At 39.0% G+C, this 144,179-nt stretch overlaps 1 protein-coding gene, 1 long non-coding RNA gene and 2 pseudogenes across 5 annotated transcripts; 2 read left to right on the top strand and 2 right to left on the bottom strand.

Annotated features, from left to right (window-relative positions):
* Positions 1–2,870: 2,870 nt before the first annotated feature.
* LOC125343936 lies at positions 2,871–3,475 on the top strand (annotated as a pseudogene).
* Positions 3,476–45,023: 41,548 nt separating this feature from the next.
* On the bottom strand, positions 45,024–56,282 carry LOC125343446. Its single transcript, XR_007209338.1, has 3 exons — positions 53,779–56,282; positions 50,578–50,580; positions 45,024–45,035 (listed from the first exon to the last, which is right to left on the bottom strand). It is a non-coding gene; the product is annotated as an uncharacterized LOC125343446 (long non-coding RNA).
* Rragb (Ras related GTP binding B) lies at positions 47,377–81,571 on the top strand. Of its 4 annotated transcripts, none has more exons than XM_048335872.1 (11): positions 47,377–48,039; positions 48,977–49,010; positions 52,164–52,263; positions 57,267–57,350; positions 59,156–59,222; positions 61,866–62,088; positions 72,848–72,943; positions 75,095–75,217; positions 78,803–78,894; positions 80,017–80,132; positions 81,040–81,571. In XM_048335872.1, exons 1-11 carry the CDS (start codon positions 47,948–47,950, stop codon positions 81,135–81,137), a joined length of 1,125 nt encoding a protein of 374 aa, XP_048191829.1. In that variant the 5' UTR covers positions 47,377–47,947; the 3' UTR covers positions 81,138–81,571. The 4 variants fall into 4 exon arrangements, with proteins under 4 accessions (XP_048191829.1, XP_048191833.1, XP_048191832.1 ...); XM_048335876.1 differs by having other exon boundaries at positions 47,377–47,552; positions 48,974–49,010; XM_048335875.1 differs by lacking the exon at positions 72,848–72,943.
* Positions 81,572–137,230: 55,659 nt separating this feature from the next.
* Positions 137,231–138,550, bottom strand: LOC125343106 (annotated as a pseudogene).
* Positions 138,551–144,179: the final 5,629 nt, after the last annotated feature.

Below are 144,179 nucleotides of genomic sequence, written 5' to 3' on the forward strand. Positions count from 1 at the left end.
GATTGCTCTATAATATAACACTTCTGTTTTTATTTTTTTGTGTGTATCGAACTTTCAACCTGTTTTTCATTCTTTGTTATAATAATTTACATTCTTCATTACTCTAATTTACATTCTTAACAACTAATAATGCCACTGCACTTAGTCTTAGTCATCTGCCGTCTATACTGTCTTCTTCCCCATTATGTTAATTATGGATCAATTTGTACAGGAAGTATACATTATAAAGAATGGATGGAGGTCATTAAGTTCATTTGTAGTCTACAATGGAAAGGGAAAAACCCCAGGACTTTTCATCATGCCATATTATCTTCAAATTACATTATAATTCACATGGAAGTTAGTATTTCCTTTGAAACCAAAAACTGAATCTAAGCTCCTTGTTCTAATTTTATACCTAATCATTCACCAATATTGTATGACAGGGAAATACTATGGAAAATTCAGTTCTCTTAACAACCAAGGTAAGGTAATATCCATGTAGCAATGTTATCCGTTCCAAATTTCATCATACTTAGAATATTACCAGTGCTGAGGCTAATCAGTCTTTTGTCTGCTTTTATCCCTGTTTCCTCCAAAAATTCTTCATTCTTTAAGTGAAATATGAAGGATGCACAGATAAAGATAGAATTTTTTATAATACACAATAAAAGATGTCAGTCCATATTTGAGTAAAATTAATATAAATACAATGCATGTAACAAATTGACTATAAAAAGAGGGACCTGCACAAGACTAGTAGGGTAGCCATCTAATGTTAAAATCATTCAGAAAAAAAATTTAAATAGTACTAAATTTAAGTGGCTAAAATTATGGCCAATAACACTATCTTTAGGTATTTTCTAAAGGGAAAACAAAACTGATGTGTTTCTATATTAATTATTTTCTACAACTGGAATTACTTTTGGAATATGGAACGTCAATGAATACAAACAATAAGAATATACAAAAAATGGATTGTGTACTCACACAGAGAAAGATAAAATTCACTGACATAAATGTAGATGGAGAGAGAGAGGGAAGAGGTGACATTGTCCAAAAAGAAACATATTCTTTACTTGACTTATGTATGACAACTCCTCTGTACATTACTTTTTTGATAACAATAAAAAACAAAATAAAAGAGCCGGATGCCAGTGACTCATGTCTGTAATCCTAGCTCCTCAGGAGGCTGAGATCTGAGGATCGTGGTTCAAAGACAGCCCAGGCAGGAAAAAGTCCATGAGACTCTTATCTCCAATTAACTACAGAAAATCGAAAGTAGTGCTGTGGCTCAAGTGGTAGAGTGCTAGCCTTTGGTTGAAGAGCTCAGAGACAACACCTAGACCCAAAGTTCAAGCCCCACAACCAACAAGAAAAAATAATGATTAATTATAGGAACTAAGATGGGGGCTGGGAATATGGCCTAGTTGTAGAGGCCAAGTGCCTCATATATATAAAGCCCTGGGCTCGATTCCTAAGCACCACCTATATAGAAAAAGCCAGAAGTGGAGCTGTGGATCAAGTGGTAGAGTGCTAGCCTTGAGCAGAAAGAAGCCAGGGGAAATGCTCAGGCCCTGAGTTCAAGCCCTAGGACTGGAAAAAAAAAAGAACTTAGATGGAAGCCCAAATTTCTACAATTTTCTAGTATTTTCACACTGACAAATATAGAATGTAAATAAGTGCTAGGACACATTTCTGCCTAGACTGACACCTACTTGAAATAGGGAAGCAGTAGGGGGTCAAATATATACAATAAAATAAAGATAAAATACAACAATATTGTATTGTATGATACTTCTCAAACTTCACTGTGATAAAGAGCTTATTAAGACTTAAATGTCAAATTCCCTTCATGAAGAGGTCAGAAATAGTTAATAAATGTTGATTTTTGGATTCCCAGGTAATGATGATACAGCTGGGCCACTAATGCTAACATATCCTGTAATTCAGGAATTGAGCCAAGAGTAATACAGTTCCAATAACACCTTTTGAAGTTTCTTTTTTCTTTTAAGAGTTTTCTGAGATGCTTAGTTTTCAGTAAATGAGTCAAGTTTTCCTGATTTACTGTATAGGAAAACTTCAAGATGGAGGGGCTCAGATAAACCCTAGTCTTCCTTTCATATCAAGTGTCAAGAATTATTTAGATGGCAAGAAACAACACACCTCTCTATGATAACCCTTAACATTAACAGACTCAATTCACCAACCAAAAGAAAAAGAAGAGCAGATTGGATCAAAAACAAGATCCATCCATTTGTTGTGTCCAGGAAACCCAACTCAGCCAAAGATAAAATCAAAATGATCTTCCATACAAATACACCCTGAAAGATGGAAATAGTAGCCATACTGATATCCCCTAAAAATAGACTTCTCATTAAAATCAGTACAAAGAGACAAGGAAGGTCATTACATAAGTAAAGGAATGATCCATGAAGAAGAAATCACAGTGGTCAGTATCTATGCATCAAACAACGGAGCACCTAAATACATGGACCTAACCGACATCTACAGAGTTTTCCACCCAACAACGACCCACTGTACATTCTTCTCAGCAGCCCATGGAACATTCTCCAAAATAAACCATATCATAGTACACACAAAGCAGCTAAGCAAATAGAACAGGACTGGCATAATCCCTTACATCCTGTCTGACCTTTGTGAAAACAGTTCTTAACAGCAAAACATACTGTAGAGATAAGAGGAATGTGCTAGGGTCTGGAAATTAGTATGGCAGCCTCAGCCACCGCGCCTCTCTGGGATCGCCGGGCGTGCGGTTTGCTGAGCTCCCGCCACTTGCGGCCTGTGGCGCGGCCACAGGGACCTGCTAGCCTGGCACCTGGTGCGTGGCTCATGAGGTTCACTGCAAGTAGCCAGGCCGGGGGCATGGCATGTATGAAAATCCATGGACAATCCCAAATATGTTGTCAATGACAAGAATTGGCCTGGTCCCAGTTTTGGACTATTTGATTCTTGAAATAGATTTTAATGTTGCCCTAGGAGTTTTTGCTTTAGCTGGGCTAACTGATTTGTTGGATGGATTTATTGCTTGAAACTGGGCCAATCAAAAATCAGCTTTGAGCAGTGCTCTTGATCCACTTGCTAATAAAGTACTTACCAGCATCTTATATGTTACCTTGACCTATGCAGACCTTATTCCAGTTCTACTTACTTATATGATAATTTCAAGAGATGTAATGTTTATTGCTGCTGTTTTTTATGTGAGATATCGATCTTCCAACCCCTGGAACACTAGCTAAGTATTTCAATCCTTGCTATGCTACTGCTAGGTTAAAACCAACATTCATCAGCAAGGTAAATACAGCAGTCCAGTTAATCATGGTGGCAGCTTCTTTGGCAGCTCCAGTTTCCAATTATGCTGACAGCATTTATCTTCAGATACTGTGGTGCTGTACAGCTTTTACCACAGCTGCATTCGGTTACAGCTATTATCATTATGGTCGGGAAAACTGTTCAGGTGATAAAAGGCAAATGAAAATCACCCACCAACATCAGCAAGGAAGCAACATATGTCATCGGCAGCAGCCCCAGTGGAAATCTACAGGAGTTTCCCTGTTTTGGTGTTCAGCTTGTAAAAGGACTTGTCAGAACAAATCGTGTCATCAAAAATGAAGTAGTGTACATTGAAAATAAGCTTGATCATGGGCATTGTAGAATTTCCAGTGTATTTTTAAATACAAATAAAACTGTAATTTAGAATTTTTAATCTTAGCTTCCTTGAATAATTTATAATTGACTTATTCCAATTATTGTCAGTCTGTTTTATGTGTTTGTTTTTTTAAAGAAATAATTCAGCATGGAGACTGAAGAGTTGACATTTCTTTAAGTGGTGTTTAGTTTGTTTGCAAAGCAATGGGGATATATATATATATATATATATCTTACACACTTCATTGTATGTTTGAGTTTTAAAGTTTTAGATTTATAGACACAGGACCAGTTCATGTGGTTCACATTAGATCATCTAGAATAATGAGAATAAAGCTAGCTTAGCTTTACTTTATGAAGTTGTAAAGAGATTTAAAATGCAGTAAATTTTAAATCTGAAAATAATATCAAGCAGGATCGAAGGTGTTCATCATTTCATTAGTCTTCCAACCTCTCAGGTACTTCATAGTTTATATATCAGGATAACAAAGGCAGCTGAAATATGAAAGCATATTTATCACTCTTCACATCTAAAAGGCAGTGAGTTACATCTTGCTTCCCACTGTGTTTCTAAGGTAGCAATATTTATATGATTTTGGAACCTGTACCATAGGTTGTGTAAACAATAAAAATCTGTATATTTTTCAAAGTTTTTTTAAACATTGAGCAGTATTCTTTTGTTAAGATGTTAAGGAATAAAAGAACTGGAGAAAAAACATACTGTAGAAATACTCAAATACAAGGAGACTGAACAGACACTACTGAATAACACCTGGGTCACAAAACAAATTGAGGAAGAAATTAGAAAGTTCTTACAACTCAATGAAAATGAAACACACAACAACAAAACCTCTGGGATACAGTGCTGAAGGGAAAGGTCATAGCCCTAAGTGCACAAATAAATAAAACAGAAATAGCTCAAGTAAATAACCCCATGATGCAATTAAAACTGCAAGAAAAAGAAGAAAAAATCATATCTAAATCTACTAGATGGACAAAAATAACAAAGATTAGGGCAGAAATCAACAAAATAGAAACTAAAAATAACTGTACATAAAATCAATGAAACAAAAAGCTGGTATTTTTTTAAAAAAATTTAATAAAATTGGCAGACTACATGTGAGATTAACGAAAAAAAAAGAAATGAATTAAAATCAACAAGATCAGAGATGCCACAGTAAACATTACAACAAACATCCAAAAAATCCAAATGATTATAAAGGACTACTATCAAAACCTATACTCACAAAAGAAGGAAAACCTAGCAAAAATGGACAAATGATGGGGCAAGGGAGATAAGGAGAGACTTCTCGGCAGAGATATGAGTGGCAAAGAAACACATGAAGAAATCTTAATCATCCCTGGGCATAAAGGTGATGCAAATCAAAACAACTCTGATAAACAATCTTACCCCACTTAGATTCTCCAATATTTTGAATTCTGACAACAGCAAATGCTGGAGGTGATGTGGAGAAAAAGGAACCCTACTACACTGCTGGTGAGAATGTAAACTAATGCAACCACTCTGAAAGCAGTCTGGAGGTTCCTCAAACAAAGTAAACATAGATCTTCCTACGACCCAGCCATACCACTTCTAGGCATCTACCCTGAGCTTCATGAACCAGGATATGATAAGGACACCTGCACATCCATGTTCATTGCCACACTATTCACAATATCCAAGATATGGAAACAACCCAGATGCCTCACAATAGGTGAATGGATAAAAAAAATGTGGTACCTATATACAACTGAATTTTACCCATCCATTAGAAAACATAAAATAATGTCATTCACAGGAAAATGGATGGAACTAGAACAAATCATGTTAAGTGACTTAAGCCAAGACCAGAGAGACAAACAGTGTATGTTTTCCCTGATATGCGAATGTCACATTTATAATGCAATGGGACATGACAAATTATACAGGATTCTAGATACTCACATACAGTTAGACCAAAAGAGGATAGTCTCAGGAGAAAATCGCTGAGTTGTAATACCCAAGCGCCTCTTCAATTGTCTGTAAAATAATATACATATTGGAATGGACTCCAAAGATATGGAAAAAAATGACTTTTTTCTTAATTTGCTTGTTCATTTTCTAGTGACTCTCTGACTCTTCTTTACCTCACATATGGTGTACTCGTGCACATCTGAAGGAAGGCACAGAATCAGTGGAAAATGGGTGAAAAGTACAGAAGCAGAGCTCACTGGCTACACTGGGCATTGATGAAAGTGAACCACACAACTCATGGATGGAGATGGGAGGGAGGTAATAGGAGAGAATGAGGAAACAGATGATACTATGCAAAAAGAAGGAAAGGGGGCTGGGGATATGGCCTAGTGGCAAGAGTGCTTGCCTCGAATACATGAGGCCCTGGGTTCAATTCCCCCAGCACCACCTATACAGAAAACGGCCAGAAGTGGCACTGAGGCTCAAGTGGCAGAGTGGTAGCCTTGAGCAAAAAGAAGCCAGGGACAGTGCTCAGGCCCTGAGTCCGAGGCCCAGGACTGGCAAAAAAATAAATAAATAAAAAAAAATAAAGGAAAGGTACTTATTAACCCTTGCATATCACCTCTAAAACAACAATAAAGCAATTTAAGAAAAGAATTATTTAGAGTTGGACATTGTTGGCTCACATCTGTAATCCTTTCTACTTAAGAGCCTGCGATCTGAGGATTGTGGTTTGAAGAGGGCCAGGGCAGAAAAGTCCATGAGATTCCTATTTCCAACTAACCGCTAAAAGGCTGGAAGTGAGGCTGTGTCTCCACTGGTAGAGTACCAAAAAGCCAAAAAGCCAAGGGACACTGCCAGGCCCTGCATTCTAGCCTCAGAACTGGCAAACACAAACTCAAAAAGGCAATAGGCACAAGAATTTTTTTTGGCAGACACATACTTGCTGTATAACAAATTGGCATGCACCAATGTGAGATATGACAGGAAACAGCAATACTGGAGCTCACCAAACCCCAATATATAATGAAACCCCACAACATGAGCCTGTTGGGGACATTTCATAGTCACCTTTATATATAAGTTCAGAAAGTATCTGAGCTAATTCTAAGTTTGTACTGAATTTTAAGATAGTTATAGGTAGGAAACGAAGATGAAAGAAAAATCACAGGTGCCTCAAGTTCTGAAGTTCTGCAACTCAGAGTCAATCTGCGCAGAGGGCACTTCTATTTTATTATCTTACCCAGTAAGCACAAAAGATTCCCTTTAGATAAAACAACACACATCAGTTGAATGAGAAAAGAACATATTCCATTCAAATGGTAACCAAAATACAACATAGGTGAATATACTTATGTCAGACAGGAAAGAATGGAAGTCATTGTGTCGAAAGAAATAAAGACAATTACAAAATAATAATGGGACTATTCAGCATCAATCATAGCAATTACAAATACACATGCATTCTCCCTCGTGTGTGTGTGTGTGTGTGTGTGTGTGTGTAGAGATATGTGATTAGAGTACTTGATAATTGAAAGCTAAACCATAAACAGAAGATGGTAATACTTTGTTACTGGAAAGAATATCAATAAGAAAAACAGAGTGAAATTATATTATAGACAAAGTGGATTGTGTGTGTATGTGTGTGTATGTGCTTCCTCCTGCCATAGACCAAGAAATTCATGTTGAAACCTAATTTCCAGTGTAAAGGTACTTGAAGGTGAGGCCTTTGGTAGGTAAATAGATAAGGAGGTAGAGTCATCATAAATGACATTGCTATCATTATTTTTTAAAGCTGTTTTGACAATGGAATAGATTAGAAGAGCAAGAAGTAAATACATACACCTATGGCCATCTGATTTTTTATAACAGAGAACAAGAGAAGAAAATGAAGAACGCCACACAAACACAACATAAAACTTACTGGATGAAGTAAAGATTTACCAACAAGAAAGTTTGTAGTGTTAAGCACACATTTATAAAGAAATATCTAAACTAAATTCTACCTTATAGAAGAAGATAAAGGATTAAATCCAAAAGCTATAAGGAAGAAAACAACAATATGAGAAACAGGAAATAAAGAAGGTGAGAAGAGAAATCAAAATCAACAAATAGAAATACAATAGGGAAAATCAATGAAACTGTTAGATTATTACAAGACAAAAACAAATTGACAAAATTTTGTTGACCAATTCTAGTTAACTAATGAAAATTAGGTAGACAATGGAAAAAGCAAGGCTTCAAAAAAATCAGGAATAAAAAGGATACATTATAACCAGTACTAAAGGAAAAAGAGATCATGAAAAAGAACTTTGAACAATTACGGACCTTAAAATTGGATGACCTAAAAGACACTGATAAATTCTTACAAGGATAGGTGTGGTAATGCACTCCTGTAATCTCAGCTACTAGGTGAATAGAGAATTGCTATCTAAGGACAGCTTATCTAAAGAAGTTAGTGAGATCCCAGCTCAACCAATAAGTGGGTTCAGCTAAGGGGGAGGACTGCAGTCCAGGCTGTGTTAAGGAAAAAAATACAAGAACCAATGGAGTGGAGGAAGCCAAGGGAAAAGGGATTAGATAAATGAAGAGAAAAAGGTTGGGTGATAATATAATAATAATAATAATAATAATGTCATAACATTCAATGTGTATATGTGAAAATGAAGCCAGGAAATTTTAGGGGATAGATTGGGTTGTGGAAGAATTGGGGAGAATGTTGGAAGTGGTGACATTGATCAAGATGCATTGTACTCATAATCTGACTTGTGAAAATGAAACCCTGTAGCTGGGCATCAGTGGCTCACACCTGTAATCCTAGCTACTCAGGAGGCTGGGATATGATGATTGCAGTTTGAACCCAGCACAGGAAGGAAAGTCCAGGAGACTATTATCTCCAATTAATCACCAAAAAAGTGGGAATTGGAGCTGTGGCTCAAGTGATAAAGTATGAGTACTAAGCAACAAGAGCTCAGAGACAGTGCCCAAGTCATGAGCATCAGGACCTAACACATACACACAAAAAACTTAGTATGACTACTTAAAAACAGATAAATGAATAAATAAAAAGAAAAAAATTATGCATTGTACTCAAAATGACATGTTGAATTGAAATCTCTTTGTACCAAACTTGATCCAAACAGGAACTACAAGTCCAAATACACTAAAAACAAATAAGGAGACAGAATCTTAGATTATAATCCTCCCCAAATCTCTGGATCATATGATACTATAGGTAAATGCTACCAAACATTTAAGAAAAATTAATACTAATCTTTCCTACATTTCCTCAAAAAATATAAGAAGGAACACTTTTAACGTGATTATGAGATCAAGACTATCTGATACCAAAGCCAGACAAACATTATTTAAAAAAAACAAAAACACAATACTACAAACAAATGTCCTTGAATATAAGTATACACATAAATAAAATATCTGAACACCATTAAAATCCCCAAATATACAAGCCAAACAAAAAGCCTATAAAAAGGGCTGCATACTCTTAAAAAGCAGGCACTGGTAGATCATGCCTGTGATCAGAGCTATTTGGGAACTTGAGATCTGAGGGTTGTGGTTTGATGCCAAATTGGTTAAGTCTGTGAGACCCTCATCTCCAATTAACCACCAAAAAAGCCGTCAGTGGAGCTGTGGCTCAAGTGGTAGAGTGCTAGCCTTGAGCAAAAAAAAGCTCAGGGACAATGCCCTGGCCTTGAATTTAAAGCCCTAGAATAGGCAAAAAAAAAAAAAAAGATTTCGCACTTTCTAACTTGGATACATCTCTGGAATGCAAGGACAGTTCAATGTATACACACCAATTAGTATTCCAGACCACATTAACAGAATAAATGGGATAAATAACATGAAAAAATGTCCCAACAGATGCCGAAGAAAACCCTTGAAAAGAAATTAAAGCACCTTTTCACCATAAAGAAATAAAGCACCTTTTCACTATAAAGACAGACAATAAATTAGACATAGAAGGAACATACCTTAATGTAACACAGGCCATATTTGAGAAACTCACAGTTCACAATGTACTTATTGTTGAAAATCTGAACTCTTCCTCTAAGATCTGGATACTGTAATGACATCCTTTCTCACCACTTGTATCCAGTATAGTACTGGAGATCACAGCTCAAAGAATGAGACAAGAAAAGGAAACAAAAAGCCATCAACATTAGGAGAAGGGGAAGAAATAAAAAGATCTATTTGCAGATTATGTGTTCTTATATACAGAAAACATTTATGAAATCACAAAAAAAACTAAATAAATTCAATACAACTGCAGCATACAAAATCAACATTCAGATTTTAGTTGTATGTTTCAGTGCATTAACAATTCACAAAGGAAATTAACAAGGCAATTCCAGTTAATACATTTTTGTTTGTTTGCTTTGCCTGTTCTGGGGCTTCAACTCAGGGTCTGGGCACTGAAGATTCCTGCTCTGCGACATGAAACACAGCTCCACTCCCAGCTTTTCAGTGGAAAATTGGACCTAAGAGTCTCATGGAGTTCCTGCCTAGGTTGGCTTCAAACCACGAATACCAGATATCAGCCACTGAGCTAAGATTATAGCCACAAGCACCTGGTGCTGGGCTCCGTTGAAACATCTTTAAAACAAGAAAATGCCGAGGACTTGACAGATGCACATATTTTAAATGTCTATATCGGAATTGTTCTTTTCAGTTAGTTTTCATATGCAGAATGCTGAGAGCCTCATGCCTATAATCCTTTCTGGCTCTTTTTTTTCTATGTGGGAGACTAGGACTCAATATTTGATGCCTTATGGTCATTGGCAGACACTACTACCAGAGCCAAGTCTCTAACACAATACGAGTAATCCTAGCTATTCAAGAGATGAGATCTGAGGATTGCGGTTCAAAGCCAGCCTGAGCCGGGAAGTCCACGAGACTCTTATCTCCAAATAGCCGGCAAAAAGCCAAAAGTGGAGGTGTGGGTCAAGTGGTAGAGCGCCAGGCTTGAGCAAGAAAGCTGAGGGAGAGTGCCTGGCCCCGAGTTTAAGCCACAATACTAACAACAACAAAAATACTAACTAAAAACTAAAAAAAAAAAAACTAACTAAAAAAGATATTAACAACAACAACAACAACAAGTTTTCTCTTTGTCTCTATGCGCTCCGGGCAGGGGTGGGGGTGGGGGGGCGGCACCCAGCTTCTCAGCCTTGCAATGCCGGAGTCTTTTTCTATTACATAGCCTGCCCACAGACCTGCCTATCTTAATGGTGTTTCTGCTTTTTGTAGGCAATCCTCTAGACAGCACTGTTCATATAAGGGTCCTCCTCATACAGACAGACTTCTGGGTAAACATTTATTATACAGTCTGTTTCATTTCTATTGGAAGGCTTTAGGCTATTCCCACCCAGGACTTTTCCCCATTGGTCAAGTCAAGCAATTACATCTGGTCCAACCTACTTGAGGTGGGCAAGCTGAGGCTGCTTCTCTTTCGCCTCGCCTATGCATATTGCAAGCGTGTTGCCATCATAGTTTTTCTCTTCTCTGTCGTTAATTTTTTTTTCTCTTCTATCTTGGCTATCTCCTGTTCAGCTCTGCTGCAGCAGCATCCTTGTCTTCAAGGTAGGCTTTTGAAGATTTTTACCTCTACCTGCACCCCCTCCCTAATACGAGCCGCCCTTGGGACGCTTACAAGTTTTTATTTAGCCATGCAATGCTACTGGAATTTCTATGAAGAATGCATTCTTTGTCAAGAGTGCATAGTATTCCTTAACCTGTCTGCCTTGTTTCCCTTCTAGTACCAGCCGTGAGGTTTGAACAGAAGGCCTGGGCCCTAGCTGTCCAGGCTTTTGCATTCAAGCCCGGCACGCTACCACGTGGCCCCAGCTCCTCTTCCGGCTTGTTTTTCCCACCCTTAGTTGGGGATAAGCGTCTCAAGGACTTTGCCCTGTAGGCTGGCTTTGGGTCTGTGCTCAGATATTAGATGCTTGGAGGATTACAAGGGCCAGTCACTGCCGCGCGGCTTATTTCACCTATTTCTATACTGACATCTACGGAATGATTTTTTTTTTGGCACTCCAACCAATATTATATAGAGTATTTCCAATGTTTTTCTAGAAAATATGCTAGAAGCGAAAATTGCTTTATAATTGATTTATTTTTCCATCTGTACCCCTCCTAAATACCATTTTCCTCTACTTAGAAAAATTTATAGTTTCATCTGTGTTTTTGAGGCTAGGTATTTAAAATAATATAGTTGCCAGCATCGCTGTTCACACCTGCAATCCTAGATACTCAGGAGGCTGAGATCTGAGGATTGTGGTTTGAAGTGCCCACGGCAGGAAAGTCGGTCTCCTACCTCCAACTAATCACTAGAAAACTTGAAGTGGCACTGTGGCTCAAAGTGTTAAAGCCCAGGCCCAGAGTTCTAGCCCCAGAACTGGCAATAATAATAATAATAAACAAAATAATATTGTGTTGTATATTTCACAATTTTGTTTAAATGATGGCATATGATATATATTTCTTTGTAACTTTTCTTTAAAAATTATACATCTGTATATTTTTTTCTTCTTGCTTTTTCTCAGTCAAGGGGCTTGAACTTAGGGCCTGAGTGCTGTCTGGGAGCCTCTTTGTGTGCATAGCTAGCACTCTACCACACCTCCACTTCTGGCTTTTGGGTGGCTAATTGGACATAAGAGTCTCACAGGGACTTTTTCGCCTGGGGTGGGCTTTGAACCACAATCCTCAGATCTCAGCTTCCTGACTAGTTAGGATTACAGGCAAGAACCATGGGTACCCAGCCAAATTTATATTTTTTATATTAATCTGTATTGAAATGTGTAGCTTGCCATTCCAATATTCAGCTACATTATAATGACTGTGTCCTACTTTATCATTTGCTTACTAAACGTAATTTACTTGGATTTTTACTTTTTTGTTGTTTTGCCATTTAAATAGGATTGTTTCTCATATATTTTTCAGTGTATACACATGCAGTCATCTTACATTTGTGTGTGTGCCTTCCTGGGGCTTGAACTCAGAGCCTGAGCTATGTCCTTCAGCTTTTTTCCTCAAGGCTAGCTGTCAGCCACAGTTCCAGTTCTGGCTTTACTGGGCTTAATTAGATATAGAGTCTCACAGACTTCCCTGCCCAGGCTGGCTTAAAACCATGATCTTCAACAGTCTTCTGAATAGCTAGACTCACAGATGTAAGCCACTGGTGCCCAGCCAATCTTTCTTCAATATATACCTAAAAGTACCAATATCAGGTTCTATGTTTTAGATGTCTTTATATTTACCATCATTAACATGCGGTGTACTACTGCCTTCTTTTCTTTCTTTTTTTTGCCAGTCCTGGGGCTTGAATTCAGGGCCTGAGCACTGTCCCTGGCTTCTTTTTGCTCAAGGCTAGCACTCTACCACTGGAGCCACAGTACCACTTCTGGCTTTTTCTGTATATGTGGTGCTGAGGAATTGAACCCAGGGCTTCATGGGTGCTAGGCAAGCACTCTACCACTAAGCCACATTCCCAGCCCTTGCTTTTTCTTTTCTTTTCTTTTTATTCTTTTTTTGGCTGTTCCTGGGGCTTGAACTCAGGATCTTGGCACTGTTTCAGAGCCTCTTTGTGCTTAAGGCTAGAACTCTACCACTTGAGCCACAATGCCATTTCTGGCTTTTTCTGAGTTGTTTATTGGCAATAAGAGTTGCATGGACTTTTCTGCCTCAGCTGACTTGGGATCACAATCCTCAGATCTCAGCCTCCTGGGTAGGTAGGATTACAAGTGTGAGCCACTGGCACCTGGCTGTAGTTCTCATTCTGAACTCCTGTTCTTTTATTTTTTTGAAGTCAGGGCCTAGTTGCTTTCCCTGAGCTCTTTTGCCCAGAGCTAGTGTTCTACTCCATGGGCCATAATTCCAACTTCTTGCTGTTTTGGTAATTGAAGATGCATCTCAGAGACCTCCCTGCCCTGTCTGGCTTCAAAATGCCATTCCTCAATCTCACCTTCCTGAGTAGTGACAATGTTCATGCCCAGAGCCCTGAGGACCAGGTACACACATACCACACACACACACACACACCTCCATTATGATTTTTTTTGCCAGTCCTGGGGCTTGAACTTAGGGCCTGGGCACTGTCCCTGAGCTTCTTTTGCCTAATAAGTTGAGCCAAGCGCCACTTCTTTTTTTTTTCCATATATGTGCTACTGAGGAATCAAACCCAGGGCCTCATACATGCTACGCAAGCACTCTACCACTAAGCCACATTCCCAGCCCTTCATTGTGAATTTATACTATATTTTCTTTATTCATCGATAATTATATAACTTTTGAAAATATTGCTATAGCCGGGCCGCCAGTGGCTCATGCCTGTAATCCTAGCTACTCAGGAGGCTGAGATCTGAGGATCCGTGTTGTGTTTGAAGTCAGCCCAGGCAGGAAAGAGGGTGAGACTCTTTATCTCCATTTAAATCACAGAAAAAGTGGGAAATGGTGCGCAGAAAAAGTGGGAAGTTCAAGTGACAGTGTATTAGCCTTCAGCAAAAGGAACTTAGGGACAGTGCCCAAGCCCCAGACGGAGTTTAAGGCCTAGGAACACCCTCCCCAGACCCCTCCCCCCCAAATACTGCTGTATGAGTGTGCAAGTATCTCTATAGCAAACTGATTTTTATTCTTTAGGGTGTATACATGAAAGTCTCATGGCTGGATCATATGGCAGTTCTACTTTTTTTTTCTTTTGCCATTCCTGGGGCTTGGGACTCAGGGCCTGAGCACTATTTCTGGCTTCTTTTTGCTCAAGGCTAGCACTCTACCTCTTGAGCCACAGCGCCACTTCCGGCTTTTTCTGTATATGTGGTACTGAGGAATCGAACCCAGGGCTTCATGCATTCTAGACAAGCACTCTACCGCCAAGCCATATTCCCAGCACCTACTTTTTAATTTCTTGAGACAGCTCTACACTGATTTCCATAGTGATTGGACAAATAGTCCATTCCTAACAGCAGTGTGAATAAGGGCTTCTTACCCCATCCTTGCACCTATGCCAGTTTTTGTCATTACTTGTTTTCTTTGGAGGAGATAATACTTTTCTCTTTTTTATTAGCATATATTAATTGCCCAACAATATTTATTGTGAGAGTTCCATGTATGCATATAACTCACTTTGATCAAATTCACTCCATCTATTACTTTATTGTTCCTCTCCTTTTTTTTTTTTTTTTTTTTTGCCAGCATCAGAGCTTGAAATCAGAGCCTGGGCACTGTCCCTGGCTTCTTTTTGCTCAAGGCTAGCACTCTGCCACTTGAGCCACAGCACCACTTTTGGCTTTTTCTGTTTATGTGGTGCTGAGGAATCAACCCAGGGCTTCATGCATACTAGGCAAGCACTTTACCACTAAGCTACATTCCAGGCCCTCTCCTCTTCTCCTTTTTAAAAAGCAATTTTAATACTCAATTTCATACATGTATATGAAGTACTTTGATCATACACTTTCCTTCATACTCTCTTTTCATCCTCCTCCTTCCTTGTTCCCACATCCAAATGGTTGCACTATTTTACACTCAGGTCATGCATTTTATTTTTAGGCTAGATTCTGCATATGAGAGAACATATGGTGTTTGTATTTTTCATTCTGGACCTTTTCTGGCAATCAACATAATTTCCTTTTTCTTTATGGTAAACAATACTCCATTGTGTATTTATACCACATTTTAACTCATTCTTTAGTTGATGAATACCTAGGCTGAATCTGTTGCTTAGCTATTGTGAATAGTTCTTTTTTAATATGAACCTGCCGGTAGGTATCTCTATTGTATGCAGACTTGCAGACTTACATATCTTTCTATGTAGCTTTTTTTTTGCAGGACTGGTCTGAAGAGTGAACTTGGGGCTTTGCACCTGCTAAGCTAGCACTCTTACGCTGTGCTAAATCCTCAACCCCCATACTCGTTTGTGTGTGTGTGTGTGTGTGTGTGTGTGTGTGTGTGTAGGAATGGTATTGTAGGATTGCCCAGGTCTACTTTCATTTGAGGTTTTTTAAAGGAACTGTCCATACTGATTTTCATAGTTGTTAATACTAATTAATTTCCCATATGCTAAACTTCCTCCAGGAAGGCTCAGCAGCCGTCACTGTGGCAGAGCCAGTTTTTCAACCAACATACTGTATAAAGGTCTTAGAAAAACCCATATAAAGCAGTTGGGAAAATTCTTCCAAAGAAAGCAAGTTGGCATTTATTTGCATCTTCATCTTCTCTAAATCACACAGCCAAATTTGAATCAAGGTTGAAATCACCATTGTCATTGTAATACTATAGGTATTCCAGTGATTCAGTACTTGCACTCTGTTTTTATCATTTAGTATTGTCACCAGAAATTAAACTATTTCTAATATAACCTGTCTAAGCATCAACATATGCAATTGCCTCACTGTATGTTTAATAATCTTCTTTACAGCTAGGCACAAACATCTGAATTCTGAATCTCAATGGCTATTGAACAAATTTTGAGTATCTCAGTGGCATATTTTATTTGAAATGATCCTGGAAATACTAAGCTAAGCACTAGTGATTCACACATGTAATCCTAGCTATGCAGGAGACTAAGATGTGAGCATTGAGGTTCAAAGCCAGCCTAGGCACAAAAGTCTGTGAGACTCTTATCTCCTATTAACCACCAAAAAGCAACAAGTGCTGGTATGGTTCAAGTGGTAGAGCATTAGCCTTAAGCAAAAAAGCTCCAGGACAGTGCCCATGCCCTGAATATCAAAATTAATTAAATAAATAAATAATACAATTAATAATAAAGTCATATAGCATGGTAAAGAATAAGTGCTAAAGAGAAAGAGTTCTACAAATTGGGTTTGTTTTGTTACGTTATTGTTTCTTTGGCCTTCTTTTCTTCCTCTATTAATGATTATCTTAATTATACTACATCTTTCTAATGATTCTAACTGTCTTGGAAGAAAAATCTTGTCACTATGCCTTCTGTCACTTTAGGTATCTTAGGTCTCTTTTTTGCCACATTACTGAGGATCAACTTGAAAGGTTTTGATTGCATCTTCCTTCTGAGATATTGATTGAAATACTTAATTTTAAAAAACACAAAAATCTTGAAGGGTTTTGATACTGAGCTTCCTGATATATAAACATATCTTCATTTATTATGTTTTATTTATTGTGTGTGTGTGCATGCGCGCGCACATGCGTGCACGCGTGCTGTACTGGTGTTTGAACTCAAGTCCTTGCATTCTCACTTGGCTTTCTCTCTCAAGGCTGGCCCTATAGCTAGCTGTTCAGCCACAGCTCTACTTCTGACTTTTATGGACTGCACTATCTGGGCTGCCTTTAACCCCCCATCCTGAGTTCAAGCCTCCCTCCCCCCAGATTATATAGGAAATTGGACCAGAGGTCATTCCTGTTACATCCTGGCAAAGATCTTGTCTAAATTTTGTCTGTACTCTTAAGATTTTTGTGACAGGCTGAGTTTTAAGGACACAGGCAAATTTGGTAGAAGAAATTTTAAAGTAGCCCAGAATTCAAACAGTGGCGGTCATTACAGACTTTTTAGCCTAGGTGACAATGAGTATTATAAGCAAAAAGTAAAGTGGATTGTCCGGGTGGTGGTGATGAATGTATTGCCAGAACTGGAAGACTAAAGCAAGAGGATGGGGAGAGCTCAAGGCCAGCCTGGGCTATGCAGCAAGTTTTAGGCCTGTCTGGGCCACATGCAGAGACTCTCAAAAACACAAAACTGAAAAAAAAAAGGTGGAAGTATCTGGAAAACAAATTTCCCTAGAAAAGAAGCCTGAGTAAAAGTTAGGGGCCAAGGAAATTGTGGCTGTGAAGAGATTAGGGCTATTAAATAGAAACCAAGTGCTTTGCATCTGGACAATAGGAAAGATGCCTTGAGGGCATCTCAGGAATTGGCCAGGTCCCACCCATCCCAGGCAGAAAGGTTTTAACTCATTTGAAAGACTTTGTTTTGAGAAGAGAGCTTGGTGGGGGGGGGGCAGGGCATCCCTAGGCAAGTGTTTCCCTGTGTTTACCTACTCAGGCACTCTGAGGTCCCTGCAGCTGTGATTCAAGTTCTGTGGTCCAAACCTCTGAAACGGTGAGCAAAAATAAATATTTCCTCCCTTAAATGTTGTGCTCAGGTATTACATTACAGTGGCAAAAGTCTGCTAACACTTCTCATTATCCCCTATCCTGGTCTAAAATATTTGTGGCTGCTTCCTCCCAGCACTTGAGGTTTCAATCCACTACCAGATCTCAGAGACACAGTTCTGGGTTACTGAGTTCATGATGTTTCTGGGGATATCACAGATTTAGATAGTAATATAACTTATTGCTACTGGGCTACTTTGTATTGTTGGTTGTAAGGTTTCTGTCTGTGACTCTCTGCTTTCCTAGATCTGCAGTTTGCTAGTCTTTCAACTTTTTTTTCCTTCAGTGCTGGGGATTAAATCCAGGTTCTGGCATTTGCTCAGCAAGTGCTGTATTACTGAGCTACAACCCCTGCCCCAGTCTTTGTGTGTATATGGGTTGTGTGTGTGCTGTTACTGGGTGTGTGCTGGTACTGGGGCTTGAACTCAGGGCCTTGTACTCTTGCTTGGCGTTTTTACTCGAGGCTGGTGCTGTACCACTTGAGCCATCCCTCCACTTCCAATTTTCAACATATTTTAACGGTACAAATAATGGGTTTCATTTTGACATTTCCACACGTGCCTTTGTTTGTGGATTTTATTACCTATCACCATTCTTCTGGCCTTAACCCTGTTCTTCCTGCTCAAATAGTCCTCCACTTAGGATCATATGTTTTTCTTTCCTTGTATTTATGTATCTAGATTGCACATATGAGAGGAAGTATGCTGCAGCTGTCTATGAGTGTGGTTGCAATACTTTAAAGCTTTTTTTTTAACCCCACAAACAAGGGTAAACTCCTCTAGCCTGCTGACTTTTGGTCTCCTTCCCTTCCCCACCCCCCACTCTAAATTCCCATCCATCAAACCAATGGCTTCACTTCCACTTAGAATTTTGTGGTTTTGGTCTAATGAAGTTGTGATTTTTCTCTATTTGAGCTTTATTGCCTCCTATGGTTTATCTTTTTTTTATTATCTTTATACTATCTTTAGTTGTACAAAGGTGTTTCAACTGAATGTGTCAGTTTATGAGTACAATGTATTTTGATCAATGTCATCCCTTTCATCATTCTGGCTCATCTCTCCCACCCCTACCCATATTTTCAATTTTCCATTTTCACATAGGTACATTGAATATTACGACTGCATAACTCTGGTTTCTCTTCAGGTCATATAAATCTTTTGCTTTTACCTCTTCCTCTATGTAATTTTATTCCTTATTCTTATATATTTGGATAAGAGAAGAGAAGATTGCCAAGACATGCGAAATTATGCTAGATTATTTGCTACACTCTGTATTTTATATATATGCTGTGTGACTTGGTCTTGCTGCCATTAACAAATACAGTATGAAACACAGACTGTTTGTAAGAGCCTAACTCCACACTCTGTACCCTATATATTCCTGGAAGTTATTTTTTTTTAATTTTTATTTTTTGGCCAGTCTTGGGCCTTGGACTCAGGGCCTGAGCACTGTCCCTGGCTTCTTTTTGCTCAAGGCTAGCACTCTGCCACTTGAGCCACAGCGCCACTTCTGGCCGTTTTCTATATATGCGGTGCTGGGGAATCGAACCCAGGGTTTCACGTATTCCAGGCAAGCACTCTTTCCACTAGGCCATATTCCCAGCCCTTCCTGGAAGTTATTATAGAACAATTTGTTGTTAGGTTAAGTAGTACGATATTTGCCCCAGGATATAGCCATGTTGATAAAATTGTGACTCAACTTTATGCCTATTTTTTTTTTTTTTTTGGCCAGTCCTGGGCCTTGGACTCAGGGCCTGAGCACTGTCCCTGGCTTCTTCCCGCTCAAGGCTAGCACTCTGCCGCTTGAGCCACAGCGCCACTTCTGGCCGTTTTCTGTATATGTGGTGCTGGGGAATCGAACCTAGGGCCTCCTGTATCCGAGGCAGGCACTCTTGCCACTAGGCTATATCCCCAGCCCTTTATGCCTATTTTTGTTTCTTTTGTAGAGGCTCCTTCCACTTCCCAGACACTTGAAGTGAAGGTGAAGCCTTTGGAAAATATGCAGTAAATGACAATAAACCAGAGGTTATTGGCCTTCAGAGAATTTCAGAATCCTTGAAAAAGATATTCCATACAAATTGATGCTTTCTGTCTATATTTCAGGACTCCCAGTGCCTTGGAATAAGTAAAGTAAGTCACAATATTTTGTTTGATTGAGGTTTTTAATTTATATTGAAGCTTACAAATTTAAGATGAAAGTTTACTCTCAAGAGTATTACAAGAAGCTGGGTGCCAGTGACTCATGCCTGTAATCCTAGCCACTGAGGAGGCTGATATCTGGGGATCAAGGTTGGAAACCAGCCTGGGCAGGAAAGTCTCTGAGACTCATATCTCCAATTAATCATAGAAAAAGCTTGAAGTATTGCTATGGCTCAAATGGGAGAGCACTAGTTTTGGTCAAAAAAGATCAGGCAGGTCCAGCTTCCAGAGCCTCCTCACTCAGTTCAAGTCCCAGGTCCAGCCACACATACCCCAAAAAAGTATTACAGGAGATTTTTAGGCCCCAGACCCATACTCTTGCCTTTGCCCCAATACGCAAAAACAAGCAAAGAAAAAAACACTCCAAACTAAATAAAAACAACTAATGGTGAAAGACAAAAACAAAAAAATTCGGGCTGGGAATATGGCCTAGTGGCAAGAGTGCTTGCCTTGTATACATGAAGCCCAGGGTTCGATTCCCCAGCACCACATATATAGAAAAAGGCCAGAAGTGGCACTGTGGCTCAAGTGGCAGAGTGCTAGCCTTGAGCAAAAAGAAGCCAGGGACAGTGCTCAGGCCCTGAGTTCAAGCCCAGGACTGGCAAAAAAAAATTGACTCTTGCTCTGAATCTCAGCTACTCAGAATGGAGTTTGGAAGGATCCTTATTTGAGGTCAGCCCAGACCCTCCCAATAACAGTTAATAAAAAAGGAAAAAGAAAACTAAGCCAAACAAAAATAGTGAGACCTGTGTATAAATAAACAAGACAGACACAGTAGTAGGAGAGGACCATAATGTGATGCTGGCCCAGACAAAAATGGAGACTTTACCCCCCCACCAAAAAAAAATTCAAGCCCCACAACTGACCAAAATAGAAAAAGAAAAAACAAACGAAAAGAAACAAGAAAAATGTTTAACATGGGAAGAATGCATTCTAGTTCATCTTTCCTAAAAAGCCTGGCCTATAAAGGCCATTTAAGTCAAATCACTGAGAATTCAATAAGCTTAAATAACAGTTGATGTTGTTGTTATTGTTTGTATAATAAGGCTGTGGAAGGGCCATTGTGGCATCTTGTCTGGAGTAAATTAGAACCAAGAAGTAGTCCTAATAGACAAGTTGGTATGACTTTTCAAGCTCTCATTTGCATTTGTTGGGTTCCTTTGTGATCTAGTCTTCTGTAGTGTTTTTAATGAAAACACATACTGCATAGCTGGAGACTGAAACCTACCTATTTTGTCTTTCTTAAGAATTAATTTGGCATGAACTTACTGGAAGACAAGACTGGGCTTTCAAGACTTTACATAGTATAGCCTAATTTTGATTCTGCTGTCTTTAATAATTCAGTACTGAGCCAGGTGCCTGGCTCATGCCTATCTTCTTAGCTACTCTGGAGGCCGAGATCTGGAGATTGCTGTTTGAAGCCATCCTAAAGTTGGAAGTGAAGCTTGTGGCTCAAGTAGTAGAATACCAGCCTTGAACAAAAAAGGTAAGAACAGCTCCCAGGTCCTGAGTTCAAGCCCCTGTATAACTAGCACGAGAAGAAAATAAGTTAATTTTTTAAAAAATAAGAAAATTTCAGAAAACTCATTGTATGAGTTGTTGCTTTGGAGAAATGGAAGCTAGCTCTTTGTCACCACAGGATTCAAAATTGGGTTCTAGCATGGGTAAGAAACTAACAGGCACGTTTCTGATCACTTCTATCTTACTTTAAAAGTTAAGTTACAATGGTACATTCAGTGGAGAATTAAACTGCAATTCCTTAGAAAAGGTAACTTAGTCCAATACAATAAATACAAGGAAATGGGTAGGGGGGGTGGAGTCAAGGAGAGTCATTGTATAGAAGGATAAGGAAAAATTGCAACCACAAAATTCAGTGCATATCCTACAAAATTAAGAAAATTCAGGAGATGGGTAGGGTTGAGAGGAATGGGTGAGAATGGTGAAAATGATGGCATTAATTAAGACACCTTGTATTCATAAACTGTTTTGTTGAATGGCAACTCCTTTGTATAACTACTTAAAGATAATAAAAGTATAATTTAGGGAAGAAGGAAAACTCCGGTTACATATGTTGCTGACTGCTTTAGTTAGTACATTAAATATGATTACTGAGAAGGTTCAGGCTGTGGCTCTAGCTGTCCTATTAATTTGAGTGTATAGTCCTAAGTAGTCTGTAAATGTCAGTTCCCAAATCTGGAATACTGTTATTTTACAGAGCTATTAGAAAAAAATCATTTGAAATCATCTGTGAGAAAGCAATTGACACAATTCTGAAGGAACTTGGAAAATTGAGTGACTTCCTGTCTTGTTTGTTCTTTCATTAAAGTGACCCAGCAAGAATTCAGAGGTATGTCAGATAATAACCTGATATGCAAATCACTTTAGTCTTCATATAATCCAAAGTGTTTAGGACTTCTTCAGAAACCCCACTTAGAACCTTTCTCCTACTAAAATGCATTGTTTTTAGTTATTATTTTGAGTTCTCATTCAGAAAGCCAAGGTTTTTCCAAGTCTGATCACTAATCAGTGAGACCTTGGTGTCCTTTTTTGCAGTACTTCAAGGTGGCCAGCTGATAAGCACCCTAGACGAGATATACTACAGTAAACAGTGCCTCAGCAAAGATTTCAGAAGGGCTTGAGAGATTCCCAGAAACCTTCCTCTCTACTAAAAATGGATCTAAAGCTAAAGGATCCTGACTACTGGTACAGTCTCCATGGGCAGGTTCCAGGGCTACTGGACTGGGACATGGAGAATGAATTTTTCCTGACTTGTACCACAGACCAGAGCCGCTCAGCAGAGGACAGCCTTGCCAGATACAAAATCAGAGTAGTGAAGCCCCCAGAGATGCCTCAGCAAAGGAATCCCATTCCTGTTGAAGATGACCCTGACTTTGTTCCAAATATGTGGGTATGGGTAAATCCCAACATTGTGTGCCCTCTTGGAAACCGGCAGACTCCCCAAAGCCAGCAGAATCCCAAAAGCCAGCAGATTCCTCAAAGCCAGCAGAATCCCAGAAGCCAACAGAATCCCAAAACCAAACATACTCCTATACCCTCAACCGGTAACAAAAAACGAAAAGTCTAACTGCTCCTCAACAAAAATCAGTCCAGCCCTTTCACCAGCAATTTGAACTCACAGAAGAGAAAGCTAAGACACTAAAGGACAAGTATTCTATGGCACTCAACCTTCCTGACCCAAGGAATTTTTTCTAGAAGCAGAAACAACCAAAACAACATGCTGATTAAGTCCTAGACATAGACTCCCTTCAACTATAACCGCCTAACTGACCCAGAATTAGTAAACAGCTCATCCACACTGGCTTCTGTATGCAACGGATCTACAGTTTCAAAGACATTTCACCTTTTACTGGACAGCTCCATAATGCTACAAAAAGTACTTTGGCCACAACCTCTGCTTCCTGGGCAACTTTGAAAAGGAACCACTTATCCTTGAAGATGAGGCTGAAATAAAACCTCAATCTTGCCTCTGGAGGCTCACTGAGGAGAGAGGATCACTATGACTCTTGAGAACGCTCTTAGCCTCTGCTGGAGGGAGAGCATCCAAGCAGTCTATGAGCCAGCCAGACTTGATGGCCTCCTTCTTTCACTTTTCAATAGCAACTGCTCACTGCCTTCTTTACTGTGGCTGCCCATGCCCTGCTTGATCTTTGTTAATCCCTAAGCCAACCTTGTCTGGTTGATGCTGTCTATCTTTGGTACTGTTAAATCAAGTGACACATAGGTACAGATGGGTTGAATCCAGGGAGCAATCAAGAAAAGTTGCACTTTGAGAAGAGGCCGAAAGCCCTAGGGATAATGGCATAGAAGCTATGGAGAGAAGGGCGTCTTAGGAGAGAAAGGAATTCCTTTCTTTTTACTGGGGCATATTCTCAAATGTGAAAGCAAATGGTGAAATAAGAATGTGTTCAGCCTGTGGTCAACCATTTGTGCCACCTGAAAATACATTTGCATGAAGGGAACTGGATTTGATGTTCAAAATGTAGAGACCCAAGTGCCCCCCTCTGCAATTCATCTGCTGTGCCTTTTTCTTAATAACTCAGTTTACCCTTCAGCGTCTCAAATTTCTTTGTTTGGTACTGGAAATTCTCAGCCTTTTTCTGTTGCCATCCAATTCCAGTATGACAAACAATTACAAGCTGACACATTTTGTCTAGATATTGAAAGCTCTAGAATTGCTCCTGTATTCACTTTGGGCCTTTTTATGACAAACCTATGTTGTTGTATTTTTGTAAATTGTTATTATAAAGGTGATGTAAAGAAGGGTTGTTTCATAAGTCAGGTAATAAGTACATTTAATGGACATTATCACCCCTTCCTTCGTTCTCTCCCAGGTTTTCCCTCCCGGCCCCCTCCCCCACAAGTTATATAGTTCATTTTCATCATTTTCACCATAGTTTTTTCTTAGTACCACTACTACATTTTTTCACCCTATCAAACCTATGTTTCTCTCTCTCTCTCTCTCTCTCTCTCTCTCTCTCTCTCTCTTTAATTCACCAAACCTTTATTGAGGAAATGGCCCATATGTCAAGATTAATCTTAGGTGCTTAGGATAAAGAGCTGACCCAAACCAGTGGAAAATAGATAATTTGTAATGTAAATGTGATAGAATAGAGGTGTGAAGTTGCCATGGAAATGGGGAGATATTCTTCCCTGGCAAGACAAGGAAAGCATTAAGAAGGAAGTGCTTTTTTGTATGTGCTATAGTTTTGATGAATAAATAGGAATTGGCTGAACAGATAAACTGGAGAATTAACACTATAGAGGCAACAATGTGATCAAAGTTAATGGGAAGTTTGGGGCAATGACATCAACTTTGCTAGTTTAGGGCTTAGAGTGACAGTGAGAAAGGTAGTCAAAGGCCTTTTTTGTAATGTGCTTGTGGGCACTGGGGAACTAAGACTTGAGTGATATTTTGTTGAAAAACAAAAACAAAGCCTAAGAGTAACAAAGGTTTAAGTTTTGGGTTTTTTAAAAAAAAATTTCCCAATTCATATTTTCTATGCAAATAAATGCTTCTTTAACAAGTTTAAGCACACAGCCTTTTGCCTTCTATGTTAGCCTGTTAAATACATACTAAAATCCAGAAAATAGATTTTAAGTAACCATTTACCTGCAAATCCTTTCGTAAGTGAAGTACAAAAAAGTCTGTTATATTAAAGCAGATAATTCAACCTACTCGTAAAAAGCTGAAAGTTGGCATTTTTTAGTGATTTGTAACAGCTGATACTAAACTTTGCATAGTTTAGCTTACAAAAATAGCATGTTCAAATAAAGTTCTTTCAAAAAATAATGGCAGACTACTTTTGTTTCACAGTGGTACTGATCATATTGACAGAATACTTTGAAATCAATGGAACATTTGGGCTATAGGTTGTTAATATATGCTTCTTATTTTTCCAGAATTAACTGTCATAAGTTCTAAAATTAATGTTTAAAATTAATGAAACTCAGCTGGGCACCCAGTGGCTCACATCTATAATCCTAGCTACTCAGGAAGCTGAGATCTAAGGATCACAGTTCAAAGAAAGCAAAGGCAAGAAAGTTTGTGAGACTGTCATCTCCAATTAGTCACCAGACAACTTTAAGTGGTCCCGTGGCTCAAAGTGGTAGTGTGCTAGCCTTGAGTGAAAAAGCTCAGGGACAGAGCCCAAGCCCCGAGTACAAACCCCACAACGAGCTCAAGGCTAGTGGCCTATCACTTGATCCACAGCCCCATTTCTAGTTTCCTAGTGGTTAATCGGTGATAAGAGTTTCAAGGCCTTTCCTGACTCAGTTGGCTTTGAACTAAGATCCTCAGATCTCAGCCTCCTAAGTAGCATAGGATCTATGTTTGTTTTGGGTGCTGGTCCCAGGGCTTGAACTTAGGGCCTGAGTGCTGTCCCTGAGGTTCTTCCTTTGTTTCTTCAAATCTAATGCTCTATCATATAAGCCATGGCTGCACTTCCCACATTTTTTTGTGTGATAAACTGGAGATAAGAATCTCATAGACTTTCCTACTTTGAACCATGATGTCTACATCTCAGCCTACTGAGAAGCTAGGGTTACAGAGGTGAGCCACTGGCTCCTGGCTAAGAAAATCTACTTTTAAAATATTATAGTTGCCATAGAATATGCTTTAAAGCTGGTTCCAGTGTCTCATACTTGTAATCCTAACTACTCAGGAAGCTGAGATTGATGTTCAAAGCCAACCCCAACATAAAATCTGTGAGACTCTTATCCCTGAGATTTTTTGCTCAAGACTAGTGGCCTACCACTTGAGCCACAGCTCCACTTCTGGCTTTCTGCTGCTTAATTAGAGATAAGAGTCTCGTGGACTTTCCTGCCCAAGTAAGCTTCAAACCAAATCCTCAGATCTTAGCCTCCTGAGTAGCTAGGATTATAGGCATGAGCCACCAACACCTGGCTACTGACGAGTTTTTGATAAAGGAGTAACAAATGTATATTTTAAACTTGTAGCTCAGTTCACCAGCTTCCCACAGCATTATTTCTTCCTGCTCCTCTCTTCACCTGCCTTAGAGATTATTAAGGCAGCAAGCAGATGGACTCTCCCAAATTAGAATGCAAGGCTCTGAATGAATAATAAAATCAGCAGTTGTTTGAACTCACTTTCCACCAAGCCAACATACAACAGTTTATTTTGGATAAGGTGATCTGATTTGGTTTAATAATGATTTGTCTGGTGCCTTGAAAAGGTTAAATCATTCCAGAAAATGGAGAAATGAGTTAGTGTTTGCATCAAGTCATCTGATTGATCATGCTGCATTCTAGTCAGAAACAGGTATGTTACATTGAAACCCCTTTGTACAACTGCTTAAAGATAATTTTAAAAATTAATAAAAAAGAATTACCTTATACAGACTAGAGCTGGATGTTTGTGGGAAAGGAGCAAACAAAGGCCCTAGACTTGGTCAATGCTAAGGGCTGCCCTGAGCAAGTTGTTTCAAAGTTTCTTCCTTTTCACTTCTAAAATAGAATATTGACTTAAAAGATTGTTATAGCTGAGCACAGGTGGGTTATTCTTATAAGCCTAGCTACTCAGGAGGCTGAGATCTGAGGGTCATGGATTGAAGCCAGCCCCCCAAGGAAAGTTCATGAAACTTGTATCTTCAATTAAGCATCCCCAAGTGCTGAAAGTGGAGCTATGGTTCAAGTGGTAGAGTATTAGCCTTGAGTGAAAAAGCTCAAAACAGTGCCCATGCCCTGAATTCAAGCCCAAGGATCAGCACACATGTGCATGCGTGCACACACACACCCCTCACAGAGAATAAAAATTAGAGAAGTTAGGTAAAAGTGCCCACTGAGGAGTTCACTGGGCACTGATGGAAAAGAACAATTTGACTTGGGTGGAGATGGGAGGGAAGAACTAGGAGAGAATGAGGGAATAGAAGCCACTGTAAGAAAGGAAATGTATTCATTACGACTCATGTAATTGTAATCCCTCTGTACATCAACTGTATAATAACAATAAAGTACATTAATAAAAAAAGTTAAGTGCCCACTGAGCCAGATGCCTGTAGGTCACCCCTAATCCTAGCTAAGCAGAAGCTGAGACCTGAGGATTATGGTTTGAATCCAACCTGGGCAGAAAAGTCTATGAGACATTTTACTTCTAGAATTGTATCGTTTTTGATGGTAAATAGACATATTACACACAAATAGATAGTCTGAAAAAGTATAGTAGTGAAAAGTGTGTCCTAAACTTTTTTGTCAGTCATGGGGCTTGAACTCAGGACCTGGGCACGCTGTCCCTGAGCTTTTTTTACTCAGAGCTAGTACTCTATCACTTTGAGCCACAGCACCACTTCCAGTTTTCTGGTGATTAGAGATAACAATTCATGGTGCCAGGCACTGGTGGCTTCACTCAGGAGGCTGAGATCTGAGGCTTAAGGCCCAGCCCAGGCAAGAAAGTCTGTGATACTCTTATCTATAATAAACTACTCAGAAAAAGGCAGAAGTGGGGCAGTGGTAGAGCACTAGGCTTAAAGCAAAAAGAAGTTGAGAGACAGAGCTTAGGCTTAGATTCAATCTTTATATATGGGGGAAAAAATTTCATGGACTTACTACCCAGGCTGTCTTTGAACCTCAATCCTCAGATCTCAGCCTCCTGAGTAGCTAGGATTACAGGTATAAGCCACCAGCACTGGCTTGAGTTCTAAACAAACATTTTTTTTTGGGGGGGGGGCGCTATCCTGAGGCTGAAACTCTGGGCCTAGGCACTGTCCTTGAGCTTTTGTGTTCAAGGCTAGCCCTACCAGTTGAACCACAGCTTCATTTCCAGCTTTCTATGGTTAATTGGAGATAAGAGTCTTGTGGATATTTCTGCCCAGGCTAGCTTCAAACTATGATCCTCAGATCTCAACCTCCTGAGTAGCTTGGATTACAGGTGTGAATCTGGGTGGTGATATTTCTAAAATATTTATCTCATTAAAAAAAATTTTTTAGCTAGGAGCCTGATGGTTCACGCCTGTAATCCTAACTACTCAAGAGGCGAAGATCTGAGGATCACGGTTTGAAGCCAACTCAGGCAAGGAAAGCCTGTGAGATTCATATCTCCAGTTAACCACTGGAAAACCAGCAGTGTGGCTCAAAGTGGTAGAGTGCTAGCCTTGAGCCAAAATAGCTCAGGGACAGTGTTCAGGTACTGAGTTCAAGCTCTGTTACTGACAAAAAAAGATTTTTTTCAGAAAATGTAAAATCATTATTCTCTGGAGAATACAAATATGAACAAGTGTTAAATTATTTTGTTTTGTTAAATGAAGAACACATATAATAACCAATTCAAGGAAAAAGTCCAAACAGCACAGATTTTGTATGTATTAAGCAATATTAGGATGAATTGCAAAAGTAGTTTTCCATTTGGGGAGAGGAGATCTAAACTGCATTTGAAACTGGAAGGTACAACTTATGTATTTCTCTGTTACCCACAATATACCAAGAGTTCCAAAATAAAGACATTGAACATAGAACAATGCTAGATTCTGACAACCTTAAAAACTTACTATAATCAATTATTAATTTTTATTGAAATACAAAATGTGTCTATTATATTCATCCCTCCCCTTTGTTCAGAAATAGTCACAAAGACAGCTTATTCTTGCTCATGAAATAGGAATTATCATTAAATTTAGCTTGATTGTTTGCAGAGCTACTATAAGACCTTAAGTCTGATTTTCTGGGCAGTTTTTATAAGGAATCTCAGGTGGGAGACTCAGATTTCTTAAAGTTAGAAAATAAAATAAATAGATCACTACCAGGTTTTACTTACAGTAGCTATAAATTTTGTGAAATTCTTCTCAGAGTCCCCTAAATATCTTTAGTTTCCTGGGACCGCTGGGCAATAATATCATTCCTTATATACTTGAATGGCTTGTTATCCTGTAAGCTAGGTGCCAGACTGGTATTCCCAAAAGCTTCATAAACAATGATTCTCTTAAAATTATCTTGTCATGTGTGACTAAATGAGCATTATTCTCAAACGTGATATTCCAATCGAACTCTTACTATTTCCATTTATCTCCTATTAACACAAGGAGGACAGATGCTTATTGACTTATTTTTGTTGGGGGGGGGGCTTGAACTTAGAATCTGGGCATCACTGTACCACTTCTTGCTTTTTAATGGTTAATTGAAGAATGTCATGGACTTTACTGCATTGGCTGGGTTTGAACCATGATCCTCAGATCTCAGCTTCCTGAGTAGTTAAGATTACAGCCCTGAGCCACTGGCACTGGGCTTTGAAATGACTTTTAACATGTAAATGACTACATTACCATGAAGATAAGTATTTCTAGAGCTCCTAAGTTCTGAAGGAGTCAGGTAAGGAGAAGAATATAACAAAAAATGTTTTATTTCTGAGAATATGGCTGAATAGATGTGGAGCACTTCTTACTCCTCCATCAAGAAGAGCCAGTGTTGCGGATGCGGTCGGCAGAAGGGCGCCAGCAGGCTTTCTCCACTTGTTCCTCTCACCTTCTCATGGTCCTCCTGCAGTATGGCTGTACCACCTTCATATATTTGTCTCCCAGTTCCAGCTACTCTCCTGAGATGGGCAGGATGGTATCTGTGGTCTACACTTCCATCGCCCCCATTTTAAACCCTCTGATCTATAGTATGAGAAACAAGGAACTGAAAGATGCTCTGAAGAAGACACTGAGAAAGTTCTAGGTAGGATGCTTCCATGATTTATTTAAATCAAGGCACTTCTGGGTAAAAGGTAATGATGTTAGTTAATAATTACCCTGAAGCCAGGCAAGGTGGTATATGCCTGTAATCCCAGAATTTGGAAATAAGAGGATCATGAATTCAAGGCCAGTCTGGGCTACTTGGTGAGACCCAAAATATTATTATTATTATTATCATTAGACATGCATAAGCCAGGAATATCCTTAGAAAGCTGAGTTATGTGGCCTGATGTTGTGAAACTGCAAGAAGAAATTAATACTACTGACCTTTTAAAAATAAAGCTATGTCACAGAAGACAAGATAATATTCTGGGTATGAGTGAAGAGAGGGACATCATAATTTATTGAGCAGCTACAAAATACTGAGTACTTTTTATGGAATATCTCACTTGACACATAGTCGTATCTTAAATTTTCAGAAAACTCAAGTGGCCTACATAGGTATATCCAGGATGAGAATACATGTATTTAGAAATCTAAAGTCTGAACTCCCTTCACACAATTCCTTCCTCCTGACTCAGGGCTTGATTTGCTGATGGGACTGTACATAACTATGTGCAAGTCTCCTCATCTCCCTGAGATCCAGTGTTCTTATTTCTAAGATTCCAAAGTTCTTTTTCTTCCAGTGCTCTTTCAAAGGTCATAAATTATGTTCTGAACATTGGCCAACTCCAACCTATGGAAACTAGCAATAATAATAAATAGAATTAAAAAAAAGAAGAGCCAGTGTAGTAGGCATGTAGATATATTTTGAGGTGAGTCACCAAGAGAAGATACTGGGAAACAGCAACGTTTTGACTGTCTTTTTAAGAACAACCCAGCATCTGCCACCTGAGCTTCATAGCTAGAGGAGATGGAGACTGATTTGCTGGGGTAAGGGTTAAAAAGAGTACTGAAGAAACTGTCCCAGCATGGATGCTGGTGATCCTACCCACTGGAAAGGAAAGCTTCATGCTCCTCACAAGCTTGCAGCCCACTTTGCAAAACAAACAAACACCCTGAAATCTAGCTAAGTGCTGGTGGATCATGCATGTAATCCTAGCTACTGTGAAAGATGAGATTTGAGTGTTGCAGTTCAAAATCAGCTGGAGCAAGAAAGTCCATGAGACTCATCAATTAACCAGCGAAAAACCACAAGTGGAACTGTGGTTCAAGTGCTATCCTTGAGCAAACAAGCTTAGGGAAAGCACCCAGGTCCGGTCTTGAGATCAAGCCCCAGGACACACACACACACACACACACACACACACACACACACACACACACACACACACACACACCTATATATTATCTTTGATCTAGAAAAGTAAATCATCTCCCAGTCAACCTCTCGTGGGGCTCTAGCTCAGAGTTAACTCCAGGCAGGAGATATTTTCTGAATTCTTACTGCTCTGCATACCAGAAATTCCTACATATTCCTACCTCTGGGAACCCACAGACATTTCACTGAATTGGTTCATGGGGTAGTCACCTGTTGAACCTAGTTTGAACTAGCAGAATGCCTGACCCAAATGCAATGCCTTTATGACATGGAGAGGAGTGTGTGTGTGTGTGTGTGTGTGTGTGTGTGTGTGTGTGTGTGTGTGTGTATCAAATCCCTTTAATCTTGTTGATCAGGGAGCTTGCCCTTTGACATCAAGGTCATGGCCAGCTATTTTTGGATTCATTCATACAAGTGTCTGGTCTAAAAGCAGATGACCACAGAGTTCCTATTACTGCTTCCCTCAATCCATAATTAGCTACCTTTGACTGGCAGGGTCCCTGATTTCCACTGCTGCTTCACCCATAGGAGTATGCTCAGGGGGTACAAGCAGCCCCATGGTTCCAGTCATCTCCCTGCCACCAAGTCCACAGGGCTAAAGAAATATTGAAAGGATCATTGCTCAGTTCTATCCCTAGTCCTGTTAACTGAGTGTGCAGGAGTGTTTCCCAAAGAACTAAGAAATAAAAGTAAAATAAAAGGCTAGTCTCCTGAAGTGCTCCAGCCTCTAGGTGAGCATGGCCAAAGGGGAATCAAGAGAAGCATGGCCCAATTCTAGTCACATTATCCCATTCTTGAGTACATGTGGTAGCTGGAGAGTTGGGGGAAATGGCTACAGAATATCCAAGAAAGAAATACTAGAAGATGAAAGGCTTTTCATATTCATGGGTTGGGAAAATGAAAATTGTTAAGACAGTATTAAAATAAAAATGAACTAGAGATTCAATACACTCCCCATTAAAATACCAATGCTGGGACTGGGAATATGGCCTTGTGGTAAAATGCTCGTCTCGTATACATGAAGCGCTGGGTTTGATTCCTCAGCACCACATAGATAAAAAAAAGCTGGAAGTGGTGCTGTGGCTCAAGTGGTAGAGTGCTAGCTTTGAAAAAAAGAAGCCAGGGACAGTGCTCAGGCCCTGAGTTCAAGCCCCAGGACTGGCAAAAAAAGCAAAACCAAACAAAAAAATACCAATGCCAAGAAAAAGAACCTAAAATGAATCCAGAAGTACTAAAGACCCTGAGTAGACCAAAAACCAATGGAATAGAGGACTCAGTAATAAACCTATATGAAAGTGCCAAAAACATATACTAGAAAAATATAGCCTCTTTAACGAATGATGCTAGGGAAACTGGATATCCACATGATTGTAGAGGATTGAGACTAGATTCTGATCTCTCACCCTATATAAAAATTAATTGAAATTTTATGAAAGACATTACTGGTCAGCCTATGCAAATCAATAAATGTAAAGTATCCACAAAAACAGAATGATGGACAAGAAAAAATAGGGAAAAAACAGAAAAGAGAAAATAATATGATCATCTTAGGAAATACAGAAAAGATATTTGATGAAATTCAACATCTCTTCATGCTAAAGCCCTGAACAAACAAATTAGGTAAATAAAAATCATACCAGCCAGGCACTGGTGGCTCATACCTGTAATCCTAGCTCCTCAGGAGACTGAGATATAAGAATCCCAGCCAGCCCAGTCAGACAAATCAGGGAGATGCTTATCCCCAATTAACCAGCTAAAAGATGGAAGGGGAGGTGTGGTTCAAGCGGCAGAGTGCCAGTTTTGAGCAAAACAGCTGAAGAAGAGTATGAGATCTTGAATTCAAGCCCCACTAACCACACACACATAGGCTCATAACTCAACATAAGGGTTATATGTAAACTCATAGTCAACACCAAATGGAAACAAGCTGAAGGGCCTTCCTCTAAGATCAGGTACAAGACAAAAATGTCCACTCTCACTGTTCTTACTCAATGCACACATTTTAGCTAATTAGGCAAGAAAGAGAAAAGGTATATAAATAGGAAGTCAGGAACTCAAAACTCAACTGCTTTTAGATGATATGATTCTATATCTAGAAAAACATACCAAAAGACTATACAAAAATATATTAGAATTGACAAATGATTAGCAAAGTAGTAGGTTACAAAATCAATATGCAAAAACTACCTATTGTATACACCAATGATGGATTTGCAGAGAAGGAGATTATGAAAGCAACCTGATTCACAATATCCACTCAGAAACACCCAAGAGTAAACTTAACAACCAGGGAACTGAAAGATTTCTACAATGAATATTACAAAATTCTGATTGTGCTGATTAATCTTGATTTAGAACCATGAACTGGGTTCTTTGGGCCCAAAGCTATTCTTCCTAATGTGATTTTATTTTTCCCACAGAGGGACAAATTGGTGTGATAGAAAGAGAAGTTAACAGAGTTTTCTGGAATTTGCTCTTCCCACAAGCAGTAGTTGGAATATGAGCAATATCATCTTTCTCAACTTCAGATTCCTCATCTGTTAATTAGAGGGTTTATTAGCCCCTAAATTTCTAACATATGCTATACACTCTGAAGTTTTCCTTCTTACAGTTAATGTCATTCTCTTTCCTTCTTTGAAATACATATTTAAGATATATAGAGTGATTTTTTTGTGAACTTACTGGGGCTTGAACTCAGGACCTGCACACTGCTTTTTCACTCAAGGCTGATGGTGCTCTACCACTTGAGGTATGACTCCACTTTTGGCTTTTTGGTGGTTAATTAGAATTAAGAGTCTCATGGACTTTTCTGCTCAGGCTGCCTTTAGTGGCAATCCACAGACCTCAACTTCCTGAGTAGCTAGGATTATAGGAGTGAGCCACTGGCACCTGGCTCAGTATAGTTTTGATTTGCATTTCCCTGATGGCTACAGATGTTGAATATTTTTAATGTATTTATTCCCATTTGTACTCCTGTATTTAAAAATAATCTGTTTGACGGGTTGACTCAAGTGGTAAAGCAGTAGGTAGTGTGCAAAAGTATCAGATATCAAGTTCAAGTGCTAGTCTTGAGCAACAATGACAAAAATAGTCTGAGTCATTTGCCCATTTATTGATTGGCTTATTAATTATTTTGTTATTCGATTTTTGAGTTCTTTATATATTCTGGATATTAATCCTTTGTTGAATTTTCTCCCATTCTATAAGCTGTCTCTTCACATTTTTAACATTTTTGAAAACTTGCTTTCAATAGAGGTCAAACCCAACCCCAAGTCCTATTTGCTGTCTCACCTTCTCAGCATTCTCAAAACTTTACTCAGTGGCTCATGCCTCTAATCCCAGCTACTTAGGGGGCTGAGATCTCAAGATCACAGTTCAATGCCAGCCCAAGCCAGAAAGTCTGTGAGACTTTTATTTCCAATTAGCCACTCAAAAGCCAGAAGTGAGGTATGGCTCAAGTGGTAGCCTTGAGGAAAAAAGCTTAGGTCCCCAAGTTCAAGCCCCAGGACTGGCACACACACTCAAAAAAAACCCTTTACTCAGACTGGGCAATGGTAGTTTATTCCTGTAAACCTGTAATCTCAGGAGGCAGAAATGTGAGGATTGAGTTTTGAAGCCAGTCCAGGCAGGGAAGTCATGTAACTCTTACCTCCAAGAAAATGGAAGTGAAAGAATGGTTAAAGTGATATAGTATCAGTGTTGGGAAAAATAAAGCTAAAGGACAGAGCCCAACTCCTGAGCTCAAGCCCCAGTACTAGCACAAAACAAAAGGAAAAGAACAAAATAGAAAGCAAATAACTACCTCTACTTTGTGCCAAACTATTCTACTCCTGGAGTTTTGAAGGCTTTCCACTGTTGGGGGTTGGCAACAAGCTCTAGAGTACTGCACACTTTCTGCTTGCACAAAGAATTTCCCTATTCATATTCCTCCCTATTCATATTCCTCCTTTTCTGCATACAAGGAAAACACCATTTAAGTGTTTCCTACCCTTCACACTATACAGTAAAGTCTCACAGTCCTTAGTTGGCTGTCTCAAGGTTTAAGAGTTTTAAGGATGCTTTTCTCCATTAACTATTTTTATGATGTTTAGCTTTTTGTCCATGTTATTGGTGAAAACGTAACCGAAGGGTGATAATCATCAAGCCTAGAATCAATAACCACACTTTATTCAGGATGTGGGTTTTAAAGCCAGACAATATGGTTTACAACTTTTGGCTTTGTAAATTTACTTATTGTTTTAATGCCCACATTTCCTCAATTATAAGATAAGAAAAATAATAATATTGAACTCGTGGAGTTGTTGCAAGGCTTAAACATAAATAAACTACTACCTGGGAAGATCTTAGCAGAAGAATGAGCTACAAAGAGCCAGATATATTCCCAGCCACTCAGGAGACTAAGGCAGGAGTTTGGCTTGAGCCCAGAAGTTTTAGATCAGCAAAAGGAACATGTAAAATCTTGTCTCAAAAACATACTTTAGTTGAGAATCTATGGCTCATGCCTGTAATTCTAGCTACTCAGGAGGCTGATATATAAGATTGGAGGTTCAAAGCGAGCCTTGGCAAGAAAGTCTGTGAAATATCTCAATAAACAACACCAGAAAGCTGGAAGAGGAGAATGTCTCAAGTGATAGAGTGCTAGCCTGGAGGACAAAAAGCTCAGGGATATTGCCCAAGTCCTGAGTTCAAGCCCCAGGACTGGAACACGTGCACACACACACACACACACACACACACACACACATCTTATTTTAAGCATTAATTATAATCACACATATGAATGTGTGAACTTACACCTACTCACACACATACTTTAAACATGTTATTGCTATTAATTCTACTTTATGAATACTAAAACTGTATATTAGAAAGGCAACATAACTATTTGAAAACAAGCCATAAATCTTGTTTTTGTTGCCAGTCCTTGGGCTTGAACTCAGGGCTTGGACACTGTCCCTGAGCTTCTTTTGCTCAAGGCTAGCAGTTTGCCATTTGAGCCATGGTGCCACTTCTGTTTTTTTCTGTTTATGTGATACTGAGGAATCAAACCCAGGGCTTCATGAATGCAAGTCAAGCACTCTACCACTAAGCCCCACATATATCTCTTGAAATAGTATGTATTCCATTATATCACAGATGGTACTGGTTCATTCACTCATTCTTTCATTCATGCATTCAAGTAGCAGTAAGCACCTTTGTTGTAGGTGTTGTACTCCATGCTTAAGGTTGAAAAATGAACTTAAGCCACAGCTCCACTTCTGGCTTCCTTCTCCTCCTCCTCCTCCTCCTCCCTCCTCCTCCCTCCACCTCCCTCCTCCTCCCTCCTCCCCCTCCCCCTCTTCTTCTTTTTCTTCTTCTTCTTCTTCATTTTTTGGGGGGACATAAAAGTCTCATAGACTTTCCTGCCTGAACTAGCTTCGAACCATGATCCATTGATCTCAACCTCCTGAGATGCTAGGACTACAAGTGTGAGTCTCTGGTGTCAGACAGAATTTATTATTTCATTCAACAACCTCTCTATTTTGTCAGAAGTGAGGATTAAATTTAGGCCTCCTGCTTGCTAGGCAGTTGTTCTGCTCCTTGAACCACACATCAGACTCTTTCTGTGTTGTACAGTTTTGACATGGGGTCTTGCTTTGATACCAAGCAAATCTGGACTGTGATCCTCTTATTTTTGCTTTCTTGTGTTGCTAGGATGAGAGATACACACCACCAGACAAAGCCACTGGTTAAAATGGAGCTTGGTGAACTTTTTTTCCCCTTTGTGGCTGGCCTCAAGCCACCATGCTTTAATCCTCCCAAGCAGATAGGATTACTGGTTTGTAATCCCGATCTCATTAGGATTTCAATAAAATTATAATCACATTCCAGTTATGATTTAACATACATAACACCATAAATTAGAGAAAACATTTCCATTAGTTTTCAGATAATAAATGGCCTTACAGAGACCTTTTCTTTTGGGAAGATGGAATACACAATCTGTATTAGTTTTCTAGGGATGTTTGTATTAAATGACCAGAAACCTGATGGCTAAAGATCAGAAATGTGTGTTCTCAAAGATCTCTAGATTAAACCTCTGAAATAAAGGTGTAGGGTCAACATTCTTCTGAGTATTCTAGGGAAGAATGCCACCTCTTAGATTCTGATGGCCCCCTGAATGTTCCTTGATTTCTAGAAGCAAAACTGCAATCTCTACCTCCATAAATCACATCCTTGTTTCTGTGTTTTTCAGTGTCTTCTCTTTTTATAAAGACATCAATCTTATTTAGTTTAGGTGCAATCCAATTGAGTATGATCTCATCATTAACTAATGACATCTGCAAAGACCTTATTTCCCAGGTAAGATTGCATAATGAGGTTCTAGGTGAATGTGAATTTTACTGGTACACAAGTCAAACCAGTCTGCATACTTTTCCCATTAACCCCACCAAGTACAATTGTATGCCATGGACTTTATATGTAAAATGAAGGAAATAAGACTGAAAGATGGAGATAAAACAGGCTGGTTAGGACTATAAGACCAGAAGAAAGATCTGGTAGTAACTTCTCCGAATTTGCCTTTTGCCATGTATATTCCAGATTTGGCATTGAAAAAAACAGATAACCTAGCAATGAGTTTGGTGAATTCAGACAAAAAGAAAAGAGAGAGAGACCAAGTCTTCATTCTGAACTCAGAAGGGAGACAAAAAAAGAGTCAGCCAAGTGAGACAAAAATCTAGATGCGACAGTTATTCCATTTTACAAAACAACACAGAAAAGATTGTTGATCCATGCCTGCAATGTCTGCATGGGATTCTAGATTTTCATCTTTATTCAAATATAAATGAGTATCGCAAACCACTTTCTTTATCCTGCAGCAGAAACCAAAACCATATAGTGACACTGAACTTGTTATATTCTCTGGAGAGTAAAGTGCTTCCTTTGGGGAAGGCACTCCCATTGGAGACCATGTGACAGTCTGGGTTAATACCTTAACCTGGATGTAAACAAGGCACCCCTCTCACTTACCCACCTTAGATGAAATGGGATAATTACTCCAGAACACAAAGTAGTAGAATTCCCCTAATATGAGATATCTTGGAACTCATATAATTATTAAAGAAATTAAATTTTTAATTTAAAATTTTCAAGCAAGCATTTTGTGTGCTTAAATTATTTATTAGAAAATTATATTAAAGATTTAAAGAAAAAATAGTATCATGTCTATATAGTCTCGAGGAAAATTAAGTCTAATTTGATTTAAGAAGTCAATTTGCTGTGTTATAAAGCAAAGGAGAAGCAAAGGCATCACACAATAAACTACAAAGCAATATTGCTCACAGATAAAAACACAATAATTACAAAGACATGAGCAAATTTAATTTATAGGAATATTTCTGGGTCAGATAATATTTATTCCAGGGATGCAAGGCTGATTCAATACTTGAAAATTGACACTATAATTTGTCATATTAATAGGCTAAATAAGAAAAAAATGCATTTTCATACAACTGTCACAGAAAAATCACATTTGACTAAATCAAGCAGTTATTCACAATATATTCCTCTCAAATAAAAGAATATAAGAGAATTTCCACAGTTAATACAGAATATTTATAATATCCTATAGCTAAATCGAGAATTTCTTAAATGTAAATACTGGAGAGGTGGCTCAAATAGTAGAACATTTGCCCAGCAAGCACAAGCCTCTGAGTTCATGTTCCAGTTCTACCATAAAAAACAAATGGATGATTTAAACTGGGAGAGAATGAGGGCGAGAGTGACATTATTCAAAAAGAAATATAATTACCTCACTTATGTAACTTTAATCCCTCTGTACATTACCTTTACATTTTAACATTTAACATTTTAAAAATGAATTAAAATACATTAAATTCTTCACCTAAAAGACATAGTGATTGATTCGATAAAAAGTAATACTCAAATATATGTTGCTTACAAGGAACTTGTTTACCATCTTTATTTCTGAATATTTTATTATATTTAAGTAGCTGTACAAAGGAGTTGCCATTTACCAAAGCAGTTTATAAATACAATGCATCTTGGTCAATGTCACTCCTTTGAATATTTTCATGTACTCCTCCCAGTCCACCTTTTTCCCTTACTTATCTCAATTTTAGGTTATATATAGATGTTTTCCCATTTAATAAAGCAGTTTATGTGTACAGTGCATCTTGATCTGTGTCAGCACTTCAACATTTTCATCTCTCTTTGATCCACCACTTCCCTTATATTTCTCAGTTCTGTGGTATATGCAATGAATTCTTGCCTGCATTCTTCCTTCCCCTCTTCATTCTTCAATTCCTCTTTCCTTTGCCCCATCCTCCCCTCTTGCAAGTACCCATTTCCTGGTACTTATTTTGTTGGGCTTCCACTTAATCTTTTTGAAGAATTATACTATTTGCCTGCTCCATACCATCTACTGCACTTCAGTAAATTCATTTGTAACCCCTTCCTCACTCATTATGTAGATTTGCCATCTTTAAAGCAGATAAAATCAAATTTAAAATAAAGTGGCAAAAGGGACAAGTAAAATTATGTAATTATTAAGGGATTGATTCAGCAAAAGTAAACAAAACTGACAACTATGTATACACTTGATTTTAGAGAACCCAACACATAAAGCAAATATTAAACTACCCTAAAGGTAGAGAGAGGCTCCAGTACAATAACACTAGAGGACTTTGAAACTCTTACTTTCCTTTTTATGTGCTGGTAATGGGGCTTGAACTCAGGGTCTTGCATTGATTGCCTCTTGGCTTTTTCTCTCAGAGTTGGCACTTTGCCACATGAGCCACACCTCCAGTTCTGTCCTTTTTCTGGTTAAAGAATTTCTTAGATTTGTATTTCCAGCTTGCTTTGAATCTTGATCCCCAGATCTCAGACTCCAGTGGCTAGAAATAATAGGCACGAACCACTGGCACCTGGATAATACTTCACTTCCAGCAATGGATGGATCACATATTTTTCAGACAGAAAACTAACAAAGAAATGGCAGAATTAAATCTAAACCAAGACCAACTGGCATCTATAGAACATTCAATTTAACACCTGCAGAATATACAGTATAGCCTTCTCAGCAAAGGGAAAATTCTCTAGGACAGTTCATATGACAAATCATAAAGAAAGTGTAAACAAAATTTCATATCAACTTAAACCTATATCAAACAGATCTTAAATGTAATATTTTTTTTTGCAGGTCCCGGGGCTTGAACTCTGGGCCTGGGTGCTATCCCTGAGTTTCTTTTGCTCAAGGCTAGTGCTGCACCACTTCAAGCACAGTGCCGCTTCCAGCCTTTTTTGAGTACTATATTGGAGACAAGAGTCTCATGGACTTTCCTGCCTGGGCTGGCTTCAAACCATGAGCCTCAGATTTCAACTCTCTGAGTAGCTAGGATTACAGGTATGAGCTACCCGGTACCTAGCTTAAATACAATTTTAAAAAATTGGCTTCATTGCTATTACAGAGGTGATTTGCAGAGGAATTAAATTTATATGAGTCAGATAATGAGTATATTTCCTTTAGTGCAGTGTCTTCTGTTCCCTCATTCTCTCCCAGTCCCTTCTTCCCGTTTCCACCCATGAGTTGTATAGGTAGCTTTCATCAATGTCCAGTGAGCTCTACTGCTGCACTTTCCTACCCCCGTACCCCTGAAGATACATACATGAACATACCTTATATAAGGGTAAAGAAAGCAGAATAACCAAAAATAAATGTAAAATTTTTTGAAAGCAGAAAACCTTTGAAACTTGAGGCTACTCCATAAACTTTGTTGTTGTTTTTTTAAATTTTCCATAAACTTTGAACCAAAAATGTGAGCCATGAAAGGAAATACTGAAATTAAATGTCAACCAAATTAAAAATCTTTTGCTTTGTGGAATCCCAAGTGTAGATGACAAAAGGGCATACTATAGATTTAAAAAAGCATTTGCAAATCACTTATCAAAAGGCTAAGAGCTACAGGAGTTAATTTTTGAAATGGCATTGTAACTCATAGTGATGTATGTATCCAAATTGAATGTGTGACCTAGGAAATATACAGCTCCACTAAAAAGGTGTTTTCTTCTGGGCATGGGTGGCTTATGCCTGTAGTTCTTGCTGCTCAGGATGATGAGATTTAAGAATCAGGGTTTGAAGCCAGCCCAGGCGAGAAAGTCTATTAAACTCTTATCTCAAACTAACCACCAAAAATGCTAGAAGTGGGACTCTGGCTCAAGTGTGAGAGCACTAGCCTTGAGCACAAAAGCTCAGGGACATTGTCCACGCCCTGAGTTCAAGCTTGTAGCATAGGAAAGAATCTTTGTTAAGAGTTTATTTCTGTTTTGCTGAGTAGTCTTCTACCACTTAGGTTTTTATTACTATTATAATCTACCTTTAGAACAATTTTAGATTCATAGCAAAATTGAGCAGAAAGTACAGAGTTCCAATGTACCCTCAGTTGCCACTCATGCACAATCTCCTCCACTACCCACATCTCCCATCACAGAGTTAGATTTGTTACAATCGATGAAAACACACTAACACACTGTTTCCAAGAGCCATATTTTATCCTAGAGTTTGCTCTTTGTATTACATATTTTACGAGTATTGATGAATACATAATGATATGCATCCAGCAGAATTGTATCATACACAATAGTTGGATTTCTCTAAAAATCTTCTGTGTTCTGCCTGTTTACCTCTCCCTACCTCATGACTCTTGGAAATTGGTAGTGGTCTTTTAACTGACTACATAGTTTTCACTTTTCCAGAAAGATGTATAGTTGCAATAATATAATGTGAAGCCTTTTTAGATTGGGTCCTTTTATTTAATAATATACATTTAAGATTCTTCTTTCTATTGTTGAATAGCCTATTTCTTTGTAACACTAAAGACATTCCATTATCCGTTTGCATCACAGCTTACCCATTCACGTACCAAAGGATATCTTGCTTACTTCCAAGTTTGGCAACTGTGAAGAAAGGCATAATAAACATCTGTACATAGGTTTTTCTGCAGATAAAAGTTTTCAACTCAGGGAAAGCTAAGGACTGTGATTGCTGGGATATATGGTAAGAGAAAGTTTAGTTTTGTAAGAAAATGCCAGAGGCTGGAGGTGAGGGAGTTCTTATGTTTTATTGTTTGAACATGAAATATCTCTGCACAAAAAAGGCCCTTGTGTTGACTTGTGGATTCAACGATTAAGGTGTGATTGGATCATGAGGGCTCTGACCTAATAGACTCGTGAATCCAAAATGGATTTATAATTCGATGGAATTATTGGTAGGTGATGGAAACTTTCAGAGACAGGACCTACTTGAATGAACTTGGTCTTTGGGGACAAGTCCTTGGAGAACATACCTTGTCTTATTCTCTTCTTCCTGGCTTCCATGAGGTGTGCTGTTCTGCTCCAGCACATCCTTCCACCATGATATATAGTCTCCACAGTGGCCAGAAGCAAGAGTCAGCCAGAATGTACTAAAATCTCTGAAACTTTGGCCAAAACAAATCTTTTCTATTTTAAGTTATTTTCATCTAGTATTTTGTTTCATTGAAGAAAAATTAACATGGGGTGGAGGAGATATGATGGGACATTGTAGTCAAGAGAACAAAGCCTCAATTAGGAGGCATTTGGTATTTTGTCCCTATTGTACTAGGGCTTGAACTTAAGGGCCTTGTGCTCATTCTGCTTGCTTGCTCACAGCTGACTCTCAGCCACTTGAGCCACACATAGAGCTTTGCTTTCTGCTGGTTAATTGGAGATAGGGTTAATGTTTCTGCTCGGGCTAGCTTTGAATCTTGATCTTAAGTCTCAGACTTCTGAGTAGCTAGGAAAGACTACAGATGCAAAATATTGGTGCCCAGCTTTGGGTTTGTTTGTACTTTGAGATATAGTACACACTATAGTAATTATAGTAAATAGCAATGTATTATAAATATTAATATCTCGAGAGAGTTTCAAATGTTTTCACCAGAAGAAAATAAGTATTTATGTGGTTGGATATGTTTAGATTCATTTAATTATTCAGAATCATATACACATATTATAACTTACACATATGTGTATATAATTTGTTAATTTATAATCTAAAAGAAATTTAGAAAATGAACCTGGAAAACTGTCTAACAAATTGCATGTACCTTGCTGCATTCCCATCAGAAATGATATTTCCTGTTGCTTGATATTTCCATGAGTGACTAGAATTAGAAAGACAGTGGATTTGAGAAATTCAATTAGCTATAAAGCAGTATCTCATTTATTTATTTATTTATTTATTATATTTTGGTCCTAGGGCTTAAACTTAGGGCCTTGGTGCTGTCTCTGAGCTTTTTTGCTCAATGCTAGCACTCTACCACTTGAGCTACAGTTCCACTTCTGGCTCTTTTGGTGAATACTTGGAGATAAGAGTTTCATGAACTTCTTTTCACAAGCCAGACTGCAATATTCATATCTCAGCCTTCTGAGTAATTAGGATTGTAGGAAGAACTAATGGCACCTGGCATCATTGTTTTATGTTTGAATTTCCTAATTACATTTGATATTGACTATATTTTCATAGGTTTATTTGCCATAGGCATATCATTTTTGGGGAGAGTACAGGGTCTGAGGCTTACATTCAGGGCCCCAGTACTATCTCTGAGCTTTTTTATTCATGTCTAGAACTGTGCCACTTGGGCTACAGCTACACTTCTGGCTTTTTTAGTCATTAATTAGAAATCAGAGTGTCACAGACTTTCTTGCCTTGCCTGGCTTTGAACTGTGATTCTCAGATCTCAGGTTCCTGAGCAGCCAGGATTACAAGTGTGAGTTACTGGCACCTGGCAGGTATAACACCCTTAATGATCTATTTACCTAAGTTGTTTGTATATTTTTCTATAATTTAAAAAATCACCATCAATTAGTTGTAAAAGGGGGTTTCATTTTGACACGTCCCTATCTGCCTACAATGTACCTTGATCAGACCCAGTCCCTGAGTCACTCCGCCTCTCTCACATTCCCATTTCTTAAAACAATTTCTATGAGCTTCATTATTTACTTTTTCATGTGTTCATGAAGTATTTTGATCCTGTTTCACCCAGGTGCTTCACAGGAGCACCTGTGTTTCACAGGAGGACAGAGGCCAGGAAGACAGAGCCCAAGTGAAGGCAACATTCTGGAACTACATCCATCTGTCAAATGCCAAGCAGAAGGACATATATATGCTTCACTTGTCACCAGTATTACTCACCATACTATGTGCAGAGCAATGCAGATTCCTTTGGAAGTTGGCTCTGCCTTTCCTTCAACAATGGTAGTATCTGTTACCTGGTGATCCAATACAAAGGTGGCCTAGGAGCTCAGGGCCCTTAAAGACACAGAATTCATGCCTCTGGAAAAGATCAATCAGTCCTGAGGCTGCTGGTTTTTGTGACTGCATTTAGCTTTAGCTGGTGGCCCATGATACAAATACACCTATGGTATGATCTTCAGCATGTGTGCCAAGAATGTACATTGGAGAAAAAAATGGTGTTAGCATGAGGCATGGTGCCTCACACCTGTAATATAAGCTGCTTGAAGGGCAGAGATCCAGACAATTGAATTTCTAGGCCAGTTTAGGCAAAATGTTATTGAGGCTTCATCTCAATGAAAGCTGGGCATGCCAGCATACCCTTGTAATTTGAAATGGCTTCATAATTTTCCTTTAGGGCAGTTTATTGTTCATGTGTAGAAAGGGAATGAATTTGTTGGTAGTGGAGCTTGAACTCAGGGCCGGGGTGCTGTCTCTGAGCTTTTCTGCTCAAGGCTAGGCTTTACCATTTTGAGCCACAGCTTCACTTCCAGTTTTTTCATGTGTAACTGGAGACAAGAGTCACACTAGCATTTCTGCCTGGACTAGCTTGAAATGAGCCTCAGATCTCAGCCTCCTGAGTGATTAGGATTACAGGTGTGAATCATCAGTGCCAGGTGGACTGATTTTTAAAATTTTTTTGGTGCCAGTCCTGGGGCTTAAACTCAGGGCCTGGGTGCTGTTCTTGAGCTCCTCCTCCTCCTCCTCCTCCTCCTCTTCCTCCCCCTCCTCCTCCTCCTCCTCCTCTTCCCCCTCCTCCCTCTCTTCCCCCTCCTCTCCCTCCTCCCCCTCCCCCTCCCCCTCCCCTCCCCTCCCCCTCCCCCTCCTCCCCCTCCCCCTCCCCCTCCCCTTCCCCCCTATATATAGGTGATTTTCCACATAATATATACCAAATAGCACTTTATTTGGGGGGAACTGATCTTTACATGTTGATTTTGGCATTCTCCAAATTTTCAGAATTTGTTGTTGATTTCCTCATGAAATCTTTTATTGTGTTCTACACTATACTTGCTGAATCTACTTATTTCTGATGGAAATGTGCTATTATCTCCAAGTGTAGTAATAGATCCACCTATTTTTAATAGTTTTTTGCATCAAACATGCTGTTCTTAGATATATAGATTTATAGTAATGAATAATGTCATGCCATTTTGGAGTATTAACCCTTCTGACACTATATAATTCCAGTTCTCATTTTTGTGTGTGTTGGTGCTAAGGCACACTCCCTTAGCTGTTGTGCTCAAGGTTGGCACTCTACTACTTGGGCCACACTCCATTTCTGGCTTTTTGGTGGTCAATTGGAGAGAAAAGACTCACATCTTGGCCAGGTATAGGTGGATCATACCTCTAATCCTAGCTATTTTGGAGGTTGAGGATCTGAGAATAGCAGTTAGAAGCCACTCCAGGCAGGAATGTCCATGAGACTCATTTCTAATTAATCACCAAGAAGCCAGAAGTGGAGTTGTGGGTCAAAGTGGTAGAATACTAGTCTTGAGCACATAATTTCAGGGACAGCACCCAGGCCCTGAGTTCAAGCTCCTGGACCAGCACGACACTTTCCCCCCCTCCAGGGTTTCAGAACTATCCCACTTGAGCAGCTAGGTTTAATATAGCGATTCCTATCTCCTTTTATTTAGCATAATTTGAAGGACTCTTTCCTTTCTTTTATGTTTATTCTACATTTCTTTGTATTTAAAATCATTTTCCGTAAATCTTCGTGTTTGTTTTTTTTTTCAGGTCCTGGGGTTTGAACTCAGGGCCCGGTGCTGTCCCTGAGCTTCTTTCTAGTTGTGAAAAGAAGAGATGGAAGATCAGAAGGAAAGAGGTGAATGCAATAATTAAGTGCAAGTATTACATGCTGATAAAAAAAATCTTAAAAGACATGTGTTATTAAAAACGAGATGGGGGAAGTGGTGCTGTGGCTCAAGGGGTAGAGCGCTAGCCTTGAGCTGAAGAGCTCAGGGACAGCACCTAGGCCCAGAGTTCAAGCCCCACAGCCGACAAATAAACAAACTAATTAAAATTAAAATGAGATGGGTCTGGTGAGGGTTGCTCATGTCTGAAATCTCAGTGATCCATCCAAGAGGCTAAGATCTGAGGATCAAGGTTCGAAGCCAATCAGGGCAGAAAAGTCCCGGAGACAGTTGTCTTCAATTAATCAGAAAAAAGCTGCAAGTGACACTGTGGGTCAAGTGGTAGAATCCCAGCCTTGAGCAAGAAAGCTCAGGGACAGCACCCAGGCCCTGCCTGGTACAAAAAATAACAAAGATGGATGTGTGTGCTAAAATCCCATATGACACCTGGGTTCCAGTCATAATGTACTGAACATGTTCTATGTGAAAGACAGTTTTAAGCGCTTTAGCTGTATTAATTCATTTAATTATGACCTCAATTACAGGACCTAATGGTAGAGAGCAGGAAGGCAATGCTTGGATTTGCCAGCGTTAAAAATAAGCAGCAGTGAAAATCACTAGCTTGGAGGCACTGAAATTGCTAGGGTCCCTTTAAGTCTTGGCGTTCGGTACCGCCACGGACCCAGAGAGCACCTGCACCACGTGACCCGGATGGACACCATTCTGCTTTTCCCAGCACAGTCTCTATGATATTCCTCCCAGTCCACCCTCCCTTTGGGCAGCAGTGGTCACGTGACAGGCTCTCGGTTTACGGCGAGATCTCACGTGATCTCGGCCTGCAGTCCGGTGACTTGTGGTGAGGTACCTGTTTTCCTGAAGGGCGGGTTGCTAGGTCGTCCCGACCGACCCTGCTAGCGGACTTTATCTGGAAACACAACTTCGGAGCCACCAGCCCGCTGCTTCCCAGGCGTTCACCGCATCGTGCCTTGGGCACAGGCCAGCTCTTTCCGCTACCGCCGCCTTCACGGTCCCGCACGACTTTGCGGGTGAAGTCACCTTTGGGTTTGGAGACCTTGGGGCGTGAGGTCCTAACTAGGAACGAACGCCCCGCTCCCACCTCCTTCCCTCTCATCTTCCATCTCTTCCTTTGCATCACCGAATCCCTCAGCCTTTGCATTTGCCTGTTTGGCGGTGCGTAGAGACCAAGTTTGAGCGGTAAAGGTAACGGTGGGGAAAGCGGCCCCCCAGTGGACAAAGCAGAGGCGAGACTAGAGCAGGCCGAGGGGCCGCAGGCAATGAGAATAGGCAGTCGAGGGGGGTGATCAAGAAAAAAAAAAGAGTACTGCTGACTTAGAAGGCACTGGAAAGGACTTGTTGCACGATGGAAGAATCTGACACTGAGAAAAAGATGGAGAAAGAGAATCTGGGGCCGAGAATGGAACCTCCACTAGGGGAACCGGAAGGATCACTTGGGTGGGTAAAGGGTATTTTGTCAAACTTGGAAGGGAGGGTGTTTTAATTGGAGAGAATGTTGAAGATTAATCCCCTCCCCCACATCTCTTGGGATAAATTGCTCCAAATTGCTAGCAGGACTGATTGATAGCATGCTTTTGAAAAAAGGAATGCTGCCAACTGGGCACCAGCTTTTGGGATGGGGCTGGTACTCCTGGTCAATTGGGAGGGTTTGTAATTGAGTTAATAAATTGTTTTGAATTTTTAATAAAGGCAGTTAGATATCACCACGATGGGGATCACAGGATGGACAAGGTTGTTGTTCCCTGGTCAGATTAGTGGCTTTATAGTGTTTTCTGTGCTAATTTGTAACTGAATTAAATATTTATGTAACATGTACTTTGTGTGTTTCTGATGAATAAAATATGACTTGGAAGGACAGGTGAAGAACCAAGGATACTTCCAGATTTTAAAAATGAGAAGCTGAATTAAAAAATACAAAGCTGCCTTAAAAAGAGAGAGAGAATATGAAGGCTTGGAATGTGGCTTAAGTGGTAGAACCCTGCCTAGCAAATGGGAGGTTCTGAGTTCAAACCTAATTACTGCCCCAAATTAGAGAATATTCAGATGTGAAAACATTGTTTGATTTATTAAAGTAGTGCATATATTGCTTTAATTTTTTAGAATGACAAAAATGAATCTTGAATTTGAATGGCTTATTTGTATTTCTAAATATGCTTCCTAGGAGGTATCTCCTGAGCTTGTATTTAGAAGATGGGGAACATACATCCAACTTATAATTTAAGAAAATGAGGGCCTCTACTCCGCTGAGATCCCACACAGCTATACTCTGTTGTATTAGACACACTCGTGCACACCCACAGTTATTTGTATTTCATTAATTTCAGTTTCTAAGGCAATTGGATCACGGAAACTGTCTTTTGATTTATGTCTGCAGGTGGGTGCTACCAAATACAGCCATGAAGAAAAAGGTAAGATGTGTTAGGTACATCAGAAACATGAAGGTAAAGGTAAGGAGTTGTTAATCAGGATATTTCTAGTATGTCTGCAGATATTATGTGTGTATGTGTACAAACATATGTAACATTCTTCCTGGACCATTGTAGGAATCTTCTATGTGGTCTTTCTAACTCTCTTCCCCTTATTTGCTGTTTGATGTAGTTGTGTATGTGTGCATGTGTTGGTACTGGTATTGCCTACTGTCCCCTTAGTTGTTTCACTCAAGGCTGCTTTATCACTTAAGGCACAACTCCATTTCTGATTTATTTTGGGTGGCTTAATTGGAGATAAGTGTCTCACAGCCTTTCCTGCCTGGGCTAGCTTCAAACCACAGTCCTCACATCACAGCCTCTTGAGTAGCTAGGATTAGCCACCAGCATGTGGTTCTGGTTGTTGTTTTTTTTTCCCTAGTCATGAGGCTTGACTTCAGGGACTGGCACTGTCCATGAGCTTTCTTGCTCAAAGCTAGTGCTCTACTACTTTGAGTCACAGTGCCACTTCCAGTTTTCTGCTGGTTAATTGGAGATGAGAGTCTCATGGATTTTCCTTCTGGTGCTGGCTTCAAACTGCAATCCTCACATTTCAGCCTCTTGAGTAGCTAGGATTACAGGTGTGAGCCACTGGCACCTGGTCTTCGATGTAGTTGTTTAATACGTAACTCTAACTGAGAAAAACCATATACATACAATAGAGAAGACTGCACATTTATACTAGCCCATATCAAATGATACCATTTTGAGATATTGCATGAGTTTTCTGACTGTAATTAGATACTCTTTCCTTTATACTCTTATGGTTTTGTATCTCATCTTGGGATTTAGGCAGATTCACTTAAGGGTTCATCTCTGGAGCAAAGGTCTTAAACGTTCTGGGGCTTCAGTTTCTTCATTTGTAAAATGGTGGTAATATTACCTATCTCATATTACCTGCCAGTGTGTGAACTTTGAATGAGTAAGTTACTGTTCAGCACTTCATTTAGTGGCTAACATAATGCTCATTGGCCTTTTATAATCAATTAAGTTAAACCTTTTTATTAAAACAAAAGAAACATATTTAGCCTTAGTCTAACAATTCAGATGGGCTACAGAAGCGTTCTTGATGAATTTGTCTAAAGTTGCTATTAATACAGATGCCTTAATACTGCCAGGAATTTCTACATGATTAAGAGCAAAAATTAGTTTGATTTAGTATCTCACAGTGTATACAGAAATAAAAAATTGCATCCTAGAAAGGATGTCAAGTAACAAATTTGCAAAAGGAAAAAAGCAAACTTTTTAATGTCTGTACTGGAGTTTGAACTCAGGGCCTGGGGGCTGTCCTTTAGCTTATTTGCTCAAGGCTGATGCTCCAACATTTGAGCCATATCTCCACTTCCAGTTTTTTGCTGGTTAATTGGAAATAGAGACTCATGGACTTTCCTGCCCAGGCTAGCTTTGAACTCTATCCTCCTTTGATTTTTAGCCTCATGAGTAGCTATGATTACAAGTGTAAGCCACTGGCACCCAGCTAAAACCAAACTTTTCTATACCAACTTTAGACTGACTCAGGAATGACATTTTCTTAGTGGATTAAGTTGTATAAAATATTAGACTGAATCAAGTCTGAGTGAACTACGTTTCATTAGCACTCCATATTTGTAAACACTTCGGAATGAAATATCTTGGGATTAAAGGTAGAACAATAATCTTTTTTATTTGAAAAACAAGGCAATTTAAAATGTATTTAATACAGTTTATATATGAAAAGGCTCTTAACATCATTTCACTCAGTTCCTTTCTAGTTAATGAATATTTAGCCTCTTTGATAGCTATCAGTCTATTAAATGCTAGTAATGTCATAAAACGTTACTTTACACTGGACAGTTTCCACCTTTACAGTGTCTTTGGGAGCTGGATTCATGGCAATGTGCCTGGTTCTTTGCTTTTAAAGCGCCTACCTAGCAACTGCACAGCTGCAAGGCCCTGAGTTCAAAGTCTAGTGCCACCAAAAGAAATAAAAAATAAAACACCCTCTTGCGTTGTATCTTTGTTTTGGTAGCTTTGTTGGAGATACAAAAGGGACTCTGCCCTTCAAGGGCTTAGAGTAGTGAGAAGTAAGTAGTACGTTATTGTCTGCAATGATATAACAGTACCACCACGAGGTAAAACACCTATGTCAGTAGAAGGCATTGGGGTCAGAGAAGCATTTTGAGAAGATAATGAACCAAGTCTTGAACCGTAAGTGAAACTTAAATGGAAGAAGAAAAGACGATGGAACCTTATCAACAGAGAATAGCATGAATTCTCAGGAAGATCAGGACTATATATCATTGAGTTCTATGTGGCTCATGTTTTTAAAAGTCCCTGGCCTGGAAGGGCAGGAGATGAAGTCAGAGAAGTAGATAGACTAGGTGTAGGAGGGTTTTATATGTAGTTTGAGGACTTAACCTGTTGATCATGAGAAACTTTTAAAAACACAAAGTGACTGACGCCTATAATCCCAGCCACTCAGGCTGAAATATGAACATCTAGCTTTGATGCCAGCACCATCACGTGACGTCAATGTGACCCTTAAATCTCCAGTTAGCCAGCAAAAGGCTGAGTGGAGATATGGTTCAAGTGATAGAGCGCCAGCCCTGAGCACAAAAGGCCAAGGGAACCCCAGTACCAAAAATAAAAAATAAAAAAGAGAGAGGCCCTATAATTAATAGGATGATCGTAGAGGTAAATGAAAGTAATGAGATCAAGGGTAGAGGTGGGAAGTTGACCTTGAGCAGGAAGAGCAAGAGCCTTCATTATACTGAAATGCCTAGCTAGGTAGTTCAACGCCATCAAACATTAGACGACAGGCTTTAGTTTCCTCTCAAGATGATATTTCTCCAACCTGTGCCTAAATGTATTAGTATTACGTATTAACAAATTCAGTGGAGTTTTATTGCCAAAGAGAACAGGTAAGTGCCTGACTCTTGGAATGCTAGGTATATCTTCATTCACCATTGGTTTTGAATCATAGTTACTAGTATCTGTGCCTAGTTGTTGACATTGTTATTTCTGTGAAAGATCAAATACAGGAAAGAAGTCAATCCTTGTATACTAGATTTGTTCTAGGTTGCTAACTTTTTTTCATTTTCCCCACTTTGTCTGTAGGTGCTGTTGATGGGTAAAAGTGGGTCTGGTAAGACCAGCATGAGATCTATTATCTTTGCAAATTATATTGCCAGAGACACGCGTCGCCTTGGTGCAACAAGTAAGATGTTTTATCTTATTGTGAAGTGAGGTGATCTTAACTGTTAATAATCTGCATAACACACTTGATGGCTATAGCCTGTGCATGCAGAGGATGAGGGATTTGTTTTGGAACATGTTTCTCTCTTCTTCATCTCTTCTCAGAGTGATTTGGCCTAATTCTGGTTATTAGTACATACTTTGCTGAAAAGCTTTTTTTTCCTTTCTAGGTTGCATACAAACTGGAATGCCCTTGTCCAATTTCTTATTTGTTCTGTTGTTTCTTAAGAAAACATAGAAAGGCCCTTTTGCTTGTTCATTTGTGAGGGAGAATGTTTGTTTTTAACTGTTAATACACAAGGAAAATACATAGGTATTAACAAGCATATAGTAAAATGTACAAACACTTTTTCCCCTAAGATTTTTTTAAAGCAATAGTTCTGGTCCCCATGAAAAGGTAAACTATGAGAATAGGGAAGAGGGAGACCAGTCTGCTCTGTACTCTTCTCTTTCTAGATATACATAGGTGTTCTTCATGGAGTTTTTTACTCTGACTTGGGAAATACCTTACTTCCCTTCTTGGTTCAAATGTTAGTATAGACTTGCTGGACTGCTATAGCTATGAGAACAGTGAATCTAGCATCCTGAGAGAGAAAGAGAGAGAGAGCCTCTTTGTCTCTGAGCTCATATGGCATTTGATTTTGCAAGCAGCCAAGAATCTCTAGATTTTCCCTTGGTCCTTAGCTTCTAAGTGAGGGAGTCATTGTCCTAACTGGCATTCAGACATTCCTTTCAGACATTCCTGTTCTGGGTTCCTACCATCGTGAATGCTTTAAGGGACGAGTTGCTCTATAAGATGTCTCACTCTGGTCTCAAGAATAGTAACATTATGTTCCAGACCCTAGGATACCAAAGAAGGAATCCTTACTTCTTTTCTTATGGGCCTTGAAGGTATAGACTTTCATTATTGGGGCACCTATTTCTTTCTGATAGCCTGTTCTCTTAAAGCCTCTACAAATATTTGAGGATGTTCTAAGTCTTAATTTATCCTAGTTATTTCCCATCTCCCAAATCTTGTCTTCAGTTAAACATGTCCAGTTTCTCTGTCTAGTCTTCATTTTATGTTTTAGAATTTGAATTCAGAAGACAGGCACTAATGGCTCATGCCTGTAATCATAGCTACTCAGAAGGCTGAGATCTGAGGATTGCAGTTCGAAGCCAGCCTAGGCAGGAAAGTCTATGAGGCTCCACTAAAAACTACCCCCAAAAGCCCTAAGTAAAGCTGTAGCTCATGTGGTAGAGTGCTAACCTTGCACCAAAACTCAGAGATAGTGCCTGGCCCAGAATTCAAGCCCCAGGACAGGCAAAAAAAAAGAATTTGAACTCAGAGCTTCATGCTTGCTAGGCAGGTATTCTACCACCTAAGCCATGTGCCTGGTTCCTTGCTTTAGTTATTTTTTTAGGTAGAGTATGATGTTTTTGCCCAGGTCTTCCCACCTATGCATCCTAATGGAATGACAGACATGCACAACCGTACCTGCTTCATTGAGATAGGATATAGCTAACTTTTTACTTAGAATGGCCTTGAACCATAGTCTCCCCTTCTCTGCCTTCTGGGTAGGTGGTATAGACAAGAGCCACCAAGCCTAGCCTCTATTCCTCATTGGACTCATAATTTTGAAGTATTTTAAAGGACTTATACAAATGTTTGCATTTTTGAATTGACATTTGAATGCAGATGACTTTAGATCAGGGCAAAGTAGCCCTATTACATCTCTTGTTGTGGAAATCAAATTGCTGTTAGCTTAGTATAACACTTGTTTGGGGCAGGCTTCATTATATTATACTAAAAAAGCTTCAATTGTATACATTCTTCTAATTCTTATGTACTTAGTATTTAAGCTTTGCATAAGCTCTTATTTATACTAAATGACTCAGGTTTTGTGAGCTCATGAAATATTTCAATGCCCTGTGTTTGTTAATTATGAAAGCCAAGCCAACTCACTGTTCCTTAGGAGCTCATCCCTGGATTTTATCCATAGGAAAGGGATTAAATCCAGTTATCATTTTACCTACTTATTCTCTCATCTGATATATGAACTGTCCTTCCTAGCTCTGTACAGTTTGTACATTAGATAAGTATTTCATCATAGTTTCTATGGCATATCCTGCATGTAGAGTTGACATCTGGTCCCTGGAAAGGCAGCCTGCCCAAATTTCTCTCTGTCTTGATACATTTAAAATTATTTTCTTCTAAGTTCAATATCTGTGCCTAGTATTTCTGTGGTTCAAATAGATTACCTGAATCTAATATTTATCGTTTGATATCTACAGTGTTTTATTTACTTAAGTCTTCATATTAACTTTCTTCTGAGAGATGATGAATACATGACTTAGAAAATTATGTTCACTCAGCTTGTAAACCTGAGAGCTAGACTCCAGCTCTGTGCTCATCTTCTGTTTATCACACCATAGCCTATTTGGTTTAACAATTCCCAGCAGACTCCTATCTTCTTGTGTTTTAAATTCTGCACACTTCATCGGAACACTTTTTCCTAGTACCAGTGATGGAAAAACTGGGATTTAGCTAATCAGCAGCGTTGATTCATAATCAAGTCCAATAGTCTTGCCATCAAAATTTCAGAACTAGTCAAACTTCTAAAAGTAGTTTTGACATAATCTGACAGCACCTTTATGAACAGAATGTTGTACATTATATGAACCCTATTCATTAAATTACGCCATTTACTTTACAAGTATGTTTCTATAGCTTCCTATGTGCCAGGCATTGAGTGGTACAGGTCTTTTGCCCTTAAGGATGTCTCAGGTGGGAACTTTATTGATAATGTTGTAATTTCTATGTTTGATTAGAAGTAGTAAAAATACTTTAAAATGTTATTTTGACCTCAAGGCTTTAGTGTATCATTAGCTTGTTTGTTGTCACTGAAGAAAGGTTGAGGTTTTATTGCTAAACATTCAGACTGGTTTAAAATGCATATAGTGCATTGGTTTTTACTTGATAAATCTTTCTTATTCAGTTGCTGACTTTTTTAAAAGTAGTAAGAGATTACTTTTAAAATATACTGTTTGACTGTAATGTGTTAGTGTGTTCCTAGTTTGTCATTCCTTAAAAGTCCAGTTTTATTTTGTGAAACATATAGTCTACTGTGTTTTGAACTTTGAAGGATAGAAATGATAATGTTATTAACTTATTAGGTGGATGTTAAAATGTCTTCGTGGGAATAGTAAATTTGTCATTAAAAATATGATTGTGAAGTGTTTCAGTCTCAAACACTGTTGATGGCTCCAAGATTTCCTCCCTTCTCAAAATTCTCTGTTCTCTGGGCTTTTATTTAATGCTTTTATTACCCTGGTTTGCTTCCTTTATCTTTAACCATCCCACCCTGCTTTTTAAAAAAGATAATCTCTATGATAATATTTTCTTCTTTCTGCCCCATAAGTGTATATGATTCCCCAAAGCTCTGTTCTTGGTTCTTTTTCAGTTAATTCTCATAACAGGTATACACAAGAAGCAAAGCACAGTAAGTATAGGGCTCATAAGGCAAAAAGGGGAACAAGAATTGCGGGTAGAGCAAAAAAATGCCTTCTGTGCCAAATTTGGTAGTTTAAACTAAAGGTCCTTAGAGAGTTTTAAACTGTAAGGATTAATAATCAGATTTATATTTGATTACTTCCCGTTTCCAGTATTAATTACAAAAGAAATATTTGTGAGAAATCCACACACCTCAGAATGTAGAAAGTCTAATCTCTCCTTCACTGTCAAGGCAACTTCCTTAAGGAAAATGACCTTTCATTCAGAGGTTACCAGGTGACTTTTATTGGTATATACAATTATGCATATATAGAGACATATTCTTTTCTTTTTGAAGAAGAATGGAATAAAAATCTGTTTCTTTGCTGAGTAGGTAGCTCACACTTCTGGTCCTTGCTGCTCAAGAGGCTGAATTCTGAGGATTGTGCTTTGAAGCCAGTCCTAGTAGGAAAGTCTGTGAGTCTCTTATCTCCAGTTAACCACAGAAAAGCCAGAAGTAGAGCTGTGGCTTAAGTGGTAAAGCTCTATCTAGCTTTGAGCAAAAGAAAAGAAAAAAGAAAAAGCTCAAGGACAGCGCCCAGGTCCTGAGTTTAAGCCCCAGGATCAGCACACACACTAAAAAAATCTGCCTCTTGGAGAGTTCATTCTGTCTATTATATGGAGTACAGAGTAGAGTGGAGGGAGGCAAGTATAGAAGCAGTGGAAAATAATTAAATTATTTTAGTAGACTATGTAAGAGATGATCATGGATTTGCAGTATACTTAAGTAGTTGAGTCAGTAAGACTTGCTGTTAGATTTGGGGAGAATTGTGAGAGAAAGAACAGAACAGAACTAGGGTTTTTGCTTAGGCATCTGGTTAAATTCACTGAAGTGGAGAATGCTGCAAAAGGAATAGAGTTTGTGGGAAGAAAGAGGAGATGGGTTCCAGTTGGATAGTTTGAATTTGTAATACATATTTGTTTCTTCAAGTGATGATGTACAGTAGACAAGAAAGTTAAGAGAAAAGGCTGTACCAGAATTACCTATTTGTAAGTTATCCCAAATAGTAACTGAAATAATATGACTAGATGATCTTGTCTTGGGGAAGAATACAAAGATGAGACGATGGCCAAGGATGGAGTCCTGAAGAACTCTTAACATTTAAGGGACAGAAAGAAGAATAGGAGCCTATGAGGGAGGATTCCAGAGAGTTTATAGGTATAATATCAGAGACCAAGAGAAGAGAAGTTTTTTTGAGAAGAAAGAGAGTAGTCAACAGTGTCATACTGCAGAAAGTAAGACAAGGACTATAATGTCCACTGGATTTGGTAATGGGGCCATTGGTCACTGGATGAAAGCTACTGCTATGACATGGGAATAGAAACCAGATTTCTATCCCATGTGCCCCATATCTAAAAGTCACTGAATCCTGTCACTTCTTTTGTTATTGTCTTTCCCTTTCTCAGTAGCACTTCTTTCCATTTTTTTTTAGTACTAGACCGTATACATAGTCTTCAAATTAATAGCAGTTTGAGCACCTACTCTCTCGTAGACTCTGTTGGAAATACAAAGACATGTAAGATATGATTCCTTTTCCAAGGAGGGGGAAATAAAGGGGAGAAGGGAAGTAGTTTGAGTACCTACTATGTGCCAGGCACTCATTGAATCCTCCCAGTAATTCTGGGAGGTCAGTATTCTGCCCTTCTTTCTTTTTTAAAATAGGAGTGGAAGCTAATACCCAGATCTTAAATGACTCACTCAAAGTCACACAGAGGTAGAACTGATATTTGAACTAAGGTCCCTTTGGCTCCAAAATGTTTATGTTTTATTTTATAATACTTTGTTGGCTGTGATCTAGATTATAAGAAGATAAAAGTGCGCAAAAGTTAGCTAGCAGTCAAAGCAACAGCTTGGGGGTAGTCATAGAAGAAATGATATTATGTGATTAATCTGTCCCATAAAATTGTGTAGATTAATAATTAATAGATTTTGAGAAATTTTGGGGATAAAAATTTATCTATTCATTGGGAATGTTTAAGTGCCTGGCAGAGAGTAGATGCTTGTTACTAAATGTTTGGATGGATTCAGAGGGAGAGAGGCTGGTAAGTGGGGATTTCCAGGCAGGGCTTTCAGCGGAGGTGGGATTTTCTGTGGGTCTTAAGACAAATATAACTTTGAAAGGAAAATGGGGAGGGCTTTCCAGCAGAACAACAGAATAGGCTAAGTACAGGGGGAGGGAAGTGTGAGACAGAGGTCGCAAACAAATAGTCTTTGTACTGAGTAAGGCCTATAATTTGGTCTGTGTATTGTTTAAGAAAAATTGAAATTAGTTGTCACATGTAAAAGTTTCCATAAAAACCTGCATTTCCTACTACTAATGAAAAAAAAACCCTGAAGGTCTGGTAACCTTGAGCCAATATTCTGTGGCCAGCTTTGAGGGTGTACCTTTGCTGCCCTGGCTCCTCTGAGCAAGTTTGCGACCCCTGATATGTAAAGTATGTTTAGGGTTGGGGAGTTAGTGGGATTTGGGAGGACTGTGAATAAACCGAATTGGGCTGAAGTGAAAGGCTTCTTTAATGTGAATTATTGGGGGGATATAAAGATAGCTTGGAAGCCAAATTGTAAAGGACCTTGAATGCCCTTTTAGGCTTGGAGGAACCATTGAAAGTGTTTTGAATGGGGAGTGATATGTTCAAAGTAGTGTTAAGAAGATGAACATGCCAGTAGCCTTTAGGAGGATGTAAAGTGGATAAGACTTTCTGGTGTGAAGGTCAGTTATGGAGCTCTAGTAGCAGTTTAGGCATGAGATGAAAAGGGCCTTCCTTAATGATGGTGATGGGTTTTTAAGTAAAGAATGGAATTAAGGGAGATTACAAAGGACTAGTATTGAATTGAATGTGAACAGAAGAGTCAGAAATGGGGAAAAGTAGCATCATTAACTGGAAGGGAAATATGTACAGGAACTAGTTTTTCAATGTCTTATGTTTGTTTTATGTTTGATTTTTGTTTTTGTTGTTTTATTTTTGTGGGGGAAATTGGTAAGGGCAGGTGGAACAGGGATCATCTGTTAAGTGGTTTATGTCATTGTCTTACATGTTAAATTTTAACATTGATATTACAATTGGAGATTGTTTCTGTGCTGAGTACTAAACTACTAAAATGTAAAATAACTTACATGGGAACCAATTCAATAGCTGAAGTTAGTTTAGGTGTGCCAGTCTTGCCACTAAACCATTACTAAGCTGAAAATCAACTTCTTGTTGTGGCTTTGAGCATTTCACTCCTCTTTGGTCCTTCTAAATTCCATGGGCTAGTGCTTTGCTTATCTTAAATTTTACTGTGCTTTCTTCAATTACTAGATTTATTGTATTTGTCTTCCAGTTGATGTAGAACATTCTCATGTCCGATTTCTGGGAAACCTGGTTTTGAACCTATGGGATTGTGGTGGGTAAGTACCATCTGCTTATTTGTTGGTGAAATTGATTATAATAACCATGGCATCTTGTACAGTCAGCGTAGCAGATACATTTGGAGGAACTGTCACTTGTAATAGGTACATTGGATAGAAATTTCTTCATGGATAAAAATCTCTAAGTTTGTGAAAATATCCTTTGTGTGTGATGTGTTTAAGTAGCTCTAATACAAGCTCCATGCTTGATCTAAGTATGTGTAGTATGGGTATACAATCCCTGTTTTACAAGAACATAAATTAGATTTGTGTCTCAGATGGGTGAACACCAGTGCTGAGAGAGGTCTTATTATCATCACACCAAACTACCTTGTTCTTAGTTATTTCATAATTATCTAAAAGTAGGCTCAGTACTACAATTTGACTCTGAGCATATATTAACTGGCTGAGTTAGTTACCCATTGTTGGACAAGAAGGAGACAGTATTTTCTCTCATGACAAGGCTGTCAGCAAATATCCCATACTCACTGTGATTGTATATTGATGTTATTCTCTGTCCTATGGTTATCTGCATCTTTGTGCAGAAGCAGCATTGTATAGTAAGTACCCAGTGATTATGAATACAAGCACTGGAGTTATGCTAGGGTTTAATTTCAGTTCTGTTAGCTGTGTTATCTTGGATAGATCAGGAGGTGGACTTCTGAGCTCCAGCTTCATCTGTACAAGAGGGACAGTAATGGTTCTAACTCATAAGGTTACTTTGATGATGAAGAAGATATATATATATATATATAATGCACATCACAGATATTATTGTCAACTCTCTATTTCCCAGCCAAATATAGAATTGGTGCTCAGTTAATATTTGTTGAAAGAATAATGTAATAATTAGTCTCTATGAAAATGATGCCATTCCTGTCAGCAGATGGATCATTTAACAGTCTAGCAGCCCTTCATCATTATTATTGCTTCTATTTCTCTAATTATACCAAGAAATTAGTCCACGTCCTTTGCTTTTGAGACTAAGATGTGATATTTATTTTTACAGACAAGACAACTGAATTCCAGGGTGATTGTGATTCTCTGAGGGTCACCCACTAAATAATAGTAGGTGCACAACGTTGAACCTAGATTCATGACTTTTCTCCCTACTATACAATGCCACTGTTTTCTGCTCTTCAGAAATTAACTAAAGAATCTTTTGGGAATTGGCATTCAGATTAAGATGCAAAGAATAACATTCTGCTAAAAGTTTATCACTAATGTAATTTTCATGTATTTTAGAATATTTGGCTAGCACAATATTTATTCAGCTAATGATCACTGAGCATCTAACACTCTTTTCAAGATGAGAAATTGGCTGAACACTAGTGGCTTATACCTGTAACCCTATCTACTCAGGAGACTGAGAGCTGGCTGATCACTGTTCAGTGCCAATCGAGGCAGGAAAGAATGTCAGACTTGATCTCCAAATAGCCAGCAAAAAACTAGTGTGGATACATGACTCAAGTGGTAGAGTGCCAGCTGAGCAAGCAAGTTGAGCGAATGTATGAGCCCTGAGTCTGCACCCCAGTACTAAAAAAGAAAGCTGAGAAGTGATGGGGTTATTATTGCCTTGCTGTCTAGGGAACTAACGCATTAATTAAAATTCATGCACAGCCAGATGCTAGTGGCTCAAATCTGTAATCCTAGCTACTCAGAAGGCTGAGATCTGAGGCTCGTGGTTCAAAGCCAGCATGGGTAGGAAAGTCTATGAGACTCTTATTTCCAATAAACTACAGAAAAGACAGAAATGGAGCATGGCTCAAGTGGTAGAGTGCTAACCTTGAGCAAAAGAAGCTCAGGGACAGCATCCAGGCTCTGAGCTTAAGCCTCAGTACTGGAACAACAATAAATAAAAACCTAATCATACTTACATTCAATGCTGAAAATGATAAGACTGTATTGATAGAAGAGGCTATAATGAGTGAGTTAACTCTAGTCAGGGATTGCTTCTATGAGGAAGGCTAGATTGAAATGAAATCTAAGGAGTAAGCAAGAGTTAATGAGACAAAGAGGTATGGGAATACCATCTGAGAAACAAGATGCGAAAAGCCCCATGGAGCCAGGCGCTGGTGGCTCATTCTTGTGATTCTAGCTACTCAGGAGGCTGAGATCTGAGGATTGTGGTTTGAAGCCAGCCCAGGCAGCAAAGTCCATAAGCCTCCTACCTCTAGTAAACTACCCAGGAAAAGCTGGAAGTGGTGCTGTGGCTCAAGTCATAGAGAGCTATACTTGTACAAAAGAAGCTCAGAGATAGCACCCAAGCCCTGAATTCAAGCCCCAGGACTGACACATAAAACACAAACACACACACACACACACACACACACACACACACACACACACAATACACAATACACACGACGTCCCCCCTGCCCCCCCCTCCGCCCCAAGGGCCCCATTGGGTACAAGTTGGACATGAGAGGAACAGACAATGTCAGTGTGTTTAGGACATGAGGATTGGGCAGAGAGGGCACAAGTTTGTAGATTGTGGCTCAAGATATAAGATCCTCCAACATTTTTGCTACTATTTACTCTCTAAACTGAATTTGTAGATTATTTTTCACTTAACAAAAATAGATCATAAGCAGGAGTGATTGAACTGAAGGATTGCTTACTATCTAGATTTTTTCCCAACAGGCAAGACACCTTCATGGAAAATTATTTCACTAGCCAACGTGACAACATCTTCCGAAATGTAGAGGTTCTGATTTATGTTTTTGACGTGGAGAGCCGGGAGCTAGAGAAGGACATGCACTATTACCAGTCATGCCTTGAAGCCATTTTACAGAACTCTCCAGATGCCAAAATCTTTTGCTTGGTTCACAAAATGGATTTGGTACAGGAGGATCAACGGGACCTGGTAAGAAATAGGAAAGGTGCTATACCAAATGATTGACATGCTTTGCATACTTCTTTTGTAGAAGTATAGATATTTGTAGCATTCATATTATGGAAAAAACCTGTTAGCCTGAAATCCTGTCAGTTTTTTTTAACAAATACTCTTAGCTGGGCATGGTGGTACATGCTTATAGTCCCAGCTGGGATCAGTTGAGCCAATGAGTTCAAGGCCAACCTGAGAAACATGGTGAGACCCTGTCTTAAATGAAATTCTTGATTATGTTTTCCGTGGTATGGGAAAGACAATATTCACTTAAATAATTTTCAGAATTGGCGTTATTAAGCAGTATATAATCTAATTTAATCTAATCTAATCTATTGGTAGTACTGAGGTTTGAACTCATGGCCTCATGTTTGCTAGGCAGGCACTCTAACACTTGACATACACTTAGAGCTCTCTTTAGCTTGTCATTTTTCAGAAAGGGGTCTTTGCTTTTTCCTGGAGATGGCTTCAAACTGAAATCCTCCTGTAGGCTAGGGATATGGCCTAGTGGCAAGAGAGCTTGCCTCGTATACAGGAGGCCCTGGGTTCAATTCCCCAGCACCACATATACAGAAAACGGCCAGAAGTGGCGCTGTGGCTCAAGTGGCAGAGTGCTAGCTTTGAGCAAAAAGGAAGCCAGGGACAGTGCTCAGGCCCTGAGTTCAAGGCCCAGGACTGGCCCAAAAAAGAAAAAAAAATGAAATCCTCCTGTATTTGCCTCCCATATAGCTGAGTTTATAGTCATAAACTACCATACCTGGTTTGATGCTGATATGAGGCCTCTCTAACTTTATGCCCAGGTTGGCCTCAAACCCAAATCCTCCTGTTTGCCTTCTAAGTAGCTGGAATTACATCCATGAGACACTACCCCTGGCTTACTTTATAAATATTTTGTTCCCCTTGTTTTACTGTGAAAGCTAGAAAGACCTACCAGGAATGAGGTGAGGAAAGATTAGCATGACTGATTGATTTAGGAAATGTCTATGCATCAGTTTAAATAGCAACCATGCTTTGTCAGGCACTATGTACATAATTGTACAGACAGTTTGTTTTTCTTCTGCATGAAAGAATTAGTACATAAATTTAAAGAAAACATAATAGGGAGAATATTGCCATAGCCCCTACAAAAACCAGTTATAAAGCAATCATAAACCAGAATAGCCCAGCTGGGTGCTGGTGGGTCACACCTGTAATTCTAGATACTCAGGAGGCTAACATTTGAGGATCTTGGTTTAAAGTCAATTCTGGTAGGAAAATCCATGAAACTCTTACCTATAATTAACTTTCCAAACGCTGAAGTGGAGCTGTGACTCAAGTGGTAGAGTGCTAACCTTGAGCAGAAAAAGCTAAGAGATATCAACAGGCTGTCTCTTAAAACAAACAACAACAAAAACAACAAAGAAAAACTCTGAGTAGCCCAGAGAGTGCTCAAGGGTCCACTATAGAAAAGATACAGTAGAAAAAGTAAATTCCTAGGTATGAGACTATAGGACAGGCATGTCAGTTTGTTCAGTACAAGAGGATGGAATTTTAAGGTCTAATATGTCCTGTCAAACTAGGGCAAGCAGTTTTAGAATATATTTGTCTTATGAAGGAATACAGTTCCTTCTTGAGTTGGAATACAAAAGTAAGAATATTTTTAGACTAAATACTTCTTTGGCAATAGCTGTCTTGCCATTAGGGATTGCTTCCAGTGTTTGTTGTTTCTATTAGCATTGGAAGGCTTCTTCTATATTTGACTCAAAGTACTTTTCTTGTCCGTCTTGGGGCTTGAATACAGGGCCTGGGTGTTGTCCCTGAACTTGTTTTTTTCTTTTGTTTTTTACTCAAGGCTAGTGCTTTACCACTGGGCCACAGATCTACTTCTTGCATTCTGGTGGTTAATTCGAGATAAAAGTCACAGACTTTCCTACCCAGGCTGGCTTTGAACCATGATCCTCAGATCTTACCCTCCTCATTAGCTAGTCCTGGCATTGAAAACTACGTTTTTGTGTGCTGATCTTGAAGCTTGAACTCAGGGCCTGGGCACTGCCTGTGAGCTTTTTGGCCCAAGGCTAGTGCTCTACCACTTGAGTCACAGCTCTAGTTCTGGATGTTTTTTTGGGGGTGGGGTGGGGGTGGTTAATTAGAGATACGAGTCTTAAGGAAGCTGGGAATGTGGCTTGATAGAGTGCTTGCCTAGCATACATGAAGCCCTAGGTTTAGAAGAAGAAGCCAGAAGTGGCACTGTGGCCCAAGTGGTAGAATGTTAGCCTTGAGCAAAAGAAGCTCAGGGACAATGCCCAGGCCCTGAGTTAAGCCCCAGGACTGGCAAAATATAGAAGAGTCTTAGGCACTTTCCGGTCTGAAAGAATTTCAAGAGCTGGGCCCCAGTGGCTCATGCTTGTAATCCTAGTTATTCAGGAAGCTGAGATCTGAGGATTGAGGTTTGAAGCCAGCATGGGCATAACAGTCTGCAGACTTATTTAAATTAACCATTAATAAGCCAGAAGTGTAGGAGTGCTTGAATGGAGGAACACCAGCTTTCAGTGAAAAGCCAAGTGAGAGTGTGAGGCCTTGAGTTCAAGCCCCAGTACTAGCATACACATATTAGCATATGCATACAAAAGGCATTTCAAGGATTGAGAGTTTAGCTCAGTGGCAGGTAGAATGCTTGCCTTGTATGCATGAAGTCCTAGCTTCTATTCCCAGCACTGAGAAAAATTTAAGTCCTTAGAATTGCAATAGAAAATGCTAGAGCATTTCAACAAATGAGCTCATTATGTACATTTTAGTCATTTTTGGTTTTCAGTGACCAAGTTATTGTTTTCTAAATGCCAATATAAACATCTTGATATACAAACATGATACTAGGGTGTGAACATAGTGCCTTGCTAGGCAAATGCTGTCTTGAGCCACACCTCTAGCCCATTTTTTGCTTTAGTTTTTATGTGTGTATGTGTGCCTGTCCTGGGATAGAGCTTTGGCATTGTGCCTGAGTATCTTTTACGGAAGGCTAGTGCTCTACCACTTGGACCATAGCTCCACTTCTGGCTTTTTTTGGTGGTTAACTAGAAATAAGAATCTCAGAGACTTAGCTTCCCAGGCTGCATTCAAACTCCAATCCTCAGATATCAACCTCCTGAGTAGCTAGGATTATAGGTTTGAGCTACCAGTGCCCAGCCTGGCTTAGTGCTTTTTTTCAAGATAGAGTCATATGTTTTTTGAATGGCCAGTCTCAGACTGTAATCCTCCTACCTAGGTTTGTAGCTGGAATTACAGGAATATATATCACCATGCCTGGCTTGTTAATTACATTACAGTCTTGCTAACTTTTTTTTTCTTTTGGCCTGTGTTGACCGCGAGCTGTGATCTTCCTATCTCTGCTTTACAACTAGGTTCATATTCATTAAGTAATTTTAAACTTAAGAAAATGTTTAATTTCATTAAAGATTTACTCTTGATAAGCTTAAAAATGGTGAGATTGCCTCCTCAAATATAATTTAAGCGTGTGTGTGTGTGTGTGTGTGTGTGTGTGTGTGTGTGTGTGTTAGGGTTTTCCAGAGAAGCAACCAGTCAGATGTCTCTGTATAGAAAGACAGACAGGACAATATGTATTCATTATAAGGAAGTGACTCAAAACCAGTTGTGGGGGCTGGTAGGCCTGAAATCTTTAGAGCAGATAGGCTAGGGACAGGGAATTATGTGGCAGTTAGAATTAGAAAGTAGGGTGAGCTGTTTTTTTTTTTTTTTTTGAGGCTTTTAAATGACTTGATAAGGCTCTGCCCACACAATGGAAAGTGCTCTGTTTTTCCCAAAGTCTAGTGAATTCAATGACAATCTCATCTGAAATGTATCTTCACAGCAACATTTAGATTATTGTTTGACCAAATACCTAGCCAAGTTAACATGTGAAAGTAACCATTATGTTCCATTCCTTGTCATACTCATATACTGACACTGTACTTGGTCCCCAGATAAAGATAATAACAAAGTCATATTTCCATTTAACATGATACAACTGTCATGCATACAATCATAAGTAGACTAACCCTTTTAACCTTAAATGCGTGCAAAGTCCTGGGGTAGTGTTTAATACCATTTAAGTTAAATGTTCAGATGTAAGTATATAAAATCTTATGTTCATAAGCCAGAAGAAAAACAGCTTATAATTATGTATATTCATAAAAATATATGCATATATTCATAAAAGGGTTGAAATACTCATGATAGTTGTATAACAGGTTATGTGTCATAACTGATGTTTATAACTACCTTCTACAGTTCCAGATTCCCTTTGACTACAGCAAATACCTCAGCTGATTGTAGTTCTTTACATGTGGGCTGAACCAAAGAACTTAGTATTCCTAATGGTCTGGCCATTAACAGAAATGCCTATATTTAGAAGTTATAGGTTTGTTTGTTTGTTTTAACACTTTTAAGGTATGATATAGAGGTCCTAAGCAATCTCTTGTATTCCAGAGATACCTTTCCTTACCTGTTTTGTGAAGCAACAGTCCAGCTTCCACCTTGATATTCAGGGTCAGTAACACTGGCCAGCATAGTAACTCCTTTCTTTGCCAGTTGATCCAGAGGCATGATGAGCCCTCTGTGGCTGAGTGGCAGTCTTAATCTCTATTTCGGTAGAATTGTGTATTGCCTGCCTTTAGAATTGCAACCTGGGGTGTTGAATTGAAACCTTTGTACAACTGCTTAAAGATTATTATTATTAATAATAATAAAATAACTCCTGCAGGCAGGGAGAACATAAAGTGATAAGAGCAAGAAAAAACAACTTTATCTCCTACTCGTGGTGATGGCAGGCAGATAGCAAGAGGTTCCACACTGGGTCCTGGTCTTATGAATCCTTATGATGAAAGAAAAAGCACCACATACTGGATTCTTGAGTCACAGCATTTACAGTTGTCTAGAGAATGTTTCCCTTGCCCTGGAAGGTATTGCCACCTAGTGGATGCTGTGACAGACTTTATTTTTTTTTAAATCCCCACATTTTTTAGGAGCATCAATTAGTTGTACAAGGAGATTTCATTTTGACATGTCCATATATGCATACAATATACCTTGATCAGATTCAGAGCCATCATTGTCATTCATTCCCTCCTTTTTGGAGCAGGGGTGTTGGGGCTTGAACTTGGGGCCTGAGCTCTGAATTTGAGCTGCTTTTGTTGAAGTTTAATCCTCTACCAACTGAGTCACATCTCTACTTCCAGCTTTTTTGTTGAACCCTGTTCCTGGGATCTCAGCCTTTGGATTAGCTAGGATTACAGGCATGAACCACCAGCATCTGGCTCTTCCTTTCTTTTTATGTGACTAAACCTTTAAAAGGCATTGCTCCATTTTTTAAATTTACTGTTTTAGGATGTACAGGAACATGGTAAGACAAAGAAATTCCATTGAGCATGGGCCCCTTCTCCTACTGTATTTGTTAAGTGGGTTCCTTGATTAGAACCAATGCTATAGTGACATGTCATGGATTCAGTGTTGGTCTTGGCTACTGACATATTGGTCACTTGGTAATGGCTATAGTTAGGATAGCCTTGTTGAATAAAAGTCCCACTTATAGCTTCCAACCTATCCACCATGTCCACTTAATTGTGAACCCACTAGGCAGTGACAGGAGTGGTTGAGGATACAAGCTGACTGATATCCAAATAACAGGTCATCCTATCCACTTGATTATTAAAATGCTCCTTTACTGAGATCATCATTCAGATCTATCTATATACCTTCTTGTCACCAATTTTCTGAGTAGGCTCCTTCAAAGTTCCTGAGCTTCCAGAAAAACTCATGAGTTGGTACAGTTATATGCCTGGCACTAGATACTCCTTCCAAGGAAATTGAACCATCAAAGGGCTCAAAGTCCTGTTCAGTGGAATGATTTCACCTCACTTTTCTTGAAGGATAATTAAGCAATGGCCTGTAAAGCTGCCCTGTCCACTTCTAGATGGTACGTACACATCATGCAAATCCATCTGTAAACCAAGCATTGAATAGGGCAATCTGTAAAGTCCATGGATGGTGGTTTTGAGGGAAGGCAAATCCCTAGAATAAGTTTCCTAGTTTCTAGTCTTCTCTTCCTTTAGCTGATTATAGGGAAATCTCCATAAAGTTATAGGAGCAGTCTGGAAGAAAAGGCATTGAAGCCTAAGTAGGAACCTCAAGCATTTTATTTTGGCCACTTCTTTTAACCTATTTGTTGTGGCCTGAAGGGGTGTGTGTGTGTGTGTGTGTGTGTGTGTGTGTGTGTGTGTGTGTGTGTGTTTGCATGCATGTGTGCATGCCAGCCAGTACTGGGGCTTGAACTCAGGATGTTGGGTTCTTATTTAGCTCTTTTTCTCAAGGCTGGTACTCTACCATTTCAGCCAAACCTCCACTTCTTGCTTTTTGCTGGTTAATTGAAAATAAGAATCTCATTGACTTTCCTGCCCAGGTTGGCTTCCAACCTCAATCCTCAGATCTCAGCCTCTTTAATAGCTAGGATTATAGACATTAGCCCTAATACCTGGCTAAAGGCCTTCTTGACCCTAGTCTCATATATTACTTTAGATTGGCAAAGGAGTATTACTGTGCATATCTAACTTTTTTTTGGCAGTCCTGGGGCTTCAACTCAGGGCCTGGGCACTGTCCCTGAGCTTCTTTTGCTCAAGGCTAGCACTCTACTACTTGAACCACAGAGCCACTTCTGGCTTTTTCTGTTTATGTGGTACTGAGGAATCAAACCCAGGGCTTCATGCATACTAGGCAAGCACTCTACCACTAAGCCACATTCTCAGCCCCATACATACATACCTAACTTTATGGGCAGCTCAGATCCCATGGTAACTTGGTGGGGATAGTTAAATGTTCAGTCTGCATGTGCCATAGTCTAGCAGAAGGCCAAGAGCTGTCTGTTATTACTATTATTAATACTATTACTATTATTACTAATATTATTGTGTAGTTGTACAAAGGGATTACAGTTCCATTAGCTAAGAACTGTTTTCCAAATGGAAAGTATCTGTGGAGGATGGCTTTGATCCTTAAAGGTATGTGTTACACTTAACCTATATGTCTTGCCAAAAGCTCCTGACAGAATCCCCATCTGCCACAATGACTTCACACAACCTTGGATTTGCTGGATTGTATGGCCCCAGAGGTAGAGAAGTTTGCATAGCAGCCTGGAGCTGTTACATGCAATCTTCTATCCTAGGCCATACTCAGAGCCAGCAGCTTATTAGGTCACTTACTTGGTAAATAAGCTTGAGGAACACACCCAAGTGAGAAATGTGTTGCTTTTAGAATCCAAACAGGCTCACCAGACATTGTGCTTCTTTTTTGGATGTGGAATAGCCCAATCACAACAACTTATTCTTATTAGAAGGAGTATCCCAGCATGAACCACACCACTGAACTCTTAGGAATTTCAGAGGTTGAATACTCTTGAGTTCTTATCAGATTTATTTCCTTCCCTCTGATGTGAAGATATGTTTCTAAAGTAACTACTTCTTGTTTGGTGGCTCCATTTGGTGCAGTTTCATCAACATAATGGACCAGTGTAATATGTTGTAAAAGGTAAAGGTAACCAAAATCCCTGCAAATTAATTATGACATTGGGCTAGAGAGTTGGTAACTCCCTGAGGTAGGTTAATTGGAGGTGTATTGCTGGCCTTGCCACCTAAAAGCAAATGACACCTGCTGAATTTTAGGGAGAAGCGTGGGGGAAAATGGCTGTAGTTGGAATTGGGACTTAGGGAGGTCTAGTGGCCAATGGAGTTTTTATTTTTTTTGTCAGTTGTGGGGCTTGAACTCTGGGCCTGGGTGCTGTCCCTGAGCTCTTCAGCTCAAGGCTAGTGCTCTACCACTTGAGTCACAGTGCCACTTCTGGCTTTCTGGTGGTTAATTGGAGATAAGAGTCTCACCGCTTTTCCTGCCTGGGCTGGCATTGACCTGTGATCCCCAGATCTCAGCTTCCTGAGTAGCTAGGATTACAGGCGTGAGCCACTGGTGCCTGGCAGCCAATGGAGTTTTTCTTCCAGTTTGTCTCAGTAGCTCTTCAAAACCATACTGTCATGACTCTCCCAATTTTGTAATACAAGATTGCTAATTGAAATAGTACTTAGAAATATGGTAGAGTCCCCATATTGGTTCCTTTACCTTTACCTTACCTTATCTTTCCTATTGTTATGATAGGAAAAGCCAAGCAGAAGTCACTGGAACTGCCTCTACCTAGGAAAACAATAAGTCAAAAACACTATCAAATTCCTGGAGGGATTCTTGAGCTTAGTGCCATCATCAAAGGCAAGATGCAGGTTTAGAGATTCCCATACCTGGTCCCTATGTTTTAGTCTATATAGATTGGAAAAATAATATATCATTCTACTGGACATTTTCTCATGGCCTACATTTTGTACCTTACTTTTAAGAATCTTCTGGGATTTGAGTCTAGCTTGTGGCAAGCAAGAATAATATGGGTCAAATGTAAAGCAGTCTGGCTGTGGCTGTCTCTCACCCCGTTGATCACTAGGAAGATTTAACTGAACTGGATGGCTGCTCAAATGTCCCTTCTCCCCTACTCCATTCTATGTATATCCCTCTTGAAGCTGCATGCCTGGTCAAAGAGGCTAACCACCAATAGTGAAGGATCTTTCTTAGCTTGAATTATACAAGTAGCTCTGACCTCTAGAACTACTTCTTGTTTGGTAGGTCCATTTGATGCAATTTCATCAATGTAACAGACCAATGTAATATCTTACAAAAGGAAAAGGTAACCAAAATCCCTGCAAATCTATGCAGAATCCCTCAGAGTGGGCTATTATAGTTTCTTTGGGCAAAATAGTGTCAATCTTAAGTAGAAATGGAGTGGCTGCTTCTACTTGGGAAGACTTGAGAATTTAGAGCTTCAGTGTCCCTAGGCTCATCCCCAGTCTTAGATGACCCTCATTCCAATCTCTCAGATCCCATCCCCTTGTAGTCAGCCCTTGCTTTAACAGCAGATACTCTGCAAAATTGGCAGTTCAATATGCATTGTCATTTGTCTACTCACATGATGAATTCCAAGTTTAATTTTCAGCAACCTAACTTAAGTCTATGACTAGGCAGTAAAGGCTTCTTTCAGGGCAAGTACAGAGACCTTGAGGTGGGTTATACAGTGTTTAAACTGGGGCTTCAAGTCTGAGCTCATCCTGGTCAGTCTGAAAATTTTGTCAATATTACATTTGGACAAAAGTAATTTATTTACATATAAATCTGGTATGCAGAATCTTGTGTCTTTTAAGTATTTGGCTGGGAATCTTCAGTATATCTGTTGCCAAATCACACCATTAACTATCAGTGCTCTCTTTGATACTGGAAATATGGTCATTAGCACCTTTAAATTCAGATATACTTAGGAAACCAATTCCAGAAACTTCAAAATCAATTCAGAAAACATGCTTAAGATTATCTTAGAACTATCAGTTCTAAAATCTGTATTAGTGTTCTCCAGAGGCTGGGAATATGGCCTGGTGGCAAGAGTGCTCACCTTGTATACATGAAGCCCTGGGTTCGATTCCCCAGTACCACATATATAGAAAATGGCCAGAAGTGGTGCTGTGGCTCAAGTTGGCAGAGTGCTAGCCTTGAGCAAAAAGAAGCCAGGGACAGTGCTCAGGCCCTGAGTCCAAGGCCCAGGACTGGCCAAAACAAAAATTCTGAGTAGAGTTCTCCAGAGTAACAGAATCAATAAATCAAGTGTGAGAATACACACACACACACACAGTGGGGGGAGGGAGGCAGATGGAAAAAACACCTAAGTGACTGGTTCATTTTAGGGAAACTGGCTGGCATAATGATAATGATTGTGGGCTGGCAAGTCTGAATTCTGTAGGGCAGGCCCACAAGCTAGAGACCTGTGAAAAAATTGAGGTTACACTTCACAGTCTAGAGGCAGTTTAGAGGCAGAATTCCTTTTTCTCCAGAAAGTCAGTCCTTTTCTCTTAAGGCTTTCAACTTATTATATGTGGCATACCAACATTGTGGAATGTAATCTGCTTAAATCAAAGACTTCTTATTTAAATATTATTCTCATCTAAAATAATACCTTTGTAAAAACATCCAGATTGTTATTTTACCAATTGTCTAGGTACTGTGGCTGAACTAGGTTTGACAAAATATGTATAGTGTGTCAACACATACAATCTATACACTCATGGAAAAGTATCTATGTGTGTATACGCACACACACATACACATGAATATATTCATGTATATTTAGGCATACATTAATAGGAACATATCCAAAATTGTTAAATAACTGTGGATTTGGTGGTTCTTATCCATATGGTAAATTAAATATGGTACACATGTAAATAATGTATATAAATGTATATATATATGCAAATATACATTAAAAGGTTAAAACCCAAAATACTGATATAGGAATAACTATCTTAAAATGTCCCAGATTTGGTGAATGGAGTATTAGATATGTTTTATTGAGACCCCTCTCTGTGTATGATAAATTTTATTTTCCAACATAATGTTTTTTGTGAGCATTCAGCACAGGCTAAGCCTAAAGAATTCTAGCAGCCATTAATACTTACAGAGTTAACATAAAATGATTTCTGTCCTAGTTTGTGAAATAATGTCCATACTCCAAATTCCTCTTAAGAAGGAGCAGAAGATCCTAATTAGAATATGCTGAAACAATTATGTATTAGATTTTGCAATGAAAGAGGTAAGCAGTTATATGCTGACCAGTGCATTGAACTTTTTAATTCAGATTTTTAAAGAGCGAGAAGAAGATCTGAGGCGTTTGTCTCGCCCGTTGGAATGTTCTTGTTTCCGAACATCAATTTGGGATGAAACTCTGTATAAGGTGTGTATATTTCCTGAGTTCCCTCATTTTAAGAGCATGAAAAAAGCTAGAAGGGTATTTTAACAAGACTAAAGGATTTTAAAACTATTTCATGGCCATCTAGATTTGTACTTAAAAAGAAATAATCTACAACAAATTGAAGGCTATCAAACATCATTAATCGTCATTCAGAGAGTTGTAGTTTAAACTTAGATTATGTTGACGTTGTTACCAGTCACACTGAATTAACCAGTTTGGTTGTGATTAATTTGATCCTGGTCTTTGGGATAACAGAAGTTTCTCTTAGTGGCTCTCATCCATTTTTGACCTGTTGTGATCTCAGTGCTGATTGGAGCTGTATCTAGTATTCGGGTAATTACTTACATGATAATGCTAGAAGCTAGTCTGCCTAAGTTTGGAAGAAAAATATTTCATGGAGAAATTGGAGAGTGGAATATTAAAATGAGGCACATTATACCTAGAGTGTATAGTAGCTTCAACTTTTATGCCAGAACTGGAGACCAGCATTCTTTCAACCAGAAGGATTGTTCCCATTGTTGGGATGGATGCCACCCTCCTTGGAGTAATTATAGAGGTTATAACATTAGTTCATGTGGATGAAGCTGAAATTACCTTATTAGTAAATAGGCTCCTACATTTTTCTACTACTGGTGTAAGGACTGGCTCCTTTTGTGTCCTCCTGTGGTCAAAACTTTCCTTCAGACTGCTTCTGGTATCCACTGACAAGTCTGACTCTGGGAGGCAAAGGATCCCTCTCTGTCACTGGTAGCTAGAGCCTCAGTCTCAACTGCATCTGACAAGTATCTACAACCAGAAACACAGAGACCTGACTTACCAAGGAGAACAGACATTGGACTTTAAAATAGCCATTGCTCTTTTTAAAACTAAATATACTTTCCCCCCAATAGTACGTTGACTCAGCTTCACTCTAATAACATCATTTGAGATACCTGTCTAGGAAGTACTGTTCTAGATTGATATGGGCCGAATTTCTCTCAAAGCCTTATTCCCATAGAACAGGTAACCGTGAATAAGGATGGACATGACGCACTGATAAGAACCAACTGCGGTGTGAAGGATGGCAATACATAACACGACCAAAGACAATTGGCTAATCACAACACTGCTGTGAGTGACAATGTCTCTGCTGTGGTTAGCTTTGGTGCCTTCTCCAAGGTAAATTCAGCAGTGACATTAACACCGACTTGGGAACTTGGAACCCGAACCCTTATGCCTAAGTAATAAAACTAATTGGAACAGAGACATGGCACTACTATCTTACATCAATGTTGCATAGAACTGACTTAAATTTTTATGTTATGTTTTTGTCAACAAGCACCCATTGCCTATCTGCTTGATGCTGGTACATACCCAAATGAATAAGATCAGGTTCCTGCCCTCTAGTAGGGGAGAGAAGAACAAAGTACACCTAACAAGACAAAGTGGAGTGAGAATAAGGAAGAGGAAGTATTAGAATGGAAGTACAAAGAAAAGAGAATAGAGGGAGGGTGTAGTTAACTTCAACTGCTTATATTATAGTCCTCTGGATGAAGTTAGTTTTAGGCAAACACACAGTGGACCTTTGTAAATGCAATTGGATTGATAATTTTACAGAAGACATCAAAGCTTTGGAAATGATATATATCTATAGTTTCTCTTGTAATGGTCTATTATCCTGTCTTGATGGGAGGGCCCATTTGTCCTTGTGGCTCGACTATTTTCACAAAGTTGTTCTTGGGTATATGTTAAATTGTGTTGTTAAGGTTCTGATTTTTAAGGCGATCTACACTGTTGGACTCACATATTTGTTGAATATTTGGATAAGAAGCATTTAGCACAGTAGATCATATTCTGCAACGTTTTTCCTAAGGCAATATGATGACATTAAATTACTTGTTTACTTTTCATTATCCATGGAAAGAAGTTTCTCCAGCATTTCTCAGGTATTTGAAGTTATAAACTCAACTCAAATGGTAAAAGAAAAATATTAGCTTCATATTCTCATTTCATTTATGTTACATTTAATGTCAATATTTATTTGGGACTCAATTATCATTATATTTTGCTGTCTGTATGTTACAGTGTACTTACTTCAAAGCTCTGAGACTGGCTACCTGTTAGTAATATTATACTGTGCTTCTATTCTGTTAGGCTTGGTCCAGCATTGTTTATCAGCTGATTCCCAATGTTCAGCAGCTAGAAATGAACTTAAGGAATTTTGCTGAGATTATTGAGGCTGATGAAGTACTTCTGTTTGAGCGAGCTACTTTTCTGGTAAGAACTCTGCTCTACAAATAGATTTTGTACTGTACCTTTTTCTATTAAGTAACAGAGAACAACATGTTCCTGCTTTCAAAAAAAACCTTATTCCCTTTTTTCATAACTTCAGTATGTACAGACTTATTTTAAAGTACTACTGTCAATAAGTGATTGGAAAGATGTCCGTGTGTGTGTGTGTGTGTGTGTGTGTGTGTGTGTGTGTGTGTGTGTGTTTTAATGGTACTGGGGTTTGAATTCAGGGCTTTATGTTTGGTAGGCTAGAACTATATCTCCAGCTCTGTTTCTTGCTGTGTCAAAGTTTGGCCTTGAACCATGATCCTTTAGATCTCAGCCTCTTTAGGAGCTAGGAGTACAGGCATGAGCCACTGGTACTTTGCTGGTATGTAGCTCTTTTTTTTTTAAACTGGTACTTGTTTGACTTCCTTGCTAGGTTGGTGCTTGCTATACCACTGGCTTTTTGATGGTTATTTTAGAGATGAAGTCTCATAGACTTCTGTCTGAACTGGCTTCAAATGGCAATCATCCAGACCTAAGGCTCCTGAGCAGCCAGTATTAGAGCCATGAATTACCAGCACCAAGCCTCTGTATAACTTTTGTTTGCCAATCTGGGGGTTTGAACTCTGGGCCTGGGCAGTGACCTTGAAGTTTGGTACTCAAGATTAGCACTCCACCACTCAAGCCATAGCTATACTTCTGGCTTTTGTAGTTAATTGGAAATAAGAATCTCACAGACTTTTCTATTCTGACTTGCTTTGAACTGCAGTCCTCAGAACTCAGCCTCTTGAGTAGCTAGGATTATAGGTATGAGCTACTAGCACCCAGTTGTGTGTAGCTTTTTAATAGTCAAACTTTGATACTTGCAGGTATGCGTTAATAGAGTTTGGGTATTTTTGTTAATAACTTCATTTGTGATAACAAATTCTTATTTCCTGTTGAATTATGGTACATGGGATATTTCCCTTTTAACAAGCTCTCTTTCCATCCTTTTCTCAAAAGTCATGAGGTTGAAAACTTAACATGGAAAAGACATAATTGTTAACTAGGTGTCACAGTTAAGAGTTGAAGTGGAGAAATTCAGGAAGAAAGAGGCATATTGATACTTTCCTTAAAAATTCAGCCTAGCAATTATGTAGAATAGGAGAGGCAAACATCCATATTACTTTTTTTTTTTGCTGGTCCTAGGGCTTGAACTCAAGGCCTGGGCTCTGTCCCTGGACCTCTTTGTGCTCAAGGGTAACACTCTGCCACTTGAGCCAAAGTACTACTTCCAGCCTTTTTCTGGTACTTTATTGGAGATAAGAATCTCATGGACTTTCTTACCTAGGCTAGCTTTGAACCATGATCCTCAGATCTCAGCCTCCTGAGTAGCTAGGATTAAAGGCATGAGCCACTGGCTCCTGGCCATCCATATTATTTTATAAAAAACAAAACAAAACCTTAATAGCCATAATAGAAACCAGTTTGTGATGTCACATCATACTACAAAAATAATTGCTAACTAGCTTAGTAAATGATAACTCTAGGAGCAGCTCCTAGATAATGATTTTGTTTTTGAGCTCCACCATTGCTTCGACAATTTTTAAACACATTTCTCAGTTTATCATGTGGATTAAAATGGATCAAAGTAAATTTAAGCATCTAGCATAGTGTGTGTGTGTGTGTATGAGTATGAGAATGCCAACTTAAATGTCCATTCCTTTTGCTGTTATGCCAACAGGGGACAGACAGTCATAAGTGCTATTCTCCTTATCCTTCCTTTGTGGAAACACTATTTGTAACTATGGCAGTATTTGGTACAGCTGAGGCAGGGAATCTCAAGAATGTCTTTGTGCATCCATTGAGTGGTGACAGGTTACTTATTTGATATTACTACTAGGAGCCACTTTTTTCTAACTAGTAAGAGTAACAGTAAGAAAGTAAGCTATTCTGTCTTGATGCATATCAGACAACAGTGTCCTGCTTCAATAATATTCCCTTGCCATATCTACCAAACAAGTCTATGGAATGTAACACTGCTCACTATCTTCAATAACCAGAAGCTTTTATTTAAGTGTGTTTGATCATTTTTGCTGAAGGAGATTAAGTAAAGCAAGGCATCTCTTCTGCCATTGGTATAGGAATTATATAAGTTTTGCATCCTTTCTGGAGATTTTCCTGTGAATTTACTTTTGATGAGTGCCTTCCTACTGGGAACCTTGCATCTATATATTCAACCTTTAGGATACGTGCATGATTTTATTAAAATTCCTTAGAACACCAAAATAAAAGTTCAGCAAAATAAAACACCAAGAAGGAGGTACTCGAAAGGGATGGGTTGGAGTTAAGGAGAAAGCAGTAGATGAATGAAGAAAAGAGGTAGATAATGCAGGCAAGAATCCAATGTGTATCCTACAAAATTAAGAAGAATGAGGGAAGGAGTGGATAGGGGAGTGATGGCTTAGAATGTTGAAAGTGGTGACATTGATCAAGACATTGTATTTATAAACTAACTTGTTAAATGCCAAGTCCTTTGTACAACTACTTAAAGAATTTTAAATTTTTTTAAAAAGAAAATGAGAGAGGGAAAATAATTCCAGCTGGTATAAGTGTCCATTCTGAATAGATTAATTTTAGATTCAATTTTTAGGAGCTGGAATTGTATAGTTAAGTCTTTAAAATAGGACTCCCAGAGCTCCTAAAATTAAATAAATATGTCTGTCTCAAAGATAGCTAGGGGTTGTAATTTATTTTCCTTTTTGAATTGTACTTTGCAAAACTGAAAAACTGGTGAAATCGAAGTAAGACAAACATTTAATGATAAAAGCAATTGAGAAAATACTTCAGTGTACTAAAATACAGATGCTCTTTGATTTAGCATAGGATTTATGTCTTTTTAATTCATTATAAGTTGAAAGTGTATTTAATCCACCTAGCTTCCCAAACATAATAGCTTAGCAACATAAGTACACTGAGATCCCTTGTCTGCCCTTGTAATTTTGTGGCTCACTGGAGTTATTGCTCATTTGCTGCTGCTCTGAATCACAAAAGCATGTCTTAGTGCTGGGAAAATTCAAACTGTTTTCTATCTAATGTATATCACTTTCACAGTATTGAAAATTCAGAAGTCAAATAATCATAAGTCAAAGATCACCTGTAGAGAATACTTGAATGATCTAATAAAGTTATAACCAAGTCATACACAATGTTGACAAGAATATGAGACAGAGTGGAGGATACAGTAAGTCAGATGACAAGTCTGTCCTGAAAACTAGTATGGCCAAGAGACTTCCTTTGAGTATTGGCAGAAGGTGATATGAGTATTTGATATGGATTCAACGGAAAATATTTGCTGGGCACCAGTGGATCACATCTGTAATTCTAGTTACTCAGGAGACTGAAGTCTGAAGACTGATTTGAAGCCAGCTCAGGCAGGAAAGACTGTGAGACTCATATCCAATTAACCACCAAAAAGCTGAAAGTAGAGCTGTGGCTCAAGTGGTAGAATGCCAGTGTTGAGCGAAAAACTAAGGGACAGTGCCGAGGCCCAGAGTTCAAGCCACAGTACTGGCACCAAAAAAAGACAATGTTTTTCTTCCACAGGTGATTTCTCATTATCAATGTAAAGAGCAGCGTGATGCCCATAGATTTGAGAAAATCAGCAACATTATTAAGCAATTCAAGTTGAGCTGTAGGTAAGAGATCTTACGCATGTAATCTATTAATTGCTGGAAAAAGTTCTTGTCATATTTGAGAAACTCAAATGACTAGTTGATCATACTAATATGTTTACAATAATTCCTTTAATAAAAAAAACTGAGCTCTGAGGGAGTCTACATTTAACTAAAGTGCAAGTCATTGTCCTTTAATGAAAAGTAAGTAGACTTATATTTTGAAGCAAAAAAAAATTTAGCCTCTAGGGTATTATATTTTTCTCATGAGAGCTTCACATAGGAAGTTACTAAATCCAGGAATTTTAAAAGATAAACCCAGATCTGTAATTTATATAAACTCAAAGAGTACAGAAGCATATGAAAAATATTCAAGCAGAGTACCCTTTTGAAATACTTAATACTATTCACGAAGAAATAAATGGAATATCTTAAAGAATATCTTTTTAAAAAGAAGGAGGGAGAATTTGCCCTATTAAAGACTAAAATTTACTCTGAAATTATGGTAATTAAATTAATGACATACTAATTCAGAAATGATACACCAGAGAGTCTTGAAATATCTAAGCATGTGTCAGCTTTGAATAAGATTTGAATATTAGTGTTATGAATATAGGAAAAAGTATTTTAGTAAAGATTTTTAAAAATGAAAATAATGCTTCTGATGAAAGATATATGCCTATACACTGGGTATAAGCTTATCTACTTTATATCTAAGTATTCTTTGAGACTTCCTAGAATGTTAATTTTTACAAGACACAGTGACAAGCAAATATAGTCACCCTATTTTCAAAGAAATGCAGGCATTTCTTGAATTTAAATGTAACATTGAAGTCATATAGATATTAACTTCAGTGATAGGCATAATGCAAACTCTAAATACTAGATAGGGAAGTCTTGTGACTTAAGTTTTTGGCATGGATCTAGGTCTAAGCCCATTTTTATTTCATAATCAACATTAAGCCCCAACTTAATTTTTATTCCACATTCTAAAACATGTTAAACTCAACATTTGAATTTCATTGGAAACCATCTTAAGGAAGTTCTGAACTGAAGTATAATGCTATAAAATGTTTAACATAAAAAAGAGCTTCTTATGCTATTACTATTTCCTTTTATTTAGCTATCTTTCCCTTTCTCCTACAGCAAGCTGGCTGCCTCTTTCCAGAGCATGGAAGTCAGGAACTCTAACTTTGCTGCTTTTATTGACATCTTTACATCTAACACTTATGTGATGGTCGTGATGTCTGATCCATCCATTCGTAAGTCTAAACTTAGCTGACATAATTTCAAAACCACATAATTTAAAAATAATTGCCCTAGAGCTAGTATTTTATTAGATACTTAAAACTATCTTGTAGTTGAGATAATTAAACAATAATGTAAAAAGTTTGAATCTCACTAGACACTTAAAATGGTAAGCATGGTAAATTTTGTGTGTGTGTGTGTGTGTGTGTGTGTGTGTGTATACATGCTCCTGTGTGTGTGATGTCTTACTAAAGTTAAAGAATAGCTTTCATATAATAGGCTTATATTTTTGAAGTTGAAAACCAGTTTAGTCTCTAGGTTTTTCTTCATGGGAGCTTCAGAAACCAGGATGAAAATCCAGGAATTTTAAAGAAAATAGAATCTAGAGTAATGATTTGTATTCCATATGGTATTAGATTGCTTTAGGCAGGCTACTAAACTAATAAATGCTAAAACATTTTATATGTTAAGTATATTCCTATCTTCCATAGCACCATGTTCTGTTAAGGGCATGATTGTAGTATTTGGTGCTTCTGTATTGTGATACCCATGTCTGTCATAGCCATTAGAATAAAGGTTCTGGCAGAATTTCCAGGATGTTCCCAGATGTTTAAATATCTCTAATCCACTGGCTTTTCCTACTTCAGGTTAATATTACAGTGTTACATATGATAATGGGTTTTATTCTACCAGCCCCAAACCGAAAGGTTTTTAGAAATTTTGTGTTTAGAATATGAGCATATCTTCTGCTTCTTCAGAAATATTAAACCATGGTAACTTGGGACCTCCTACTCTGGTATGTTCTCAGTGACATACATTGAAAGATTTGTTTTTTAAAAACAATTATTTGTTTTTACTTATCAGAAATTCCTTTGACTGCCCTTCTTACTCTGTTGGGTGTCTCCCCACCCCTACCCTTAGCTTCCGCAGCTACTCTGATCAACATCCGAAATGCCAGGAAACACTTTGAAAAGCTGGAAAGAGTGGATGGACCAAAGCAGTGTCTTCTCATGCGCTAAACATTGCCGAATGTTGTTTCACACACAAAAAAATTGAAGCACTGTTTCTTAATCTTAATGTTGTGTTCATATATGTAGGCTACAAATGTTGTGATGCTTACTACTTCTGTATTTCTTCTCTATTCTCCAGTCTTAACGTTTAACCTCGAATGCTATTTACTCAAATAGCCAGTGAGGAGTTAGAAGATGAGGTGTCCATGAAGTTGGTGTAATATAAAAGTAGGTGATTTATGTAAGTGTTCTGATAACATGGTCCTAATAGTGTTTAAATGTTCTGATAACATGGTTTCAATAGTTGTGAATGCCAAAGCTCTTCCCAGCATCCTCTTGTATTCATTACCAGATAGTAACCTATAAGTTTAGAGTACTACTGTTTTCTCAGCATGCATTAAAAATTTTCCCTTAACTTCAAATATAAATAAAATTTTACTGTTAGGGATTTCAGTGTCTTGTTTTTATTTTGCTTGTTTCTTCAACTTTGCCTTAAGAAAGAACAAAGGAATTTGAATTATCGTTGCGAAGGTAACCTGCTTGTTGGAAAGAGTACAAAATAAAATTGAATGGAAGAACAAAGCCACATTATTGCTTTCAATTAAGCTAGATAGATGAGTTAAGATGTATGATATCTAAATGTTATAGGAAACAGGAAAAGATTGTATGCCTTTGAGGAGGAAATAATAGGTAAGAAATTTTGAAAAAGAAATTAACCTAGACTACATGGGGAGAGAGAAAGAGAGAGTAGAGTAGAGAGAGAGAGAGAGAGAGAGAGAGAGAGAGAGAGAGAGGAAGAGAGAAAGAGAGAAAGAGAGAGAGAGAGAGAGCACAAGAGAACGTGAGCTTTGGAAGGGTAGCATTCTGCCACTAGAGCCACAGCCCCCGTCCAGCTTTTTTAGTGGTTACTTGGAAATGACAGTCTCATGGCCTTTCTTTTCCAGGCTGGCTTGGAACTGTGATCTTCAGATCTCAGCCTCCTGAGTAGCTAGAATTATAGGCGTGAGCTATACACGTGTCTGGCTAAGAACATGTTTACATGTTTTTATGTAGCCTACATTATATAGACAAATGACTTGATGAGACTAATTTTATCAATAGCTTTATTAATTTATGGAAGAATTTTAGATAGTTCCAAATAATTTATCCTATTGGCATTTATGAAAATGTAACTGAATTGGGGTTTGTTTCGTGACTAATATGAGTCGTGATTTGCCATATTCTCATTATCTCCAGTATTTTGGGGTAGAATTTGAAGATACTCAAAACATTTTTGAGGATAGATGGAGACATGAAATTATATGACTAAGTAAAAAGTAATGATCTTATTTATATCTGTACTTTTTTTGCTCTTGATTCAGTCCTCACTCAGTTTCTAGTTGTAACTTGGATTAGGAGATATATTGAAATGATGAAAGGTTAGAAAAATGAAGATTATAATTTGACTTAACCTTTTTTATTGTACTCAGGAGGCGAATATCTGAGGATTACAGTTCTGAAGCCAGCTCAGGCAAGGAAATCCATGAGACTGTTTATCTCCAATTAACCAGCAAAAAGCCAGAAGTGGAACTGTGGCTCAAATGCTAGAGTTAGTCTAGCCTTAAGCAAAAATGATCATGGACAAGGCCCAGGGCTTGAGTGCAAGCTCCAGGACTGGCACACACACAAAGAAAAGGAAAACAAAAAACCTCTTAGAAACTGAAGTAAATTCAGTTTGACAGTGAAGGCATTCATATGGGAACGTAGAGAAAAGAAATCAAAGTTAGAGATGTGAAAATTATAGGATAAATTGCACAGTGGAATGATGCTTTTTATGTTATGTGTGTTGTATAGGGAAATGTTTTTCAAACTTCAGCATGTATCAGAAAGGACTTTAGGAAAGGACTTTATTTAAACAGATTGCTAGCTGAGTATCTGATGATCACACCTAGCTACTCAGCAATATGAGATCCAGAGGATCTTGGCACAGAGTAAGTACAGTTTGAGTTTTGAACTCAAAACAGTTTACCGCCCCAACCCCACCATGAGAGTCTGATTCAATAGGCTTCATGTGACCCTTTGAATCTGTATTTCTAACATGTATCCAGTATGTTGATGCTGATACCATTGGTTTAGGGATTGTAGTTTGGCCTATATTTTGGTTTAGGAAAAAAAAGAGGAATTGTGGATGTAGGAGCAGATATGGGAAAATGTGTTCCCCAGATAAGCTTGAAAGCATTTTGCCAATAAAAAAAATTGTGTGCGGGTACCAGCACTTGATCACTGGGCCTTAAGATCTTGCTTGGCTTTCTTGCTCATGCCTGGTACTCTCCCACTTGTATCATGCCTCCAGTCCAGCTTCCTGGTAGTTATTTTGGAGATGGAGTCTCCTGGATTTTTTTTGCCAGCTGGGTTTGAATCACAGTCCTCCAGGTCTCAGCCTTCTGAGTAGCTAGAATTACAAGCATAAGTCACCAGCACCCATCCTAAGAAAAATCTTACATATTAGGTTAAATGGTCATAAAACAATGACTGAAATCCTTGTGTTTCATAAGTAGTATTTTGTACATGGAAACGGTTGCTAGCATGAAGAGACAGTACTGATTTGTGTAGGGACTTGAGTTTTTCCAGTTTCTCAGCTTTGTTTACTGACCCAGTAGAATATCACAAAAAGTTAGAATGGGTTGCCAAGTTAAAATGGTGTTAGTGTTAGTTGAGTACTTATTAGGTCTCAAAGTGTAAATGTATTATGAATACATTTAATTATTGGGAGAACCCCTGGAAGGTAAGTACTATCACTATCCCCATTTTTGCTGATGAAATAACTGGGCTTAGAAAGGGTAAGACACTTGCCTGTAGTCATGGAATATTTGGAGGCTACGCTTTTCAGTACAGATAGTCTAACCTGTGCCCACCTTGAATTTGCATGGCTGTCCTGAATGGCAGGACCTATTCAGGGTGTAGAATACAAGGCGTCCTCAAGTGTGGAACCTGCCCGTGAGACTACTTCTGTGGTGGCTAGTGTAGAAATTGTAAAGCAAAAACTTGCAAACCTGTCTCACTTCTGTTTTCTCTATGGCTTTGCTACATAGAGTAGGAACTTCTTTGGTAGGCAATGAAAGCAAAGTCAATAGGAAAACAAGACAAAAACTCCAGATTGAGGAATTTAGTTAAACCTGAACAGTTGTTTAGTATTTTGTCTTTCCTCTTAATTGTGTTACTGTGAAGAAGTACTGGAACCTTTTAAAAGGGGGACTGGGAAGGTGGCTTAGTGGTAGAGTGCTTGCCTAGCAGGCACGAAGCCCTGGATTCAATTCCTCATCACCACATAAACAGAAAAAGCCAGAAGTGGTGCTATGGTTCAAGTGGTAGAGTACTCACCTTGAGCAAGAAGAAGCCAGGGACAGTGCTCAGGCCTTGAGTTCAAGCCCCAAGACTGGCAAAAAAAAAGTAGGAAGCAAAGAAGTTGTGACTTATCCAAGGTCATAAAAGTAGGGAAGGGAATTCAAGACATTGGAATTCAAACCTAGTTCTTCTGATTTTAAGCCAACCTCTCCTAAGTTGCTGTCAGGCAGCACAATCCATAAAATTTGCTGTGATGATTGAAGTCTACTGTATCAATACTGTTCTATGGGGTAACCATACTGTGGCTGAAACTCAACAAGTGCCTTGTAAATTTAATTTATGAATTACATAATTTATAAATGATTTATCAATTTATGAATTGAAGGGTTGGAGGTTTGGCTCCAGATGGTACAGTGCCAGCCAGTGAGCAAAAGTGTCCAATATCTTCCAGGTGTTGGTGGCTCACACCTGTATTCCTAGTTACTCAGGAGGCTGAGATCTGAGGATTACAGTTCGAAGCCAGCCAGGTCAGGAAACTCTGACACTTATCTCCAATAAACTGCTCAAGAAAGCCTGAAGTGGTGCTGTGGCTCAAGTGGCAGTGCTTGCCTTGAGAAAAAGAACTAAAGGACAACACTTAGGCCCAGAGTTCAAGGCCCAGTATCTCCCATAAAAAGTGTCAGATATCAAATTTGAGTGCCAAACAAAAAAATTACCAATTTATAAATTTAAGTCATGTATATAGCTATGTAAGACAAGTGGGTGCAATATTGTGCAGTACAGTCTGAAAATCTTCTGTGAACAAAGGAAGATTTCAAAAAAGCAATGAAAGAAAATCACAGGTAACATTACTAAGGTATCTCTCATCTCTCTTTGTCACAAATAGACCATGATGATTTTTCCAGCTTTTCAAGAATAGCTAATATGGTATTGTATTATTTCAAAATGTAGAAAAGGATGGTATACTGTCCAGCTTGAGGAATCAAAAGATCCTTGTCCTCACACCCAAAGTAACTAAAATTTCAGGCTGATCCTAACTTACAGAAAAATACATGTTCAAGGTATTTTACATAATGTAGTAAAAATCAGCTTGAAATTGTTTCAACAGGGTGGTTATTTGAATATATAATATCTACTATATGAAAAAATTGTATATTAAAAGGACAGTCCATGACACACAAAAGAATGGATGAACATTTTTTTTTTCGATTGTGGGGCTTAAACTCTGGGCTGGTAATGTATCCAATGCCTAACGTATGAAACTGTAACCTCTCTGTACATCAGTTTGATAATAAAAATTTGAAAAAAAACAACTCTGGGCTGGGCACTGTCCCTGAACTCTTCAGCTCAAGGCTAGCACTCTAGCCCTTGAGCCATAGCGCCACTTCCGGTTTTCTGATGATTAACTGGAAATAAGAGTCTCACGGATTTTCCTGCTTCAGCTAGCTTTGAACCACCATCCTCAGGTCTCAGCGTCCTGAGTAGCTAGGATTATAGGCGTGAGCCACAGGCACACATCTTGAATGAACAATCTTAAGTATCTGAATTTATTATCAAAATTTGACTTGATGTTGAAAGTGAGCTGTACAACTTGTAGATGAGGACAGGAGGGAAAAAACAGATAAAGAGAAAGAAGGGGTGACATTGTCTAAACAGAAATGTACTTATTACTTGACTTACAAAATGGTAACCACTCTGTACATCACCTTTATAATATAAATTTTTTAAAAATGTGACTTGACAATTTATAGGTTCAACAAATGCTTATACAAGGCTCTTAAATCGTCGTGATAGGTAGCCTCCATGCAAATTCATAACTCCTTCCCCTTAAGTGACTTTCTTCTAACAAACAGAATTTGACAAAAATCGACTATCACATCTGTGATTAAGTTACAAAGACTCTGGCTTCTATGCTTGCCCTGAAGACCTGAGGAACAGCGTGGCTTCTGGCCAATAGCCAGGAAGAACTATATCTCATTCCAGTGGCTCCCCGAGTTGTTGAATCCTTCCAGCAATGACATGAATGAGCTTAGAAGGAAATCATCTTTTAGCATAGCCTTTAGATCACACCACACACCCAGCCAATATCATGATGGACAACTTAGAAGAGACCTTGAAACAGAGACATTCAAATAACTTGCATGTAGTTTGTTTACCTGCAGAAACTGAGATAAATGCTTATTGTTCTAAGCCCTTAAGATTTAGTTCAATTTGTTATCCAACAATATGTAACAGATATACCAGAGAATTTAAAATATATTGGACTTAGCTCTGCCCCATTAGAGAATGTTCTCATTTTTTAGGAAGAAAAACGCACTGCCTATTTAGTCATCAAAATGTATTTTATTAGAGTACCACTATGCACCTTTTGAAATACAAAAAAGACAATTATATACTTACATATTGCTGAAGCCTCAAATTGTCCTTTATGACAATTTTTTGTTGTGTCTGTGCATGTATGTTGGACCTGGGGCTTGAACTCAGGGTCCGGGTGCTGTTCCTGAACTTCTTTTGCTTGAGTCTAGTGCTCTACTACTTAAACCACAGCTCCACTTATGGCTTTTTTGGTAGCCTAGTATAGATAAGAGTCTCACAGACTTTCCTGCCCAGATTGGCTTTGAACTACAATCCTCAGATTATCAGCCTCTTGAGTATTGTGGATTACAGGTATGAGCCTCCAGGTGCCCAGCTGTCTGGTATTTTTTACACAGTTCCTTTAACCCTTTGATTTGATCATTCATTTTTTTGGCCAAAAATATACTAAGAAAATACCCAAAGTGCTTATAGAGGTGTAGGGATAACTTTAAAAAATGTTTAGTGTCACGTTACAAGTACCCAATTGTTGATTAAAGGTGCAGAAACACTGGACTACACTAGGATTGGGTGTTGTTATAGGTAATAAAAACTCCAAACAAGAATAGCTTATATCTCTGGATACCTATGGCTCACAACTCTAGTCATAGCTACCTGGGAGGCTGAGGATCAAGATTTGAAGACAGATAGACTCTTAACGCCAATTAATCAGCAAGGAGCCAGAAGTAAAGGGGTGGCTAAATGGTAGTGCAACAGCCATGAGCAGCAAAAGTTGAGCATGAGCTCAAGACCCTGAATTCAAGCCCTGGAACCAGCATGCAAGTACGTGCATGCACACACACACACACACACACACACACACACACACACGAACACGTGTGTACCAGTGGTTCATGCCTGTAATCCTAGCTCATCAGGAGGCTGAGATAGGAGGATCAAGGTTCAAGCCAGCCTGTGCAAGAAAGTCCATGAGACTCTTATCTCCAATTAATCACTGAAAAACCCAAAGTGGAGCTGGGATTCAGTAGTAGAGCTCTATCCTTTAGCAAATAAGTTCAAGGACAGTGCCCAGGCACTGAGTTCAAGACTCAGGACCAATCACAGACAGAGACAGGGGAAGAAGGAGAGGAGGGAAGAGGGAGAAGGGAGAGTAGCCTTCTACTTTTGCAATGTCTTCAATTTAAATTAAGCCTTATTCCTCCCTCAACTAAGTCTTTCCCATCTTTGGGGTAAAAACTCTCATCAGATTCCACATACTTCCCCAAGTACCATCCTATCTCCTTTTTATGACCAAATTTTGTTATTTTATTCCACTCTTAAGCCTACTGCAGTGCAGCTCTGTCCTCACTATTCCAAGAACAGCTCTTGTTAGGATTGTCAGTGTCATCCATGTTAATGCAACCCAACGGAAATAGTGCAGTGTTTGTCTTAACAAATCTACATGTCACTGTTCATCATTCACCTTTGGGGGAGCACTCCTACATTATCTTTCCTGACGGCACAATTATCCCTATGCTTTGGCTGCTGTCAGTATCCTTTGCATAAAAAGGCTCATTTCCTTTTTACTATATATTATCTACCTGGACACGTGTAAAAGCTTTAAATTACATTACATGTGAAGTCTTCCAACTGCCCTTGCGATCTGTAGGACTGCCTTAGTGCAAATGGTCACATAATATTTCTGCTGGAATTATCTCCAAGGTGTTTCAAATTGAAAACTGTCAAAACAGACTTTTGGGGGACTTTTTTGTTTGAGAGAGTATCCCATTGTATAGCTCTGGCTGGCCTTAAACTTGCAGTTCACGTGCTTCAGACTTCTAAGTGCTGGAACTTTAGGCAGGGATCATCACTTGACCATACCCTAAGATATTAATGTCAAAGCAGATTGATCATACATGTTTAGCATTGTGAATTAGAGTGTAAAGGGGGGTTAGTAAATGTTTTATATTCTTTGCTGTTGGGATAGGGAATAGTGGATAGAAAGTGGTTGAGATGCATTACTAATACTTCACACTGATTTTTCTATCAGTCTGATAGGGGATGGGAGAGTGTGTGTTTGGAGTCACACTCTGCCTAATAGCTTTCTGTGGTCTACTTAGAGTCTGTGTTTTACCACTTTAAATTGAATAGAGAAAGTTAATAACCATTTAGATCCCTTCCCTCCTTTTATTTTCATTACTGAATTTTGGACACCAAACATATGAATTTTTTTAATTTAAAGAAAGGAAAAAAGACTTTAATAAAAACTAGCACAAAGGGCTGGGAATATGGCCTAGTCGTAGAGTGCTTGCCTCATACATGAAGCCCTGGGTTCGATTCCACAGCACCACATATAAAGAAAAGGCCAGAGGTGGTGCTGTAGCTCAAGTGGTAGAGTGCTAGCCTTGAGCAAAAAGAAGCCAGGGACAGTGCTCAGGCCCTGAGTTCAAGCTCCAGGACTGGCAAAAAAAAAAGAGAGAAAAAACTAGCACACAGGCATACAATACATGCACACACACAGAAGCAGGCACCTGTGACTCACCCCTGTGATACTAGCTACTCAAGAGGCTGAGATCTGAGGATCAAGGTCCAAGAGGACCTAGGCAGGGAAGTCCATGAGACTCATCTCTTTGTTTGTTTTTGTTTTTGCCAGTCCTGGGGTTTGGACTCAGGACCTGAGCACTGTCCCTGGCTTCCTTTTGCTCAAGGCTAGCACTCGACCACTTGACCCACAGTGCTACCTCTGGCTGTTTTCTATATATGTGGTACTGAGGAATTGAACCTAGGGCTTCATGTATACAAGGCAAGCACTTTGCCACTAGGCCATATTCCCAGCCGAGACTCTTATCTCTAACCACCCAAAGACCAGAAGTGGAGCTGTGGCTCAAGTGGGAGTAAAAAAGAGCAAAATTTTCAAGGACAGCACCCAGGCCCTGAATTCAAGCCCCATGGCTAACCAAAAAAAAACAAAACAAAACAACAACAAACCCAAAAAACTAATTTTGTAGATGAGGATTCAGGCCTGCCACATAACTAACTACACAGTTGTTACTGTGATTATTAACATGTATTTACTGTCCTATTCTGTATGCTCTACATGTGCAAGATTTATGCTTTTGGCTTACTAGTGTATCTATGCTAACTTAATGCCTGGCAAATACTAGACTCTCAGTAAATATTTATTGCACAAATGTATGAATGGTTTGTATTTCCTGTGTGATACAATCCACTCTTTCTGTTTTACCCTTATTTATATGAGTAAATATGCCTTTATTACTTAAAAAGGCAGGAAAACCTGGTTTGAGAAGTGAGTAATACTAGAAATATGCTTACTGTTTAGTTAGGCATGAGAAATATAGATAGAAATGGAACCTGTGCAGAGGAGACATTCGTTGCCTCAACTCATTAAGTAGTTTTGATTCTTTCCTAGTCCTTGTGCTCTATCAGGCAGGCAGTTTCAAAAAGTTATGTCTGTGCAAAATCAGAGCAAAAAGCTATATGTGAGTTGTCAAGTCAGAGCCTTAGGAATTCATTTTTTAAACATTTGAGTATGTAATCTTTGGAAGGTTACCAAAAGCAAGGATTACATAGTGTGCTCATAGATAGCCTGGCAAAGTGACTACAACTTCAGTTGTATAGGAAGTAGAAGAGGCAGGCAGAGAATAGATTCATTTTTCATGGGAAGCTATACCCTACCCGGCAGCAGTCAGAATGGGGCTTTGGTGTAAAAGGAGGAGATTCGACTAAGCTATGACATTTGTGTGTGTGTGTGTGTGTGTGTGCGTGCGTGCGTGTGTGTGTGTGTGTGTGTGTGTGTGTGTGTGTGTTTTAATTCTGAGTCTTCAACTCAGGGCCTAGGTGCTGTCACTGAGGTTTTTCTCCCGTCTCTCAAGGCTAGTGCTCTACTAATTGATCCATAACTCCACTTCTGGCTTTTTTCTTTGTGGTAGTTAATTGAAGGTAAGCATCTCATAGACTTTCCTGTCCTGGCTGCCCTCAAACCGCAATCCTGAGATCTCAGCCTCCTGAGTAGCTAGAATTACAGGCGTGAAACACTGGCACTTGGCTTAGCTATGATTTTCTGTTAAAAGAAAAAGGCACCAGTATCTGCCTGTGATTATGTTACCTAGCATTTCATTGCACAGTTGATCTTTGAGATCAATTATCTCTTGTCAGAGTCTCCTCTGCTTTTTTGGATTCTGTACTATACTAAACATTAAGCATGGCCTGACAGAGCTTCTAACATTTGGAAATTGTGCCATCTTGAACATTCTGACCAAGAGTGTTGTGCTTGCATTGAGGATTGTCCTTTAATTCCTTTCTGAGCAACAAAAAGAAAAAAAACTTATTTTGCCAGTCCTGGAGCTTGAACTCCGTGTCTGAGCAATGTCCCTGGCTTCTTTTTGAACAAGGCTAGCATTCTACCACTTGAGCCACAGCACCATTTTTAGCTTTTTCTGTTTATGTGGAATTGAACCCAGAGCTTCATGTGTACAAGGCAAGCAATCTACCACTAAGCCATATTCCCAGCCCCAAAGGAAAAAAACACAAACTTTGAGCCTATCCAATGAACAGATAAACACCCCTTGAGATCCTGGAGAAACAGAAACATTTCTATGTCAGTTCCTACACTCATTTGTGCCACAAATCAGTCTTAATCCAAGGAGCCATAGATTTAAATTCCAGTTCTGCTACTAATATGCTGTGGCAATCAGTCTAATTCCTTAGATCTCTCTACAGTTTAGTGAAACACTTTTCCATAATATATGAGTAGTTTTTCCAGATCTCTGATGATCATTTCCAAGTCTTTTTTAATACTTCTGGGTGTATTTGGCAAGGTACACAGATGTGTATATGAATGTGAGAGAAGTCTGTAATTCTCTTGACAAATACACTCACCTATACATTTAGAAGAAATGTATGCTAATGACAGAGTTAATATTGTATGTTTAGCAATATTTCCAGTGTCAGGTGTTTTAGAAAGCAGTCATCTAATTGACTAAGGAAAAGATTTCCTCTGTCCCATTCCTCCTGTCATGGGAGCAGGGACTAGCTTCTTATTGCCAAACAGGAAGAGCCAGAAAAGCAGCTAGAGTGTGGGCTGAGAGTGATGATCAATCGGAAGACAGTGTGGATGCCAGATGATATTACCAGACCCAGTGCAGCTGCATGCTTCAGGACAAGCCAGTTAAACTGAAAAACAGTTTCAGAGACAAGCCTGCTGATTGAGTAGAAGTCCATCTTGCTCCAGGGGACATGGATTTCTCTTGTTCCTCCTACCACTGACTCCACATGATTTAAGGAAGTGGGAACAAAAGGAAATGAAGAAGTTATTTTTGAATTGTAGGCCACAAGCATGATGACAGTCTCCTGTCTCCAGCTGATGTTATCTGGACCTCCCGGATTTCTTGCTGGTATAGATTGCCTAAGCTATACACTAACAGACCTCATATGCTTCCTGTATTGCAGGTAGATGAATTCCTTAAGGCTAGGCTTTTGTCTGTTTTTTTATGACATTACTGATGAGTCACTAAGTTTTATTTGTCAAGTCTTTATCTTGTAGTGCTAACAAACTGTTTTCAATATTGATTTAATAATGTTACAATCCCACTCCTCATCTCAGACACAAATTCTACAGGTTGTCCCTTATACATAGAGTAGTGATCTGGCCATAGCCTCACTGCTCTAGGCAAACAAGTGTCTTTTGGGTTGCTTTAATGTATTGTGCTGAATAGTTTGAACATGGGCAGTGATATAGTGAGAGAGAAGAAAAGGAAAAACCAATGTGCCATAAATATATGATCACAATATATCTTCACAATAATCCTAGGAGAAAGAGGCCTAATTGTCTTCCATACTAAATCCCATTTTGCAGATGAAGAAGTGGAAACTCAGAGTGACTTGTCCAAGATCACACAGACCAAAAGTGAACTTTCAAACTCAAACCATATCCATCTAAATCCAAAACTTGGATTATTTGTACTATATTGTTTGGCATAAATGGTGCATACTAATAAATGGTTAAGATCAGGACACTCATTCTCTGGTGTGTCATTCCCTGTATTTCTAGCTACTCAGGAGACTGAAATCTGAGGATTGCAGTTTGAAAGCATCTCAGGCAGAAAAGCCCATGAGACTCTTTATCTCCAATTAACCGGAAAAAAAGCTGAAAGTGGAGCTGTAGTTCAAGTGGTAGAGCCCCAAGTCCTGACCACAAAGGTGTCAGTCTGTAGTTAAGAAACAAAGTGAGGGCTGGGGATATAGCCTAGTGGCAAGAGTGCCTGCCTGGGATACACGAGGCCCTAGGTTCGATTCCCCAGCACCACATATACAGAAAACGGCCAGAAGCGGCGCTGTGGCTCAAGTGGCAGAGTGCTAGCCTTGAGTAAAAAGAAGCCAGGGACAGTGCTCAGGCCCTGAGTCCAAGCCCCAGGACTGGCCAAAAAAAAAAAAAAAAAGAAAAAAAGAAACAGAACCCTTGGAATCACAAAGCTTTGCAAATATTTTTTCTGAACATGAGCAGGTGAGGAATTTAACCTAAGAGATTATTGTGTTAAACATTTTGCACTGTATCTCTAGAGTCCCTCAAACAGTTTGCTGGGTAATTAATGCTACTTTATTTAAAGAACTTATTAAATAATATGAAACATATTTTAAAAGATAAGTTTACACTTGGTAAACGTTGTTGATCACCTACCTTAATCTTCTCAAGCAATAATATGTATACACATATGATTTTTGCTCTATCACTATTAATTTAAGCAATATGTATACACATTGATTTTTGCTCTATCACTATTAATTGTAAGTATGAAAATAGTTTGTTGATTGCAGCATCATTACAATTATAAATAATGCGTAATTGACTAATAATTATTTTATAAATTTTGACAATTATGGGCTCGGAATATGGCTTAGAGGTAGAGTGCTTGCCTTGCATGCATGTAGCCCTGGGTTCAATTCCTCAGCACCACAGAAACAGAAAAAGCCAGAAGTGGCGCTGTGGCTCAAGTGGCGGAGTGCTAGCCTTGAGCGGGAAGAAGCCAGGGACAGTGCTCAGGCCCTAAGTCCAAGGCTCAGGACTGGCCAAAAAAAAAAAAAAAAGAAACAAAGTGAGAGCATGAGGCCCTGAGTTCAAGCTCCAGCACACGCACGCACACATGCATGCACGACAAACAGATGGACTCCGAAGCTGGAAATGTAGCATACTGGTAGGCTACTTGCACAGCATGCATAGGATCCTGGATTTATCTCCAGCATGGGGGCAGGGGAGTGAAAAGAAAAAAAGAGTGAGTGGTAATGGTTTGGGAATTAAGAGTAACACAAGTAAGGTATTTCCCATGCCTGGAGCAAAAATATTAGTTATTTATTGTTATCCTTGATTTGGAACATCAATCCTCAGTATGTACTGCTGACACAAAGGCTCCACATTCCTTGCTCTTACCCTCAAATATATGGCCTGAAACCTCTTTTAAAGGGGATTAGCTACTGCTGGTAGCTTGCAGGAAAACTTAAACTTTTAGTGAACAGATGAGATCATCTCATTGGCTTTTGATATTACTCAGTTCAAGGCTTTTTAAGAGAAGGGATTTATAGTAGTGTTGGATCACTGCCATTTAAAGAAGATCATGGAGTCAGGCACTGGTGGCTCATACCTATAATTCTAGCTACCAAAAAAATGGAAGTGGCGCTGTGACTCAAGCGGTAGAGCATTATTAGCCTTGAGTAAAAAAAAACTTAGGGACAGCAATCAGGCCTTGAATTCTAGCCCCAGTCCTGGCAATAAAACAAAGAGGACCATGGAAATGGACAGTTTGGACATAAAACACCTTATTTTTAAAGGACTACATTTATATTTTAAAAATTCAAATAGCATAAAAGAAAAAACCCCACAGATCTCCCTCCCACTTTATTCCTTCAGTCTCCCACTTCTCCTTAACCATGAACAATAGTCAGGGCTAACAGTGCTTTATGTACTATTCCAGTGATATTTTTTATAAATGTTCGAATCACCTCTGTTACTTTTTAAATAGAAAATAATTCTCATTATATACACGTTTCTAGCTTCAGTCAACAGTATAACTCATCAGTGGCTCTTTTTTATCCATTTTCACATGTATTTAATTTTTATTGTTTACAGTATTAGACAATCTAACCAGTTATAGGGTAGGAGTAACATCAAGAACAATGTCATTGGGGCTGGGGATATAGCCTAGTGGCAAGAGCGCCTGCCTCGGATACACGAGGCCCTAGGTTCGATTCCCCAGCACCACATATACAGAAAACGGCCAGAAGCGGCGCTGTGGCTCAAGTGGCAGAGTGCTAGCCTTGAGCGGGAAGAAGCCAGGGACAGTGCTCAGGCCCTGAGTCCAAGGCCCAGGACTGGCCAAAAAAAAAAAAAAAAAAAAAAAAAAAAAAAAAAAAGAACAATGTCATTGGGAGAAGATGGCTCACATCTGTAATCCTAGCTTCCCAGGTGGCTGAGATTTGAGGACTGTGGTTGAAAGCCAGTCCAAGTAGAAAAGTCCATGACGTTCTTATCTACTATTGTTAACCAGCACATAGCTACAAGTGCAGATATGGCTTAAGTGGTTGAGTGTCAGCTTTGAGCAAAAAAGCCAAGTGAGAGTTGTGAGGCCTCGAGTTCAAGCCCCAATATGGGTACACAAAAAAATATTGCAATGTTTTTCAGATTTTGCTTTACATTGAATTTCCTGGAAGGCCTTGAAACTTATCAGTGGCTATGTCTCACTTATGGAATTTCTGATTACATTAGTTTAGGGTATGACTTGGATACAAGGATTTTTAAAGCTCCACAGGTAATTCTAATATCTACCAAGATGGGTACCTATACTTTTTATCATAGTTATCAAGTCTTTTTTTTGCCAGTCCTGGGGCTTGAACTCAGGCCTGATTGCTGTCCCTGAGCCTCTTTGTGCTCAAGGCTAGCACTCAACCCCTTGAGCCACAGCACCACTTCCAGCTCTTTGTGAGTAATTTATTGAAGATGAGAGTCTCACAAACATATCTGCCTGGGTTAGCTTTGAACTGTGATCCTCAGATCTCAGCCTCTTGAGTCGATAGAATTACAGGTGTAAGCCACTGGTGCCCAGCTAAGTCTTATTAGCTATACCAATTAATGGCTTTCTGACCATGATATTTCCATTCATGCGTATATCAGCCTGTGATAATAGTGATCCTCTCTATAACCCTCTCTTCCTTTCATGATCTCCTTCCCTAATAGAGAACTATGGTTTTGTGGTAGTTGCTTGAGAAAAACAACAACAACAACAACAGTGTTAGACTCTGCTATAGGAATGCCTTTTGTCACTTCTCATCCCAGCAATCATTCCTTGAGGGGTTCACTATTGGTCACCCAGTGTCAAGCAAGGCCCCATTCTTATTTATTTGGTTCAGTTTGTTTTCTGTGTGCTTCAAGTATTCCAGAACATGATTCTATTTTGTGGGTTTTTTTTTTGCTTTTCTTTTTAAAAAATATTTTATTATTTTTAGTCATACAAAGCAGTGTGTAAATACAATGCATCTTGATCTGTGTCACTCCTTTCAACATTCTCACCCATTCTTACCAACCCATCCCTTTCCTCACTTTTCTTAAATATTGTAGGATATGTATTTAGCATTTTACCACATTCTCCTCTTCATTCATCTACTCCCTTCCCCTTAATCCCACTCCATCCCTTTCAAGTACCATGTCCTTGTGTTTATTTTGTGGAACCATGATTTTGCATTTCTAAGGAATTACAGTTTGAGTTTCCCTAAATCTACTGTATTCCAATTAATACATTTATGTACATTTGAATACCACCCAAAGTATTTACTTATATATTTTTAAACCAATTGTAGGTTACACATTTGAGAGGAAATATTCAACCTGTTTCTCACTGGGCCTTACTTACTTCACTTGGAAGTGAGGAATATTGAGAGGAAGTTTTTTCTTTCTATCTTTTTCCCTTTATTGTCAAAGTGAAGTACAGAGGGGTTACAGTTTCATATGTAAGGCAGTGAGTACATTTCTTGCAGAACATGATTCTTAAACTTTAGACTGGTTTTCTCATAGAAAAAAATTTTAATTTACTTTATTATTGTAGAGGTGAGGTGGTATACAGACTGGTTACATTTGCACATGTTAGGTAATAAGTACATTTCCTTTTGTACAGTGTCATCTCTTCCCTCATTCTCTCCCAGTCCCTCCCCCCATCTCCACCCACATGTTGCCTAGTTCACTTTCATCAATGTCCAGTGCAACCCTGTGGTCCACTGCTGTACTTTTTCACCCCTTTTCCTCTGATTCTGTGCTCTCCCCCCACCCTCCCACCAATGAGCATGTGAGTATGTAAGATAAACAACATTAAACAAGTTCTTTGTTTCCATATCTTTGAGTTTCTCTCTCTCTCTCTCTCTCTCTCTCTCTCTGTGTGTGTGTGTGTGTGTGTGTGTGTGTGTGTATGAAGAGGTGCTTGAGTATTGCACCCAGGACTTTTTTTTTAATTTATTTTTTTCTTTCTTTTTCTGATGATTCTGAATTCTTTATATATGGTGTATTCATGTGCACATGTGTGGGAGGGTGGGGAGAGGGCACAATCAGAGGAAAAGGGTGAAAAGGTGCAGCAGTGGAGCACAGGGCTGTACTGGACATTTATTGAGTTGCATATGTTAAACCAGCCCTGCATCTGTGGGATGAAGCCTACTTTGTCATAATGATGTATGATTTTTTAAAAATTTGTTTCTGGATTCTGTTGGCTAATATTTTATTGAAGAGCTTTACATCTCTGTTCATCAGAGAAATTGGTCTGTAGTTCTCTATTTTTTGTTGGATCTTTACCGGTTTGGGGGATGAGTGTGATATTGGCTTCATAGAATGAGTTTGGAATTGCTCCCTCTGCTTCTATTTCATGGAAAAGCTTGAGGAGTATTGATGTTAGTTTATCTTTAAAAGTCTTAGAGAATTCAGCAGTGAATCCATCTGGGCTGGGACTTTTCCTTGTTGGAAGATTTCTGATTATTTCCTCTATCTCATTGTGTGTTATTAGCTTGTTTAGCTGGTTTATATTTTCTTGATTCAGTTTAAACAATTTGATGTTTCTGAATTCATCCATTTCTGCTAGGTTTTCCTTCTTTCATGAGTGTAGATTTCAGAAATAGTCCTTGTAATCATTTTAATTTCTTAGATGTTTGTTGTAATGTTTCCTGTGGCATCTCTGATCTTATTGATTTGAATTTCCTCTCTTCTTTTTTCATTAATCTAGCAAGTGGTTTTTCATTCGCCCTGACTCTTCACCCTCTGGAGACTGTTACTTGTTTGATGTTCTCTTTCACCAGTCGGTAATGTTAATCCCCACAAGTTGAGACCACAGGGAGTGCATGAGCTAAAAAATGATGTAATAACTCAGTTATGCTCATGGTTCTAAGGGCCCGATGCAGCTTTCTCACTAGGAAATCAGCGATTTGATTTTATGTACATAAAACTAGTGGGGAATAAAATACAAATACTGCACCTAAGCAGCGCTATCTTGGCATCTTAATAGAAGATTGGGACTTTTTGAGAACTCTAGGGGTGACATTCTTTGGTGACATTCTTAGAGATGACATTTCTAGAGGACATTCTTTGAATTGCAAATGTGTCCTGAGTTGTTAAGTTCCAGAAAAGTCTTGCTTCCCCTAGATAATTATGTCCTGATTACCCCTTTCTGTTTCCCTGGATAGTTGGCTTTGCTTATTATAACACTTTTGTTAGAATTAAGTATCCTCATCCATTTTCCTCTGCCAATGTATAACACTTTTGTTAGATTTAAGTATCCACATTCAGTTTGCTATGCTTATGTATAACACTTTTGTTAGGTTTAATTTCTCACACTGGTTATGTGGTTTTTGCCTTTAAAAGCCTTGTGGCAAAGGACATTCAGGGCTGCAAGTCTTGGTGACAAGAATCTACCTGCAGTCTCCAGCTCTCCAGTAAAGACACCCAATTCAACCTCTCAAATTTTTAAAAAATTTTTTTCAAAAATACCCCTAGTTTTTTGTTTCATTGATTTATATATATATATATATATATATATATATATATATATAGTTTTTTCAGTTTCTGTTTTGTTGATTTCTGCCCTCTTTTCTATCTCTCTACATCTAGTAGCTTTAGGTTTGATTTGTTCTAGTTTTTCTAGCTGTTTCAGTTGCATCATGCAGTTATTTCTTGAGCTGTTTCTGTTTTCTTTATGTGTGCACTTAGTGAGGGACCACTGTGTCTGGATGTGGTGGTCTCCAACTCCTCTTCCTGTGATGTGGTGCTTCAGATGTCTTTTTCCTTCTCTACTTTGGGCAGTAGCAGCAGCAGCCTCTCAGTAGGGGTCTGTACTCTGATTCTGAGATCTGTGTGGCTGTGGTTCCTGCAGTGCAGTGTAATTTCTTCAGTAATAGATGGTCGGTCTTCAGCTTAAACTTCAATTGGAGATGCTCTAGGTGTGTCCTTCTGGGTCTGCCCATTCTGTCTGAGGAGGCATGGGTCTTGGCTGAAGCCGCTCACCAGGGGTCTGCATCCTGTTTCTGAAATCTTCACTATTTTCTGTTCTTATATTTTCGTGGTGTTATTTCTTCTATATTAGAATGAGTCTCTATCTGTTTAAAGTTTGATTGGTGTGAATCTCTTGAGGTGAAGTGTGTACTGGGACCCTAAATCTGTTTTGTCAGACACACTTAGGGAGTTTACCTGTGTTGATGCCACCATCTTCCTGGACATTCATAGAAATTTCGTTTGTTCTGAAGAGTAGCATCACAGATAAAGCATCTGAATCATTTATTTTCCTAAATCATAGAGACAGGAAACAATACTTTCCTTAAGCGCAGGACTGTCTTTTGCTTATCTCTTACTTTTCAAACCCATCCAATATTATCTATCCCTCATCATGAACTTTGTACACTAACTAATGTTGATTATATCCTGAAATTTCCCTAGATTTTCCCTAAGGAAATGAGCTCTGCGTTGTTAATTTAATTTGACTTCATTTAAATTGAGGTTTATTGGCCAAACAATCTTAAATATACCCATGGCACAAAAATGAAATGTAATAAAACAAAATTAAATTGCCCTTCGATATCTGTTGCTATCCTATTATGTCAGTTTATATAAACCCTTCCAAATATATACCATGGACTTACATTCAGTTACACATAGGTGTCCTTTTCCCCCTTTTGCAAAATTAGAATCATATCATTCATGCTTCTCTAGATTTTTGTGGATAGTCTCATATGAACACATAGACTTCTTGAGTTATGATTGGATTTTATCATATTAGTTCTGGTCTGTCTTGTAATTCTTACCTCTTTGTGATCCAGTTTAATATCAGTTTTGTTACTCACTTGCAAAGGCTGGACAGCTTAGTATGAAGAGAACCAATCTATCTTGCATATTTATTGCAGGGCTGTAGTAGATTTGTTCCCATATTCCATCCAGCTCCTTAATCTGACAAAGGAAAGTACAACTGAGACCTAGAGTATAATAGAGTTGTAAAAACTGTTTTCCTTCCCCTTTCTTGTCTAGCCTATTGGCCTAGGCCCACAAGTGCACTTACAATTGATCTATTGTCCCTTTAATAACAGTTACATCTATTGTGTGTTCTTTCTGCGCCAAGCTCTGTGCTAAACATTTTGCATGTCATTATCTTATCTTTTTCTCATACATTATGTGAGGTGAGTTGTTTATTTCTACTTCAGAGATAAGAAAATGGATGTTAAAAAAGGGAAAATCTCCCTTACTTGCCACAACAATGGAGAGAACTAGAATTTGAACTGAAATTTTCTGGTTCCATTCAGGCCTTAGTTTCCTTAGCTGCTATGTATTCTAGTCCAACCAGGATACAAAGAAGCAACAGACCACAATACCTGGGAGCATTCTGTCCCTAGTTTGCCTAGAAATTTGAAAATTTAAAGGTAAGAAAGTAAGTTTCTATCTAAGAATGATATTGAGGATTAAGATGGCAGAAAAAAGTTTAAATAGCCTTGTTTTTGTGCAGATACTGGGGCTTGAAGTCAGGGTCTGACTTCTGTTCCTTAGCATTTTTTTTGCTCAAATCTGACAACACCTCCACTTCTGGATTTTTGGTGTTTAATTGGAGGTAAGTTTCTCATAGACTTTTGTGTTTGGGCTGGCTTTGAACCCTTACCTTCAGATTTCAACCTCCTGAGGAGCTAGGATTACAGGTGCGAGCTCTCTATGCCTAGCTTAAATAGCAATTGTTGGGAGTAAGGGAAAGCCAGATCTGGAAAAACAGGTGTACTGGGTATGCTATTCACTGAATAGTTACTAATATTTCTGTGATGTTGTCTTTCTTATATTGGTCTCCTTTGGAGTAAGCTCTTCTATTGCTGCATATTAGTAATCTACCAACAAAATGGAAAATGTGAATTAATATTCAACAAATATTTATCCAACATCTATGACATTCCGGCACTAGTCCAGGTACATTGGCAGACATGACCAAAATGAAAGACCTGCACTAAGCCCAAGTAACCAAGAAGCTTGTCTTCATTTCCTCTAGGTGTCTGGTATACTTGCATAGGACTGTGCTTTGCTTTCAAAGCAGATCAGAAAGCAGAATTTAATTCACTGCAAAAGTAGCATAGGTCACTTTTCTTACTGAGAAGAAATAGCTTGTTCTTATTAGCTAATGTCTTAGTTATGCTCTCTGAACTGTAGGTATTTCCTTATTCTGCATCTTCTCTGTATCGGTGGGTTCTGATTATGTTTATTGTACTTTCTATCAGGAGAAAATAGAATAAGAGCAAGTCCGCTGCTCAATGCATTATACCTGCTAGCAGTCACTGCCTTGTTTAAAACAGTAAGAATTAACATTTATTACATATTCACACTATAGCAGGAATTGGTTAAGCACTTTATATGGTCTTCATCTTTGAATCTATTCCAGACAATCTATGATGCTACTATCACCCTCTATACTATTATCCTTAAGAGGTACAAAGATTGTGAAGTCATCCTAATTGGCTACTAATAAAATGGCAGAAGTTGAATTTGAATTAAGATTCATGGTTTTGCCTTCTAAAATCACAGATGGCTTCTCTTCACACTTAATATCTGTTCTCTTCACATGGACTGCAAGAGCCTATATGAACTTGCCTCTGTCTGCTTGCTTGACAGTAATTTAAACCACTTTCTCATATGTTCACTCTTTTTCTGCCATACCTAGCCTTTTTAGCCTTTCAACATATCAAGTTTACTCCTATTGCAAGGCCTCTATTCTTCACTGTTAGATCATTGGTATTGTTCTTTTCATGCCTTAACCCTTTTTATTAAAGTCCCCATTCACATGTTATCACCTCAGAGATCCCTGTACCTTATCTTAACTACTCCTATTTTACCATTAGTCTCTGTTATATTATCCTGTTGTACTGTCTTTGTAAGACTTGCCACTATTTGCACTTACTAGTTCACTTGGTAATTGTCTATTGTCTCTTACTAGACTTGTAGGCTGCCATGAGAGCAGAGATCTTGTTCACTGCCCTATTCCTCCTACCTAGAACAAAGTCTGACATACCATAATTGACTCAGTAAGTAATTTTGTGTGCCCATGTGCTGATCCTGGGGATTGTACTCAGGGTCTGTCCACTGTCTTTGACCTTTTTTCTTGTCCTTGAACTTTGTGTTTTGTTTTGTTTTGTTTTGCCAGTCCTGGGTCTTAAACTCAGGTCCTGAGCACTATCCCTGGCCTGTTTTTGCTCAAGGCTAGCACTCTACCACTTGAGCCACAGCGCCACTTCCGGCTTTTTCTATATATGTAGTACTGAGGAATCAAACCCAGGGCTTCATGTATACAAGGCAAGCACTTTACCACTAGGCCATATTCCCAGCTCTTGTCCTTGAACTTTTTGTTCAAAGTTAGTGCTCCACCACTTGAGCCTCAGCTCCATTTGGGTGTTTTGGTCATTAACTGGAGATAAGAATCTCATGGACTTTCCTGTCAGGGAAAGAAGATAAATGAGCACACTTGTAAGAGGAGTCCTGAGACTGAACCAACATGATTTTTAAAGAAAAAACAGCATAGGCAGTTGCCTGTGGCTCAAGCCTGCAATCCTAGCTACTCATTAGTCTGAGATCTGAGATCAAGGTTTAAAGTCAGCTCAGACAGATGAAGACCTGAGGAATGCAGTTCAAGCCAACCCTGCGAGACAAAAACCTGCTAGTTTCTTATCTCCAATTAACCAGCAGAAAGCCAGGAGTGGGGACGTGGCTCAAGGCTAGTGCTGTATCATTTTGAGCCGCAGCTCCATTTCTGGTTTTTTTTCTGTTTTGTTTTGTTTTTGCCAGTTGTGGGGCTTGAACTCAGGACCTGAGCACTGTCCCTGGCTTCTTTTTGCCACAGCAACACTTCTGGCTTTTTCTGTATATGTGGTGCTGAGGAATTGAACCCAGGGCTTCATGCATGCTAGGCAAACACTCTACCACTAGGCAACATTCCCAACCCCTACTTCTGGTTTTTGAGTGGTTAATTGGAGATGGGAATTTCATAGGGACTTTTATGCCTGGGCTGGCTTTGAATCATGGCCCTCGGATCTTAGCCTCCTGAGTACCTAGGGTAACAGTCATAAACCACTGGTGCTTGTTATGCCAAGTCACGAGAAGACCACAAAGAAGGCCACCGAGACTCAGACGTTCCGAAATGCAAAAGCAAGGCTTTATTCAGGCGAGCTGCAACTCGGGCCTCGTCCTACCCACCGACACAGCGGACATTAGGAGGAAGCCCCCAGCTGTGATTGCACAGGGCTTATAAAGGCACAAAACAAAGTTACAGCCATCAGGTGTTCAAGCAAGACAAAAAAACAAAGTTACAGCAATCAGGTGTTCAAGCAAACAAGATTAGGACATGGGTACAAATCTGATTGGCTCAGGGCTTGAGGCATTCCGGGGGCGTTTAGATTCCCAGGTGGTTAGAGTTCTTGATTGGCTGGGCTCTAATAAGCTTGTCCTGGGTTTGCTCACAGGGCCTGCTTATCTCAGGTTCGCGTGGTAAAGTGGGGCCTGACTTCAAAATGGCTTTAGTCTGGCTCTTCATTGCTCACTTTCAAATTGTTAATTTTTTTTATTGGTTGGTTGTGGGCCTTGAACTCTGGGCCTGGGCACTGTCCCTGAGCTCTTCAGCTGAAGGCTAACACTCTACCACTTTGACCCACAGTGCCACTTCCAATTTTCTGGTGGTTAATTGGAGATAAGAGTCTCACAGGGGGCTGGGGTTTTAGCTCAGCAGAAGAGTGCCTGCCTGGTAAGCGCAACCCGGAGTTCTGTCCTCAGCTCTGGAAACAAACAAAACAACTATTAAAAGAGCCTCACGAACTACTGAAGGACAGAGTAGGAAAGACGCTAGAACTTTATAGGCACAGGAAGGAACTTCCTGAATATAGTCCCAGGGGCACAACAAATAGGGGAGAGACTCGACAAATGGGACTACTACTAATTAAAAAGTTTCTGCACAGCTAAGGACATAGCCTCCAAAACAGAAAGACAGCCAACCATATGGGAAAGGATCTTTACCAGCACAGCAACAGACAAAGGCCTAATATCTGTCATCTACACAGAACTCAAAAAACTAAGCCCCTCCAAGCCCAGTAAACCAATTAGGAAATGGGCAAAGGAGCTAAAGAGAGACTTCACAAGAGAAGAAATAAAAATGGCAAAGAAACATATGAGGAAATGTTCAACATCCCTGGTAGTAAAGGAAATGCAAATAAAAACAACCCTGAGATACCACCTCACCCCAGGTAGAATGGCCTATACTCTGAACTCAGGCAACAACAAATGCTGGAGGGGGTGCAGGGAAAGAGGAACCCTTCTCCATTGTTGGTGGGAGTGCAAATTAGTACAACCACTTTGGAGAACAATATGTAGGTTTCTCAAAAAGCTCAATATAGACCTACCCTATGACCCAGGTATACCACTCCTAGGCATCTATCCTAAACAGCAAGTCCCAAGATATCAAAAAGACATTTGTACTTCTATGTTTATCACGGCACAATTCACAATAGCCAAAATATGGAACCAACCCAGATGCCCCTCCACAGATGAATGGATCCAAAAAATATGGTACCTTCACACAATGGAATACTACATAGCGATTAGGAATGGTGAAATATTGTTATTCGCAGGGAAATGGTCAGAACTCAAACAAATAATGTTGAGCGAGACAAGCCTAGAACACAGAAAACAAAGGGGCGTGATCTCCCTGATATATGACTGTTAATTTAAAGGGAGACAAAGAGACAGTAGAGACCAGGTCTGTGAAACCAAAAACTGTTTGTCAAATGGTATTTCCCACAGGATTGGGGCAGCGACCCAACAGTATGTAACTAAAACCAAACAACTACTTAACATATAAAGGTCAAAAATTGACCTCTCAGTGGAATACAATAGCTCAAAAGCTATGTATGTACGTTCATATAAGACTAGTGTTGACATAGTGTCTAATATCGACATTACATTTAAAGCCCTAGGCAAATTTTCTTGGGCTTGGCCACGTGGCTATTGTATATGTTCTTGATACATTCTGTATTGTATATATGTCTACCTGACCTAGAGAAGGGAAAGAAAAACAGGGCATAAGATATCACAAGAAATGTACACACTGCCCTACTATGTAACTGTACCCTTTTTGCACAACACCTTGTCAAAAAATTTGTGTTCAATTAATAAATAAATTAAATTAAAAAAAGAGTCTCACGGACTTTCCTGCCCAGGCTGGCTTTAAACCGCAATCCTCAGATCTCAGTCTCCTGAGTAGCTAGGATTACAGGCGTGAGACACTGATGTCCGGCTTATCAAATTCTTAATTTTTAATAGTCAAATGTACCAGACTTTCATTTATAGCACCCATATTTTATGTCTTCATTGCCAATGTTATCTACAACAAAATGTTTTAGGTTATTAGCAGATTTTCATTTATTAAATTTTATGGTTATTTTTGCTTAATCCTTTAAAATTTTAGAATTGTATATGTGTTGCATCGATAATAACCAATATCTATTTTCCTATAGTCCAGTTTCTCTACACTGTTGTTAAATACTCTAGCCTTTCATTGCCAATTTGAACCACCATTTTTTTTATTCTGGTCCTGGGTCTTGAACTCAGGGCCTGGGGCTCCCCAGAGATTTTTTTTTTCTCTACCACTTAGACACAACACCACTTCTGGCTTTTTCTGAGTAGTTTATTGAAGATAAGAATCTCATGAACTTTCTTACCCAGGCTGACTTTGAATCACAAACCTCAGAACTCAGCCTCGTGAGTAGCTAAGATTACAGGTACAAGCCAGAGCCACCAGTGCCTGGCAGCACCATTTTTTATTATAATAGTAAGGTTTTATTATATATGGGCCTATTTTATGTGTTTTTCAGCTTCATTGATCTATTTACTTATTCATTCAAAATTTTAAATATATGTGATGCACATATGTGTCTGCTAAACAATACATAATATATAATATATACATGTATGTATTATGATACATTTGTGCATATGTGTCTTTTATATGTTAATGTAAGATCCAAGAATTCAATTGATAAAACAGATCAAAGTTTCTGGCAGGATCTTTGTCGAAACAAACAAACTTTCAATCAGAAGAAGTAAGAGATTGGTGGTACAGTGTGGTGCTTATAGTTGTTACCAGTGTGTTGTATGCTTGAAGAATTGGAGTATAGTTTAAGTGTTCTTACCAAAAAGTAAGTACAACTTCTTTATCTGTTTCAATACCTGATAGGGTACATTTTTCCGAGCCATTCAAATGTTCCCTGCCAAAACAGGTAGAACACTATGCATGAACATTTTCTATTGTAGATGAAAGTTAGAATTCATTTACCAGTTTACCTTTAAAATGTATTTCTGTGATTTTGATGATTTTGATTGGGGTTACATTAAAATTATATATTAATTTTTGGAAAATTGGACATATTCATAATGTTTTCTTCCCACATAGGGAGATGACATTCCCGATTTATCTACATATCCTTTTATATTATTGAGTAAAATTATGGTTTTGTCATGCCCATCTATTTTATATTTTAGCTAATATCTGAATAATCTCTTTTGTCCTATGACATTTTATAATTGGCTACTGCTGGTCGTTCTGACATAGTATGGTGCATAAAACAACCATCTCGATACTTAGTGCCTCAAACCATTATAATCACTTTTATTATCTCTTGCTGTTCTTGTTAATTTGAAATTCTAAGAATGAATCACCTAGGAGATTCTGTTCCTGGGTTCTCTGGCAGTTACAGTAAAATGGAAGTTAGAGCTGCAATAGAAGCCAAGGGAGTATCTTAGAACTGATGGATCTCTCTCTCTCTCTCTCCATGAAATCTCAGGGTGCCTTTGTATAGTATCACCATGAGTTACTTTATTATTATTATTTGAATGAAAGGGTACATTTTATTCACTTTTTTTTCTTCTTTATTGTCAAAGTGCAGTACAGAAGGGTTACAGTTTCATATGTAAGGCAAGTACATTATTTTAAAATAGTTGTACAAAGGGATTTTGATTCAACACATCAGTTTATGAGTACACTGAATCTTTTCTTTTCTTTTGGATTGGTCATGAGGCTTGAGCTCAGGCCCTGGACACTATTCTTGAGCTCTTTTGCTCAAGGCTAGTGTTCTACCAATTTGAGCCTCAGCACCACTTCCAGTTTTCTGGTGGCTAATTGGAGATAGTCTCAAGGGCTTTTCTGTCAAGGCTGGCTTTGAAGCAGGATCCTCAGATCTTAGCCTCCTGAGTAGCTAGGATTACCAGTTGGAGCCACTGTTGCCCAGCTGAGTACACTGCATCTTGATCAATGTCACCCTATCATTCTCCCTTATTTATGAACTATTAGACTGCTTCTGAGCACACATCTTAGGGTTATAAGATTTCTTACAAAGCAGTTAAAGTGCCTGCACCGGTATTCTGACAAGCCAGGAAGATGTATTGTCTTTCATGTCCTAATTACAGAGATTACATAATAACACCACTTCTTCTACATTTAGTTGGGCACAAACTTAGCCTGTGTTCAAGGACAGTAGAATGGAGCACACTTCTTAGTAGGAGAAGTATTAGAGAATTTGTATGTATTTTTAAAAAGGGCATTGGTAAGGTATTTAAGTTTTATTCACTCATCTATTCTCTGGATTGGTTTTTGAAAAAATTAGAGTTTATAGTTGGCATTTTCTTGAGAGGTCATTCTATCATCTGTCAGTCTGTGTGTCTGTGTATCTATCTATCTATCTATCTATCTATCTATCTATCTATCTCTATCCATCTACCTATCTGTTATCTAGTTGTGATCCTATTGAATATTTGTATGTTATTTCTGACTTTAATGGAAATGTTTTCGATGAAGTCAGAGTTTCCTCTTATTGCTAGTTTTATTAGGGTGTTGAGTTCTGGCAAATATTTTCTCAACATTTATGGAGATAATAAAATGTATTTTCTTCTTTATTCTGACAATGAAATGAGTTGTATCCTTAATTTTTCTTTTTTTCTTTTCTTTCTTTCTTTATTTTTACTGTCAAGATAATGTACAGAGGGGTTACAGTTACATGCTTAAGGTAATGAATACATATACATTTCTTATCATACCTGTTATCCCCTTCCTCATTTTTCTCCCTTCTTTCTCCCCTCCCCCAAGCCTTCCACCCCATCCCCCTTGCTTTCTTATTTTTCAAGAGCCAGAATTTAAAATACAATAAACAGAGATCTTATCCTTTTTTTTTTCAAATTTTTATTATCAAACTGGTGTACAGAGAGGTTACAGTTTCATACGTTAGGCATTGGATACATTTCTTGTACTGTTTGTTACCTTGTCCCTCCTCCCACTTTCCCTTCCCCCCACTGAGGTGTTCAGTTCACTTACACCAAACAGTTTTGCAAGTATTGCTTTTGTAGTTGTTTGTCTTTTTTTACCCTGTGTCTCTCAATTTTGGTCTTCCCTTTCAATTTCTTACTTTTAATACCAGTATACACGGTTTCCAATATACTCAGATAAGATTACAGAGATAGTGTAGGTACAACCACAGGAAGGTGATACCTTAATTTTTCTATTATGGAACCAACTCTTCTTTCCAGGTAATTTGTATTTGCTCCCAATGATTATTCTTTTACGTACAATATGAATTTGACTTGTAATATATCACTTAGAAATTTTGTGTTCAAAGGGGAGACCATTCTATATGGTTTGAGTATTGGAGTGCTTCTGCTCTTCAAGAGTAAGTTAGGAATTCCATACACACTATGGTACTAGGGATCAAATTTGGGACCTTGTATATGCTAAGTGCACACAAAATAGTGCTTTTGCCTTATAAGGCAAATCTTTTACTATCTTGTTTGTTTGCTCTTGGTACTCTTTTAGTATCTTGTCTGTTTAATCTTAATGGACTCTTCAAGTTTTCCTTTCTTCTTTCTCTTTTTCTTTTGCTTTCTTTTTTGTCTTTTGTTTCTTTAGCCCCCTTGGGGAACTTTAAAAAATAAGCTCATTTCTTTTACAAGAAAGTGGATGGAACTGGAGATCATTTTGTTGAGCAAGATAAACCAAGTTCAAAAGGCCAAATATTGCTTGTTTTTATTCATTTGTAAAATCTGTATTTAATTTAGACTATAATAGCTCTCAAATATTATTTATTCAATGAATTTAATTGAAATAAATAATTGCTAACATCTTTAAAAGAAACCCCAGGAAAATGCAACTGTTGGATTAAAGGCAGATGTCTAAATTACAGGTAGTCATTATTTAGTTCCCCCCAGAGTTCCTAGACTTCAAACATTAGTTCCCATTACTGAAATGATAATGTATGTTTATTGGACTGGAGGCATGGCTCAAGTGGGTGAGCACCAGCCACAAAATCCAAGCAAGAGTGCAAGGCTGTGAGTTCAAGCCCTGGTACTGGCACAAATCTTCAAGTCATTTTACTTCAATTAAATCATTTGGCATGTGTTTATCTTACATGTTCTTCTAGTGCAAGATAATTTCTTTGGAGGCATTTTAAAGAATCTAAGATTTCATTTATAAAACTCCTGTTTTTTCCAGTGAATAGAATACACTATGTACTACTTGGTTTCAGAATTCCATCTGACATGTATTATCTACTTTAGATAATGCTCAGTTGATTAGTGATCCAGTTTGTAACTTCACAATGCAAGTTAGAAATGTGTCAAAATTGCCACTCTACCACTTGAGCCATAACTCTACTTCCAACTTTTGGTAGTTAATTGGAGATAAGAGTCTAGCAGAGTTTCCTGCCACAGCTGGCTTTGAATTGCAGTCCTCAGATCTCAGCCTCCTTAGTAGCTAGGATGAGAGCTCAGCTGGGACTAAGCATTTTTACAAGTTAAGTTTCCATTTGAATGTGTACTGTACTTCAGCAGTAGGCAGTACTCAGGCTAATTCACATATTACTAGTTAAAATAAAAATCTCATGCTGACATTTAGTTAGTTCAAACTATGTTTAGAATATATCTCAGAGGCACTGCAGTGATCATATAGATGTGGACTTGAAGAGTTATTATAAGATATGAATAATGAGGCCTAATACTGTCACAGTCCTTGGAAATGTTAGTGACATTGTGCTCATAAATTGACATATTGAATTGAAATTCCTTTGTACAGTTCTTAAAGACAATAAAAAATGCTAAAAAGAAGCAAGAGGGAAGGGAAGGGCTACCATTGTACCTTAAAAAGAGGAGAATCTCTGCCTTGAGTATTAATTTTTCCTATTTTCATTTTCATCCCAAATCACTGTGGTAAACAATCACTTCACAAGGACAGAACATATGGAACCCTCAACGGTTACCATACTGATACCACCTTTGACTCCTTGAGTATTATTTTTTGCCATCTGAACATTACTTTCCTGCCAACAGCAAGTTTTCTAAAGATTCAGATGCAGCATAAGAAAAAGAAGGATGAACTCTACTTACAGTCAAAAGACCTGGACTATAGTATATACTACTACTTGCCCAAGTAAAAGAGAATGTACAGACAAGTTGCTCAATCTCTTTAAGCCTTAGTTTTCTCCTATGAAAATAGGGATTGGTATTGACTAGCTCATGAATTTGCTGCATCTATGTTATTTTTTATTTTTTGGTGCCAGTCCTGGGTCTTGTACTCAGGGCCTGGGTGCTGTCCCTAAATTTCTTATGCTCAAAGCTAGTGCTCTACCACTTGAACCCAGCACTACTGTCAGCTTTTTTCTGAGTAGTTTATTGGCGATAAGAGTTTCATGGACTTTCCTGATAGGATGGCTTAGAAATGCGATCCTCAGATCTCAGTCTCTTCAGTAGCTAGGATTACAGGCAGGAGCAACAAATACCTGGATGCACCTACCTTTTAATGAACATTTCTATTTACCCTCTATGTGTCTCTAGCATTGTGCTGGTGGATTTGTATTGGAATGAATTGTTTTTCTTTTTTGTCAGTCATGGGGCTGGAAAAACTCAGGGCCTGGAAACTGTCCCTGAACTTTTTCACTCAGGCTAGCGCTCTACCACTTTGAGCCACAGCACCTCTTTGGGGGGTTTTGTTTTTGTTTTTGTTTTGTTTTTGCTGGTTAATTGGAGATGAGAACCTCACAGATTTTATCGCCTGGACTGGCCTTGAACCAGGCTTCTCAGATCTCAGCCTCCTGAGTATTCATTATAGGCATGAATCACTAACACCTGGCGTTGAATTATTTTTTCTTCCCACCAGAATTTGGGCTGCTTAGTGATAGAGATTGTATGTTATTTATTCCTGTATTTCCAAGTACTTAGCATAGAACCTTCGATAGAGTAAGTCCTCAAGAGATATTCCAGCTGGGCAGCTGGGTAGCTCACACCCTGCTGCTTAGGAGGCTGTGATCTGAGGGCTCTGGTTCAAAGCCAACCCAACAAAAAGCCCTAAGTGAAGCTGTGGCTCAATTGGTAAAATGCCATCCTTGAGTGAAAAATCTCACATGTGCACACACACACACATCAAAATGTTGTTCAGCGACCCAAAATACTTATAAAGAAAAAAAGGTATGCAAGGTCTTTAAGGACATGTTTTTATTTTGTCAACGCCCAACTAATACAATGTAAAGGAATCGCTTCCTTAAGTCCATGTTATTATTTCTATTCCATTATATCTCCCCCTCTTGCTCTTTCCCTACATATGATATTGTTATTGTTTTTAGATCATGGCTCTGTTATAAGATCTGATCAAAGCTGTGACTTCTCCACCTGGCAAAATACTTTCCATATGCCAAATACTTTCCTATTTCATGCCATTTATCACTCCCTAGAACCTATCAATGGATTTCAGGTTAAGAACCTCCATTAAATTAGAAAATGGAATCACATGAGGAGAATGAAGAAGCCTTGTGTTTCACACTGCTATAAGCTTGAGGTCTAGGTCTGATGCATGCTCAGAAGAATATGCTTTATTTGCCTTGATGGGCCGGAAGGCTTTACGAAGATGCTGAGAAAAGTCACTGTTGTGTCTGACTTGAAGTGCAGAATGTGTTCATATTCTCCCAGAGGACCATAAAATCCAGAATACACTTGTGAAGAGCTTTGAAAAGCTGCAAGAAGAGCCTACTAGGTCTAATACTCATGATGTACACAGAATATTATGATATGAAGGTTGATTTGATCTCCTTTCCAAATCTGAATCTGACTGTGAGTCAGACAAACCCATAAAACATCCATGCTATTCAGCAAGTTTGTTTTAGAACCTAAGCTAACTTTTGATAAAGAAAGGATAAGAATCCAGTGCTGTAATTACTATGCACAACAAACTCATTTAACAAAATGAATACCAGGAAGCTGGAACATGTGTCAGGAGGAGAGGAGATCAAGGAAGAAGGGGGGGCAAGCAAATGGAGAGAGGAAAGGTGGGCAAATTTAGTCATAATATTCAGTATACATATGTGCAAATGGAATCAGGTAACTTGAGGGGAAGGGTGAGGTTGGAAGAAATGAGGGAGAATGATGAAGGAGTTACATTGATCAAGACGTATTGCACTCATAAACTGACTTGTTAAATCAAAACACCTTGGTACAAAGTCTTGAAGATGATAATAAAAAAGAAGAAAAAATAAAGTTTAGCAATTGTGAGTAGCAAGAAAAAGGCAAAAGCAGACTAGGAAACATTCAGCAGAAAAACAGCCATGCAGACACATACAGATGTGCAAAAACATGTATGCTCACACAAAACACATATATTTCACAAAAGAAAAATAAATACTTTAAGAACTTTACACATGGTGAGCAATTAACCCACTCTGTCTCTTTATCCAAGAATAATCTCAAATTTACACAAGCATAACTCTTAATCAACTGCTTAATTTACCCATTCACTGACTAGAGTATGCACTTAAAAAAATCAACAAAAAGTCAACTTGGGGGCTGGGGATATGGCCTAGTGGCAAGAGTGCTTGCCTCGTATACATGAGGCCCTGGGTTCGATTCCCCAGCACCACATACACAGAAAATGGCCAGAAGTGGCGCTGTGGCTCAAGTGGCAGAGTGCTAGCCTTGAGCAAGAAGAAGCCAGGGACAGTGCTCAGGCCCTGAGTCCAAGGCCCAGGACTGGCCAAAAAAAAAAAAAGTTCAACTTGGTTTCCAATTAGTTATTGACACTCCCTTCAATTTAGTAGAAAAGGAATACTTAAAATAATAACAACAAATGTAACTTCTCTGAAAGGGAAATTTTTTTTGCCAACAGACACAAATAAGACTATCGAAATTATTTTGGGAGAATAACACATTTCAGATACACAAATTGCTAGAAAATATCATAGTTGATTATTTTTAAGTTTCTCTGTAATAACTCACTTTTAATGTTCCTATTTTTTTTGCATTGGTTCTGATGCCAGGTGTGAGAATATTTTTTTTTTCTGAAAAACAGGAATCACGGAAATATATACACCAGGTTGTCTTTTTCTTTAATGCTTCACACCCACTAATTGGTCCATGATGGCTATGAATTTGTTGCTGCTTCAAAGAACATGTAGTCTAAATGCCTTTAAATGTCTGCAAATATTTAGTTGTAGTATTTTCCAACACAATCAATATAAAGCATTTGCAAGAATCATAAAACTGGGAGAAAATGAGAGGGGGTGACACTGTTACAAAAAGAAATGTACTCAATGCCTGACTTATGTAACCCTTCTCTACATCACCTTTACAATTAAAATAAATAAGTAAAAATAAAAAAGAAATGCAATTCAGGAAGGTAGAACACTAAATGAAATACTTTGTGCATTATTTTAATAAAGTGTTATATACTTCCTATTTGTTACTATCTTCCAACAACTTCTCATGCATCCTTATACTCACAGTTAAAAAAAAAACCACCAAAACAATCTAGCCCTTGCAAACTCAAATTCCTATAGGATCCAAGCAGTTAGTATAAATAAATAACGAGATAAGATGTAGAAAAGCAATTGGGAGAAAATGACAGTAGATACATGACTTCATTGCCAGGAAAAAATATGATGAGGTCTGGAGGATGGAAAGCTAAGTGTGCCTACACCATCTAAAGAGAGAGCAACCAGACAAGTAGTGAGTGCCTATAATCTGAATACTAGGGATGCTGAGGCAGGAGCATTGTGAGTTCAAGGCTATACTGGAGGTGCATTGCGAGACCTAGTTTCATAATAAATAATAAGACAGTCACTTCAAATATGAGTCAATAGTTACCATGAAGAAAGGTTCCTATGATGTATCTATTTTTGGTGCCAGTTCTGGGGCAGAATCTCAGGGCCTGTGTGATGTGTATGAGCTTTTTTGATCAGTGGTAGCACTCTACCACTTGAGCCAGAGCTCCACTTCTGGCTTTTTACTGGTTAATTGGAGATAAGAGTCTTAGTGACTCTCCTGCTTGAGCTGGCTAGGAACCACAATCCCTGGATCTCAGCTTCCTGAGTGGCTAGGATTACAGGTGTGGGCCACTAGTACCCGGAATGATGATAAATTTTTAAGAATAAATTTCATCTGAATTGGGAGGATTAATATAATCAAAATGGCAATATTGCCAAAGGCTATCTACAAATTCAATGCAATACCCATTAATATCCCAACACCATTTTTTAATGAAATAGAGGAAGCAATCCAGAAATTCATATGGAACAATAAAAGACCTAGAATAGCAAAAATAATCCTAAGCAGAAAGAACAGTGCTGGAGGAATTACAATACGCAACTTCAAGCTGTATTATAAAGCTATAGTAATAAAAACAGCTTGGTATTGGCACCTGAACAGGCCTGAAGACCAATGGAACAGAATTGAAGACCCAGAAATGAACCCACAGAACTATGCCTATTTAATCTTTGATAAAGGAGCTAAAACAATAGTTTGGAAGAAAGATAGCCTCTTTAACAAATGGTGCTGGCAAAACTGGTTCAACACATGCAACAAACTAAAACTAGATCCTTATATATCACCCTGCACCAAAATCAATTCCAAATGAATCAAAGACCTCGAAATCAAAACAGACACCCTGAAAACACTAAAGGAAGGAGTAGGAGAAACACTTTGGCTCCTTGGTGCAGGACGGAGCGTCCTTAACAAAGACCCAGAAATACTACAAATTAAAGAAAGGTTGGACAAATGGGACTGCATGAAACTGCAGAGCTTCTGCAGGGCAAAGGACATAGCTCACAAGATAAACAAAGTCCACAGACTGGGAGAAGATCTTTAGCGGCCATTCAACGGACAAAGGCCTCATATCTAAAATATATGCAGAACTAAAAAAATTACCTTCCTCCAAAACAAAACCGCAAAGAACCAATAGCCCCCTCATCGAGTGGGCTAAAGACTTACAAAGAGACTTCTCTGATGAGGAAATGAGAATGGCCAAGAGACAAATGAAAAAGTGCTCTACATCACTGGCCATAAAAGAAATGCAAATCAAAACAACATTGAGATTCCATCTCACCCCAGTAAGAATGTCCTATATCAAGAAAACTAACAATAACAATTGTTGGAGGGGATGTGGCCAAAAGGGAACCCTACTTCATTGTTGGTGGGAATGTAAACTGGTTCAGCCACTCTGGCAAGCAGTATGGAGATTCTTCAGAAGGCTAAATATAGAACTCCCCTATGACCCAGCAGCCCCACTTTTGGGTATCTATCCAAAAAACCACAAACAAAATCACAGTAAAGCCACCAGCACAACAATGTTCATCGCAGCGCAATTTGTCATAGCTAGAATCTGGAACCAACCCAGATGCCCCTCAGTAGACAAATGGATCAGGAAAATGTGGTACATATGCACAATGGAATTTTATGCCTCTATCAGAAAGAATGACATTGCCCCATTTGTAAGGAAATGGAAGGACTTGGAAAAAATTATACTAAATGAAGTGAGCCAGACCCATAGAAACATGGACTCTATGGTCTCCCTTATTGGGAATAATTAGTACACGTTTAGGCAAGTCATAGCAGAGGATCACAAGAGCCCAATAGCTATACCCTTATGATCACATAAGATGATGCTAAGTGAAATGAACTCCATGTTATGGAAATGATTGTTATATCACAGTTGTAACTACTTTCAACGTCCCATGTGTATCTGCAGCTTCTACTATTGATGATGTTCTTGTATCACCTTCCTGTGATTGTATCTACACTATCTCTGTAATCTTATCTGAGTATATTGGAAACCGTGTATACTGGCATTAGAACTAGGAAATTGAAAGGGAATACCAAAATTGAGAGACACAGGGTAAAAAAAGACAAACAACTACAAAATCAATACTTGCAAAACTGTTTGGTGTAAATGAACTGAACACCTCATGGGGGTAAAGGGAAAAGGGGAGGGGGGAATGAGGGATGATATAACAAACAGTACAAGAAATGTATCCAATGCCTAACGTATGAAACTGTAACCTCTTTGTACATCAGTTTGATAATAAAATTAAAAAAGAATAAATTTCATGTTCTCAAGAATTTAAAATGTTGCATACTATTTATTAAATGACTGCCTGACTCAAGCCTAGAAAATATTGATTAAACAACCTTGTAGACCTTGGCTGTAGTCAGCATATGAAGTTATAGTGATCTTGGATATAAATGTTGCCTTCTAACTGGTTTCAGCCTAATGAATTCAGTCCATAGTGAGTGAGATGTGTCCTCTTCAGGAGTCACTGACTCCTTGATTAAAGCAGGAAGGATAAGGTGTAGAAAGCAAATCAAATTTTGACAAAATTGAGAAGTGTGGGACAACCAGTATAATATTAATATAACAAAAGGAAAACTGCGTTAGTAGAAATGAAAAAAAAAAATACTGTATTAGGGAAGGAGCATGAATCTTGAGAACCACTCTTGCAATTTTGTCCCAGAATGCTAGCAGACATAGTCAGTGGAGAGGTAAGTTCTTTTCCAAGACAGGAATTGTACACAAGTTTTTGTCCATGGCCATAATGAAACACTGCCCAAGACTATCCATTCCCTTATGCTCTGTTTTCCTGGCCACAGAACAAGTTTCTGATCACTTATTGGTATACCAGGCATTATACTACTGGGGAAGGCAGTGTCCTCACCATTGGAAAAGTACAGCCCTCATTTGAATTAATAATAGAGACTATGGGATTTGTAGAATAATTTATCATGAGTAAATGAATAAAGTCCATCTGTCCTCACAAATCTGAGAACCAAGCCCAGAATTGTGACTCTGCCCAGATGCTGTCTGGTATCTTTGTGATGTTTTCTGCATTTGTTATAGCTCAGTCTTTTCTGGTATTATTGTTAGACTGCACAGGTCATAATGTGTTTTGAGGTGTGTGTGGGGAGCTTGAATTCAGGGCCTGGGCACTGTCCCTGCGCTTTTGTGCTCAAGGCTAGTGCTCTACCACTTGAGCCACAGCTCTGCTTCTGGCTTTTTTGATGCTTGATTGGAGATTAGAGTTTCATATACTTTCCTATGTAGGCTGGCTTCAAAACATGATCCTCAGATATCAGCCTCCTGAGTAGCTAGGATTACAGGTGTGTAGCCACCAGTGCTCAGCATGTTTTGACTTCTAGGTCCTAATATTAAACACTAGCCTCTTAACCATCTTCCAGGTTTGTTTTGTCCTAAATTAGGGGCTTTGAAAACACATTTTTTTCTTCCTGCTTCTAGAGTAACAACCAAATGAACTGTGTTACTTTTTGTATACAACTCGTAATCCATTTATACTCTAGAAATACTGAACAGTTTGCTCGACCATGAAAACTATATATGATGGAATGTCTTGACTTTACATTTCCTTGAACTCAGTCCTTCACTGCTTAGGTCAGAGGGTACTCTACCCTATGATCTGATCCACCTCCCCGCAACCTCCACTGTAACACTTACATCAAAGTAAGCAAAGTATGATGTAAAAAATGTATATGCCCTCTATTCTCTTAGTTATAATTGTTAAAGGGAAGAGGCTTGGAACTGAAGTGTTGTTGGAAGCCTTCTGAAATGAGATGACACTTGAGCAGAGACTTTTGTTTTTCTGGTCCTGGGGCTTGAATTCAGGGTCTGGATGCTGTATCTGAACTTTTGTGCTAAAGGCTGGTGCTCTACTTCTGACTTTTTTGGTAGTTTATTGAAGATTAGAGTCTCATAGACTTTCTATTCTAGGCTGGCTTCAAACTATGATCCTCAGATCTCAGCCTCCTGAGTAGCTAGGCCTGGCTATGAGCTAAGTCTTAATAGATGATTGAATGGGTGGATTTGTGGGGAGAGGGAGGTAGAGTCATTAAGATGTAGCACTTCAGGCAGAAGGAATTGTGAAAGTAGGAAAGAAATAACTGAATAATGAGCTTCCCTTGGGCAGAATTTACAAGGCAGGCGTGTTTTATTTGTCCCTCAAAGTTGTTTATTATCTTTCATTGTATTTTTTCATGCCAATAGTTGAGCTTCAACTCAGCCTTTTGAGCTCTCACTTGACTTTTTTCACTCAAGGCTGGCATTCTTCCACTTGAGTCATAGCTCTACTTCTGGCCTTCTGCTGGTTAATTGTATGTAAGAGTCTCTCAAATTTGGCTTCTTGGTCTGGATTTGAACTCTGATTATCAGATCTCAATCTCTTGAGTAGTAGTTAGAATTTCAGGCATGAGCCACTGGTGTCTAGCCTCTTCAATTGTATTATTTCTGACATTAAATAAATCAGACTTACATCAAACAAGCATGTCTCAAATCACTAGATGATCTGGAGACATTAGACCAATAATACTGCATGAAAGCAACTCATTAGAGGATAATGGCTGCCATGTTGTGAAGAACATTTAGTGTTTCATTACTGGCTTTTCTCTTTCACTTGCTTGATTTTCTCATATGTGTTTCCTACTTTACTGCTGTATGCTTTTTATTTATATATGTTAAACTGACACATAAAACCATAAATATACATATTAATAGGGCCTCATGTAATATTTGATATATGTACATATTGTATTATGTTTAAACCGGGTTAAATATAACTAGCTCCTCAAATATTTATCATTTCTCTTCAGTGAAAATTTAAAGATCCCTTCCTCAAGCTCTCTCTTTCTCTCTCTCTCTTTCTCTCTCTCTCTTTCTCTCTCTCTCCCCCCTCCCAATTGAGCAAATACAGGTAGCATCATATGAATGTATATATGACTGAAGTGTAGTATATACAAAGGTGAGTTTCCAAGGTTTAGCCCCTTTCAACAATTAAGACAGATTAGCAAAATGAATACGAGGAAGATGAAACATGTCTTGTTGGAAGGAACGATGGTTGGGGGTGAGGATTAAGGTGAAGGAATGGACAAATGAATAGAGTAATGGTTAGTGAATACAGTCATAATACTCAAAGTACATATGTGAAAACAGAACCAGGTAACTTGAGGGGATGGGTGGGGTGTGAAGAGATGAACTTGAAGGAGAATGATGGAAGGAGTTCTAAGAGGCAGATGGAAGGGAGTGGCCAGACATAACCTTGGGACTCCTAGACTTTGGGCTTGGGCTCTAAAAACCCAGGTTTCATGGTGACATTGATCAAGATGCATTGTACTCATAAATTGCCATATTGAATCAAAACTCCTTTGTATAACCATTTAAAGATAATAGCGATTTTTTTAACTTAAAAATATATGTTTGAGTTCTTTGCCTGGACTTTCTCTTCACTATCTTCAGTAACTGTTACTGTGAGGTAATTGCCCTTTGGAGGGTCCAGGTTACATTGTTTTCTTGTGTTTCTTTTGTTTCTGCTCTGAGATTTACACAGGTGAGGCAAGGCATTGGTTACGCATTGTGATTACGTTCAGGTGTTCAGCTGAGCGCTGCGTGGCAGGAGGCTGCAGTGTGGTTTCATCGCACTGCGCTGCCCCCGTGCTCAGCACACCTGAGCTCTCGCTGATCTCCAGCCTGCCAGCTATATCTGTCTAAAATCAGCACGCAGACATTTCTTTTGACAATTTTTGAGTACTTTACCAATTCCCCGATATGATTACAATTACAGGCTATTATAGCTGTAGCCATGGGGAGCCTCTCGTGTTTCCTAGTGTATGTGTTGGAGTTACATGGGAGTTAATGACAGAGACAGTCAAGTCCGTGCTACTTGTTCCTTTGAACTTCCTCTCTTTGCGTCCCCTAGGTCGCTGCTGCGAGCTGCCCGGGCGCCTTCTTTGTGCCCCTTGAGGGGGTACAGGTGCTGCCCTTCAGGTGGCTCTTCAATGTGCCTGAGATCAGGGGAGTAAATGGAGCACTGAGTTCTGCCCTGGGGCAGGAAACAGAGGGGTTCATGCGCTCTGCCTGCAGGTCACCCAGCAGCTGTCACCTTGTGGAGAGGAGGATGGGACTGTCACAGGAGCGCCCTGTCCTGCGCTCAGCCCTCTTGGGCACCTGGCAACAAGTCCTCACACCAGCAGCTAGAGGACCAGCAGCTAGAGGCTGGACGCTGCTGCACAGACTCAGTGGGGTCCTCCCCCAGGGAGCCACAGGCCTTGGTCTAGGCAGGGAGGGCTGGCCCACCCACCACCAGGCCCTGGACTGCCTGAGCTCCTGGCCCTGCTTTCATCCCTCAGCTTGCTCAGCTCAGGGCCACGTTTTCACAACTACCTCTCAGGCCATCTCATTCCCTAACACTAGGTCTCAAGGATACCTTTGAAAAACAAGTATTGTTTCTTGCTTTTCAAGTCCCCAGGGGAGTTCAAATCCATATCCTCCCTGCCTATAGCTGCCCTCCTTCTCCCCCTTTCCCCAGCCAGCCAGTGGCTCCTGGAACCTGAGCATTACTTCAGCCAGTGGCTCAGTGATTGGCAGCTCAAAAAATCCTCTGGAATTGAAATTGCTCTCACTGGTAGGGCTGGGCCAACGACCAATGTGTCTTTCATTTCCTGAGCTCCCATGAACCTCTCAGCTTACCACATGTCAATCCCTCCCAGACCCAGAAGCCAGGTGACCGTGATTACTCCTTGTTTTCAGGACCCTGGAGAACCTCCATCTTGAATAAGAGGCCCTCTCTCAAGATGGTGGCTGGCCAAAACTCTACAAGATATAGAGAGTGAAAGATTACCTTATCTGATGCTGGACTATCATGCTGAGAAAGTGACATCCTGTGAAATATCCATAGTGTACTTTGTAGCTTATGAGACGTGTGGGCTGGTCCCACAGCTAGGTAGGATAGAGAGTTAGGTCCTAATTTTGCTAGAGAGCCATCATGGTAATAGTGGATGATGCCATTCCCACTCCACCCTTCTGATATGTGGAGGTAGAATGATTCTGGCTGCAGGAAAAACAGCATCATATATTGGCTACAAATTAACAGCATGAATATCTTCACAGACAACCTTAGTTCAGCCCTGCAATGACCTGTCACCTAGATGGTGCTGTAATAACTCTTCAAAAAGCTATTCCTCTGTTGTACAAAACTAGGCACCTCAAGCTAGGCACCAGTGTCTCATACCTTAACCTTAGCTACTTAGGAGACTGAGATCTGAGGATTGTGGTTTGAAGCCAGCAGGGGCAGGAAAGTCCATAAGACTCTTACTTCTAATTAACCAGCAAAAAGTTAGAAGTAGACCTGTGGATCAAGTGGTAGTGTGCTAGCCTTGAGCTGAACAGCTCAGGGACAGTGCCCAGGCCCTATGTTTAAGTCCCCCAGGACCAGCACACACACACGTGTGTGTGTGTGTGTGTGTGAGAGAGAGAGAGAGAGAGAGAGAGAGACAGAGAGAGACAGAGAGAGAGAGAGAGAACGAACCAAGTCTGAGCCTGGTGAGAACAATATAACACATTTCATGAGCATGGACCCATAGCCATACTTTGTTGCTCTAAAGTGAGTTTCTTCACCACAAGAAATGTTGTATAAATACAATTCAATGAATAAGACAGTCTGTAAGTCTGTTTTCTATAATGTACTCTATTCTACTCTGTGGACTGTCAGTTAACAGATCAACAGATTGTTGATCATAATGGAACATGGACTGTACATGAATTAGGTAAACTCTTCCAGGCGTGCAAAGCTTGTGAATGCTCAGTTCTATCTGCACAGTATTTCTCACTGTACTTTTCCCACAGCAGATGGAGGGACTTAAAAGGATTGAAAAAAAGGAGACCTATTTGTATTCAAGGCTCATTTCATGTTGTCAAGGGGCTCTTGCTTTACCACTTTCTGTAAATAGAGAAACAAAATACTCAAGCCTCAGGTTTTTTTTTCCAAAGCTTTAATAAATAAACAAGTCAGCTGGGAAATTTGCAAGTCATGTCATGAGTGATTGAGATTTAAGGACAGAAGTACAAAAATAATAGTCAAGAATAGTTAGATAGGTTTTTCTCTCAATTAGAGGAAGAGGTTTAATTGATTGATTTTAATCAAAGTGCAAAATAATACTGAGAGACCCAGAGTTCAATTCCCATGACCGACAAAAAAAATACTGAAAGATTTCCTAAAACATCTACTGCTATCTACACATACACTTTCTTATGTACATTGCGGACTACCAGTCCAATTTCCTCTCATCCCAGCAAGCGCCCAACCTCTCTTCATAATTTCATAAGTTACCTTGAACTATATATTTTCCTTTTCTTGTTCTTTTTTGTTCTTTGCCTGTCCTGGGGCTTGAACTCTGGGCCGGGTGCTGTCCCTGAGCTTCTTCTTTGTTCAAGGCGAGTGCTCTATCACTTGAGCCACAGCACTATGTCTGGCTTTTTTGAGTAGTTTAATGGAGATAGAGTCTCACAGAGTTTCCTGCTGGGGATGGCTTTGAACCACAGATCTTACCCTCCTGAGTAGCTAGGATTAGAGGTGCAAGCCACTGGTACCGGGCTGAACTACACATTTCCAAGGCCAATTTTTTCTTTAATGGAAGCTAAGCATAGGGAAGTCAAAATACAGTAGTCTCCCTGGCATTTTCAAAGATAATGTGTTTGAAGGGCTACTGCAGTCTCCAGCACACATGATTCTAAATTGTGTTGGCAATAAGACTAGTGCACCATGACAAGAACTCAGCATGAGGGAGCCTGAGTGACTGAGCATTTTCAACACTATGTGCCTTCCTTTTTTAAAAAAATTATTCACTGTCATATTTCATCCTCTCAGAACCTTCCCTTTGAAATAGGAATTAGATGCATTTTAGAGATTAATGCATGCATAGAATTGGGGATGTAAACAAATCTATTTGAAAAGAGCTCAAAATATACTCTTCTTGAGTGTGGGCTAAACTACAAACTAATAACAATAGTAAGAACTAATATTGACTGATATCTAATGTGCTTTCTGCTCTGTGTGATTTATAGGCATTCATGTATTCCTAACAACTACTATGTGAGCTAGATAAATATCATTATTACATATCCTTAAATATAAATTTCTCACTGATAAGCAGTACTATACTCATAAAAAAATTCATCTTTACTACATCCCATGGCAGAGAGAGGTACTTGTTGGGAAAGAAAAGCCAGAAATTAAGAACATAGCAAGATGCAAAGGCATGAAACAGATATGTTTTCCATGACTCTTTCTAGGACTTCTTATACTTGGAGTATAGGCCAAAGGAGAATGCTGGGAAGTAGGTAGACTTGATGTCTTGGCATCTGCCCTAATAACAGAGTGATGGTGGCATGTACCAGGATCACATAACTAGGGATCAAAATGAGGAGCCAGAGCCAGGTGCTGGTGGTTCATGCCTAAAACCCTTGCTACTATAGAGGCCGTGGATCATGATTTGAAGCCAATATGGGTCAGAAAATCGATGAGAGTCTTATCTACATTTAACAAACAAGAAAACAGAAGTGGAGGTGTGGCTCAGGTAGTAGAGTGCCAACCTTTTGTAAAAGCCAAGCAAGAGTGCAAGACTCTGAATTCAAGCCCCAATACCAGTGCACATGCACCCGTACCTGCACCCCCCACCCACACACAGAGGAAGCCAGGTACTAAACATATTGTGAAGGTGAAGTCAAAAGGACTTGGATGTAACAGGTGAGAAGGAGGGAGGAAGCAGAATGGTGCCCAGATTTATACTTTAGGCAACTGAGTGAATGTGTAGATAGAGATTTGGAGCTCAAGAAAATGTCTGTTGAGGAAATAAAGATTTGCCACTAAAGGACATAAAATATGGCTATTCATATGTACACAAACTGATTGTAGGATGGTATACTTAGGGCAGGAGTCCAAAGGTGTAACTACTCTGAACAATGAATGTACTATTTATCAAAATGAATACCAGAAAGTGGAAAAATGTTTCAGGGGAAGGGGAATATAGATAAATAGAGAGAAGAATGGTGAGTAAATGCAGCAATTATAGTCAATGTACATTATATAAAAGTTGAACTCAATAACTTGAGGGTAGGAATGGGAGGGGAATAATGGGAAACAGTAGAGGGTACCATGATGAAGATGCAGTATGCTTATAACCTGACTTATGGAATTGTAACTTCTTTGTAAAATTACTTAATAATAAAATATAAATAAAAATATGGCTATTTGAAACACAGGACTGGGTGAGATTATCAAGGGACCACATTTAAAAGAACTAAATGAAACTGTTATCAGCCATACCTGCCACAGAGGCCATTTTTACTTCTGTGATTTGCACCAAGTTATTCATCTTTCTGAGCCTGTTTCCCATGTTGGAATTGCAGGTGATAAGTTTATTCAAGATATGCATTACTAAAGATATTTCACAATTTAGAGCTCATTTCCCCATAGGGGTCCATAACAGTTGGTTCATATAAATCTGTAACCATAAGGAGTAGTTCCATTTTAATGCTACTTTGACACTTTTTCCAATACAGAATTAGCTCTTAATGAAGAACATAGTCTATTACAATGATTATTTTTCATACTTTCTTGTTTTTTATTTTACTTTTTAATTGCTATTATAAAGGTAGTATACAGAGGGGTTGCAGTTACATAAGTAATGTAAAGAGTACATTTCTTTCGGGACAATGTCACCCCTTCCCTCACTCTCTCCCAGTTGTTCTCTTCTATCCCCACCTACAAGTTGGATAGTTCATTTTCTACATTGTGCTTAATGAGTACCACTGCTGCATTTGTTCAATCCTTGTCCCTCCATTTCTGTGCCCCCTTAGTATTTGTCCTTTTTGATGGTCCTGGGGTTTGATGTCAGGGCCTGGACCCTGTCCCTGAGCCTCTTTGTTCTACCATTTGAGCCACAATGCCACTTCCTGCTGTTTCTGAGTAGCTTAGTGGAGATAAGAGTCTCACGGACTTTCCTGCTGAGGCTGGCTTCAAACTCAGATCTCAGCTTCTGGAGTAGCTAGGATTACAGGCATGAGCTCCCAGCGCCAGGCTCTATTTGTGCTTCTTTATGGCTTTTTTTTTTTCTAATCACTTCTGACTTTCTACTGTAAAATGGTGATGTTTTAAAGATAATTTTTTCTGTAGCACTAATGCATACTTAGCATTATTATAATTATTTAAAATATTTTGTAAACTAGCCACTAACACCAATCCCAGAAATTCTAAGACTCAAATTACAGGATACTGACAAAATCTAAAAGGCATATGCTAAGCAGAAATTACTATGTAGAATGGAGCTACTATGTGGAATAGTTTACAGTTCCTTTAGTGCCAGATTATGAGACTGAATTATGCGTTTCTCTTAATTTCTTTGTGCATGCTCTCTCTCCCCCGTTTGTGTGTGTGTGTGTGTATTTATGTGTGCGCTGGTTCTGTGGATTGAACATGGAGCCTACTGATTTCACTTGGCTTTTTCACTCAAGACTAGGAATGTAACATGTCAGCCACCCCTCTATCTCTCGCTTTTTATTGGTTGATTGGAGATAAGAGTGTCTCAGATTTGTCTGTAGAAGATAGCTTCAAACTGCAATTCTCAGATCTCATCCCCCGCATTTAGCTAGGATTATAGGCATGAGCCACGGGCACCAGGATTTGTTTGCTTTTAAATTGGAAGACATCATATTGCTTCAAATTTCATGCACACCAGCATTTTTAAATGTATAGATTTGAAATTTGTGTAGATCAGATTTGCATATGATACAAATTCATTGTTGTGGTGTGATAATTTCACTACAAAAATTGTTGCAAGCTGGGCACTGGTGATTCACACCTGTAATCCTAGTTAGTCTGGAGGCTGAGATCTGAGGATTGCGTTTGAAGCCAGCCAGGCAGAAAAGTCCCTGTGAGACTCTTATCACCAATAAACCACTCAAAAACTGGTAGTGGAGCTGTGGCTCAAAGTGGTAAAATGGTACTCTCGAGCAAAGGAGCTCAGGGACAGCATCTAGGCCCTGAAATTCAAGCTCCATTACTGACAAAAAAAAGTTGCAAAAAAAAGAGCCTGATTAGGTATACAGGGCATTGTGAATGTTTACAAATGTTATTTCACTTCTCCTCTCAAGCATTCCAGAAATTTGTGGCTACTTGGGCAGAAGAGACAAGATGGCAATATACATTTGAAAGGTTTGGGCATGTAAAACTATCTGCTATCATTCATGAGCCCTTTATTTGAACTTAACTGAATTTCCATCATACTTTTTCTGTATATTGAAGATATCTTTCCATTATAAAATCTATATTTCCACCTAGTGGTCCATAGAAGCAACTGCCTATATTTTACTCACAAAAAGAACATGGATATGGTGGAGGGGTGAATTTATTTGAAGCACAGTGTGTGCATATCTGCAGATATCACAATGAAATCCCTTCATATTACAAACATACACTAATTCAAAGAACATGGAAAATACGGAAAAAGTATGAAGAGCTGAAAAAATCATGTGGAATTGCTTCTCCCAAAAGGAAGTAGGAAAAAATTCTGGACATATTCCTTCTATATATAATTTCTATGTAATTTTGTTTGGTTTAAGATTAGATCTGGGGCTGGGGATATAGCCTAGCGGCAAGAGTGCCTGCCTCGGATACACGAGGCCCTAGGTTCGATTCCCCAGCACCACATATACAGAAAATGGCCAGAAGCGGCGCTGTGGCTCAAGTGGCAGAGTGCTAGCCTTGAGCGGGAAGAAGCCAGGGACAGTGCTCAGGCCCTGAGTCCAAGGCCCAGGACTGGCAAAAAAAAAAAAAAAAAAAGATTAGATCTGGCAGGGCTGGGGAGATAGCCTAGTGGCAAGAGTGCCTGCCTCGTATACACGAGGCCCTAGGTTCGATTCCCCAGCACCACATATACAGAAAAACGGCCAGAAGCGGCGCTGTGGCTCAAGTGGCGGAGTGCTAGCCTTGAGCGGGAAGAAGCCAGGGACAGTGCTCAGGCCCTGAGTCCAAGGCCCAGGACTGGCCAAAAAAAAAAAAAAAGATTAGATCTGGCAGATATTTTATGTCATTTACCTAAGAAAATTTCAGTTTTTAGTTAAATTTCCCAAGGCCTCAAATTTTCACCACAGATACTGCATCATTGTATATTAATCTTTGCTCGTATTTTCCCAATCCTTGAATTCGAATTGTAGATAGAAATAACCAAGTCAAGTTGTACTTGTTTTAAAAAGAAACAAGAGCTGTTTATAATGGCTCATGCTTGTAATTCCAGCACTCAGAGGACTGCGGCAGGAAGATTGTAAGTTCAAGGCCACTCTGGGCTACATACTAAAACCCTATCTCATTTATAAAAAGAAGGAAAAAAAGTTTTTCTCCTGATTTTACAATAATGTAGTTAATTGTAAAGTTGGTTTGAAATCTGTTTACATTCATTATATGGGTGGTGGGAGATTTTATTGTTAATTTTCCACACGTTTACAATGTATTCAAATTAATCTCACCCCCTCCATCACTCTCCATGTCCCCTTTCTCCTTTTCCAAAGCAATTACTGTGAAGATTTAAAAAAAAATTAACAAATCTGAAGAAAAAAATTAAAATCACCTTAACCAGCCAAATGTGGAGACTCATGTCTTTAATTTACTTGAGAGGCAGAGATCATGGTTTGACGCCATCTTGTGCAAAAAGCTAAGGAAGTTCATCTCAGTAAAATGAGTTGGGCATGGTGAAACATGACTGTAATCTCAGCCACCTAGAAGTCTGTAGATAAGAGATATGTAGTGGTATCTCAGTGCTCAGACTCCAGTACTACCCAAAAAAATTACTATAACCCCATCAAGTATAATTTTTGATTAATTTTGGTATATCTGTTTGAAGATTTTTTCTTTTCTTCTGTAGTTTATTTCTAAACTTTGTATGTGCTAATGAACTAGATGCCTATTAAAACTTACCCTAATCCCTATAGTCACCTACAAATTGTGGATGTAGCATATACCCTTTCCACACATGAAATGAATGCATAGTAAAAGAAAAAGAAGAAAATACAATAACTGAAAACAATACTAGTGGGAAAATTCAATAACTGAAAATAATACTAGTAGGGAGTGTTAAAATCACAGTCTTCCTTGAGAGCATATGCTGATATCAGGGACCAAGAATATGTTTGGTGAAGGAAGGGGAGAGTTGGAAGGGATGGGTGAAAATGTTAAAGGGTTTGAGTCAGGCGCTGGTGGCTCCTGCTTGTAATCCTAGCTACTCAGGAGGCTGAGATTGGAGGATCATGGTTTGAAGCCATCTGGGGCAGGAAAGCCCATGAGATTCTTATCTCCAATTATGTACCAAAACACCAGAAGTGGAGCTGTGGCTCAAGTAGCAGAGCACTTGTATTGAGTACAAAAGCTCAAGGACAGCGTAGACCCTGAGTTCAAACCCCAAGACTAGCACACACAAAAAAGGGAGCAAAAATGATAAAGATGCATTCTATGTGTTCACATACTGCTTTGTAAAATGACAACTCCTTTGTACAATTACTTTTTTTAAAAAAAGAATATGTTTAGAAATGGTGCTGTGAGTAATTGAAATCCATTAAAAATTTCTGAGAAGAATGATACAATTTGGAATAAATTATTTGAAGAACTAGATGCAGGAAATTAGATGAAAGATTGTCATAGCTTGGCATGAAAAGACATGGAAGGAATTTAAGCAGAGAGGCCTGCTGGGTAAGTAATAGTTGTGTGGGTATGATCAAGGATATGGCTTTGTCCAAGATCATGTGAGGAGATACTTGGGAGTTATCCACCAAAGTTCCAGAAATCTTAGCCCAGAAGCCTGACTGAGTAGGGAACTCAGGCAGTAGCAAAGTGTCAAAGATGAGACAGGAGCCCATGCATAAGTGACTTCTGAGAAATTATACCAGTTGTGTGTGTGTATTCTGGTACTGGGTCTTGAACTCAGGGCCTGGGTTCTGTCTCTTAACTTTTTTTTTTTTTTTTTTGCTGAATGTTGATGCCTTGCCACTTGAGCTACAGAACTACTTCTGGGATTTGGGTGATTAATTCGAGATAAGAGTCTCATGGACTTTACCACCTGGGTTGGCTTTGAATCTCAGTCCTCAGATTTCAGTCTCTTGAGCTGCTAGGATTATAGGAGTGAGCCACTAGTGCCTGATTCCACCAGTTATTATATGTTACATTTCTTTTAAAGTGACCCAAATATGATAACACATCTTAGCCTCCTGTGTAGATAGGATTACAGATGTGAGCCACCAGCACCAGGCAAAAGTCTCTATACTTTTATTCTACTTCCTCATCCACATTTTGAATTTTTAATATAATTTATATATTTTTCTGGTGCATATTCATTGGCAAGGAATTTTTACTATTACTTCAATATTTTGTGTTTTACACTTTATACTAAAGATGAAATTGACCTATATGTATATGTGTACCACTATTATAACTTATATTTACTGTTATATTACTTGGAATTTGACTGAATTGGATTGTTTGCCTTGCAATCTACTGTTGATGTTTTATTCCTAGGATGTATGTCTTACAAATATTTTTTTCCTTCAGTAGCTTTTCTTTTCATCTTTTAAGAAGGATGGTCTTTCAAAGAGAAAAAGTTTTCAGTTTTGATAAAGTCCAACTTACCAATTTCTCTTTCATGAACTATACTTATAAAGCCAAGTCTAATAACCCTAGATTCCAAAGATTTTATTCTATGCTTTCTTCTAGTAGTTTTGGTGTCCAACATTTCATATGTAAGTATATAGTCTATTTACATTTTGCTTTGTTTGCCAGTCCTGGGGCTTGAATTCAGGGCCTGGGCACTGTCCCTGAGCTCTTTTGCTCTACCACTTTGAGTCACAGCTCTACTTCCAGTTTTTGAGTGGTTAATTGGAGATAAGGGTCTCACCTGGATTTTCTTGCCGTGGATGGCTTCAAACCATGATGCTCAGATGTCAGTCTCCTGAGTAGCTAGGATTACAGTTGTGAGCCACCAGCACCCAGCCCACCATGATTATTTGATCCTTCTTTGATCAGCTTGCCTGGTCCAATAATTTGGGGGTGAAGAAAATCTTTGGATCCATGGAGAAACAAACTTCCCAGATGGAGACTTTTGTGACTGGTTCCCTTTTTCTAGTTTGGTCTTTGGACATAAGTATCTCTCAGTAATCTCTAGGAAAGAAAACACTTCCCTGCCCTCATATTTGGCAGGATGTTCAATGGATTCCCCCTTGCTGCTGGTTGTGTTAGAGGGCCCCCTTTCACTTCACAACAGGAATGAGCCTATTTGGTCTGTCTTTTGTTGCTAGGTTCAGGTTTTGTAAATGCTGGGTCTAGGTTGTGGGTGTGATATATAAGATGCTCAGATGGTGTGGTGTTCTCTAGTTCCAAGACCACAAAGCAGTTCTCATTTTGTTTTTATTTTGTTAGCATATATTAGTTGTGTATTTCCATGAATGTAGTATAGTTTGATCATATTTGACTTCTCTATTACTTTCTTATCCCTCTCTCATTTTCTTTCCCCTTCCACCTTCTCTTGGCCTTGGGTTCCCCCTCCTCTAGACTCCACAAATGAGAGAAAACAATGATATTTTCCTTTGTATTATTGGTTTATAATCTACAGTTCCAGTCATTTTTCCAGGAAACAACATAATTTAATTCTTCTTAATGGCTGAGTAAATTTTATATATACATCTACACATGTATAGATGTACAACTCTCATTCTCTTTAGTCATTCGTCCATTTGATAGGAATCTTGGCTGGTTTAATGATGCAATAAACATCGCTATACCTCCTTACCAGTTATTCTTTGGTTGTCTCTTTCATTATTTCAAAGGTTTATAGTTGGATTTTGTGAGTTAGAGCAGGGAGAAATGTATCTATGCCATTTTGTTTGCCAGGCATTTAATGTTTAACAGGATATACTTAGAATGAAATACTGGATTTCTTTTTTTTTCTTTTGGTCTAAGACTGGAACTTGAACTTGGTACCTGATATTTTCACTCATTGACCAATTCTCTACCAACGGACTCATATCTCAACCCCTGGATTTCTGATGGTGAGTGATTCAGGAGCTGGTGGCCACTTGGCATCAGGGAGCACTGGAAATGTTGTTTTCTCCCACACATGCAGCTCTCCTTTTATTATCTGGCAGAGAAAAGAGCAATGTCATACACCTGTGGGCTCACTGGCTCTCAAAATGGAGAGAGCAAGAGGCAAATAATTGACATATTTATCCACCATTTCTCCCTTTCTCCCTTCTTTCCCTCCCTCCCTCCCTCCTTCCTTTTTTCTCCTACTTCTTTCTCTTTCTTTTACTTTATCTGGCTATTTTATTTTTTAAATTTTCATTGTCAAACTGATGTACAGAGAGGCTAGAGGTTCATATGTTAGGCATTGGATACATTTCATGTACTTTGTTACCTCCTCCCTCATTCCCCCCTAACCCCTCCCCATTTCCCTCCCCCACCCCATGAATTGTTCAGTTCACCAAACAGTTTTGCAAGTATTGCTTTTGTACTCATTTGTCTTTTTTACCCTGTGTCTCTTGATCTTGGTATTCCCTTTCAGTTTCCTAGTTCTAATACCAGTATACACGGTTTCCAATGTACTCAGATAAGATACAGAGATAGTGCAGGTACAACCACAGGAAGGGGATACAAGAAGATCATCAATAATAGAAGCTACGGTTACATATAGCACGTTGAAAGTAGTTACAACAGTGATATAACAGTCATTTCCATAACATGGAGTTTATTTCACTTAGCATCATCTTATGTGTTCATAAGGGTATAGCTATGAGGCTCTTGTGATCCTCTGCTGTGACTTGCCTAAACCTGTGCTAATTATTCCATATGAGGGAGACCACAGAGTCCATGTTTCTTTGGTTCTGGCTCACTTCACTTAGTATAACTTTTTCCAAGTCCTTCCATTTCCTTACAAATGGGGCAATGTCATTCTTTCTGATAGAGGCATAAAATTCCATTGTATATATGTACCACATTTTCCTGATCCATTCATCTACTGAGGGGCATCTGGGTTGGTTCCAGATTCTAGCTATGACAAATTGTGCTGCGATGAATATTGTTGTGCTGGTGGCTTTAGTGTGTTCTTGTTTGTGGTCTTTTGGGTAGATGCCCAAAAGTGGGGCTGCTGGGTCATAGGGGAGCTCTATGTTTAACCTTCTGAGGAATCTCCATACTGCTTGCCAGAGTGGCTTAACCAGTTTACATTCCCACCAGCAATGAAGTAGGGTTCCCTTTTGGCCACATCCCCTCCAACAATTGTTATTGTTAGTTTTCTTGATATAGGACATTCTTACTGGGGTGAGATGGAATCTTAATGTTGTTTTGATTTGCATTTCTTTTATGGCCAGTGATGTAGAGCACTTTTTCATATGTCTCTTGGCCATTCTCATTTCCTCATCAGAGAAGTCTCTTTGTAAGTCTTTAGCCCACTCGATGAGGGGGCTATTGGTTCTTTGTGGCTTTGTTTTGGAGGAATGTAATTTTTTTAGTTCTGCATATATTTTAGATATGAGGCCTCTGTCCGTTGAATGGCCGCTAAAGATGTTTTTCCAGTCTGTGGGCTTTCTGTTTATCTTGTGAGCTATGTCCTTTGCCCTGCAGAAGCTCTGCAGTTTCATGCAGTCCCATTTGTCCATCCTTTCTTTGATTTGTAGCATTTCTGGGTCTTTGTTAAGGAAGTTCCATCCTGTGCCAAGGAGCCCAAGTGTTTCTCCTACTCCTTCCTTTAGTGTTTTCAGGGTATCTGTTTTAATTTCAAGGTCTTTGATCCATTTGGAATTGATTTTGGTGCAGGGTGATATATCAGGATCTAGTTTTAGTTTGTTGCATGTGTTGAACCAGTTTTGCCAGCACCATTTGTTAAAGAGGCTATCTTTCTTCCAAACTATTGTTTTAGCTCATTTATCAAAGATTAAGTAGGCGTAGTTCTGTGAGTTCATTTCTGGGTCTTCAATTCTGTTCCATTGGTCTTCAGGCCTGTTCCGGTGCCAATACCAAGCTGTTTTTATTACTATAGCTTTATAATACAGCTTGAAGTTGCGTATTGTAATTCCTCCAGCACTGTTCTTTCTGCTTAGGATTGTTTTTGCTATTCTAGGTCTTTTATTGTTCCATATGAATTTCTGGATTGGGATATTAATGGGTATTGCATTGAATTTGTAGATGGCCTTTGGCAATATTGCCATTTTGATTATATTAATCCTCCCCATCTGGAGCATGGGAGGCTTTTCAATTTCCTTAGTTCTGCCTTAATTTTGTTTTTCATGTTTTTAAAGTTCTCATCATAGAGTTCTTTCACTTCTTTGGTTAAGGTTATTCCTAGGTATTTTATGTTTTTGGGAGCTATTGCAAAAGGAGTTGCTTTCCTGATTTCAGCCTCGGTCTTCGGGTCGTTAGCATAGAGAAAGGCCGTTGATTTTTGAAGGTTTATTTTATATCCTGCAACTTTGCCAAAGTTTTGGATCAGCTCTAGTAGCTTGGGTATCTTGCTATTTAAAGCTTAATATATTTTTATTATTTTAAGTAGTTGTACAAAGTAGTTACCATTCAACAGAACAGTTTATGATGTATCTTGTTTAGTGTCACCTCTTTCATGATTCCCATCACTTCCAATCCAAACTCTTCCCTCAGTTTTCTTTTCCTCAATTTTGTAGGCTATACACATAATTTTGTTACTACATCCTCCCCTCTTTCCTCTCTTCATTCCTCTACTCCATCTTCTTGAACCCACTCCCTTTCTGGAACCCATTTCTATTGTTGGACTGTGAGTTTACCTTTCTAAGGAATCACACCCTTTGAGTTCCCCCTGAATCTATCATATTTACGTTGATATATTTGGATACCACCCCGAAGAGCTTAGTTGTATATTTATAAATTAATTCTAGCTTCTACATAGGAGAGAAAACATGCATCCATTGTCTCTCTGGGTCTGACTTACATCACTTAATATGAAAACCAGAGAGATTCTTATCTGCAGTTAAGAAGAAAAAAGTTGGAAGTGGAGCTGTGGCTCAAGTGGTAGAGTGCCAGTCTTACATGAAAAGCTAAGTAAGAACATGAATCCTTGAGGTGAAGCCCTAGTACTGGTAGAAAGAATACTGTTGGATACTGCCGGATACTGTTTATACACGTATTAGAACTGGGGAAGGGAGAGGGAATATCAAAATTGAGAGACAAAGGACAAAAAGACAAACCATTCCAAAAGCAATACTTTCAAAACCATTTGGTGTAAATCAACTGCACAACTTTTGGGGGGAGAGGGAAACGGGGAGGGTGGAGGGAGGGAAGATGAGGGAGGAGGTAACAAGTTGAACAAGAAATGTACTCACTGCCTTACATATGAATCTGTAACCCCTCTGTACCACACTTTGACAATAAAGAAAAACGATTAAAAAATAAAAAAGCCTCAAATCTATTAAGATTGCTATTATCAAAAAGAAAAGAGATAAGTGTGGGTCAGGGTATAGAGAATAGAAACCTTTGTACAGTATTTCTAGGCATGTAAATTGGTACTGCCATTATGGAAAGCAGTATGGGGCTTCCTTAAAAAATTAAAAATAGAACTAGCATTGTTTTGCTTTTTGAATATTGTGAATAATGCTACTATGAACATTGGTGTACATGGATCTATTTCATTCCTTAATTCAATTACTTTAAGTATGCACCTCATATTAGAACTTCAGAGTCATGTAGTAATTCTATGTTTAAATTTTTACACAATGATCATGCTGTCTTCTGTTTTCCATTCCCACAAACTATACAAATTATTCAAAATTTTCCACATCCATGATAAAAACTTAATTTCCTTTTTTAAAATATAGCACCTAGTGGGTATAAAATGGCATCTCACTGTTATATTGACTTTTCTTTCTTTTTTTTTTTTTCCTTTTCAAGAAGTGAATACTTTAGACTTTTATTTATTTTTTTAAACAAAAGCCAAGATGTTTCTCTTTACTTTTAACAGGCAAAACTTGATGTCCAATCATTTAACATAGGATTAAAAAAATAAGTTCTGTTACACTGGCAACAAAAGTAAAACATGTTTATTCCCAAAGCACTTGGGTTTGCCTCTGTTTGGTCACGTTGTGTTTTTTTCCCCCAGAAACTTCCTTCTCAATTTGATGATTGTCTTCAGGGCAAAAATACTGACAGTACATAGTTTAACCATTTATATAATACATCCTCATCTATCTTGCCCCGACTTGATCACTTTATTTCTATCTTAACAGTCATTTATTGTATAACTGCACACACTCTAACCACTGTTTGTTCCCACGTTTTATTTACAGTCAGGAATTTGTACATGGCACAAATCAACTGCTCCTAGTATATAGAAATCAATCACTGTGTTGAGATATTTTTCTCCATCTTTGGGGAAATAATCATGTTAATTTTAAAGTACCCAAAATAATGTTCTGAGACAAACATAATACATGAGGTTCATATAGTAAAGACAAAGAGCGCTGTATTTCTTAGCACAAACAAAATATCTGTAAACTCAGAAGAACTAGAGAAGCCCCATATGCTGATCATACAACAGAATGTCAGACTGAAATCCTTCAGAAAAGTAATTTCTGTGAGGCCTTTATTTCAAATGGGCCAGGAATTTTCCATTTAGATATGTAGGAATATTCCCACATATCTAAAAGGTGTGTATGTGTGTGCTTTTTTCTTTTTTCTTTTTTCTTCTGGTACTAGAGCTTGAACTCAGGACCTTGAGCTCTCTTTTGGCTTTCTTGTTCAGGGCTAGCACTCTACCATTTTAGCCATGCCTCTAGTCCACAGTTTTGCTGGTTAATTGGAAATGGGAGTCTTGTGGGCTATTCTGCCCAGGCTGGCTTTTTAACCGTGATCCTCCAGATTTCAGCCTCCTGAGTAGATAGTATTACTAAGTGTGAGCCACCAGCACTGGACTTGAAGTTTTTATTTTACTGGAGTTATTTTGTCATAAACTCTATATAGTTTCTAGAGTTCACTGAAAGCTTAAAAACAAGAAAAGAGCTCTAAAACTGTACAATGTTTTTGATAATCAGTGCCTTCTCTTTTTGAAATAGGAACTTGCTATATTGTCGAGGCTGGCCTCAAACTCCTAGGTTCAAGCAGTCATCCTGCCTTAACCTCCTGAGGAGCAAGGATTATAGATGTTCATCATAATGCCTGGCTTTAAAATATATTCTTTTGCATTAGTTTCCCACAGGAAAGGAATCATTTTAGAAATAGATTATTTCATGATCGTCTCTACTTCATTTTCCTTTCTATAAACATTTCATTTCTGTAGGTGAAATGGAGAAGTTAAATGAGGGGCTGGGGATCTGGCTCAGTGGAAGAGCGCCTGCCTGGCGAGTGCAAGGCCCTGAGTTGGGTCCCCAGCTCTGGAAAAAAAAAACAACTACAAAAGAAGTTAAATGAAATCAATAAAAACAGAAATGTTACTCAGATTCTGACTTTGGGACTTGGAGTGTAGACTCAGAGGTAGAGTGCTGCCTAGCAAGTGTGAAACCCCAGGTTTGATTGCCATTGCTTCAACACTTTGACTAAAATGATAATAAATCTCATGCTGGGAAACCACTGACTAGTAAGTAAGGGAAAGTCCTCTATGTCCTTCCGTAGGAAGGTTTGAGCACTGAAAAATGTATCTGTAGTACTGTAAAAGATTCCTTTATCATTTATACAACTTTAGCTTTCATGTATTTTATTTGGTATAACCAAACCATTATATGTATGTGTATATATGTAATATATACATATGTACATATACATACACATACAAATACACATTGTATCAGATCATCAGATAATACATCATCTCTTTCCCCTTTCAGTGGTGGTGATAGAACCCAGGGTCTTGTGCACGCTAGGCAGGTACTCTTCCACTGAGCCACGTCCCAGCATCATAACTATCTTTAAAAGAACCCCGAAATATTTCAGAGAACTAAGTTTTAAAAAAGATACTAAAATAAGTCATATTTGTAAATAAAATTTGTATTACTTCTTGCACATCATTTGATGAACTTTATACTGCATTTTTTTTTCTTTTTGGGAACTAGCTTACTCACTTATTAACCTTTCTTATGTTCTCAGAGCAACTTTTGTTTTCTCCATAGAAACTCAGGGACCGTGGGCCAACTTACTCTTACTTCCTTCTTGTTCACTGAGTTTAAAGTGGGTGTAGGCCAGAATGCCAAAGAGTGTACATAAAATGCCAAGACCTTGGCTAATCGACAGTGGATCCTTAAATAAAATGTATCCTCCACATAAAGTGATGCAGACTTTGAAGTGTCCAAACATGTTATAGGTGACTGGAGAAGTGTTCCCAAAGATCCAATAAGTTGATAAGTTCACCATGAAGGCTATGACTCCAGATAGCAGCACCATAAGTAAAGCAGAAACTGACCACGGGCCAAAAACTCCTCCCTCTCCAAACACTGGCTCAAAGAAGGGCACAGCAACTAACATGACAGCAACTAACTAACATGACAGACGACATTGGGGCCTGGTAATACAGCAGCTGCATGGAGTTGACTTGCAATTCATGCTGTTTGGCACCTACCCACATTTGATAAAGAGATGTAACTAAAACACCAAGAGCAGCAAACACCATTCCATGGAAATTAAACTTCACATCGTAATAAGAATTTAGGATTACACCTAAAGTTATAGGAATCAATGTGAGCTGTATCTTGGTGGGGAAGCTCTTCTGGTAGCAGAAGGTCTGAATGGCTATGATCACCGGAGTGGTCATGGCCTTGGCCAGCTGATAGGTACCTATAGTGTTGTTCTGCAGAAAAGTTGGTGAAGACCACAAAGCCACAGAAGCTGAGGGCCAGGAGGAGGAGCTTGGAGGGCGGCAGGCTCTTGGGGGCGAAGATGTCCAGCTTCCCGCAGACATACAAGCCCAGCCAGGTGACGACGAAGTGCACCAAGGTTAGGCTCATGTTGGGGAAAGTGTAGTGAACGTAGATCCATTTGTTGAGGAACACGATGCAGATAGACACCAGCAGGTTAAACAGGATCCCGGCAGTGATTAGCCAATAGGCCAAGGATGCCATGAAGCCCGCCGCTGGTTGAGCAGCGTCCTCCATGAGGCCAGGGCCGCCCAGCCTCAGAGAGAGGGGTTCCAGCCGGTCTGGTCTTGCTGCTGCCCTTCCCCTCCACAGCCGTGTTGTTGCAGCTCTGGGCCTCAGGGTCCCGAGTCAGGAGGGAGGCGAGCCGCGGCCCTTTTGACTTTTATTTCTTTAATAAACAAATGTTGAACATCTCTTCATGTGTTTACTGGTCCTTTATATATCTTATGTGCAGAAAGAGCTAGTCAGTCTCCTTTCTAATTTTTTTTCCAGTCCTTGGTCTTGAACTCCATACCTAAGCACTATCCCTGAGCTGAGCTTCTTTTTGCTCAAGGCTAGCATTCTACCACTTGAGCTAAAGCACCACTTCTGACTTTTTCTGTTTTATGTGGTACTGAGTAATGGAACCCAGGGTTTCATGCATGTTAGGCAAGCACTCTACCATTAAGCCATATTCCCAGCCCTTTCTAATTTTTGTATTAAAGGCACAAGCTTGTTTTATTTTATTTTGATGAGGTCCAATTTGTCTATTTTTTTTTCTGTTGCCTAAGCTTTTGGTGTCATAGCCAAGAAATCACTGTAAAACCCAATTTCATGAAGCAATTTTCTAATGTTCATCTAGATTAGTCTGAAACACATGATTCTTCTGCTTTACCTTCTGAAGTGTTAGGGTTACAGGCAAGTGTCACTATGCCCAACTAGAATTCTGTAGTTTTAGCTCTTAGGTTTAAGATTTGATCTGTTTTGACTTAACTTTTGTACAGGGGGTTGGACATGCCCAACTTCGTTTTTTGGCAGTTCTAGAAGTTGAACTTGGTTTCTTGCACTTACTAGGCAAGCACTCTACCACTTGAGCCATGTTCTCATGCCTTTTTGCTCTATAAAAAATAAGGGGCTTGGGGCTGGGAATATGGCCTAGTGTCAAGAGAGCTTGCCTCATATACATGAAGCCCTGGGTTTAATTCCCCAGCACCACATATATAGAAAACAGCCAGAAGTGGCACTGTGGCTCAAGTGGCAGAGTGCTAGCCTTGAGCAACATAAAGCCAGGGACAGTGCTAAGGCCCTGAGTCCAAGGCCCAGGACTGGCAGAAAAAAATAATAATAAGGGCCTTGCATTTATACCCAGGCCAGCCTGGACTACAATCTGAATATTTACACATACTGAGACACTGGAATGTCAGATGTGTGCCACTATACTCATCTCTAAAAAAATGGTCCAAGCTGGGCACCAGTGGCTCATGTTTGTAATCCTAACTACCCAGAAAACTGAGATCCAAGAATCTTGGTTCAAAGCTAGCTGGGGCAGAAAAGTCCTTGAAACTCTTATCTCCAATAAACTACTCAGAAAAAGCCAGAGGTGGTGATGTGGTTCAAGTGGTAGCTCTAGCCTTGACCTCAAAGAGGCTTAGTAACAGTGGCCAGGCCCTGAGTTCAAGCCTCAGGACTGGCAAAAAAAAATTGGTCCAAGTGGAGAGTCTCACAAACTTTCTTATGCCTAGGTTGGCATTGAAAGTGATCCTCTTAATCTCTGCCTCTTGACTAGCTAGGTTTATAGATGTAAATCACCACAGCCAGTCCAACTTTATTCTTTCACATGTGGATATCCAGTTTTACCTGTATTATTTATTGAAAAGATAGTCTTTCACAAATTATTGACATAAAATTTGACTTGATGGGGCTGGGGATATAGCCTAGCGGCAAGAGTGCCTGCCTCGGATACACGAGGCCCTAGGTTCGATTCCCCAGCACCACATATACAGAAAACGGCCAGAAGCGGCGCTGTGGCTCAAGTGGCAGAGTGCTAGCCTTGAGCAGGAAGAAGCCAGGGACAGTGCTCAGGCCCTGAGTCCAAGGCCCAGGACTGGCAAAAAAAAAAAAAAATTGACTTGATGACTCATGTTCATAATCTTGATGGATATTTCCCCCATATTCATAATGACACTGTATATTAAAGACTAAACATTAGCTGCATTAGTAGAAATACTTTGACACAATTTCTCTTCTGCCTTTTATGTGGTAGATGATATAAATTTTATCTATATATGAATCTCATTTTGTGTTTCCCCCCACTGGTGTCATATTTGAAAATGGTCTTCCCATTTTAAGATGTTTTTAAATAGCATTTCTACCAAGGGGAATTAGTTTGGGTGTCCTCTAGCATACACTGTAGCCTAGAACAAGTTTTTAGCTGATTTTTAAAATATTTTTGTGTAGTTGATATACAGAGGTTTTACCATTACATGAATCAAGTACCATCAGGGAGGGAAAGATTGGGAGAGAGTGACAGAAGGGGGAAAATGGTTCAAAAAACCTGGAAGGGAAGCTGTGGCTCAAGTGGTAGAATGCTAACCTTGAGCAAAAATGCTCAGGGACAGTATGAGCACCCATACAAAAAAATGACTACTTATATAGATTGAAGTTAGGTACTATACTCAGGTACTCATTTCTGTAATCCTGAATTCTCAGGAGTTTGAGATCTGAGGATTGTAATTAGAAGTCAGCCCAGGCTATGAGATTCTTATCTCTAATTCACCAGCAAAAAGCTGGAAGTGGAGGTATGGTTCAAGTGATAGAGAATTTGCCATCAGTCAAAAAAAATGAGAGCACAAGGCCTTTGAGTTCAAGTCTCAGTACTAATACACACACACACACACACACACACACACACACACACACACACACACACACAGAGAATAGATTGAAAAGTGAAAGAAATTCAGTTCCTGAGATGGTTTCTATTATCGTCCTCATTTGAAGGCTCAGTGAGGTTAAGAAAATTGCCTGAGACTACATCAGGATTTACACAAAGGTTGAATCACCTCAGAACCTGAGAGGTTTGGTTTTGAGATATAGATTTAGGAATGATCATTATATTCAAAGCCTAGGGGGGACAGTGTTGATAGAAAAAGAAGGTTAAGGAGAAGGACCGAAGTACTTTAATATTTCAGATTTTAGGGAGGAGAAGGAAAAAAAAGTGAAAAGGACCAGCCAATGAGATAAGAATAAAATAATGTGAGCACTTTTAAATAGAAATGAAGGGGGAAACCTTTTTCAAGAAAGCAACAGTAGGCTCATACTTGCCATCCTAGCTACCGAGGAAGCTGAGATCTGAGGATCGCAGTTTGAAGCCAGTCTCAGGCAGCAAAGTCTATGAGACTCGTCTGTAATTAATCACCAAAATAAAGTTATAAGTGGAGCTGTGGCTCAAGTGATAGAGTACTAGCCTTGAGTGAAAAACCTAAGGTACAGCATCCAGGCCCTGAGTTCAAGCCCCAGAATGGGCAGAAAGAGAGAAAGAGAGAGAGTGAAGGAAGGAAAGAAGGAAGGAAACAGCAGTGGAGTATGCCACATGTTGCTGAACTATGAAGTGAATTAAGGACTGAAAAATGACTTTGTATGTTGATTTAGCAGCATGGAAGTCATTGGAGATGAGACCTTCAAAACAAACATTTCAGTAAAATCATGAAGAAAGGCAGATTGGAATGTTTTCAAAAGTAAACAGATATTTTCAGGGAATGTAAGAGATGGAAAATATAATTACATTTTGGATTGGAAGCTCCTCAAGGGAAAGAAATCAAGCATCCAACTTCATGCACTTGGCAACGAGCAGAGTTCTTTCCATTAGATGAGTGCAGTAAATGTTTCTTGAACTTAACTGAATTAGATGTGGCTCTCATGCTGTATTCCAGGGAATTACTTTCTAGTTGGAGAGGTAGCACAAAAAAGTAACATAGCAGTACGGGTAATTTTCTGTAAAATGCATAATCATGAAGCCAAAACCCCTCTGTAAGATACTTGAAAAACCACTTGGCTATTTAGGGATAGGCAAGAACTTTCAAATGTCTTAACCAGAGGGTAAATACTATATTTAACTAAGTACTTTTGCCATGAACCCTCTGTCATTTATTTAGCAAGGATTGCAAACTAAAAGGCCTTCCCAGGCCAAACTGGTAGCACAAAGGGGAGAAATGTTCAGCTGAACCACAGAGATATTACATAATTTGCATCCAGACATATGTTTTTGTAGTGACAATGCTGAAACTGGAAAGTTGACTTGCATGCATATGGGTTATTTGGGTTTGTTACATGACTGAGTGAGTTCCAGGGTAGAGTGCAGAGTTGAATTCAAGTCCACAGGCCTAGAGTGTCTATTGTGTGCAAAGCTTTCTGATAGTCACTGTAAAATTTTGGAAGGCAAATAAGAGAGACCATACAACTTAGGGGCTTAGACAGTCTAGCAAAATAGCATCTAAACAAGTACCTAAAACAATGTGGAAACAGTGGAAGCAAAGAAAAATCAGGATTTAGGTTAGGTCCTAGCCAATGACTTGAAAGACATCATTCATTCATTCATTCATTCTTCCATCTTAAGTATTTATTGAAGACACTTTCATTGCTAGGCATATAGCATATAGCAGTAAACAAGAAAACTGTAGCTAACATAAATAACAAAAGTTCAAAATTAGAGGAAAGGAAAAATTTATTGAAAGGATAGTGGAATATTTCACAAAGTTAGAGGAAGAATTGCCAGATCGAAAGGATAGTGGAATATTTCACAAAGTTAGAGGAAGAATTGCCAGATAAGTAAGTAGCCAGGTCAGCTCTAGGTACAAAAGCAGTGATTTCATGGAACTTGTTTCCTGCTTATTGTTGTGATCTCTTTGTAGTCCCAGTCCTTGTTTTGCATGTGTATGCATGTGTATGTGTGTGTATGTGTACTGAGGCTTGAACTCAGGCTTTGTCATCTGTTATACATGAACTTTCTCTATTTCCCATAATAACTTGCTCCAGTTGAGGATTCTTGACCCATATGGACCAATCAGTTTCTTTCTTCCAGAAATATACCAGTGTGAAATAAAGCAAGGTGTTGGAACTTGAATCACGGTGGGTTGTAATAGAGGCTGGATTCTGAATTCAGTGGGGATGGTTTTAATGGAAGTGTGACCTGGTCTGATTTGCCTTTTAAATCTGTCATGTAACAGATGTTGGAAGGGCAGACCTGAATGAAGGGAAATCAATGAGATGATTCTTCTACTACTCATTTAGTTGAAAGATGGCCAGGACCTTGAGTAGTAGTGGAGGTGAGAAGTGATCAGCTTCTCAACATATTTTTAAAAACAGAGACAAAGAATTTCCTGACCAATTCGGTAAGACCTGGAAGAGAAGAGGATTTGTCCTAAGCAACCAGGTGTTGTCATTAGCTGGACTGGCATAATAAAACAGGATTTCTGATAAGTTGGTCATGCTGGCGTTTCATTTTATGCTGTGGGATGGGATCTAAGAGCCTTTCTGTGACTTTGAGTTGCCTATTTATAGAGTAGCGCTGTAGTATAGGACTGCTGTTTAAGGGTGAATTAGGAGCATCACACACATTTCCAGGAATCACTACCCTGTCTGGCCTCATTCTAGTCAGAAACTTGGAGACTCACGCAGCTGAGAGACGTAGACAGCATCTTGCGCCAAGCAGAACAGAGAAGCCCCAGGGACAGGAGAGCTGTGGTAAACACTTCAGTGCAGAAACTGCTCAGGAGTGGGCGGCGCCAAGGAAGGCGCCCCAGGAACTTTCTTGGAGTTCTGGCACGCTAGGGAAGTACTTCCATCAGAAACAAAGTAAAGAAAAGAGATGGGGTGGGGTGTGGCAGGG

This window comes from Perognathus longimembris, chromosome 28 (genome assembly GCF_023159225.1).
Source record: "Perognathus longimembris pacificus isolate PPM17 chromosome 28, ASM2315922v1, whole genome shotgun sequence".
Classification (NCBI taxonomy): domain Eukaryota; kingdom Metazoa; phylum Chordata; class Mammalia; order Rodentia; family Heteromyidae; genus Perognathus; species Perognathus longimembris.

Excerpts from the sequence above, each read along its gene's own strand:
- Rragb (XM_048335872.1), top strand. The coding sequence starts at position 47,948 with ATGGAAGAATCTGACACTGAGAAAAAGATGGAGAAAGAGAATCTGGGG. Across the intron at positions 49,011-52,163 it reads ATACAGCCATGAAGAAAAAG|GTGCTGTTGATGGGTAAAAG; the intron begins GTAAGATGTGTT and ends CTTTGTCTGTAG. Across the intron at positions 57,351-59,155 it reads TGTTGGAAATACAAAGACAT|TTGATGTAGAACATTCTCAT; the intron begins GTAAGATATGAT and ends TTTGTCTTCCAG.